The sequence below is a fragment of the Carcharhinus amblyrhynchos genome, unplaced genomic scaffold, assembly GCF_965287045.1.
Source record: "Carcharhinus amblyrhynchos unplaced genomic scaffold, sCarAmb.v2.hapA scaffold_60, whole genome shotgun sequence".
Lineage (NCBI taxonomy): Eukaryota > Metazoa > Chordata > Chondrichthyes > Carcharhiniformes > Carcharhinidae > Carcharhinus > Carcharhinus amblyrhynchos.
This window is the reverse complement of record NW_027649800.1, coordinates 556,298-700,476: the sequence shown is the minus strand read 5'-3', so window position 1 is coordinate 700,476 and position 144,179 is coordinate 556,298.

Below are 144,179 nucleotides of genomic sequence, written 5' to 3'. Positions count from 1 at the left end.
CTGAGACACAGAGACAAAGAGATACTGAGACTCTGACACACTGAGACACTGAGACACAGAGACACAGAGACTCTGAGACACTGGGACACTGAGACACTGAGACACAGAGACTCTGAGACACTGAGGCACTGAGACACTGAGACTCTGAGACGCAGAGACACAGAGACACTGAGACACAGAGACAGAGAGAAACTGAGACACAGAGACATTGAGACACTGGGACAAAGAGACACTGAGACAAGGAGACACAGAGACGCAGAGACTCTGACACACTGAGACACCGAGACACTGAGACTTTGAGACAGAGAGACACAGAGACACAGAGAAGCAGAGACACTGAGATTCTGAGACACTGAGAAACAGAGACACTGAGACACTGACACACAGAGACTCTGAGAACTGAGACACAGACACACAGAGACACTGAGACACTGAGACACAGAGACTCTGAGACACTGAGACACAGAGACACTGAAACACTGAGACACAGAGACACAGAGACACTGAGACACAGAGACACAGAGACTCTGAGGCACAGAGACACTGAGGCACAGAGACACAGAGACACAGAGATTCTGAGAAACTGACACCCTGAGACACTGAGACACAGAGACACAGAGACACTGAGACACTGAGACACAGAGACACAGGGACACTGAGACACTGAGACACTGAGACTCTGAGACTCTGAGACACAGAGACGCTGAGACACTGAGACACAGAGACACTGAGACACTGAGACACATAGATACTGAGACACTGAGACACAGAGACACAGAGACGCTGAGACACTGAGATACAGAGACACTGAGACTCTGAGACACTCAGACACGGAGACACAGAGACACAGAGACACAGAGACACTGAGAGACTGAGACACAGAGACACAGAGACTCGGAGACACTGAGACATTGAGACACAGAGACACTGAGACACAGAGACACTGAGACACTGAGACACAGAGACACTGAGACACTGAGACACAGAGTCTCTCAGACACTGAGACACAGAGACACTGAGACTCTGGGACACTCAGACACAGAGACACAGAGACACAGAGACTCTGAGACACAGAGACACAGAGACACAGAAACACTGAGTCACTGAGCCACAGAGACTCTGAGACTCTGAGACACTGAGACACAGAGACACAGAGACTCTGAGACACAGAGACACAGAGACACTGAGACCTAGAGACGCAGAGACTCTGAGACACTGAGACACCGAGACACAGAGACTTTGAGACACTGAGACACTGAGGCACAGAGAAACTGAGACACAGAGACACAGAGACACTGAGAATCTGAGGTACTGAGACACTGAGACACAGAGACTCTGAGACACTGGGACACTGAGACACTGAGACACTGAGACACAGAGACTCTGAGACACTGAGACAGTGAGACTCTGAGACGCAGAGACACAGAGACACTGAAACACAGAGACACAGAGACACTGAGACACTGAGACACCGAGACACTGAGACTCTGAGACACCGAGACACCGAGACACTGAGACACTGAGACTCTGAGACACTGAGACACAGAGACACAGAGACACTGAGACTCTGAGACACAGAGACTCTGAGACACTGAGCCACTGAGACACTGAGACACAGAGACACTGAGACTAAGAGATACTGAGACGCAAAGACACAGATACACAGAGACGCTGAGACACAGAGACACAGAGAAACAGAGACACAGAGACACTGAGACACTGAGTCGCTGAGACACCGAGACATTGAGACACTGAATCACTGAGACACTGAGACATTGAGACACTGAGACACTGAGACACAGAGAATCTGAGACACAGAGACACTGAGACACAGAAACACTGGGACACTGAGCCACAGAGACACTGAGACACTGAGACACGGAGACACAGAGACAAAGAGACTCTGACACACTGGGACACTGAGGCACTGAGACACAGAGACACAGAGAATATGAGACACTGAGGCACTGAGATACTGAGACTCTGAGACGCAGAGACACAGAGACACTGAGACACAGAGACACAGAGAAACTGAGACACAGAGACACAGAGACACAGAGACTCTGACACACTGAGACACAGAGACACTGAGACACAGAGACACAGAGACACAGAGACACTGAGAAACAGAGACACTGAGATTCTGAGACACTGAGACACAGAGACACTGAGACAATGAGACACAGAGACACAGGGACCTTGACACACTGAGACACTGAGACACTGAGACTCTGAGACACTCAGACACAGAGACATAGAGACACAGATGCAATGAGACACTGAGACACAGAGACACTGAGACTAAGAGACACTGAGACGCAAAGACACAGATACACAGAGACACTGAGACACAGAGACACTGAGACACAGAGACACAGAGACACTGAGACACTGAGACACCGAGACATTGAGACACTGAATCACTGAGACACTGAGACACTGAGACATTGAGACACCGAGACACTGAGACACTGAGACACAGAGAATCTTAGACACAGAGACACTGAGACACAGAAACACTGGGACACTGAGCCACAGAGACACTGAGACACTGAGACACAGAGAAACTGAGACACGGAGACACAGAGACAAAGAGACACTGAGACACAGAGACACAGAGACTCTGAGACACTGGGACACTGAGGCACTGAGACACAGAGACACAGAGACTATGAGACACTGAGGCACTGAGACACTGAGACACTGAGACTCTGAGACGCAGAGACACTGAGACACAGAGACACAGAGACACAGAGAAACTGAGACACAGAGACACAGAGACTCTGACACACTGAGACACAGAGACACTGAGACACAGAGACAGAGAGACACAGAGACACAGAGAAACAGAGACACTGAGATTCTGAGACACTGAGACACAGAGACACTGAGACACTGACACACAGAGACTCTGAGAACTGAGTCACAGACACACAGAGACACTGAGACACTGAGACACAGATACTCTGACACTGAGACTATGAGACACTGAGACGCAGAGACACACAGACACAGAGACACTGAGACACAGAGACACTGAGACACAGAGACTCTGAGACACTGACACCCTGAGACACTGAGACACAGAGACACAGAGACACTGAGACACAGAGACACAGGGACACTGAGACACAGAAACACTGAGACTCTGAGACACAGAGACGCTGAGACACTGAGACACAGAGACACTGAGACACTGAGACACAGGGACCCTGACACACTGAGACACAGAGACACTGAGACTCTGAGATACTCAGACACAGAGACACAGAGGCACAGATGCACTGAGACACTGAGACACAGAGACACTGAGATTCTGAGACACAGAGACACTGAGACACTGAGACACAGAGACTCTGAGACTCTGAGACACTGAGACACAGAGACACAGAGCCACAGAGACTCTGAGACACTGAGACACAGAGACACTGAGACGCAGAGACGCAGGGACTCTGAGACACTGAGACAGAGAGACACTGAGACTCTGAGACACTGAGACACCGAGACACTGAAACACTGAGACACAGAGACACAGAGACAATGAGACACTGGGACATTGAGACACTGAGACTCTGAGACATTGAGACACTGAGACACGGAGACACAGAGACATTGAGACACTGAGACACAGAGACACAGAGACATAGAGACACAGAGACACAGACGCATTGAGACACTGAAACAAAGAGACACAGAGGCGCTGAGAAACAGAGACACTGAGACACAGAGACATTGAGACATTGAGACACAGAGACAAAAAGACACTGAGACTCTGACACACTGAGGCACAGAGACACAGAGACACTGAGACACTGAGACACAGAGACTCAGAGACTCTGAGACACTGAGACACTGAGACTCTGAGACGCAGAGACCCTGTGACACAGAGACACTGAGACACTGAGACACAGAGACACTGAGACACAGAGTCACAGAGATACTGAGACACAGAGACACAGAGACTCTGAGACACTGAGACACAGAGACACTGAGACTCTGAGATACTCAGACACGGAGACACAGAGACACAGAGGCACAGAGACACTGACACAAAGAGAAACTGAGACACAGATACACTGAGACTCTGAGACACAGAGTCACAGAGACACAGAGATACAGAGACACTGAGACACAGAGACTCTGAGACACAGAGACACTGAGACACAGAGACACAGAGACTCTGAGGCACTGAGACACAGAGACACTGAGACTTAGAGACGCAGAGACTCTGAGACACTGAGACACTGAGACACTGAGACTCTGAGACACTGAGACACTGATACACAGAGACACTGAGACACCGAGACATTGAGACACTGACACACTGAGACACTGAGACACAGAGACTCTGAAACACTGAGACATTGAGACACTGAGACACTGAGACATTGGGACACTGAGACATTGAGACACTGAGACACTGAGGCACTGAGACACTGAGGCACTGAGACACTGAGACTCTGACACACTGAGACAAAGAGACACTGAGACCCTGACACACAGAGACACAGAGACACTGAGACACAGATACACAGAGAAACTGAGACACAGAGACACAGAGACATTGAGACACTGAGACAAAAAGACACTGAGACAAGGAGAAACAGAGACACAGAGACACAGAGACTCTGACACACTGAGAAACAGAGACACTGAGATTCTGAGACACAGAGACACAGAGACACAGAGACATAGAGACACAGAGACATTGAGACACTGAGACCCTGAGACACAGAGACACAGAGTCACTGAGACACAGAGACACAGAGACTCTGAGACACTGAGGCACAGAGACACTGAGACTATGAGACACAGAGACACTGAGGCACTGAGACACAGAGACACACAGACTCTGAGACACTGAGACATTGAGACACTGAGACACTGAGGCACTGAGACTCTGACACTCTGAGACACAGAGACTCTGAGACACTGAGGCACTGAGACACAGAGACACTGAGACACAGAGACACTGAGACTCAGAGACACTGAGACACTGAGACACTGAGACTCTGAGACACTGAGACACTGAAACACTGAGACACAGAGACACAGAGACACTGAGACACAGAGACTCTGAGACACAGAGACACTGAGACACAGAGACGCTGAGACACTGAGACACAGAGACACTGAGACACTGAGACACATAGATACTGAGACACTGAGACACTGAGACACAGAGAACAGAGACGCTGAGACACTGAGATACAGAGACACTGAGACTCTGAGACACTCAGACACGGAGACACAGAGGCACAGAGACACAGAGACTCGGAGACACTGAGACATTGAGACACAGAGACACTGAGACACAGAGACGCTGAGACACTGAGACACAGAGACACTGAGACACTGAGACACAGAGTCTCTCAGACACTGAGACACAGAGACACTGAGACTCTGGGACACTCAGACACGGAGACACAGAGACACAGAGACACAGAGACTCTGAGACACAGAGACACAGAGACACAGAAACACTGAGTCACTGAGCCACAGAGACTCTGAGACTCTGAGACACTGAGACACAGAGACACAGAGACTCTGAGACACAGAGACACAGAGGCACTGAGACCTAGAGACGCAGAGACTCTGAGACACTGAGACACCGAGACACAGAGACTTTGAGACACTGAGACACTGAGGCACAGAGAAACTGAGACACAGAGACACAGAGACACTGAGACTCTGAGGTACTGAGACACTGAGACACAGAGACTCTGAGACACTGGGACACTGAGACACTGAGACACAGAGACACAGAGACTCTGAGACACTGAGACAGTGAGACTCTGAGACGCAGAGACACAGAGACACTGAAACACAGAGACACAGAGACACTGAGACACTGAGACACCGAGACACTGAGACACTGAGACTCTGAGACACCAAGACACTGAGACACTGAGACTCTGAGACACTGAGACACAGAGACACAGAGACACTGAGACTCTGAGACACAGAGACTCTGAGACACTGAGCCACTGAGACACTGAGACACAGAGACACTGAGACTAAGAGACACTGAGACGCAAAGACACAGATACACAGAGACACTGAGTCACAGAGACACTGAGAAACAGAGACACAGAGACACTGAGACATTGAGACACTGAGACACTGAGACACAGACAATCTGAGACACAGAGACACTGAGACACAGAAACACTGGGACACTGAGCCACAGAGACACTGAGACACTGAGACACGGAGACACAGAAACAAAGAGACACTGAGACTCTGAGGTACTGAGACACTGAGGCACAGAGACACAGAGACTCTGACACACTGGGACACTTAGGCACTGAGACACAGAGACACAGAGAATATGAGACACTGAGGCACTGAGACACTGAGACGCAGAGACACAGAGACACTGAGACACAGAGACACAGAGAAACTGAGACACAGAGACACAGAGACTCTGACACACTGAGACACAGAGACACTGAGACACAGAGACACAGAGACACTGAGAAACAGAGACACTGAGATTCTGAGACACTGAGACACAGAGACACTGAGACACTGACACACAGAGACTCTGAGAACTGAGACACAGACACACAGAGACACTGAGACACTGAGACACAGAGACTCTGAGACACTGAGACTATGAGACACTGAGACGCAGAGACACACAGACACAGAGACACTGAGACACAGAGATACTGAGACGCAGAGACTCTGAGACACTGACACCCTGAGACACTGAGACATAGAGACACAGAGGCACTGAGACACTGAGACACTAAGACACAGAGACACAGGGGCACTGAGACACAGAAACACTGAGACTCTGAGACACAGAGACGCTGAGACACTGAGACACAGAGACACTGAGACACTGAGACACAGAGATACTGAGACACTGAGACACAGAGACACAGGGACCTTGACACACTGAGACACAGAGACACTGAGACTCTGAGACACTCAGACACAGAGACATAGAGACACAGATGCACTGAGACACTGAGACACAGAGACACTGAGACTAAGAGACACTGAGACGCAAAGACACAGATACACAGAGACACTGAGACACAGAGACACTGAGACACAGAGACACAGAGACACTGAATCACTGAGACATTGAGACACTGAGACATTGAGACACCGAGTCACTGAGACACTGAGACACAGAGAATCTTAGACACAGAGACACTGAGACACAGAAACACTGAGACACTGAGCCACAGAGACACTGAGACACTGAGACACAGAGAAACTGAGACACGGAGACACAGAGACAAAGAGACACTGAGACACAGAGACACAGAGACTCTGAGACACTGGGACACTGAGGCACTGAGACACAGAGACACAGAGACACTGAGACTCAGAGACACTGAGACACTGAGACACAGAGACACTGAGACAATGAGACACGGAGACACTGAGACTCAGAGACACTGAGACTCTGAGACACTGAGACACTGAGACACAGAGACACTGAGAGTCTGAGACGCAGAGTCACAGAGCCACAGAGACACAGAGACACTGAGACTCTGAGACACTGAGACACAGAGACACTGAGAGACTGAGACACAGAGACACAGAGACTCGGAGACACTGAGACATTGAGACACAGAGACATTGAGACACTGAGACACAGAGACACTGAGACACAGAGACACAGAGACACAGAGTCTCTCAGACACTGAGACACAGAGACACCGAGACTCTGGGACACTCAGACATGGAGACACAGAGACACAGAGACACAGAGACAAAGAGACACTGAGACAAAGAGACACTGAGAGACTGAGACACAGAGACAGAGAGACTCGGAGACACTGAGACATTGAGACACAGAGACACTGAGACACAGAGACAAAGAGACACTGAGACACTGAGACACAGAGTCTCTCAGACACTGAGACACAGAGACACTGAGACTCTGGGACACTCAGACACGGAGACACAGAGACACAGAGACACAGAGACTCTGAGACACAGAGACACTGAGACACAGAAACACTGAGACACTGAGACACTGAAACACAGAGGCACAGAGACTCTGAGACACTGAGACACAGAGACACTGAGACTCAGAGACGCAGAGACTCTGAGACACTGAGACACTGAGACACCGAGACACAGAGACTTTGAGACACTGAGACACGGAGACAAAGAGAAACTGAGACACAGAGACGCAGAAACAAAGAGACACTGAGACTCTGAGGTACTGAGACACTGAACACTGAGACACAGAGACACAGAGACTCAGAGACACTGGGACACTGAGACACTGAGACACAGAGACTCTGAGACACTGAGGCACTGAGACTCTGAGACTCTGAGACTCTGAGACTCTGAGACGCAGAGACTCAGAGACACTGAGACACAGAGACACAGAGACTCTGAGGTACTGAGACACTGAGACACTGAGACTCTGAGACACTGAGACACAGAGACACAGAGACACTGAGACTCTGAGACACAGAGACTCTGAGACACTGAGCCACTGAGACACTGAGACACTGAGACTATGAGACACTGAGACGCAAAGACACAGAGACACTGAGACACTGAGTCACTGAGACACCGAGATATTGAGACACTGAATCACTGAGACACTGAGACACTGAGACATTGAGACACTGAGACACGGAGACTCTGAGACACAGAGACACTGAGACACAGAAACACTGAGACACTGAGCCACAGAGACTCTGAGACACTGAGCCACTGAGACACTGAGACACAGAGACACTGAGACTATGAGACACTGAGACGCAAAGACACAGAGACACTGAGACACTGAGTCACTAAGACACCGAGACATTGAGACACTGAATCACTGAGACACTGAGACACTGAGACATTGAGACACTGAGACACTGAGACACGGAGACTCTGAGACACAGAGACACTGAGACACAGAAACACTGAGACACTGAGCCACAGAGACTCTGAGACTCTGACACACTGAGACACTGAGACACAGAGACAAAGAGATACTGAGACTCTGACACACTGAGACACTGAGACACAGAGACACAGAGACTCTGAGACACTGGGACACTGAGACACTGAGACACAGAGACACAGAGACTCTGAGACACTGAGGCACTGAGACACTGAGACTCTGAGACGCAGAGACACAGAGACACTGAGACACAGAGACAGAGAGAAACTGAGACACAGAGACATTGAGACACTGGGACAAAGAGACACTGAGACAAGGAGACACAGAGACGCAGAGACTCTGACACACTGAGACACCGAGACACTGAGACTCTGAGACAGAGAGACACAGAGACACAGAGAAGCAGAGACACTGAGATTCTGAGACACTGAGACACAGAGACACTGCGACACTGAGACACAGAGACTCTGAGAACTGAGACACAGACACACAGAGACACTGAGACACTGAGACACAGAGACTCTGAGACACTGAGACACAGAGACACTGAAACACTGAGACACAGAGACACAGAGACACAGAGACTCTGAGACACAGAGACACTGAGGCACAGAGACACAGAGACTCTGAGACACTGACACCCTGAGACACTGAGACACAGATACACAGAGACACTGAGACACTGAGACACAGAGACACAGGGACACTGAGACACAGAGACACTGAGACTCTGAGAATCTGAGACACAGAGACGCTGAGACACTGAGACACAGAGACACTGAGACACTGAGACACAGAGATACTGAGACACTGAGACACAGAAACACTGGGACACTGAGCCACAGAGACACTGAGACACTGAGACACAGAGAAACTGAGACACGGAGACACAGAGACAAAGAGACACTGAGACTCTGAGGTACTGAGACACTGAGGCACAGAGACACAGAGACTCTGACACACTGAGGCACTGAGACACAGAGACACAGAGAATATGAGACACTGAGGCACTGAGACACTGAGACTCTGAGACGCAGAGACACAGAGACACTGAGACACAGAGAAACTGAGACACAGAGACACAGAGACACAGAGACTCTGACACACTGAGACACAGAGACACTGAGACACTGAGATTCTGAGACACTGTGACACAGAGACACTGAGACACTGAGACACAGAGACTCTGAGACACTGAGACTATGAGACACTGAGACGCAGAGACACACAGACACAGAGACACTGAGACACAGAGACACTGAGGCACAGAGACTCTGAGACACTGACACCCTGAGACACTGAGACACAGAGACACAGAGACACTGAGACACAGAGACACAGGGGCACTGAGACACAGAAACACTGAGACTCTGAGACACAGAGACGCTGAGACACTGAGACACAGAGACACTGAGACACTGAGACACTGAGGCACTGAGACAAAGAGACACAGGGACCCTGACACACTGAGACACTGAGACACTGAGACTCTGAGACACTCAGACACAGAGACACAGAGACGCAGATGCACTGAGACTCTGAGAATCTGAGACACTGAGACAGAGAGACACAGAGCCACAGAGACTCTGAGACACTGAGACACAGAGACACTGAGACGCAGAGACGCAGGGACTCTGAGACACTGAGACAGAGAGACACTGAGACTCTGAGACACTGAGACACCGAGACACGGAAACACTGAGACACAGAGACAATGAGACACTGAGACATTGAGACACTGAGACTCTGAGACATTGAGACACTGAGACACGGAGACACAGAGACATTGAGACACTGAGACACAGAGACACAGAGACATAGAGACACAGAGACACAGACGCATTGAGACACTGAAACACTGAGAAACAGAGACACTGAGACATTGAGACATTGAGACACAGAGACAAAAAGACACTGAGACAAGGAGACACAGAGACACAGAGATACTGAGACACAGAGACACTGAGACTCTGAGATACTCAGACGTGGAGACACAGAGACACAGAGGCACAGAGACACTGAGACGAAGAGAAACTGAGACACAGATACACTGAGACTCTGAGACACAGAGTCACAGAGACACAGAGATACAGAGACTCTGAGACTCTGAGACTCTGAGACACTGAGACACAGAGACACAGAGACTCTGAGACACTGAGACACAGAGACACTGAGACTTAGAGACGCAGAGACTCTGAGACACTGAGACACTGAGACACTGAGACTCTGAGACACTGAGACACTGATACACAGAGACACTGAGACACCGAGACATTGAGACAATGAATCACTGAGACACTGAGACACTGAGACATTGAGGCACTGACACACTGAGACACTGAGACACAGAGACTCTGAAACACTGAGACATTGAGACACTGAGACACTGAGACATTGAGACACTGAGACACTGAGGCACTGAGACACTGAGACACTGAGGCACTGAGACACTGAGACTCTGACACACTGAGACACTGAGACACTGAGACATTGAGGCACTGACACACTGAGACACAGAGACTCTGAAACACTGAGACATTGAGACACTGAGACACTGAGACATTGAGACACTGAGACACTGAGGCACTGAGACACTGAGACACTGAGGCACTGAGACACTGAGACTCTGACACACTGAGACACTGAGACACCGAGACATTGAGACACTGAATCACTGAGACACTGAGACACTGAGACATTGAGGCACTGACACACTGAGACACTGAGACACAGAGACTCTGAAACACTGAGACATTGAGACACTGAGACACTGAGACATTGAGACACTGAGACACTGAGGCACTGAGACACTGAGACACTGAGGCACTGAGACACTGAGACTCTGACACACTGAGACAAAGAGACACTGAGACCCTGACACACAGAGACACAGAGACACTGAGACACAGAGACACAGAGAAACAGAGACACAGAGACACAGAGACATTGAGACACTGAGACAAAGAGACACTGAGACAAGGAGAAACAGAGACACAGAGACACTGAGACTCTGACACACTGAGAAACAGAGACACTGAGACTCTGAGACACAGAGACACAGAGACACTGAGACACAGAGACACAGAGACACAGAGACATTGAGACACTGAGACCCTGAGACACAGAGACACAGAGTCACTGAGACACCGAGACACAGAGACTCTGAGACACTGAGACACAGAGACACAGAGACTCTGAGAAACTTAGACACAGACACTGAGACGCAGAAACACGGAGGCACTGAGACACAGAGACTCTGAGACTCTGAGACACTGGGGCACTGAGACTCTGAGACACTGAGACACTGAGACAGAGACAGTGAGATACAGAGGCTCGGGGACACTGAGACACTGTGGCACTGAGGCACTGACACACTGAGTCACTGAGACAAGGAGAGAATGAGACACTGACACACTGAAACACAGAAACTCTGTGACACGGAGACACTGTGGCACTGAGGCACTGACACACTGAGACACTGAGCCACTGAGGCACTGAGACACAGGGACTCTGTGACACTGAGAGTCGGTGGCACTGAGTCACTGAGAGACTGAGACACTGAGACTCTGAGACACTGAGACACAGAGACACTGAGACACTGAGACACAGATACACAGAGACTCTGAGACACCGAGACATTGAGACACTGAGTCACGGAGACACTGAGACATTGAGACACTGAGACACTGAGACACTGAGGCACTGTGGCACTGAGACACTGAGACACAGAGATACACAGACACTGAGACACAGAGACACAGAGCCACAGAGACTCTGAGACACTGAGACACAGAGACACTGAGACGCAGAGACACAGAGACAATGAGACACTAAGACATTGAGACACTGAGACTCTGAGACATTGAGACACTGAGACACGGAGACACAGAGACATTGAGACACTGAGACACAGAGACACAGAGACATAGAGACACAGAAGCATTGAGACACTGAAACACAGAGACACAGAGGCGCTGAGAAACAGAGACACTGAGACACAGAGACATTGAGACATTGAGACACAGAGACCCAAAGACACTGAGACAAGGGGACACAGAGACACAGAGACACATCGACTCTTACACACAGAGGCACAGAGACACAGAGACTCTGAGACACAGAGACACTGAGACACAGAAACACTGAGACACTGAGGAACAGAGACTCTGAGACTCTGAGACACTGAGACACAGAGACACAGAGATTCTGAGACACAGAGACACAGAGACACTGAGACACTGAGACTCTGAGACACTGAGACACAGAGACACAGAGACACTGAGACTCTGAGACAAAGAGACTCTGAGACACTGAGCCACTGCGACACTGAGACACAGAGACACTGAGACTAAGAGACACTGAGACGCAAAGACACAGATACACAGAGACACTGAGGCACAGAGACACAGAGACACAGAGACGCTGAGACACTGAGTCACTGAGACACCGAGACATTGAGACACTGAGTAAGGCGTTCGATAAGGTTCACCATGGTAGGCTTCTGCAGAAAATGCAGATGTATGGGATTGTGGGTAATCTAGGAAGTTGGATCAGGAATTGGCTATCAGATAGGAGACAGAGGGTGGTGGTGGATGGTAAATATTCATCATGGAGTACAGTTATGAGTGGTGTGCCTCAGGGATCTGTTTTGGGGCCACTGTTGTTTGTAATTTTTATTAATGATCTGGATGAGGGTATAGTTGGGTGGATTAGTAAATTTGCTGATGACACCAAAATTGGAGGTGTGGTAGATTGTGAGGAAGGGTGTCATAGTCTGCAGGGAGACTTAGATAGGTTGCAGAGCTGGGCCGAGAGGTGGCGGATGGAATTTAATGCGGAGAAGTGTGAGGTAATTCACTTTGGTAGGAGCAACAGATGTGTCGAGTATAGGGCTAACGGGAGGACTTTGAATAGTGTGGATGAACAGAGGGATCTAGGTGTGTGTGTACATAGATCCCTGAAAGTTGGGAATCAAGTAGATAAGGTTGTTAAGAAGGCGTACGGTGTATTGGCGTTTATTGGTAGGGGGATTGAATTTAGGAGTCGCAGTGTAATGTTGCAACTGTACACTACTCTAGTGCGGCCGCACTTGGAGTACTGTGTGCAGTTCTGGTCCCCGCATTACAAGAAGGATGTGGAGGCGTTGGAGAGGGTGCAGAGGAGGTTTACTAGGATGTTGCCTGGTATGGAGGGGAGGTCCTATGAGGAGAGACTGAGGGATTTAGGGTTGTTTTCGTTGGAAAGAAGGCGGCTAAGAGGGGATCTTATTGAAACATATAAGATGATTAGAGGTTTAGATAGGGTGGATAGTGATAGCCTTTTTCCTCTGATGGAGAAAGTTAGCACGAGGGGGCATGGCTTTAAATTAAGGGGGGGTAGCTACAGGACGGATGTCAGGGGTAGGTTCTTTACCCAGCGGGTGGTGAGGGATTGGAATGCCCTGCCTGCTGCAGTTGTAAATGCGTCTAGTTTGGGGGCGTTTAAGAGATCCGTGGATAGGTTTATGGACGAAAAGGGATTGGTATAGGCTAGTGGGTCATTGTTTTTGTAACTGGTCGGCGCAACATCGTGGGCCGAAGGGCCTGTTCTGCGCTGTAATGTTCTATGTTCTATGAATCACTGAGACACTGAGACACTGAGACACTGAGACACAGAGAATCTTAGACACAGAGACACTGAGACATTGAGACTCTGAGACACTGAGACACAGAAACACTGGGACACTGAGCCACAGAGACACTGAGACACTGAGATATAGAGAAACTGAGACACGGAGACACAGAGACAAAGAGACACTGAGACTCTGAGGTACTGAGACACTGAGACACAGAGACACAGAGACTCTGAGACACTGGGACACTGAGGCACTGAGACACAGAGACACAGAGACTATGAGACACTGAGGCACTGAGACACAGAGACTCTGAGACGCAGAGACACAGAGACACTGAGACACAGAGACACAGAGAAACTGAGACACAGAGACACAGAGACACAGAGACTCTGACACACTGAGACACAGAGACACTGAGACACAGAGACACAGAGAAACTGAGACACAGAGACACAGAGACACAGAGACTCTGACACACTGAGACACAGAGACACTGAGACACAGAGACACTGAGACACTGAGACACAGGGACACTGAGACACAGAAACACTGAGACTCTGAGACACAGAGACGCTGAGACACTGAGACACAGAGACAGTGAGACACTGAGACACAGAAACACAGGGACCCTGACACACTGAGACACAGAGACACTGAGACTCTGAGACACTCAGACACAGAGACACAGAGACACAGATGCACTGAGACACTGAGACACAGAGACACTGAGATTCTGAGACACAGAGACACTGAGACACTGAGACACAGAGACTCTGAAACTCTGAGACACTGAGACACAGAGACACAGTGCCACAGAGACTCTGAGACACTGAGACACAGATACACTGAGACGCAGAGAACCAGGGACACTGAAACACTGAGACACAGAGACACAGAGACAATGAGACACTGAGACACTGAGACACTGAGACTCTGAGACATTGAGACACTGAGACACGGAGACACAGAGACATTGAGACACTGAGACACAGAGACACAGAGACATAGAGACACAGAGACACAGACGCATTGAGACACTGAAACAAAGAGACACAGAGGCGCTGAGAAACAGAGACACTGAGACACAGAGACATTGAGACATTGAGACACAGAGACAAAAAGACACTGAGACTCTGACACACAGAGACACAGAGACACTGAGACACTGTGACACAGAGACTCAGAGACTCTGAGACACTGAGACACTGAGAATCTGAGACGCAGAGACCCTGTGACACAGAGACACTGAGACACTGAGACACTGAGACACTGAGACACAGAGACACAGAGATACTGAGACATAGAGACACAAAGACTCTGAGACACTGAGACACAGAGACACTGAGACTCTGAGATACTCAGACACGGAGGCACAGAGACACTGAGACAAAGAGAAACTGAGACACAGATACATTGAGACTCTGAGACACAGAGTCACAGAGACACAGAGATACAGAGACACTGAGACACAGAGACTCTGAGACTCTGAGACACTGAGACACAGAGACACAGAGACACTGAGACTCTGAGACACTGAGACACAGAGACACTGAGACTTAGAGACGCAGAGACTCTGAGACACTGAGACACTGAGACGCTGAGACTCTGAGACACTGAGACACTGATACACAGAGACACTGAGACACCGAGACATTGAGACACTGAATCACTGAGGCACTGAGACACTGAGACATTGAGACACTGACACACTGAGACACTGAGACACAGAGACTCTGAAACACTGAGACATTGAGACACTGAGACACTGAGACATTGGGACACTGAGACATTGAGACACTGAGACACTGAGACACTGAGGCACTGAGACACAGAGACATTGAGACACTGAGACAAAGAGGCACTGAGACAAGGAGAAACAGAGAAACAGAGACACTGAGACTCTGAGACACAGAGACACAGAGACACAGAGACACTGAGACACAGAGACACAGGGACATAGAGACACAGAGACATTGAGAAACTGAGACCCTGAGACACAGAGACACAGAGACACAGAGTCACTGAGACACAGAGACACAGAGACTCTGAGACACTGAGACACAGATACACTGAGACTATGAGACACAGAGACACTGAGGCACTGAGACACAGAGACACACAGACTCTGAGACACTGAGACATTGAGACACTGAGACACTGAGGCACTGAGACTCTGACACTCTGAGACACAGAGACTCTGAGACACTGAGACACTGAGGCACAGAGAAACTGAGACACAGAGACACAGAGACACTGAGACTCTGAGGTACTGAGACACTGAGACACAGAGACTCTGAGACACTGGGACACTGAGACACTGAGACACAGAGACACAGAGACTCTGAGACACTGAGACAGTGAGACTCTGAGACGCAGAGACACAGAGACACTGAAACACAGAGACACAGAGACACTGAGACACTGAGACACCGAGACACTGAGACACTGAGACTCTGAGACACCAAGACACTGAGACACTGAGACTCTGAGACACTGAGACACAGAGACACAGAGACACTGAGACTCTGAGACACAGAGACTCTGAGACACTGAGCCACTGAGACACTGAGACACAGAGACACTGAGACTAAGAGACACTGAGACGCAAAGACACAGATACACAGAGACACTGAGTCACAGAGACACTGAGAAACAGAGACACAGAGACACTGAGTCGCTGAGACACCGAGACATTGAGACACTGAATCACTGAGACACTGAGACACTGAGACATTGAGACACTGAGACACTGAGACACAGACAATCTGAGACACAGAGACACTGAGACACAGAAACACTGGGACACTGAGCCACAGAGACACTGAGACACTGAGACACGGAGACACAGAAACAAAGAGACACTGAGACTCTGAGGTACTGAGACACTGAGGCACAGAGACACAGAGACTCTGACACACTGGGACACTGAGGCACTGAGACACAGAGACACAGAGAATATGAGACACTGAGGCACTGAGACACTGAGACGCAGAGACACAGAGACACTGAGACACAGAGACACAGAGAAACTGAGACACAGAGACACAGAGACTCTGACACACTGAGACACAGAGACACTGAGACACAGAGACACAGAGACACTGAGAAACAGAGACACTGAGATTCTGAGACACTGAGACACAGAGACACTGAGACACTGACACACAGAGACTCTGAGAACTGAGACACAGACACACAGAGACACTGAGACACTGAGACACAGAGACTCTGAGACACTGAGACTATGAGACACTGAGACGCAGAGACACACAGACACAGAGACACTGAGACACAGAGATACTGAGACGCAGAGACTCTGAGACACTGACACCCTGAGACACTGAGACATAGAGACACAGAGGCACTGAGACACTGAGACACTAAGACACAGAGACACAGGGGCACTGAGACACAGAAACACTGAGACTCTGAGACACAGAGACGCTGAGACACTGAGACACAGAGACACTGAGACACTGAGACACAGAGATACTGAGACACTGAGACACAGAGACACAGGGACCTTGACACACTGAGACACAGAGACACTGAGACTCTGAGACACTCAGACACAGAGACATAGAGACACAGATGCACTGAGACACTGAGACACAGAGACACTGAGACTAAGAGACACTGAGACGCAAAGACACAGATACACAGAGACACTGAGACACAGAGACACTGAGACACAGAGACACTGAATCACTGAGACATTGAGACACTGAGACATTGAGACACCGAGTCACTGAGACACTGAGACACAGAGAATCTTAGACACAGAGACACTGAGACACAGAAACACTGAGACACTGAGCCACAGAGACACTGAGACACTGAGACACAGAGAAACTGAGACACGGAGACACAGAGACAAAGAGACACTGAGACACAGAGACACAGAGACTCTGAGACACTGGGACACTGAGGCACTGAGACACAGAGACACAGAGACACTGAGACTCAGAGACACTGAGACACAGAGACACTGAGACAATGAGACACGGAGACACTGAGACTCAGAGACACTGAGACTCTGAGACACTGAGACACTGAGACACAGAGACACTGAGAGTCTGAGACGCAGAGTCACAGAGCCACAGAGACACAGAGACACTGAGACTCTGAGACACTGAGACACAGAGACACTGAGAGACTGAGACACAGAGACACAGAGACTCGGAGACACTGAGACATTGAGACACAGAGACATTGAGACACTGAGACACAGAGACACTGAGACACAGAGACACAGAGACACAGAGTCTCTCAGACACTGAGACACAGAGACACCGAGACTCTGGGACACTCAGACATGGAGACACAGAGACACAGAGACAAAGAGACACTGAGACAAAGAGACACTGAGAGACTGAGACACAGAGACAGAGAGACTCGGAGACACTGAGACATTGAGACACAGAGACACTGAGACACAGAGACAAAGAGACACTGAGACACTGAGACACAGAGTCTCTCAGACACTGAGACACAGAGACACTGAGACTCTGGGACACTCAGACACGGAGACACAGAGACACAGAGACACAGAGACTCTGAGACACAGAGACACTGAGACACAGAAACACTGAGACACTGAGACACTGAAACACAGAGGCACAGAGACTCTGAGACACTGAGACACAGAGACACTGAGACTCAGAGACGCAGAGACTCTGAGACACTGAGACACTGAGACACCGAGACACAGAGACTTTGAGACACTGAGACACGGAGACAAAGAGAAACTGAGACACAGAGACGCAGAAACAAAGAGACACTGAGACTCTGAGGTACTGAGACACTGAACACTGAGACACAGAGACACAGAGACTCAGAGACACTGGGACACTGAGACACTGAGACACAGAGACTCTGAGACACTGAGGCACTGAGACTCTGAGACTCTGAGACGCAGAGACTCAGAGACACTGAGACACAGAGACACAGAGACTCTGAGGTACTGAGACACTGAGACACTGAGACTCTGAGACACTGAGACACAGAGACACAGAGACACTGAGACTCTGAGACACAGAGACTCTGAGACACTGAGCCACTGAGACACTGAGACACTGAGACTATGAGACACTGAGACGCAAAGACACAGAGACACTGAGACACTGAGTCACTGAGACACCGAGATATTGAGACACTGAATCACTGAGACACTGAGACACTGAGACATTGAGACACTGAGACACGGAGACTCTGAGACACAGAGACACTGAGACACAGAAACACTGAGACACTGAGCCACAGAGACTCTGAGACACTGAGCCACTGAGACACTGAGACTATGAGACACTGAGACGCAAAGACACAGAGACACTGAGACACTGAGTCACTAAGACACCGAGACATTGAGACACTGAATCACTGAGACACTGAGACACTGAGACATTGAGACACTGAGACACTGAGACACGGAGACTCTGAGACACAGAGACACTGAGACACAGAAACACTGAGACACTGAGCCACAGAGACTCTGAGACTCTGACACACTGAGACACTGAGACACAGAGACAAAGAGATACTGAGACTCTGACACACTGAGACACTGAGACACAGAGACACAGAGACTCTGAGACACTGGGACACTGAGACACTGAGACACAGAGACACAGAGACTCTGAGACACTGAGGCACTGAGACACTGAGACTCTGAGACGCAGAGACACAGAGACACTGAGACACAGAGACAGAGAGAAACTGAGACACAGAGACATTGAGACACTGGGACAAAGAGACACTGAGACAAGGAGACACAGAGACGCAGAGACTCTGACACACTGAGACACCGAGACACTGAGACTCTGAGACAGAGAGACACAGAGACACAGAGAAGCAGAGACACTGAGATTCTGAGACACTGAGACACAGAGACACTGCGACACTGAGACACAGAGACTCTGAGAACTGAGACACAGACACACAGAGACACTGAGACACTGAGACACAGAGACTCTGAGACACTGAGACACAGAGACACTGAAACACTGAGACACAGAGACACAGAGACACAGAGACACAGAGACACAGAGACTCTGAGACACAGAGACACTGAGGCACAGAGACACAGAGACACAGAGACTCTGAGACACTGACACCCTGAGACACTGAGACACAGATACACAGAGACACTGAGACACTGAGACACAGAGACACAGGGACACTGAGACACAGAGACACTGAGACTCTGAGAATCTGAGACACAGAGAGGCTGAGACACTGAGACACAGAGACACTGAGACACTGAGACACAGAGATACTGAGACACTGAGACACAGAGACACAGAGACCCTGACACACTGAGATACAGAGACACTGAGACTCTGAGACACTCAGACACGGAGACACAGAGACACAGAGACACTGAGACTCTGAGACACAGAGACACAGAGACTCGGAGACACTGAGACATTGAGACACAGAGACACTGAGACACAGAGACACTGAGACACTGAGACTCAGAGACACTGAGACACTGAGACACAGAGTCTCTCAGACACTGAGACACAGAGACACTGAGACTCTGGGACACTCAGACACGGAGACACAGAGACACAGAGACACAGAGACTCTGAGACACAGAGACACAGAGACACTGAGACACAGAAACACTGAGTCACTGAGCCACAGAGACTCTGAGACTCTGAGACACTGCGACACAGAGACACAGAGACTCTGAGACACAGAGAGACAGAGACACTGAGACCTAGAGACGCAGAGACTCTGAGACACTGAGACACCGAGACACAGAGACTTTGAGACACTGAGACACTGAGGCACAGAGAAACTGAGACACAGAGACACAGAGACAAAGAGACACTGAGACTCTGAGGTACTGAGACACTGAGACACAGAGACACAGAGACTCTGAGACACTGGGACACTGAGACACAGAGACAAAGAGACTCTGATACACTGAGGCACTGAGACACTGAGACTCTGAGACGCAGAGACACAGAGACACTGAGACACAGAGACACAGAGACTCTGAGACACTGAGACACTGAGACACAGACTCTGAGACACTGGGACACTGAGACACTGAGACACAGAGACACAGAGACTCTGTGACACTGAGACACTGAGACTCTGAGACGCAGAGACACAGAGACACTGAAACACAGAGACACAGAGACACTGAGACACTGAGACACCGAGACACTGAGACACTGAGACTCTGAGACACAGAGATTCTGAGACACTGGGACACTGAGACACTGAGACACAGAGACAAGGAGACTCTGTGACACTGAGACACTGAGACTCTGAGACTCAGAGACACAGAGACACTGAAACACAGAGACACAGAGACACTGAGACACTGAGACACCGAGACACTGAGACACTGAGACACCGAGACACTGAGCCACTGAGACACTGAGACACAGAGACACTGAGACTAAGAGACACTGAGACGCAAAGACACAGATACACAGAGACACTGAGACACACAGACACTGAGACACTGAGACACAGAGACACAGAGACACTGAGACACTGAGTCACTGAGACACCGAGACATTGAGACACTGAATCACTGAGACACTGAGACACTGAGACATTGAGACACTGAGACACTGAGACACAGAGAATCTGAGACACAGAGACACTGAGACACAGAAACACTGGGACACTGAGCCACAGAGACACTGAGACACTGAGACACAGAGAAACTGAGACACGGAGACACAGAGACAAAGAGACACTGAGACTCTGAGGTACTGAGACACTGAGGCACAGAGACACAGAGACTCTGACACACTGAGGCACTGAGACACAGAGACACAGAGAATATGAGACACTGAGGCACTGAGACACTGAGACTCTGAGACGCAGAGACACAGAGACACTGAGACACAGAGAAACTGAGACACAGAGACACAGAGACACAGAGACTCTGACACACTGAGACACAGAGACACTGAGACACTGAGATTCTGAGACACTGTGACACAGAGACACTGAGACACTGAGACACAGAGACTCTGAGACACTGAGACTATGAGACACTGAGACGCAGAGACACACAGACACAGAGACACTGAGACACAGAGACACTGAGGCACAGAGACTCTGAGACACTGACACCCTGAGACACTGAGACACAGAGACACAGAGACACTGAGACACAGAGACACAGGGGCACTGAGACACAGAAACACTGAGACTCTGAGACACAGAGACGCTGAGACACTGAGACACAGAGACACTGAGACACTGAGACACTGAGGCACTGAGACAAAGAGACACAGGGACCCTGACACACTGAGACACTGAGACACTGAGACTCTGAGACACTCAGACACAGAGACACAGAGACACAGATGCACTGAGACTCTGAGAATCTGAGACACTGAGACAGAGAGACACAGAGCCACAGAGACTCTGAGACACTGAGACACAGAGACACTGAGACGCAGAGACGCAGGGACTCTGAGACACTGAGACAGAGAGACACTGAGACTCTGAGACACTGAGACACCGAGGCACGGAAACACTGAGACACAGAGACAATGAGACACTGAGACATTGAGACACTGAGACTCTGAGACATTGAGACACTGAGACACGGAGACACAGAGACATTGAGACACTGAGACACAGAGACACAGAGACATAGAGACACAGAGACACAGACGCATTGAGACACTGAAACACTGAGAAACAGAGACACTGAGACATTGAGACATTGAGACACAGAGACAAAAAGACACTGAGACAAGGAGACACAGAGACACAGAGATACTGAGACACAGAGACACTGAGACTCTGAGATACTCAGACGTGGAGACACAGAGACACAGAGGCACAGAGACACTGAGACGAAGAGAAACTGAGACACAGATACACTGAGACTCTGAGACACAGAGTCACAGAGACACAGAGATACAGAGACTCTGAGACTCTGAGACTCTGAGACACTGAGACACAGAGACACAGAGACTCTGAGACACTGAGACACAGAGACACTGAGACTTAGAGACGCAGAGACTCTGAGACACTGAGACACTGAGACACTGAGACTCTGAGACACTGAGACACTGATACACAGAGACACTGAGACACCGAGACATTGAGACACTGAATCACTGAGACACTGAGACACTGAGACATTGAGGCACTGACACACTGAGACACTGAGACACAGAGACTCTGAAACACTGAGACATTGAGACACTGAGACACTGAGACATTGAGACACTGAGACACTGAGGCACTGAGACACTGAGACACTGAGGCACTGAGACACTGAGACTCTGACACACTGAGACACTGAGACACTGAGACATTGAGGCACTGACACACTGAGACACAGAGACTCTGAAACACTGAGACATTGAGACACTGAGACACTGAGACATTGAGACACTGAGACACTGAGGCACTGAGACACTGAGACACTGAGGCACTGAGACACTGAGACTCTGACACACTGAGACACTGAGACACCGAGACATTGAGACACTGAATCACTGAGACACTGAGACACTGAGACATTGAGGCACTGACACACTGAGACACTGAGACACAGAGACTCTGAAACACTGAGACATTGAGACACTGAGACACTGAGACATTGAGACACTGAGACACTGAGGCACTGAGACACTGAGACACTGAGGCACTGAGACACTGAGACTCTGACACACTGAGACAAAGAGACACTGAGACCCTGACACACAGAGACACAGAGACACTGAGACACAGAGACACAGAGAAACAGAGACACAGAGACACAGAGACATTGAGACACTGAGACAAAGAGACACTGAGACAAGGAGAAACAGAGACACAGAGACACTGAGACTCTGACACACTGAGAAACAGAGACACTGAGACTCTGAGACACAGAGACACAGAGACACTGAGACACAGAGACACAGAGACACAGAGACATTGAGACACTGAGACCCTGAGACACAGAGACACAGAGTCACTGAGACACCGAGACACAGAGACTCTGAGACACTGAGACACAGAGACACTGAGACTATGAGACACAGAGACACTGAGGCACTGAGACACAGAGACACACAGACTCTGAGACACTGAGACACTGAGACACTGGGACACAGAGACACAGAGACTCTGAGAAACTTAGACACAGACACTGAGACGCAGAAACACGGAGGCACTGAGACACAGAGACTCTGAGACTCTGAGACACTGGGGCACTGAGACTCTGAGACACTGAGACACTGAGACAGAGACAGTGAGATACAGAGGCTCGGGGACACTGAGACACTGTGGCACTGAGGCACTGACACACTGAGTCACTGAGACAAGGAGAGAATGAGACACTGACACACTGAAACACAGAAACTCTGTGACACGGAGACACTGTGGCACTGAGGCACTGACACACTGAGACACTGAGCCACTGAGGCACTGAGACACAGGGACTCTGTGACACTGAGAGTCGGTGGCACTGAGTCACTGAGAGACTGAGACACTGAGACTCTGAGACACTGAGACACAGAGACACTGAGACACTGAGACACAGATACACAGAGACTCTGAGACACCGAGACATTGAGACACTGAGTCACGGAGACACTGAGACATTGAGACACTGAGACACTGAGACACTGAGGCACTGTGGCACTGAGACACTGAGACACAGAGATACACAGACACTGAGACACAGAGACACAGAGCCACAGAGACTCTGAGACACTGAGACACAGAGACACTGAGACGCAGAGACACAGAGACAATGAGACACTAAGACATTGAGACACTGAGACTCTGAGACATTGAGACACTGAGACACGGAGACACAGAGACATTGAGACACTGAGACACAGAGACACAGAGACATAGAGACACAGAAGCATTGAGACACTGAAACACAGAGACACAGAGGCGCTGAGAAACAGAGACACTGAGACACAGAGACATTGAGACATTGAGACACAGAGACCCAAAGACACTGAGACAAGGGGACACAGAGACACAGAGACACATCGACTCTTACACACAGAGGCACAGAGACACAGAGACTCTGAGACACAGAGACACTGAGACACAGAAACACTGAGACACTGAGGAACAGAGACTCTGAGACTCTGAGACACTGAGACACAGAGACACAGAGATTCTGAGACACAGAGACACAGAGACACTGAGACACTGAGACTCTGAGACACTGAGACACAGAGACACAGAGACACTGAGACTCTGAGACAAAGAGACTCTGAGACACTGAGCCACTGCGACACTGAGACACAGAGACACTGAGACTAAGAGACACTGAGACGCAAAGACACAGATACACAGAGACACTGAGGCACAGAGACACAGAGACACAGAGACGCTGAGACACTGAGTCACTGAGACACCGAGACATTGAGACACTGAGTAAGGCGTTCGATAAGGTTCACCATGGTAGGCTTCTGCAGAAAATGCAGATGTATGGGATTGTGGGTAATCTAGGAAGTTGGATCAGGAATTGGCTATCAGATAGGAGACAGAGGGTGGTGGTGGATGGTAAATATTCATCATGGAGTACAGTTATGAGTGGTGTGCCTCAGGGATCTGTTTTGGGGCCACTGTTGTTTGTAATTTTTATTAATGATCTGGATGAGGGTATAGTTGGGTGGATTAGTAAATTTGCTGATGACACCAAAATTGGAGGTGTGGTAGATTGTGAGGAAGGGTGTCATAGTCTGCAGGGAGACTTAGATAGGTTGCAGAGCTGGGCCGAGAGGTGGCGGATGGAATTTAATGCGGAGAAGTGTGAGGTAATTCACTTTGGTAGGAGCAACAGATGTGTCGAGTATAGGGCTAACGGGAGGACTTTGAATAGTGTGGATGAACAGAGGGATCTAGGTGTGTGTGTACATAGATCCCTGAAAGTTGGGAATCAAGTAGATAAGGTTGTTAAGAAGGCGTACGGTGTATTGGCGTTTATTGGTAGGGGGATTGAATTTAGGAGTCGCAGTGTAATGTTGCAACTGTACACTACTCTAGTGCGGCCGCACTTGGAGTACTGTGTGCAGTTCTGGTCCCCGCATTACAAGAAGGATGTGGAGGCGTTGGAGAGGGTGCAGAGGAGGTTTACTAGGATGTTGCCTGGTATGGAGGGGAGGTCCTATGAGGAGAGACTGAGGGATTTAGGGTTGTTTTCGTTGGAAAGAAGGCGGCTAAGAGGGGATCTTATTGAAACATATAAGATGATTAGAGGTTTAGATAGGGTGGATAGTGATAGCCTTTTTCCTCTGATGGAGAAAGTTAGCACGAGGGGGCATGGCTTTAAATTAAGGGGGGGTAGCTACAGGACGGATGTCAGGGGTAGGTTCTTTACCCAGCGGGTGGTGAGGGATTGGAATGCCCTGCCTGCTGCAGTTGTAAATGCGTCTAGTTTGGGGGCGTTTAAGAGATCCGTGGATAGGTTTATGGACGAAAAGGGATTGGTATAGGCTAGTGGGTCATTGTTTTTGTAACTGGTCGGCGCAACATCGTGGGCCGAAGGGCCTGTTCTGCGCTGTAATGTTCTATGTTCTATGAATCACTGAGACACTGAGACACTGAGACACTGAGACACAGAGAATCTTAGACACAGAGACACTGAGACATTGAGACTCTGAGACACTGAGACACAGAAACACTGGGACACTGAGCCACAGAGACACTGAGACACTGAGATATAGAGAAACTGAGACACGGAGACACAGAGACAAAGAGACACTGAGACTCTGAGGTACTGAGACACTGAGACACAGAGACACAGAGACTCTGAGACACTGGGACACTGAGGCACTGAGACACAGAGACACAGAGACTATGAGACACTGAGGCACTGAGACACAGAGACTCTGAGACGCAGAGACACAGAGACACTGAGACACAGAGACACAGAGAAACTGAGACACAGAGACACAGAGACACAGAGACTCTGACACACTGAGACACAGAGACACTGAGACACAGAGACACAGAGAAACTGAGACACAGAGACACAGAGACACAGAGACTCTGACACACTGAGACACAGAGACACTGAGACACAGAGACACAGAGACACTGAGACACTGAGACACAGGGACACTGAGACACAGAAACACTGAGACTCTGAGACACAGAGACGCTGAGACACTGAGACACAGAGACAGTGAGACACTGAGATACTGAGACACTGAGACACAGAAACACAGGGACCCTGACACACTGAGACACAGAGACACTGAGACTCTGAGACACTCAGACACAGAGACACAGAGACACAGATGCACTGAGACACTGAGACACAGAGACACTGAGATTCTGAGACACAGAGACACAGAGACACTGAGACACTGAGACACAGAGACTCTGAAACTCTGAGACACTGAGACACAGAGACACAGTGCCACAGAGACTCTGAGACACTGAGACACAGATACACTGAGACGCAGAGAACCAGGGACACTGAAACACTGAGACACAGAGACACAGAGACAATGAGACACTGAGACACTGAGACACTGAGACTCTGAGACATTGAGACACTGAGACACGGAGACACAGAGACATTGAGACACTGAGACACAGAGACACAGAGACATAGAGACACAGAGACACAGACGCATTGAGACACTGAAACAAAGAGACACAGAGGCGCTGAGAAACAGAGACACTGAGACACAGAGACATTGAGACATTGAGACACAGAGACAAAAAGACACTGAGACTCTGACACACAGAGACACAGAGACACTGAGACACTGTGACACAGAGACTCAGAGACTCTGAGACACTGAGACACTGAGAATCTGAGACGCAGAGACCCTGTGACACAGAGACACTGAGACACTGAGACACTGAGACACTGAGACACTGAGACACAGAGACACAGAGATACTGAGACATAGAGACACAAAGACTCTGAGACACTGAGACACAGAGACACTGAGACTCTGAGATACTCAGACACGGAGGCACAGAGACACTGAGACAAAGAGAAACTGAGACACAGATACATTGAGACTCTGAGACACAGAGTCACAGAGACACAGAGATACAGAGACACTGAGACACAGAGACTCTGAGACTCTGAGACACTGAGACACAGAGACACAGAGACACTGAGACTCTGAGACACTGAGACACAGAGACACTGAGACTTAGAGACGCAGAGACTCTGAGACTCTGAGACACTGAGACACAGAGACACTGAGACTTAGAGACGCAGAGACTCTGAGACACTGAGACACTGAGACGCTGAGACTCTGAGACACTGAGACACTGATACACAGAGACACTGAGACACCGAGACATTGAGACACTGAATCACTGAGGCACTGAGACACTGAGACATTGAGACACTGACACACTGAGACACTGAGACACAGAGACTCTGAAACACTGAGACATTGAGACACTGAGACACTGAGACATTGGGACACTGAGACATTGAGACACTGAGACACTGAGACACTGAGGCACTGAGACACAGAGACATTGAGACACTGAGACAAAGAGGCACTGAGACAAGGAGAAACAGAGAAACAGAGACACTGAGACTCTGAGACACAGAGACACAGAGACACAGAGACACTGAGACACAGAGACACAGGGACATAGAGACACAGAGACATTGAGAAACTGAGACCCTGAGACACAGAGACACAGAGACACAGAGTCACTGAGACACAGAGACACAGAGACTCTGAGACACTGAGACACAGATACACTGAGACTATGAGACACAGAGACACTGAGGCACTGAGACACAGAGACACACAGACTCTGAGACACTGAGACATTGAGACACTGAGACACTGAGGCACTGAGACTCTGACACTCTGAGACACAGAGACTCTGAGACACTGAGACACTGAGGCACAGAGAAACTGAGACACAGAGACACAGAGACACTGAGACTCTGAGGTACTGAGACACTGAGACACAGAGACTCTGAGACACTGGGACACTGAGACACTGAGACACAGAGACACAGAGACTCTGAGACACTGAGACAGTGAGACTCTGAGACGCAGAGACACAGAGACACTGAAACACAGAGACACAGAGACACTGAGACACCGAGACACCGAGACACTGAGACACTGAGACTCTGAGACACCAAGACACTGAGACACTGAGACTCTGAGACACTGAGACACAGAGACACAGAGACACTGAGACTCTGAGACACAGAGACTCTGAGACACTGAGCCACTGAGACACTGAGACACAGAGACACTGAGACTAAGAGACACTGAGACGCAAAGACACAGATACACAGAGACACTGAGTCACAGAGACACTGAGAAACAGAGACACAGAGACACTGAGTCGCTGAGACACCGAGACATTGAGACACTGAATCACTGAGACACTGAGACACTGAGACATTGAGACACTGAGACACTGAGACACAGACAATCTGAGACACAGAGACACTGAGACACAGAAACACTGGGACACTGAGCCACAGAGACACTGAGACACTGAGACACGGAGACACAGAAACAAAGTGACACTGAGACTCTGAGGTACTGAGACACTGAGGCACAGAGACACAGAGACTCTGACACACTGGGACACTGAGGCACTGAGACACAGAGACACAGAGAATATGAGACACTGAGGCACTGAGACACTGAGACGCAGAGACACAGAGACACTGAGACACAGAGACACAGAGAAACTGAGACACAGAGACACAGAGACTCTGACACACTGAGACACAGAGACACTGAGACACAGAGACACAGAGACACTGAGAAACAGAGACACTGAGATTCTGAGACACTGAGACACAGAGACACTGAGACACTGACACACAGAGACTCTGAGAACTGAGACACAGACACACAGAGACACTGAGACACTGAGACACAGAGACTCTGAGACACTGAGACTATGAGACACTGAGACGCAGAGACACACAGACACAGAGACACTGAGACACAGAGATACTGAGACGCAGAGACTCTGAGACACTGACACCCTGAGACACTGAGACATAGAGACACAGAGGCACTGAGACACTGAGACACTAAGACACAGAGACACAGGGGCACTGAGACACAGAAACACTGAGACTCTGAGACACAGAGACGCTGAGACACTGAGACACAGAGACACTGAGACACTGAGACACAGAGATACTGAGACACTGAGACACAGAGACACAGGGACCTTGACACACTGAGACACAGAGACACTGAGACTCTGAGACACTCAGACACAGAGACATAGAGACACAGATGCACTGAGACACTGAGACACAGAGACACTGAGACTAAGAGACACTGAGACGCAAAGACACAGATACACAGAGACACTGAGACACAGAGACACTGAGACACAGAGACACAGAGACACTGAATCACTGAGACATTGAGACACTGAGACATTGAGACACCGAGTCACTGAGACACTGAGACACAGAGAATCTTAGACACAGAGACACTGAGACACAGAAACACTGAGACACTGAGCCACAGAGACACTGAGACACTGAGACACAGAGAAACTGAGACACGGAGACACAGAGACAAAGAGACACTGAGACACAGAGACACAGAGACTCTGAGACACTGGGACACTGAGGCACTGAGACACAGAGACACAGAGACACTGAGACTCAGAGACACTGAGACACAGAGACACTGAGACAATGAGACACGGAGACACTGAGACTCAGAGACACTGAGACTCTGAGACACTGAGACACTGAGACACAGAGACACTGAGAGTCTGAGACGCAGAGTCACAGAGCCACAGAGACACAGAGACACTGAGACTCTGAGACACTGAGACACAGAGACACTGAGAGACTGAGACACAGAGACACAGAGACTCGGAGACACTGAGACATTGAGACACAGAGACATTGAGACACTGAGACACAGAGACACTGAGACACAGAGACACAGAGACACAGAGTCTCTCAGACACTGAGACACAGAGACACCGAGACTCTGGGACACTCAGACATGGAGACACAGAGACACAGAGACAAAGAGACACTGAGACAAAGAGACACTGAGAGACTGAGACACAGAGACAGAGAGACTCGGAGACACTGAGACATTGAGACACAGAGACACTGAGACACAGAGACAAAGAGACACTGAGACACTGAGACACAGAGTCTCTCAGACACTGAGACACAGAGACACTGAGACTCTGGGACACTCAGACACGGAGACACAGAGACACAGAGACACAGAGACTCTGAGACACAGAGACACTGAGACACAGAAACACTGAGACACTGAGACACTGAAACACAGAGGCACAGAGACTCTGAGACACTGAGACACAGAGACACTGAGACTCAGAGACGCAGAGACTCTGAGACACTGAGACACTGAGACACCGAGACACAGAGACTTTGAGACACTGAGACACGGAGACAAAGAGAAACTGAGACACAGAGACGCAGAAACAAAGAGACACTGAGACTCTGAGGTACTGAGACACTGAACACTGAGACACAGAGACACAGAGACTCAGAGACACTGGGACACTGAGACACTGAGACACAGAGACTCTGAGACACTGAGGCACTGAGACTCTGAGACTCTGAGACGCAGAGACTCAGAGACACTGAGACACAGAGACACAGAGACTCTGAGGTACTGAGACACTGAGACACTGAGACTCTGAGACACTGAGACACAGAGACACAGAGACACTGAGACTCTGAGACACAGAGACTCTGAGACACTGAGCCACTGAGACACTGAGACACTGAGACTATGAGACACTGAGACGCAAAGACACAGAGACACTGAGACACTGAGTCACTGAGACACCGAGATATTGAGACACTGAATCACTGAGACACTGAGACACTGAGACATTGAGACACTGAGACACGGAGACTCTGAGACACAGAGACACTGAGACACAGAAACACTGAGACACTGAGCCACAGAGACTCTGAGACACTGAGCCACTGAGACACTGAGACTATGAGACACTGAGATGCAAAGACACAGAGACACTGAGACACTGAGTCACTAAGACACCGAGACATTGAGACACTGAATCACTGAGACACTGAGACACTGAGACATTGAGACACTGAGACACTGAGACACGGAGACTCTGAGACACAGAGACACTGAGACACAGAAACACTGAGACACTGAGCCACAGAGACTCTGAGACTCTGACACACTGAGACACTGAGACACAGAGACAAAGAGATACTGAGACTCTGACACACTGAGACACTGAGACACAGAGACACAGAGACTCTGAGACACTGAGGCACTGAGACACTGAGACTCTGAGACGCAGAGACACAGAGACACTGAGACACAGAGACAGAGAGAAACTGAGACACAGAGACATTGAGACACTGGGACAAAGAGACACTGAGACAAGGAGACACAGAGACGCAGAGACTCTGACACACTGAGACACCGAGACACTGAGACTCTGAGACAGAGAGACACAGAGACACAGAGAAGCAGAGACACTGAGATTCTGAGACACTGAGACACAGAGACACTGCGACACTGAGACACAGAGACCCTGAGAACTGAGACACAGACACACAGAGACACTGAGACACTGAGACACAGAGACTCTGAGACACTGAGACACAGAGACACTGAAACACTGAGACACAGAGACACAGAGACACAGAGACACAGAGACTCTGAGACACAGAGACACTGAGGCACAGAGACACAGAGACACAGAGACTCTGAGACACTGACACCCTGAGACACTGAGACACAGATACACAGAGACACTGAGACACTGAGACACAGAGACACAGGGACACTGAGACACAGAGACACTGAGACTCTGAGAATCTGAGACACAGAGAGGCTGAGACACTGAGACACAGAGACACTGAGACACTGAGACACAGAGATACTGAGACACTGAGACACAGAGACACAGAGACCCTGACACACTGAGATACAGAGACACTGAGACTCTGAGACACTCAGACACGGAGACACAGAGACACAGAGACACTGAGACTCTGAGACACAGAGACACAGAGACTCGGAGACACTGAGACATTGAGACACAGAGACACTGAGACACAGAGACACTGAGACACTGAGACTCAGAGACACTGAGACACTGAGACACAGAGTCTCTCAGACACTGAGACACAGAGACACTGAGACTCTGGGACACTCAGACACGGAGACACAGAGACACAGAGACACAGAGACTCTGAGACACAGAGACACAGAGACACTGAGACACAGAAACACTGAGTCACTGAGCCACAGAGACTCTGAGACTCTGAGACACTGCGACACAGAGACACAGAGACTCTGAGACACAGAGACACTGAGACACTGAGACCTAGAGACGCAGAGACTCTGAGACACTGAGACACCGAGACACAGAGACTTTGAGACACTGAGACACTGAGGCACAGAGAAACTGAGACACAGAGACACAGAGACAAAGAGACACTGAGACTCTGAGGTACTGAGACACTGAGACACAGAGACACAGAGACTCTGAGACACTGGGACACTGAGACACAGAGACAAAGAGACTCTGATACACTGAGGCACTGAGACACTGAGACTCTGAGACGCAGAGACACAGAGACACTGAGACACAGAGACACAGAGACTCTGAGACACTGAGACACTGAGACACAGACTCTGAGACACTGGGACACTGAGACACTGAGACACAGAGACACAGAGACTCTGTGACACTGAGACACTGAGACTCTGAGACGCAGAGACACAGAGACACTGAAACACAGAGACACAGAGACACTGAGACACTGAGACACCGAGACACTGAGACACTGAGACTCTGAGACACAGAGATTCTGAGACACTGGGACACTGAGACACTGAGACACAGAGACAAGGAGACTCTGTGACACTGAGACACTGAGACTCTGAGACTCAGAGACACAGAGACACTGAAACACAGAGACACAGAGACACTGAGACACTGAGACACCGAGACACTGAGACACTGAGACACCGAGACACTGAGCCACTGAGACACTGAGACACAGAGACACTGAGACTAAGAGACACTGAGACGCAAAGACACAGATACACAGAGACACTGAGACACACAGACACTGAGACACTGAGACACAGAGACACAGAGACACTGAGTCACTGAGACACCGAGACATTGAGACACTGAATCACTGAGACACTGAGACACTGAGACATTGAGACACTGAGACACTGAGACACAGAGAATCTGAGACACAGAGACACTGAGACACAGAAACACTGGGACACTGAGCCACAGAGACACTGAGACACTGAGACACAGAGAAACTGAGACACGGAGACACAGAGACAAAGAGACACTGAGACTCTGAGGTACTGAGACACTGAGGCACAGAGACACAGAGACTCTGACACACTGAGGCACTGAGACACAGAGACACAGAGAATATGAGACACTGAGGCACTGAGACACTGAGACTCTGAGACGCAGAGACACAGAGACACTGAGACACAGAGAAACTGAGACACAGAGACACAGAGACACAGAGACTCTGACACACTGAGACACAGAGACACTGAGACACTGAGATTCTGAGACACTGTGACACAGAGACACTGAGACACTGAGACACAGAGACTCTGAGACACTGAGACTATGAGACACTGAGACGCAGAGACACACAGACACAGAGACACTGAGACACAGAGACACTGAGGCACAGAGACTCTGAGACACTGACACCCTGAGACACTGAGACACAGAGACACAGAGACACTGAGACACAGAGACACAGGGGCACTGAGACACAGAAACACTGAGACTCTGAGACACAGAGACGCTGAGACACTGAGACACAGAGACACTGAGACACTGAGACACTGAGGCACTGAGACAAAGAGACACAGGGACCCTGACACACTGAGACACTGAGACACTGAGACTCTGAGACACTCAGACACAGAGACACAGAGACACAGATGCACTGAGACTCTGAGAATCTGAGACACTGAGACAGAGAGACACAGAGCCACAGAGACTCTGAGACACTGAGACACAGAGACACTGAGACGCAGAGACGCAGGGACTCTGAGACACTGAGACAGAGAGACACTGAGACTCTGAGACACTGAGACACCGAGACACGGAAACACTGAGACACAGAGACAATGAGACACTGAGACATTGAGACACTGAGACTCTGAGACATTGAGACACTGAGACACGGAGACACAGAGACATTGAGACACTGAGACACAGAGACACAGAGACATAGAGACACAGAGACACAGACGCATTGAGACACTGAAACACTGAGAAACAGAGACACTGAGACATTGAGACATTGAGACACAGAGACAAAAAGACACTGAGACAAGGAGACACAGAGACACAGAGATACTGAGACACAGAGACACTGAGACTCTGAGATACTCAGACGTGGAGACACAGAGACACAGAGGCACAGAGACACTGAGACGAAGAGAAACTGAGACACAGATACACTGAGACTCTGAGACACAGAGTCACAGAGACACAGAGATACAGAGACTCTGAGACTCTGAGACTCTGAGACACTGAGACACAGAGACACAGAGACTCTGAGACACTGAGACACAGAGACACTGAGACTTAGAGACGCAGAGACTCTGAGACACTGAGACACTGAGACACTGAGACTCTGAGACACTGAGACACTGATACACAGAGACACTGAGACACCGAGACATTGAGACACTGAATCACTGAGACACTGAGACACTGAGACATTGAGGCACTGACACACTGAGACACTGAGACACAGAGACTCTGAAACACTGAGACATTGAGACACTGAGACACTGAGACATTGAGACACTGAGACACTGAGGCACTGAGACACTGAGACACTGAGGCACTGAGACACTGAGACTCTGACACACTGAGACACTGAGACACTGAGACATTGAGGCACTGACACACTGAGACACAGAGACTCTGAAACACTGAGACATTGAGACACTGAGACACTGAGACATTGAGACACTGAGACACTGAGGCACTGAGACACTGAGACACTGAGGCACTGAGACACTGAGACTCTGACACACTGAGACACTGAGACACCGAGACATTGAGACACTGAATCACTGAGACACTGAGACACTGAGACATTGAGGCACTGACACACTGAGACACTGAGACACAGAGACTCTGAAACACTGAGACATTGAGACACTGAGACACTGAGACATTGAGACACTGAGACACTGAGGCACTGAGACACTGAGACACTGAGGCACTGAGACACTGAGACTCTGACACACTGAGACAAAGAGACACTGAGACCCTGACACACAGAGACACAGAGACACTGAGACACAGAGACACAGAGAAACAGAGACACAGAGACACAGAGACATTGAGACACTGAGACAAAGAGACACTGAGACAAGGAGAAACAGAGACACAGAGACACTGAGACTCTGACACACTGAGAAACAGAGACACTGAGACTCTGAGACACAGAGACACAGAGACACTGAGACACAGAGACACAGAGACACAGAGACATTGAGACACTGAGACCCTGAGACACAGAGACACAGAGTCACTGAGACACCGAGACACAGAGACTCTGAGACACTGAGACACAGAGACACTGAGACTATGAGACACAGAGACACTGAGGCACTGAGACACAGAGACACACAGACTCTGAGACACTGAGACACTGAGACACTGGGACACAGAGACACAGAGACTCTGAGAAACTTAGACACAGACACTGAGACGCAGAGACACGGAGGCACTGAGACACAGAGACTCTGAGACTCTGAGACACTGGGGCACTGAGACTCTGAGACACTGAGACACTGAGACAGAGACAGTGAGATACAGAGGCTCGGGGACACTGAGACACTGTGGCACTGAGGCACTGACACACTGAGTCACTGAGACAAGGAGAGAATGAGACACTGACACACTGAAACACAGAAACTCTGTGACACGGAGACACTGTGGCACTGAGGCACTGACACACTGAGACACTGAGCCACTGAGGCACTGAGACACAGGGACTCTGTGACACTGAGAGTCGGTGGCACTGAGTCACTGAGAGACTGAGACACTGAGACTCTGAGACACTGAGACACAGAGACACTGAGACACTGAGACACAGATACACAGAGACTCTGAGACACCGAGACATTGAGACACTGAGTCACGGAGACACTGAGACATTGAGACACTGAGACACTGAGACACTGAGGCACTGTGGCACTGAGACACTGAGACACAGAGATACACAGACACTGAGACACAGAGACACAGAGCCACAGAGACTCTGAGACACTGAGACACAGAGACACTGAGACGCAGAGACACAGAGACAATGAGACACTAAGACATTGAGACACTGAGACTCTGAGACATTGAGACACTGAGACACGGAGACACAGAGACATTGAGACACTGAGACACAGAGACACAGAGACATAGAGACACAGAAGCATTGAGACACTGAAACACAGAGACACAGAGGCGCTGAGAAACAGAGACACTGAGACACAGAGACATTGAGACATTGAGACACAGAGACCCAAAGACACTGAGACAAGGGGACACAGAGACACAGAGACACATCGACTCTTACACACAGAGGCACAGAGACACAGAGACTCTGAGACACAGAGACACTGAGACACAGAAACACTGAGACACTGAGGAACAGAGACTCTGAGACTCTGAGACACTGAGACACAGAGACACAGAGATTCTGAGACACAGAGACACAGAGACACTGAGACACTGAGACTCTGAGACACTGAGACACAGAGACACAGAGACACTGAGACTCTGAGACAAAGAGACTCTGAGACACTGAGCCACTGCGACACTGAGACACAGAGACACTGAGACTAAGAGACACTGAGACGCAAAGACACAGATACACAGAGACACTGAGGCACAGAGACACAGAGACACAGAGACGCTGAGACACTGAGTCACTGAGACACCGAGACATTGAGACACTGAGTAAGGCGTTCGATAAGGTTCACCATGGTAGGCTTCTGCAGAAAATGCAGATGTATGGGATTGTGGGTAATCTAGGAAGTTGGATCAGGAATTGGCTATCAGATAGGAGACAGAGGGTGGTGGTGGATGGTAAATATTCATCATGGAGTACAGTTACGAGTGGTGTGCCTCAGGGATCTGTTTTGGGGCCACTGTTGTTTGTAATTTTTATTAATGATCTGGATGAGGGTATAGTTGGGTGGATTAGTAAATTTGCTGATGACACCAAAATTGGAGGTGTGGTAGATTGTGAGGAAGGGTGTCATAGTCTGCAGGGAGACTTAGATAGGTTGCAGAGCTGGGCCGAGAGGTGGCGGATGGAATTTAATGCGGAGAAGTGTGAGGTAATTCACTTTGGTAGGAGCAACAGATGTGTCGAGTATAGGGCTAACGGGAGGACTTTGAATAGTGTGGATGAACAGAGGGATCTAGGTGTGTGTGTACATAGATCCCTGAAAGTTGGGAATCAAGTAGATAAGGTTGTTAAGAAGGCGTACGGTGTATTGGCGTTTATTGGTAGGGGGATTGAATTTAGGAGTCGCAGTGTAATGTTGCAACTGTACACTACTCTAGTGCGGCCGCACTTGGAGTACTGTGTGCAGTTCTGGTCCCCGCATTACAAGAAGGATGTGGAGGCGTTGGAGAGGGTGCAGAGGAGGTTTACTAGGATGTTGCCTGGTATGGAGGGGAGGTCCTATGAGGAGAGACTGAGGGATTTAGGGTTGTTTTCGTTGGAAAGAAGGCGGCTAAGAGGGGATCTTATTGAAACATATAAGATGATTAGAGGTTTAGATAGGGTGGATAGTGATAGCCTTTTTCCTCTGATGGAGAAAGCTAGCACGAGGGGGCATGGCTTTAAATTAAGGGGGGGTAGCTACAGGACGGATGTCAGGGGTAGGTTCTTTACCCAGCGGGTGGTGAGGGATTGGAATGCCCTGCCTGCTGCAGTTGTAAATGCGTCTAGTTTGGGGGCGTTTAAGAGATCCGTGGATAGGTTTATGGACGAAAAGGAATTGGTATAGGCTAGTGGGTCATTGTTTTTGTAACTGGTCGGCGCAACATCGTGGGCCGAAGGGCCTGTTCTGCGCTGTAATGTTCTATGTTCTATGAATCACTGAGACACTGAGACACTGAGACACTGAGACACAGAGAATCTTAGACACAGAGACACTGAGACATTGAGACTCTGAGACACTGAGACACAGAAACACTGGGACACTGAGCCACAGAGACACTGAGACACTGAGATATAGAGAAACTGAGACACGGAGACACAGAGACAAAGAGACACTGAGACTCTGAGGTACTGAGACACTGAGACACAGAGACACAGAGACTCTGAGACACTGGGACACTGAGGCACTGAGACACAGAGACACAGAGACTATGAGACACTGAGGCACTGAGACACAGAGACTCTGAGACGCAGAGACACAGAGACACTGAGACACAGAGACACAGAGAAACTGAGACACAGAGACACAGAGACACAGAGACTCTGACACACTGAGACACAGAGACACTGAGACACAGAGACACAGAGAAACTGAGACACAGAGACACAGAGACACAGAGACTCTGACACACTGAGACACAGAGACACTGAGACACAGAGACACAGAGACACTGAGACACTGAGACACAGGGACACTGAGACACAGAAACACTGAGACTCTGAGACACAGAGACGCTGAGACACTGAGACACAGAGACAGTGAGACACTGAGATACTGAGACACTGAGACACAGAAACACAGGGACCCTGACACACTGAGACACAGAGACACTGAGACTCTGAGACACTCAGACACAGAGACACAGAGACACAGATGCACTGAGACACTGAGACACAGAGACACTGAGATTCTGAGACACAGAGACACAGAGACACTGAGACACTGAGACACAGAGACTCTGAAACTCTGAGACACTGAGACACAGAGACACAGTGCCACAGAGACTCTGAGACACTGAGACACAGATACACTGAGACGCAGAGAACCAGGGACACTGAAACACTGAGACACAGAGACACAGAGACAATGAGACACTGAGACACTGAGACTCTGAGACATTGAGACACTGAGACACGGAGACACAGAGACATTGAGACACTGAGACACAGAGACACAGAGACATAGAGACACAGAGACACAGACGCATTGAGACACTGAAACAAAGAGACACAGAGGCGCTGAGAAACAGAGACACTGAGACACAGAGACATTGAGACATTGAGACACAGAGACAAAAAGACACTGAGACTCTGACACACAGAGACACAGAGACACTGAGACACTGTGACACAGAGACTCAGAGACTCTGAGACACTGAGACACTGAGAATCTGAGACGCAGAGACCCTGTGACACAGAGACACTGAGACACTGAGACACTGAGACACAGAGACACTGAGACACAGAGACACAGAGATACTGGGACATAGAGACACAAAGACTCTGAGACACTGAGACACAGAGACACTGAGACTCTGAGATACTCAGACACGGAGGCACAGAGACACTGAGACAAAGAGAAACTGAGACACAGATACATTGAGACTCTGAGACACAGAGTCACAGAGACACAGAGATACAGAGACACTGAGACACAGAGACTCTGAGACTCTGAGACACTGAGACACAGAGACACAGAGACTCTGAGACACTGAGACACAGAGACACTGAGACTTAGAGACGCAGAGACTCTGAGACACTGAGACACTGAGACGCTGAGACTCTGAGACACTGAGACACTGATACACAGAGACACTGAGACACCGAGACATTGAGACACTGAATCACTGAGGCACTGAGACACTGAGACATTGAGACACTGACACACTGAGACACTGAGACACAGAGACTCTGAAACACTGAGACATTGAGACACTGAGACACTGAGACATTGGGACACTGAGACATTGAGACACTGAGACACTGAGACACTGAGACACTGAGACACTGAGGCACTGAGACACAGAGACATTGAGACACTGAGACAAAGAGGCACTGAGACAAGGAGAAACAGAGAAACAGAGACACTGAGACTCTGAGACACAGAGACACAGAGACACAGAGACACTGAGACACAGAGACACAGGGACATAGAGACACAGAGACATTGAGAAACTGAGACCCTGAGACACAGAGACACAGAGACACAGAGTCACTGAGACACAGAGACACAGAGACTCTGAGACACTGAGACACAGATACACTGAGACTATGAGACACAGAGACACTGAGGCACTGAGACACAGAGACACACAGACTCTGAGACACTGAGACATTGAGACACTGAGACACTGAGGCACTGAGACTCTGACACTCTGAGACACAGAGACTCTGAGACACTGAGGCACTGAGACACAGAGACACTGAGACACAGAGACACTGAGACTCAGAGACACTGAGACACTGAGACACTGAGACTCTGAGACACTGAGACACTGAGACACAGAGACACTGAGACTCTGAGACACTGAGACACAGAGACACTGAGACAATGAGACACGGAGACACTGAGACTCAGAGACACTGAGACTCTGAGACACTGAGACACTGAGACACTGAGAGTCTGAGACGCACAGTCACAGAGACACAGAGACAGAGAGACACTGAGACTCTGAGACACTGAGACACAGAGACACTGAGAGACTGAGACACAGAGACACAGAGACTCGGAGACACTGAGACATTGAGACACAGAGACACTGAGACACAGAGACAAAGAGACACTGAGACACTGAGACACTGAGACATTGAGACACTGAGACACTGAGACTCTGACACTCTGAGACACAGAGTCTCTAAGACACTGAGACACAGAGACACTGTGACTCTGGGACACTCTGACACGGAGACACAGAGACACAGAGACACAGAGACTCTGAGACACAGAGACACTGAGACACAGAAACACTGAGACACTGAGCCACAGAGACTCTGAGACTCTGAGACACTGAGACACAGAGACACAGAGACTCTGAGACACAGAGACACAGAGACACTGAGACTCAGAGACGCAGAGACTCTGAGACACTGAGACACTGAGACACCGAGACACAGAGACTTTGAGACACTGAGACACGGAGACAAAGAGAAACTGAGACACAGAGACACAGAGACAAAGAGACACTGAGACTCTGAGGTACTGAGACACTGAACACTGAGACACAGAGACACAGAGACTCAGAGACACTGGGACACTGAGACACTGAGACACTGAGACACAGAGACTCTGAGACACTGTGGCACTGAGACACCGAGACACAGAGACTCTGAGACACTGAGACACAGAGACACTGAGACTATGAGACACAGAGACACTGAGGCACTGAGACACAGAGACACACAGACTCTGAGACACTGAGACACTGAGACACTGGGACACAGAGACACAGAGACTCTGAGAAACTTAGACACAGACACTGAGACGCAGAGACACGGAGGCACTGAGACACAGAGACTCTGAGACTCTGAGACACTGGGGCACTGAGACTCTGAGACACTGAGACACTGAGACAGAGACAGTGAGATACAGAGGCTCGGGGACACTGAGACACTGTGGCACTGAGGCACTGACACACTGAGTCACTGAGACAAGGAGAGAATGAGACACTGACACACTGAAACACAGAAACTCTGTGACACGGAGACACTGTGGCACTGAGGCACTGACACACTGAGACACTGAGCCACTGAGGCACTGAGACACAGGGACTCTGTGACACTGAGAGTCGGTGGCACTGAGTCACTGAGAGACTGAGACACTGAGACTCTGAGACACTGAGACACAGAGACACTGAGACACTGAGACACAGATACACAGAGACTCTGAGACACCGAGACATTGAGACACTGAGTCACGGAGACACTGAGACATTGAGACACTGAGACACTGAGACACTGAGGCACTGTGGCACTGAGACACTGAGACACAGAGATACACAGACACTGAGACACAGAGACACAGAGCCACAGAGACTCTGAGACACTGAGACACAGAGACACTGAGACGCAGAGACACAGAGACAATGAGACACTAAGACATTGAGACACTGAGACTCTGAGACATTGAGACACTGAGACACGGAGACACAGAGACATTGAGACACTGAGACACAGAGACACAGAGACATAGAGACACAGAAGCATTGAGACACTGAAACACAGAGACACAGAGGCGCTGAGAAACAGAGACACTGAGACACAGAGACATTGAGACATTGAGACACAGAGACCCAAAGACACTGAGACAAGGGGACACAGAGACACAGAGACACATCGACTCTTACACACAGAGGCACAGAGACACAGAGACTCTGAGACACTGAGACACAGAAACACTGAGACACTGAGGAACAGAGACTCTGAGACTCTGAGACACTGAGACACAGAGACACAGAGATTCTGAGACACAGAGACACAGAGACACTGAGACACTGAGACTCTGAGACACTGAGACACAGAGACACAGAGACACTGAGACTCTGAGACAAAGAGACTCTGAGACACTGAGCCACTGCGACACTGAGACACAGAGACACTGAGACTAAGAGACACTGAGACGCAAAGACACAGATACACAGAGACACTGAGGCACAGAGACACAGAGACACAGAGACGCTGAGACACTGAGTCACTGAGACACCGAGACATTGAGACACTGAGTAAGGCGTTCGATAAGGTTCACCATGGTAGGCTTCTGCAGAAAATGCAGATGTATGGGATTGTGGGTAATCTAGGAAGTTGGATCAGGAATTGGCTATCAGATAGGAGACAGAGGGTGGTGGTGGATGGTAAATATTCATCATGGAGTACAGTTACGAGTGGTGTGCCTCAGGGATCTGTTTTGGGGCCACTGTTGTTTGTAATTTTTATTAATGATCTGGATGAGGGTATAGTTGGGTGGATTAGTAAATTTGCTGATGACACCAAAATTGGAGGTGTGGTAGATTGTGAGGAAGGGTGTCATAGTCTGCAGGGAGACTTAGATAGGTTGCAGAGCTGGGCCGAGAGGTGGCGGATGGAATTTAATGCGGAGAAGTGTGAGGTAATTCACTTTGGTAGGAGCAACAGATGTGTCGAGTATAGGGCTAACGGGAGGACTTTGAATAGTGTGGATGAACAGAGGGATCTAGGTGTGTGTGTACATAGATCCCTGAAAGTTGGGAATCAAGTAGATAAGGTTGTTAAGAAGGCGTACGGTGTATTGGCGTTTATTGGTAGGGGGATTGAATTTAGGAGTCGCAGTGTAATGTTGCAACTGTACACTACTCTAGTGCGGCCGCACTTGGAGTACTGTGTGCAGTTCTGGTCCCCGCATTACAAGAAGGATGTGGAGGCGTTGGAGAGGGTGCAGAGGAGGTTTACTAGGATGTTGCCTGGTATGGAGGGGAGGTCCTATGAGGAGAGACTGAGGGATTTAGGGTTGTTTTCGTTGGAAAGAAGGCGGCTAAGAGGGGATCTTATTGAAACATATAAGATGATTAGAGGTTTAGATAGGGTGGATAGTGATAGCCTTTTTCCTCTGATGGAGAAAGCTAGCACGAGGGGGCATGGCTTTAAATTAAGGGGGGGTAGCTACAGGACGGATGTCAGGGGTAGGTTCTTTACCCAGCGGGTGGTGAGGGATTGGAATGCCCTGCCTGCTGCAGTTGTAAATGCGTCTAGTTTGGGGGCGTTTAAGAGATCCGTGGATAGGTTTATGGACGAAAAGGAATTGGTATAGGCTAGTGGGTCATTGTTTTTGTAACTGGTCGGCGCAACATCGTGGGCCGAAGGGCCTGTTCTGCGCTGTAATGTTCTATGTTCTATGAATCACTGAGACACTGAGACACTGAGACACTGAGACACAGAGAATCTTAGACACAGAGACACTGAGACATTGAGACTCTGAGACACTGAGACACAGAAACACTGGGACACTGAGCCACAGAGACACTGAGACACTGAGATATAGAGAAACTGAGACACGGAGACACAGAGACAAAGAGACACTGAGACTCTGAGGTACTGAGACACTGAGACACAGAGACACAGAGACTCTGAGACACTGGGACACTGAGGCACTGAGACACAGAGACACAGAGACTATGAGACACTGAGGCACTGAGACACAGAGACTCTGAGACGCAGAGACACAGAGACACTGAGACACAGAGACACAGAGAAACTGAGACACAGAGACACAGAGACACAGAGACTCTGACACACTGAGACACAGAGACACTGAGACACAGAGACACAGAGAAACTGAGACACAGAGACACAGAGACTCTGACACACTGAGACACAGAGACACTGAGACACAGAGACACAGAGACACTGAGACACTGAGACACAGGGACACTGAGACACAGAAACACTGAGACTCTGAGACACAGAGACGCTGAGACACTGAGACACAGAGACAGTGAGACACTGAGATACTGAGACACTGAGACACAGAAACACAGGGACCCTGACACAATGAGACACAGAGACACTGAGACTCTGAGACACTCAGACACAGAGACACAGAGACACAGATGCACTGAGACACTGAGACACAGAGACACTGAGATTCTGAGACACAGAGACACAGAGACACTGAGACACTGAGACACAGAGACTCTGAAACTCTGAGACACTGAGACACAGAGACACAGTGCCACAGAGACTCTGAGACACTGAGACACAGATACACTGAGACGCAGAGAACCAGGGACACTGAAACACTGAGACACAGAGACACAGAGACAATGAGACACTGAGACACTGAGACACTGAGACTCTGAGACATTGAGACACTGAGACACGGAGACACAGAGACATTGAGACACTGAGACACAGAGACACAGAGACATAGAGACACAGAGACACAGACGCATTGAGACACTGAAACAAAGAGACACAGAGGCGCTGAGAAACAGAGACACTGAGACACAGAGACATTGAGACATTGAGACACAGAGACAAAAAGACACTGAGACTCTGACACACAGAGACACAGAGACACTGAGACACTGTGACACAGAGACTCAGAGACTCTGAGACACTGAGACACTGAGAATCTGAGACGCAGAGACCCTGTGACACAGAGACACTGAGACACTGAGACACTGAGACACAGAGACACTGAGACACAGAGACACAGAGATACTGGGACATAGAGACACAAAGACTCTGAGACACTGAGACACAGAGACACTGAGACTCTGAGATACTCAGACACGGAGGCACAGAGACACTGAGACAAAGAGAAACTGAGACACAGATACATTGAGACTCTGAGACACAGAGTCACAGAGACACAGAGATACAGAGACACTGAGACACAGAGACTCTGAGACACTGAGACACAGAGACACAGAGACACTGAGACTCTGAGACACTGAGACACAGAGACACTGAGACTTAGAGACGCAGAGACTCTGAGACACTGAGACACTGAGACGCTGAGACTCTGAGACACTGAGACACTGATACACAGAGACACTGAGACACCGAGACATTGAGACACTGAATCACTGAGGCACTGAGACACTGAGACATTGAGACACTGACACACTGAGACACTGAGACACAGAGACTCTGAAACACTGAGACATTGAGACACTGAGACACTGAGACATTGGGACACTGAGACATTGAGACACTGAGACACTGAGACACTGAGACACTGAGACACTGAGACACTGAGGCACTGAGACAGAGAGACATTGAGACACTGAGACAAAGAGGCACTGAGACAAGGAGAAACAGAGAAACAGAGACACTGAGACTCTGAGACACAGAGACACAGAGACACAGAGACACTGAGACACAGAGACACAGGGACATAGAGACACAGAGACATTGAGAAACTGAGACCCTGAGACACAGAGACACAGAGACACAGAGTCACTGAGACACAGAGACACAGAGACTCTGAGACACTGAGACACAGATACACTGAGACTATGAGACACAGAGACACTGAGGCACTGAGACACAGAGACACACAGACTCTGAGACACTGAGACATTGAGACACTGAGACACTGAGGCACTGAGACTCTGACACTCTGAGACACAGAGACTCTGAGACACTGAGGCACTGAGACACAGAGACACTGAGACACAGAGACACTGAGACTCAGAGACACTGAGACACTGAGACACTGAGACTCTGAGACACTGAGACACTGAGACACAGAGACACTGAGACTCTGAGACACTGAGACACAGAGACACTGAGACAATGAGACACGGAGACACTGAGACTCAGAGACACTGAGACTCTGAGACACTGAGACACTGAGACACTGAGAGTCTGAGACGCACAGTCACAGAGACACAGAGACAGAGAGACACTGAGACTCTGAGACACTGAGACACAGAGACACTGAGAGACTGAGACACAGAGACACAGAGACTCGGAGACACTGAGACATTGAGACACAGAGACACTGAGACACAGAGACAAAGAGACACTGAGACACTGAGACACTGAGACATTGAGACACTGAGACACTGAGACTCTGACACTCTGAGACACAGAGTCTCTAAGACACTGAGACACAGAGACACTGTGACTCTGGGACACTCTGACACGGAGACACAGAGACACAGAGACACAGAGACTCTGAGACACAGAGACACTGAGACACAGAAACACTGAGACACTGAGCCACAGAGACTCTGAGACTCTGAGACACTGAGACACAGAGACACAGAGACTCTGAGACACAGAGACACAGAGACACTGAGACTCAGAGACGCAGAGACTCTGAGACACCGAGACACTGAGACACCGAGACACAGAGACTTTGAGACACTGAGACACGGAGACAAAGAGAAACTGAGACACAGAGACACAGAGACAAAGAGACACTGAGACTCTGAGGTACTGAGACACTGAACACTGAGACACAGAGACACAGAGACTCAGAGACACTGGGACACTGAGACACTGAGACACTGAGACACAGAGACTCTGAGACACTGTGGCACTGAGACACTGAGACACTGAGACGCAGGGACTCAGAGACACTGAGACACAGAGACACAGAGACTCTGAGGTACTGAGACACTGAGACACTGAGACACTGAGACACAGAGACACAGAGACACTGAGACTCTGAGACACAGAGACACTGAGACACTGAGCCACTGAGACACTGAGACACAGAGACACTGAGACTATGAGACACTGAGACGCAAAGACACAGAGACGCAGGGACACTGAGACACAGAGACACTGAGACACAGAGACACTGAGACTCTGAGACACAGAGACACTGAGACACAGAGACACTGAGACACTGAGACACTGAGTCACTGAGACACCGAGACATTGAGACACTGAATCACTGAGACACTGAGACACTGAGACATTGAGACACTGAGACACGGAGACTCTGAGACACAGAGACACTGAGACACAGAAACACTGAGACACTGAGCCACAGAGACTCTGAGACTCTGACACACTGAAACACTGAGACACAGAGACAAAGAGATACTGAGACTCTGACACACTGAGACACTGAGACACAGAGACACAGAGACTCTGAGACACTGGGACACTGAGACACTGAGACACAGAGACACAGAGACTCTGAGACACTGAGGCACTGAGACACTGAGACTCTGAGACACTGAGACTCTGAGACGCAGAGACACAGAGACACTGAGACACAGAGACAGAGAGAAACTGAGACACAGAGACATTGAGACACTGGGACAAAGAGACACTGAGACAAGGAGACACAGAGCCACTGAGACACTGAGACACAGAGACACTGAGACTAAGAGACACTGAGACGCAAAGACACAGATACACAGAGACACTGAGACACAGAGACACTGAGAAACAGAGACACAGAGACACTGAGACACTGAGTCGCTGAGACACCGAGACATTGAGACACTGAATCACTGAGACACTGAGACATTGAGACACTGAGACACTGAGGCACAGAGACACTGAGACACTGAGACACTGAGACACGGAGACACGGAGACACAGAGACAAAGAGACACTGAGACACTGAGGTACTGAGACACTGAGGCACAGAGACACAGAGACTCTGACACACTGGGACACTGAGGCACTGAGACACAGAGACACAGAGAATATGAGACACTGAGGCACTGAGACACTGAGACTCTGAGACGCAGAGACACTGAGACACAGAGACACAGAGAAACTGAGACACAGAGACACAGAGACACAGAGACTCTGACACACTGAGACACAGAGACACTGAGACACAGAGACAGAGAGACACAGAGACACAGAGAAACAGAGACACTGAGATTCTGAGACACTGAGACACAGAGACACTGAGACACTGACACACAGAGACTCTGAGAACTGAGACACAGACACACAGAGACACTGAGACACTGAGACACAGAGACTCTGAGACACTGAGACTATGAGACACTGAGACGCAGAGACACACAGACACAGAGACACTGAGACACAGAGATACTGAGACACAGAGACTCTGAGACACTGACACCCTGAGACACTGAGACATAGAGACACAGAGGCACTGAGACACTGAGACACTAAGACACAGAGACACAGGGGCACTGAGACACAGAAACACTGAGACTCTGAGACACAGAGACGCTGAGACACTGAGACACAGAGACACTGAGAGACTGAGACACAGAGATACTGAGACACTGAGACACAGAGACACAGGGACCTTGACACACTGAGACACAGAGACACTGAGACTCTGAGACACTCAGACACAGAGACATAGAGACACAGATGCACTGAGACACTGAGACACAGAGACACTGAGACTAAGAGACACTGAGACGCAAAGACACAGATACACAGAGACACTGAGACACTGAGACACAGAGACACTGAGACACAGAGACACAGAGACACTGAGACACTGAGACACCGAGACATTGAGACACTGAATCACTGAGACACTGAGACACTGAGACATTGAGACACCGAGACACTGAGACACAGAGAATCTTAGACACAGAGACACTGAGACACAGAAACACTGGGACACTGAGCCACAGAGACTCTGAGACTCTGACACACTGAGACACTGAGACACAGAGACAAAGAGATACTGAGACTCTGACACACTGAGACACTGAGACACAGAGACACAGAGACTCTGAGACACTGGGACACTGAGACACTGAGACACAGAGACACAGGGACACTGAGACACTGAGACACTGAGACTCTGAGACTCTGAGACACAGAGACGCTGAGACACTGAGACACAGAGACACTGAGACACATAGATACTGAGACACTGAGACACAGAGACACAGAGACACAGAGACATTGAGACACTGAGACCCTGAGACACAGAGACACAGAGTCACTGAGACACAGAGACACAGAGACTCTGAGACACTGAGACACAGAGACACTGAGACTATGAGGCACAGAGACACTGAGGCACTGAGACACAGAGACACACAGACTCTGAGACACTGAGACATTGAGACACTGAGACACTGAGGCACTGAGACTCTGATACTGAGACACAGAGACACTGAGACTCAGAGACACTGAAACACTGAGACACTGAGACACTGAGACACAGAGACACTGAGACTCTGAGACACTGAGACACAGAGACACTGAGACAATGAGACACGGAGACACAGAGACACTGAGAGTCTGAGACGCAGAGTCACAGAGACACAGAGACACAGAGACACTGAGACTCTGGGACACTGAGACACAGAGACACTGAGAGACTGAGACACAGAGACACAGAGACTCGGAGACACTGAGACATTGAGACACAGAGACATTGAGACACAGAGACACTGAGACACTGAGACACAGAGACACTGAGACACAGAGACACAGAGACACAGAGTCTCTCAGACACTGAGACACAGAGACACCGAGACTCTGGGACACTCAGACACGGAGACACAGAGACACAGAGAAACAGAGACTCTGAGACACAGAGACAAAGAGACACTGAGACACAGAAACACTGAGACACTGAGCCACAGAGACTCTGAGACATTGAGGCACAGAGACACTGAGACACAGAGACAAAGAGACACTGAGACACTGAGACACAGAGTCTCTCAGACACTGAGACACAGAGACACTGAGACTCTGGGACACTCAGACACGGTGACACAGAGACACAGAGACACAGAGACTCTGAGACACAGAGACACCGAGACACAGAAACACTGAGACACTGAGCCACAGAGACTCTGAGACTCTGAGACACTGAGACACAGAGACAAAGAGACTCTGAGACACAGAGACACAGAGACACTGAGACTCAGAGACGCAGAGACTCTGAGACACTGAGACACTGAGACACCGAGACACAGAGACTTTGAGACACTGAGACACGGAGACAAAGAGAAACTGAGACACAGAGACACAGAAACAAAGAGACACTGAGACTCTGAGGTACTGAGACACTGAACACTGAGACACAGAGACACAGAGACTCAGAGACACTGGGACACTGAGACACTGAGACACTGAGACTCTGAGACACTGAGGCACTGAGACTCTGAGACTCTGAGACGCAGAGACTCAGAGACACTGAGACACAGAGACACAGAGACTCTGAGGTACTGAGACACTGAGACACTGAGACACTGAGACACAGAGACACAGAGACTCTGAGACACAGAGACTCTGAGACACTGAGCCACTGAGACACTGAGACACAGAGACACTGAGACAATGAGACACTGAGACGCAAAGACACAGAGACACTGAGACACTGAGACACAGAGACTCTGAGACACTGAGACTATGAGACACTGAGACGCAGAGACACACAGACACAGAGACACTGAGACACAGAGATACTGAGACACAGAGACTCTGAGACACTGACACCCTGAGACACTGAGACATAGAGACACAGAGGCACTGAGACACTGAGACACTAAGACACAGAGACACAGGGGCACTGAGACACAGAAACACTGAGACTCTGAGACACAGAGACGCTGAGACACTGAGACACAGAGACACTGAGAGACTGAGACACAGAGATACTGAGACACTGAGACACAGAGACACAGGGACCTTGACACACTGAGACACAGAGACACTGAGACTCTGAGACACTCAGACACAGAGACATAGAGACACAGATGCACTGAGACACTGAGACACAGAGACACTGAGACTAAGAGACACTGAGACGCAAAGACACAGATACACAGAGACACTGAGACACTGAGACACAGAGACACTGAGACACAGAGACACAGAGACACTGAGACACCGAGACATTGAGACACTGAATCACTGAGACACTGAGACACTGAGACATTGAGACACCGAGACACTGAGACACAGAGAATCTTAGACACAGAGACACTGAGACACAGAAACACTGGGACACTGAGCCACAGAGACTCTGAGACTCTGACACACTGAGACACTGAGACACAGAGACAAAGAGATACTGAGACTCTGACACACTGAGACACTGAGACACAGAGACACAGAGACTCTGAGACACTGGGACACTGAGACACTGAGACACAGAGACACAGGGACACTGAGACACTGAGACACTGAGACTCTGAGACTCTGAGACACAGAGACGCTGAGACACTGAGACACAGAGACACTGAGACACATAGATACTGAGACACTGAGACACAGAGACACAGAGACACAGAGACACAGAGACATTGAGACACTGAGACCCTGAGACACAGAGACACAGAGTCACTGAGACACAGAGACACAGAGACTCTGAGACACTGAGACACAGAGACACTGAGACTATGAGGCACAGAGACACTGAGGCACTGAGACACAGAGACACACAGACTCTGAGACACTGAGACATTGAGACACTGAGACACTGAGGCACTGAGACTCTGATACTGAGACACAGAGACACTGAGACTCAGAGACACTGAAACACTGAGACACTGAGACACTGAGACACAGAGACACTGAGACTCTGAGACACTGAGACACAGAGACACTGAGACAATGAGACACGGAGACACAGAGACACTGAGAGTCTGAGACGCAGAGTCACAGAGACACAGAGACACAGAGACACTGAGACTCTGGGACACTGAGACACAGAGACACTGAGAGACTGAGACACAGAGACACAGAGACTCGGAGACACTGAGACATTGAGACACAGAGACATTGAGACACAGAGACACTGAGACACTGAGACACAGAGACACTGAGACACAGAGACACAGAGACACAGAGTCTCTCAGACACAGAGCCACAGAGACTCTGAGACACTGAGACACAGAGACACTGAGACGCAGAGACACAGAGACAATGAGACACTAAGACATTGAGACACTGAGACTCTGAGACATTGAGACACTGAGACACGGAGACACAGAGACATTGAGACACTGAGACACAGAGACACAGAGACATAGAGACACAGAAGCATTGAGACACTGAAACACAGAGACACAGAGGCGCTGAGAAACAGAGACACTGAGACACAGAGACATTGAGACATTGAGACACAGAGACCCAAAGACACTGAGACAAGGGGACACAGAGACACAGAGACACATCGACTCTTACACACAGAGGCACAGAGACACAGAGACTCTGAGACACTGAGACACAGAAACACTGAGACACTGAGGAACAGAGACTCTGAGACTCTGAGACACTGAGACACAGAGACACAGAGATTCTGAGACACAGAGACACAGAGACACTGAGACACTGAGACTCTGAGACACTGAGACACAGAGACACAGAGACACTGAGACTCTGAGACAAAGAGACTCTGAGACACTGAGCCACTGCGACACTGAGACACAGAGACACTGAGACTAAGAGACACTGAGACGCAAAGACACAGATACACAGAGACACTGAGGCACAGAGACACAGAGACACAGAGACGCTGAGACACTGAGTCACTGAGACACCGAGACATTGAGACACTGAGTAAGGCGTTCGATAAGGTTCACCATGGTAGGCTTCTGCAGAAAATGCAGATGTATGGGATTGTGGGTAATCTAGGAAGTTGGATCAGGAATTGGCTATCAGATAGGAGACAGAGGGTGGTGGTGGATGGTAAATATTCATCATGGAGTACAGTTACGAGTGGTGTGCCTCAGGGATCTGTTTTGGGGCCACTGTTGTTTGTAATTTTTATTAATGATCTGGATGAGGGTATAGTTGGGTGGATTAGTAAATTTGCTGATGACACCAAAATTGCAGGTGTGGTAGATTGTGAGGAAGGGTGTCATAGTCTGCAGGGAGACTTAGATAGGTTGCAGAGCTGGGCCGAGAGGTGGCGGATGGAATTTAATGCGGAGAAGTGTGAGGTAATTCACTTTGGTAGGAGCAACAGATGTGTCGAGTATAGGGCTAACGGGAGGACTTTGAATAGTGTGGATGAACAGAGGGATCTAGGTGTGTGTGTACATAGATCCCTGAAAGTTGGGAATCAAGTAGATAAGGTTGTTAAGAAGGCGTACGGTGTATTGGCGTTTATTGGTAGGGGGATTGAATTTAGGAGTCGCAGTGTAATGTTGCAACTGTACACTACTCTAGTGCGGCCGCACTTGGAGTACTGTGTGCAGTTCTGGTCCCCGCATTACAAGAAGGATGTGGAGGCGTTGGAGAGGGTGCAGAGGAGGTTTACTAGGATGTTGCCTGGTATGGAGGGGAGGTCCTATGAGGAGAGACTGAGGGATTTAGGGTTGTTTTCGTTGGAAAGAAGGCGGCTAAGAGGGGATCTTATTGAAACATATAAGATGATTAGAGGTTTAGATAGGGTGGATAGTGATAGCCTTTTTCCTCTGATGGAGAAAGCTAGCACGAGGGGGCATGGCTTTAAATTAAGGGGGGGTAGCTACAGGACGGATGTCAGGGGTAGGTTCTTTACCCAGCGGGTGGTGAGGGATTGGAATGCCCTGCCTGCTGCAGTTGTAAATGCGTCTAGTTTGGGGGCGTTTAAGAGATCCGTGGATAGGTTTATGGACGAAAAGGAATTGGTATAGGCTAGTGGGTCATTGTTTTTGTAACTGGTCGGCGCAACATCGTGGGCCGAAGGGCCTGTTCTGCGCTGTAATGTTCTATGTTCTATGAATCACTGAGACACTGAGACACTGAGACACTGAGACACAGAGAATCTTAGACACAGAGACACTGAGACATTGAGACTCTGAGACACTGAGACACAGAAACACTGGGACACTGAGCCACAGAGACACTGAGACACTGAGATATAGAGAAACTGAGACACGGAGACACAGAGACAAAGAGACACTGAGACTCTGAGGTACTGAGACACTGAGACACAGAGACACAGAGACTCTGAGACACTGGGACACTGAGGCACTGAGACACAGAGACACAGAGACTATGAGACACTGAGGCACTGAGACACAGAGACTCTGAGACGCAGAGACACAGAGACACTGAGACACAGAGACACAGAGAAACTGAGACACAGAGACACAGAGACACAGAGACTCTGACACACTGAGACACAGAGACACTGAGACACAGAGACACAGAGAAACTGAGACACAGAGACACAGAGACTCTGACACACTGAGACACAGAGACACTGAGACACAGAGACACAGAGACACTGAGACACTGAGACACAGGGACACTGAGACACAGAAACACTGAGACTCTGAGACACAGAGACGCTGAGACACTGAGACACAGAGACAGTGAGACACTGAGATACTGAGACACTGAGACACAGAAACACAGGGACCCTGACACAATGAGACACAGAGACACTGAGACTCTGAGACACTCAGACACAGAGACACAGAGACACAGATGCACTGAGACACTGAGACACAGAGACACTGAGATTCTGAGACACAGAGACACAGAGACACTGAGACACTGAGACACAGAGACTCTGAAACTCTGAGACACTGAGACACAGAGACACAGTGCCACAGAGACTCTGAGACACTGAGACACAGATACACTGAGACGCAGAGAACCAGGGACACTGAAACACTGAGACACAGAGACACAGAGACAATGAGACACTGAGACACTGAGACACTGAGACTCTGAGACATTGAGACACTGAGACACGGAGACACAGAGACATTGAGACACTGAGACACAGAGACACAGAGACATAGAGACACAGAGACACAGACGCATTGAGACACTGAAACAAAGAGACACAGAGGCGCTGAGAAACAGAGACACTGAGACACAGAGACATTGAGACATTGAGACACAGAGACAAAAAGACACTGAGACTCTGACACACAGAGACACAGAGACACTGAGACACTGTGACACAGAGACTCAGAGACTCTGAGACACTGAGACACTGAGAATCTGAGACGCAGAGACCCTGTGACACAGAGACACTGAGACACTGAGACACTGAGACACAGAGACACTGAGACACAGAGACACAGAGATACTGGGACATAGAGACACAAAGACTCTGAGACACTGAGACACAGAGACACTGAGACTCTGAGATACTCAGACACGGAGGCACAGAGACACTGAGACAAAGAGAAACTGAGACACAGATACATTGAGACTCTGAGACACAGAGTCACAGAGACACAGAGATACAGAGACACTGAGACACAGAGACTCTGAGACACTGAGACACAGAGACACAGAGACACTGAGACTCTGAGACACTGAGACACAGAGACACTGAGACTTAGAGACGCAGAGACTCTGAGACACTGAGACACTGAGACGCTGAGACTCTGAGACACTGAGACACTGATACACAGAGACACTGAGACACCGAGACATTGAGACACTGAATCACTGAGGCACTGAGACACTGAGACATTGAGACACTGACACACTGAGACACTGAGACACAGAGACTCTGAAACACTGAGACATTGAGACACTGAGACACTGAGACATTGGGACACTGAGACATTGAGACACTGAGACACTGAGACACTGAGACACTGAGACACTGAGACACTGAGGCACTGAGACACAGAGACATTGAGACACTGAGACAAAGAGGCACTGAGACAAGGAGAAACAGAGAAACAGAGACACTGAGACTCTGAGACACAGAGACACAGAGACACAGAGACACTGAGACACAGAGACACAGGGACATAGAGACACAGAGACATTGAGAAACTGAGACCCTGAGACACAGAGACACAGAGACACAGAGTCACTGAGACACAGAGACACAGAGACTCTGAGACACTGAGACACAGATACACTGAGACTATGAGACACAGAGACACTGAGGCACTGAGACACAGAGACACACAGACTCTGAGACACTGAGACATTGAGACACTGAGACACTGAGGCACTGAGACTCTGACACTCTGAGACACAGAGACTCTGAGACACTGAGGCACTGAGACACAGAGACACTGAGACACAGAGACACTGAGACTCAGAGACACTGAGACACTGAGACACTGAGACTCTGAGACACTGAGACACTGAGACACAGAGACACTGAGACTCTGAGACACTGAGACACAGAGACACTGAGACAATGAGACACGGAGACACTGAGACTCAGAGACACTGAGACTCTGAGACACTGAGACACTGAGACACTGAGAGTCTGAGACGCACAGTCACAGAGACACAGAGACAGAGAGACACTGAGACTCTGAGACACTGAGACACAGAGACACTGAGAGACTGAGACACAGAGACACAGAGACTCGGAGACACTGAGACATTGAGACACAGAGACACTGAGACACAGAGACAAAGAGACACTGAGACACTGAGACACTGAGACATTGAGACACTGAGACACTGAGACTCTGACACTCTGAGACACAGAGTCTCTAAGACACTGAGACACAGAGACACTGTGACTCTGGGACACTCTGACACGGAGACACAGAGACACAGAGACACAGAGACTCTGAGACACAGAGACACTGAGACACAGAAACACTGAGACACTGAGCCACAGAGACTCTGAGACTCTGAGACACTGAGACACAGAGACACAGAGACTCTGAGACACAGAGACACAGAGACACTGAGACTCAGAGACGCAGAGACTCTGAGACACCGAGACACTGAGACACCGAGACACAGAGACTTTGAGACACTGAGACACGGAGACAAAGAGAAACTGAGACACAGAGACACAGAGACAAAGAGACACTGAGACTCTGAGGTACTGAGACACTGAACACTGAGACACAGAGACACAGAGACTCAGAGACACTGGGACACTGAGACACTGAGACACTGAGACACAGAGACTCTGAGACACTGTGGCACTGAGACACTGAGACACTGAGACGCAGGGACTCAGAGACACTGAGACACAGAGACACAGAGACTCTGAGGTACTGAGACACTGAGACACTGAGACACTGAGACACAGAGACACAGAGACACTGAGACTCTGAGACACAGAGACACTGAGACACTGAGCCACTGAGACACTGAGACACAGAGACACTGAGACTATGAGACACTGAGACGCAAAGACACAGAGACGCAGGGACACTGAGACACAGAGACACTGAGACACAGAGACACTGAGACTCTGAGACACAGAGACACTGAGACACAGAGACACTGAGACACTGAGACACTGAGTCACTGAGACACCGAGACATTGAGACACTGAATCACTGAGACACTGAGACACTGAGACATTGAGACACTGAGACACGGAGACTCTGAGACACAGAGACACTGAGACACAGAAACACTGAGACACTGAGCCACAGAGACTCTGAGACTCTGACACACTGAAACACTGAGACACAGAGACAAAGAGATACTGAGACTCTGACACACTGAGACACTGAGACACAGAGACACAGAGACTCTGAGACACTGGGACACTGAGACACTGAGACACAGAGACACAGAGACTCTGAGACACTGAGGCACTGAGACACTGAGACTCTGAGACACTGAGACTCTGAGACGCAGAGACACAGAGACACTGAGACACAGAGACAGAGAGAAACTGAGACACAGAGACATTGAGACACTGGGACAAAGAGACACTGAGACAAGGAGACACAGAGCCACTGAGACACTGAGACACAGAGACACTGAGACTAAGAGACACTGAGACGCAAAGACACAGATACACAGAGACACTGAGACACAGAGACACTGAGAAACAGAGACACAGAGACACTGAGACACTGAGTCGCTGAGACACCGAGACATTGAGACACTGAATCACTGAGACACTGAGACATTGAGACACTGAGACACTGAGGCACAGAGACACTGAGACACTGAGACACTGAGACACGGAGACACGGAGACACAGAGACAAAGAGACACTGAGACACTGAGGTACTGAGACACTGAGGCACAGAGACACAGAGACTCTGACACACTGGGACACTGAGGCACTGAGACACAGAGACACAGAGAATATGAGACACTGAGGCACTGAGACACTGAGACTCTGAGACGCAGAGACACTGAGACACAGAGACACAGAGAAACTGAGACACAGAGACACAGAGACACAGAGACTCTGACACACTGAGACACAGAGACACTGAGACACAGAGACAGAGAGACACAGAGACACAGAGAAACAGAGACACTGAGATTCTGAGACACTGAGACACAGAGACACTGAGACACTGACACACAGAGACTCTGAGAACTGAGACACAGACACACAGAGACACTGAGACACTGAGACACAGAGACTCTGAGACACTGAGACTATGAGACACTGAGACGCAGAGACACACAGACACAGAGACACTGAGACACAGAGATACTGAGACACAGAGACTCTGAGACACTGACACCCTGAGACACTGAGACATAGAGACACAGAGGCACTGAGACACTGAGACACTAAGACACAGAGACACAGGGGCACTGAGACACAGAAACACTGAGACTCTGAGACACAGAGACGCTGAGACACTGAGACACAGAGACACTGAGAGACTGAGACACAGAGATACTGAGACACTGAGACACAGAGACACAGGGACCTTGACACACTGAGACACAGAGACACTGAGACTCTGAGACACTCAGACACAGAGACATAGAGACACAGATGCACTGAGACACTGAGACACAGAGACACTGAGACTAAGAGACACTGAGACGCAAAGACACAGATACACAGAGACACTGAGACACTGAGACACAGAGACACTGAGACACAGAGACACAGAGACACTGAGACACTGAGACACCGAGACATTGAGACACTGAATCACTGAGACACTGAGACACTGAGACATTGAGACACCGAGACACTGAGACACAGAGAATCTTAGACACAGAGACACTGAGACACAGAAACACTGGGACACTGAGCCACAGAGACTCTGAGACTCTGACACACTGAGACACTGAGACACAGAGACAAAGAGATACTGAGACTCTGACACACTGAGACACTGAGACACAGAGACACAGAGACTCTGAGACACTGGGACACTGAGACACTGAGACACAGAGACACAGGGACACTGAGACACTGAGACACTGAGACTCTGAGACTCTGAGACACAGAGACGCTGAGACACTGAGACACAGAGACACTGAGACACATAGATACTGAGACACTGAGACACAGAGACACAGAGACACAGAGACACAGAGACATTGAGACACTGAGACCCTGAGACACAGAGACACAGAGTCACTGAGACACAGAGACACAGAGACTCTGAGACACTGAGACACAGAGACACTGAGACTATGAGGCACAGAGACACTGAGGCACTGAGACACAGAGACACACAGACTCTGAGACACTGAGACATTGAGACACTGAGACACTGAGGCACTGAGACTCTGATACTGAGACACAGAGACACTGAGACTCAGAGACACTGAAACACTGAGACACTGAGACACTGAGACACAGAGACACTGAGACTCTGAGACACTGAGACACAGAGACACTGAGACAATGAGACACGGAGACACAGAGACACTGAGAGTCTGAGACGCAGAGTCACAGAGACACAGAGACACAGAGACACTGAGACTCTGGGACACTGAGACACAGAGACACTGAGAGACTGAGACACAGAGACACAGAGACTCGGAGACACTGAGACATTGAGACACAGAGACATTGAGACACAGAGACACTGAGACACTGAGACACAGAGACACTGAGACACAGAGACACAGAGACACAGAGTCTCTCAGACACTGAGACACAGAGACACCGAGACTCTGGGACACTCAGACACGGAGACACAGAGACACAGAGAAACAGAGACTCTGAGACACAGAGACAAAGAGACACTGAGACACAGAAACACTGAGACACTGAGCCACAGAGACTCTGAGACATTGAGACACAGAGACACTGAGACACAGAGACAAAGAGACACTGAGACACTGAGACACAGAGTCTCTCAGACACTGAGACACAGAGACACTGAGACTCTGGGACACTCAGACACGGTGACACAGAGACACAGAGACACAGAGACTCTGAGACACAGAGACACCGAGACACAGAAACACTGAGACACTGAGCCACAGAGACTCTGAGACTCTGAGACACTGAGACACAGAGACAAAGAGACTCTGAGACACAGAGACACAGAGACACTGAGACTCAGAGACGCAGAGACTCTGAGACACTGAGACACTGAGACACCGAGACACAGAGACTTTGAGACACTGAGACACGGAGACAAAGAGAAACTGAGACACAGAGACACAGAAACAAAGAGACACTGAGACTCTGAGGTACTGAGACACTGAACACTGAGACACAGAGACACAGAGACTCAGAGACACTGGGACACTGAGACACTGAGACACTGAGACTCTGAGACACTGAGGCACTGAGACTCTGAGACTCTGAGACGCAGAGACTCAGAGACACTGAGACACAGAGACACAGAGACTCTGAGGTACTGAGACACTGAGACACTGAGACACTGAGACACAGAGACACAGAGACTCTGAGACACAGAGACTCTGAGACACTGAGCCACTGAGACACTGAGACACAGAGACACTGAGACAATGAGACACTGAGACGCAAAGACACAGAGACACTGAGACACTGAGACACAGAGACTCTGAGACACTGAGACTATGAGACACTGAGACGCAGAGACACACAGACACAGAGACACTGAGACACAGAGATACTGAGACACAGAGACTCTGAGACACTGACACCCTGAGACACTGAGACATAGAGACACAGAGGCACTGAGACACTGAGACACTAAGACACAGAGACACAGGGGCACTGAGACACAGAAACACTGAGACTCTGAGACACAGAGACGCTGAGACACTGAGACACAGAGTCACTGAGAGACTGAGACACAGAGATACTGAGACACTGAGACACAGAGACACAGGGACCTTGACACACTGAGACACAGAGACACTGAGACTCTGAGACACTCAGACACAGAGACATAGAGACACAGATGCACTGAGACACTGAGACACAGAGACACTGAGACTAAGAGACACTGAGACGCAAAGACACAGATACACAGAGACACTGAGACACTGAGACACAGAGACACTGAGACACAGAGACACAGAGACACTGAGACACTGAGACACCGAGACATTGAGACACTGAATCACTGAGACACTGAGACACTGAGACATTGAGACACCGAGACACTGAGACACAGAGAATCTTAGACACAGAGACACTGAGACACAGAAACACTGGGACACTGAGCCACAGAGACTCTGAGACTCTGACACACTGAGACACTGAGACACAGAGACAAAGAGATACTGAGACTCTGACACACTGAGACACTGAGACACAGAGACACAGAGACTCTGAGACACTGGGACACTGAGACACTGAGACACAGAGACACAGGGACACTGAGACACTGAGACACTGAGACTCTGAGACTCTGAGACACAGAGACGCTGAGACACTGAGACACAGAGACACTGAGACACATAGATACTGAGACACTGAGACACAGAGACACAGAGACACAGAGACACAGAGACATTGAGACACTGAGACCCTGAGACACAGAGACACAGAGTCACTGAGACACAGAGACACAGAGACTCTGAGACACTGAGACACAGAGACACTGAGACTATGAGGCACAGAGACACTGAGGCACTGAGACACAGAGACACACAGACTCTGAGACACTGAGACATTGAGACACTGAGACACTGAGGCACTGAGACTCTGATACTGAGACACAGAGACACTGAGACTCAGAGACACTGAAACACTGAGACACTGAGACACTGAGACACAGAGACACTGAGACTCTGAGACACTGAGACACAGAGACACTGAGACAATGAGACACGGAGACACAGAGACACTGAGAGTCTGAGACGCAGAGTCACAGAGACACAGAGACACAGAGACACTGAGACTCTGGGACACTGAGACACAGAGACACTGAGAGACTGAGACACAGAGACACAGAGACTCGGAGACACTGAGACATTGAGACACAGAGACATTGAGACACAGAGACACTGAGACACTGAGACACAGAGACACTGAGACACAGAGACACAGAGACACAGAGTCTCTCAGACACTGAGACACAGAGACACCGAGACTCTGGGACACTCAGACACGGAGACACAGAGACACAGAGAAACAGAGACTCTGAGACACAGAGACAAAGAGACACTGAGACACAGAAACACTGAGACACTGAGCCACAGAGACTCTGAGACATTGAGACACAGAGACACTGAGACACAGAGACAAAGAGACACTGAGACACTGAGACACAGAGTCTCTCAGACACTGAGACACAGAGACACTGAGACTCTGGGACACTCAGACACGGTGACACAGAGACACAGAGACACAGAGACTCTGAGACACAGAGACACCGAGACACAGAAACACTGAGACACTGAGCCACAGAGACTCTGAGACTCTGAGACACTGAGACACAGAGACACAGAGACTCTGAGACACAGAGACACAGAGACACTGAGACTCAGAGACGCAGAGACTCTGAGACACTGAGACACTGAGACACCGAGACACAGAGACTTTGAGACACTGAGACACGGAGACAAAGAGAAACTGAGACACAGAGACACAGAAACAAAGAGACACTGAGACTCTGAGGTACTGAGACACTGAACACTGAGACACAGAGACACAGAGACTCAGAGACACTGGGACACTGAGACACTGAGACACTGAGACTCTGAGACACTGAGGCACTGAGACTCTGAGACTCTGAGACGCAGAGACTCAGAGACACTGAGACACAGAGACACAGAGACTCTGAGGTACTGAGACACTGAGACACTGAGACACAGAGACACAGAGACTCTGAGACACAGAGACTCTGAGACACTGAGCCACTGAGACACTGAGACACAGAGACACTGAGACAATGAGACACTGAGACGCAAAGACACAGAGACACTGAGACACTGAGTCACTGAGACACCGAGATATTGTGACACTGAATCACTGAGACACTGAGACACTGAGACATTGAGACACTGAGACACTGAGACACGGAGACTCTGAGACACAGAGACACTGAGACACAGAAACACTGAGACACTGAGCCACAGAGACTCTGACACACTGAGCCACTGAGACACTGAGACACAGAGACACTGAGACTATGAGACACTGAGACGCAAAGACACAGAGACACTGAGACACTGAGTCACTGAGACACCGAGACATTGAGACACTGAATCACTGAGACACTGAGACACTGAGACATTCAGACACTGAGAGACTGAGACACGGAGACTCTGAGACACAGAGACACTGAGACACAGAAACACTGAGACACTGAGCCACAGAGACTCTGAGACTCTGACACACTGAGACACTGAGACACAGAGACAAAGAGATACTGAGACTCTGACACACTGAGACACTGAGACACAGAGACACAGAGACTCTGAGACACTGGGACACTGAGACACTGAGACACAGAGACACAGGGACACTGAGACACTGAGACACTGAGACTCTGAGACTCTGAGACACAGAGACGCTGAGACACTGAGACACAGAGACACTGAGACACTGAGACACATAGATACTGAGACACTGAGACACAGAGACACAGAGACACAGAGACATTGAGACACTGAGACCCTGAGACACAGAGACACAGAGTCACTGAGACACAGAGACACAGAGACTCTGAGACACTGAGACACAGAGACACTGAGACTATGAGGCACAGAGACACTGAGGCACTGAGACACAGAGACACACAGACTCTGAGACACTGAGACATTGAGACACTGAGACACTGAGGCACTGAGACTCTGATACTGAGACACAGAGACACTGAGACTCAGAGACACTGAAACACTGAGACACTGAGACACTGAGACACTGAGACACAGAGACACTGAGACTCTGAGACACTGAGACACAGAGACACTGAGACAATGAGACACGGAGACACAGAGGCACTGAGAGTCTGAGACGCAGAGTCACAGAGACACAGAGACACAGAGACACTGAGACTCTGGGACACTGAGACACAGAGACACTGAGAGACTGAGACACAGAGACACAGAGACTCGGAGACACTGAGACATTGAGACACAGAGACATTGAGACACAGAGACACTGAGACACAGAGACACTGAGACACAGAGACACAGAGACACAGAGACACAGAGTCTCTCAGACACTGAGACACAGAGACACCGAGACTCTGGGACACTCAGACACGGAGACACAGAGACACAGAGAAACAGAGACTCTGAGACACAGAGACAAAGAGACACTGAGACACAGAAACACTGAGACACTGAGCCACAGAGACTCTGAGACATTGAGACACAGAGACACTGAGACACAGAGACAAAGAGACACTGAGACGCTGAGACACAGAGTCTCTCAGACACTGAGACACAGAGACACTGAGACTCTGGGACACTCAGACACGGTGACACAGAGACACAGAGACACAGAGACTCTGAGACACAGAGACACCGAGACACAGAAACACTGAGACACTGAGCCACAGAGACTCTGAGACTCTGAGACACTGAGACACAGAGACACAGAGACTCTGAGACACAGAGACACAGAGACACTGAGACTCAGAGACGCAGAGACTCTGAGACACTGAGACACTGAGACACCGAGACACAGAGACTTTGAGACACTGAGACACGGAGACAAAGAGAAACTGAGACACAGAGACACAGAAACAAAGAGACACTGAGACTCTGAGGTACTGAGACACTGAACACTGAGACACAGAGACACAGAGACTCAGAGACACTGGGACACTGAGACACTGAGACACTGAGACTCTGAGACACTGAGGCACTGAGACTCTGAGACTCTGAGACGCAGAGACTCAGAGACACTGAGACACAGAGACACAGAGACTCTGAGGTACTGAGACACTGAGACACTGAGACACTGAGACACAGAGACACTGAGACTCTGAGACACAGAGACTCTGAGACACTGAGCCACTGAGACACTGAGACACAGAGACACTGAGACAATGAGACACTGAGACGCAAAGACACAGAGACACTGAGACACTGAGTCACTGAGACACCGAGATATTGTGACACTGAATCACTGAGACACTGAGACACTGAGACATTGAGACACTGAGACACTGAGACACGGAGACTCTGAGACACAGAGACACTGAGACACAGAAACACTGAGACACTGAGCCACAGAGACTCTGACACACTGAGCCACTGAGACACTGAGACACAGAGACACTGAGACTATGAGACACTGAGACGCAAAGACACAGAGACACTGAGACACTGAGTCACTGAGACACCGAGATATTGAGACACTGAATCACTGAGACACTGAGACACTGAGACATTGAGACACTGAGACACTGAGACACGGAGACTCTGAGATACAGAGACACTGAGACACAGAAACACTGAGACACTGAGCCACAGAGACTCTGAGACACTGAGCCACTGAGACACTGAGACACAGAGACACTGAGACTATGAGACACTGAGACGCAAAGACACAGAGACACTGAGACACTGAATCACTGAGACACTGAGACACTGAGACATTGAGACACTGAGACACTGAGACACGGAGACTCTGAGACACAGAGACACTGAGACACAGAAACACTGAGACACTGAGCCACAGAGACTCTGAGACTCTGACACACTGAGACACTGAGACACAGAGACAAAGAGATACTGAGACTCTGACACACTGAGACACTGAGACACAGAGACACAGAGACACAGAGACTCTGAGACACTGGGACACTGAGACACTGAGACACAGAGACACAGAGACTCTGAGACACTGAGGCACTGAGACACTGAGACTCTGAGACGCAGAGACACAGAGACACTGAGACACAGAGACAGAGAGAAACTGAGACACAGAGACATTGAGACACTGGGACAAAGAGACACTGAGACAAGGAGACACAGAGACGCGGAGACTCTGACACACTGAGACACCGAGACACTGAGACTCTGAGACAGAGAGACACAGAGACACAGAGAAGCAGAGACACTGAGATTCTGAGACACTGAGACACAGAGACACTGCGACACTGAGACACAGAGACTCTGAGAACTGAGACACAGACACACAGAGACACTGAGACACTGAGACACAGAGACACAGAGACTCTGAGACACAGAGACACTGAGGCACAGAGACACAGAGACACAGAGACTCTGAGACACTGACACCCTGAGACACTGAGACACAGATACACAGAGACACTGAGACACAGAGACACTGAGACTCTGAGAATCTGAGACACAGAGACGCTGAGACACTGAGACACAGAGACACTGAGACACTGAGACACAGAGATACTGAGACACTGAGACACAGAGACACAGAGACCCTGACACACTGAGATACAGAGACACTGAGACTCTGAGACACTCAGACACGGAGACACAGAGACACAGAGACACTGAGAGTCTGAGACACAGAGACACAGAGACTCGGAGACACTGAGACATTGAGACACAGAGACACTGAGACACAGAGACACTGAGACACTGAGACACTGAGTCTCTCAGACACTGAGACACAGAGACACTGAGACTCTGGGACACTCAGACACGGAGACACAGAGACACAGAGACACAGAGACTCTGAGACACAGAGACACAGAGACACTGAGACACAGAAACACTGAGTCACTGAGCCACAGAGACTCTGAGACTCTGAGACACAGAGACACAGAGACACAGAGACACAGAGACTCTGAGACACAGAGACTCAGAGACACTGAGACCTAGAGACGCAGAGACTCTGAGACACTGAGACACCGAGACACAGAGACTTTGAGACACTGAGACACTGAGGCACAGAGAAGCTGAGACACAGAGACACAGAGACACAGAGACAAAGAGACACTGAGACTCTGAGACACTGGGACACTGAGACACAGAGACACAGAGACTCTGAGACACTGGGACACTGAGACACAGAGACAAAGAGACTCTGAGACACTGAGGCACTGAGACACTGGGACTCTGAGACACAGAGACACAGAGACACTGAGACACAGAGACACAGAGACTCTGAGGTACTGAGACACTGATACACAGAGACTCTGAGACACTGGGATACTGAGACACAGAGACACAGAGACTCTGAGACACTGAGACACTGAGACTCTGAGACGCAGAGACACAGAGACACTGAAACACAGAGACACTGAGACACCGAGACACTGAGACACTGAGACTCTGAGACACTGAGACACAGAGACACAGAGACACTGAGACTCTGAGACACAGAGACTCTGAGACACTGAGCCACTGAGACACTGAGACACAGAGACACAGAGACTAAGAGACACTGAGACGCAAAGACACAGATACACAGAGACACTGAGACACAGAGACACAGAGACACTGAAACACTGAGTCACTGAGACACCGAGACATTGAGACACTGAATCACTGAGACACTGAGACACTGAGACATTGAGACACTGAGACACTGAGACACAGAGAATCTGAGACACAGAGACACTGAGACACAGAAACACTGGGACACTGAGCCACAGAGACACTGAGACACTGAGACACAGAGACACAGAGAAACTGAGACACGGAGACACAGAGACAAAGAGACACTGAGACTCTGAGGTACTGAGACACTGAGACACAGAGACACAGAGACTCTGACACACTGGGACACTGAGACACTGAGACTCTGAGACGCAGAGACACAGAGACACTGAGACACAGAGACACAGAGACTATGAGACACTGAGGCACTGAGACACTGAGACTCTGAGACGCAGAGACACAGAGACACTGAGACACAGAGACACAGAGAAACTGAGACACAGAGACACAGAGACTCTGACACACTGAGACACAGAGACACAGAGAAACAGAGACACTGAGATTCTGAGACACAGACACAGAGACACTGAGACACTGACACACAGAGACTCTGAGAACTGAGACACAGACACACAGAGACACTGAGACACAGAGACTCTGAGACACTGAGACTATGAGACACTGAGACGCAGAGACACACAGACACAGAGACACTGAGACACAGAGACACAGGGACACTGAGACACAGAAACACTGAGACTCTGAGACACAGAGACGCTGAGACACTGAGACACAGAGACACTGAGACACTGAGACACTGAGATACTGAGACACTGAGACACAGGGACCCTGACACACTGAGACACAGAGACACTGAGACTCTGAGACACTCAGACACAGAGACACAGAGACACAGATGCACTGAGACACTGAGACACAGAGACACTGAGATTCTGAGACACAGAGACACAGAGACACTGAGACACAGAGACTCTGAGACTCTGAGACACTGGGACACAGAGACACAGAGCCACAGAGACTCTGAGACACTGAGACACAGAGACACTGAGACGCAGAGACGCAGGGACTCTGAGACACTGAGACAGAGAGACACTGAGACTCTGAGACACTGAGACACCGAGACACTGAATCACTGAGACACAGACACACAGAGACACTGAGACACTGAGACACAGAGACTCTGAGACACTGAGACTATGAGACACTGAGACGCAGAGACACACAGACACAGAGACACTGAGACACAGAGACACTGAGGCACAGAGACTCTGAGACACTGACACCCTGAGACACTGAGACACAGAGACACAGAGACACTGAGACACTAAGACACAGAGACACAGGGGCACTGAGACACAGAAACACTGAGACTCTGAGACACAGAGACGCTGAGACACTGAGACACAGAGACACTGAGACACAGAGACACTGAGGCACTGAGACAAAGGACACAGGGACCCTGACACACTGAGACACAGAGACACTGAGACTCTGAGACACTCAGACACAGAGACACAGAGACACAGATGCACTGAGACACTGAGACACAGAGACACAGAGCCTCTGAGACACAGAGACACAGAGACACTGAGACACTGAGACTCTGAGAATCTGAGACACTGAGACAGAGAGACACAGAGCCACAGAGACTCTGAGACGCTGAGACACAGAGACACTGAGACGCAGAGACGCAGGGACTCTGAGACACTGAGACAGAGAGACACTGAGACTCTGAGACACTGAGACACCGAGACACGGAAACACTGAGACACAGAGACAATGAGACACTGAGACATTGAGACACTGAGACTCTGAGACATTGAGACACTGAGACACGGAGTCACAGAGACATTGAGACACTGAGACACAGAGACACAGAGACATAGAGATACAGAGACACAGACGCATTGAGACACTGAAACAAAGAGACACAGAGGCGCTGAGAAACAGAGACACTGAGACACAGAGACATTGAGACATTGAGACACAGAGACAAAAAGACACTGAGACAAGGAGACACAGAGACACAGAGATACTGAGACACAGAGACACAGAGACTCTGAGACACTGAGACACAGAGACACTGAGACTCTGAGATACTCAGACACGGAGACACAGAGACACAGAGGCACAGAGACACTGAGACGAAGAGAAACTGAGACACAGATACACTGAGACTCTGAGACACAGAGTCACAGAGACACAGAGACTCTGAGACACTGAGACACAGAGACACTGAGACTTAGAGACGCAGAGACTCTGAGACACTGAGACACTGAGACACAGAGACTCTGAGACACTGAGACACAGAGACACAGAGACTCTGAGACACTGAGACACAGAGACACTGAGACTTAGAGACGCAGAGACTCTGAGACACTGAGACACTGAGACACTGAGACTCTGAGACACTGAGACACTGAGACATTGAGACAGTGAATCACTGAGACACTGAGACACTGACACACTGAGACACTGAGACACAGAGACTCTGAAACACTGAGACATTGAGACACTGAGACACTGAGACATTGAGACACTGAGACAGTGAATCACTGAGACACTGAGACACTGAGACACTGAGACATTGAGACACTGACACACTGAGACACTGAGACACAGAGACTCTGAAACACTGAGACATTGAGACACTGAGACACTGAGACATTGAGACACTGAGACACTGAGGCACTGAGACACTGAGACACTGAGGCACTGAGACACTGAGACTCTGACACACTGAGACAAAGAGACACTGAGACCCTGACACACAGAGACACAGAGACACTGAGACACAGAGAAACTGAGACACAGAGACACAGAGACATTGAGACACTGAGACAAAGAGACACTGAGACAAGGAGAAACAGAGACATAGAGACACTGAGACTCTGACACACTGAGAAACAGAGACACTGAGACTCTGAGACACAGAGACACAGAGACTCTGAGACACAGAGACACAGAGACATAGAGACACAGAGACATTGAGACACTGAGACCCTGAGACACAGAGACACAGAGTCACTGAGACACAGAGACACAGAGACTCTGAGACACTGAGACACAGAGACACTGAGACTATGAGACACAGAGACACTGAGGCGCTGAGACACAGAGACACAGAGACTCTGAGACACTGAGACACTGAGACACTGGGACACAGAGACACAGAGACTCTGAGAAACTTAGACACAGACTCTGAGACGCAGAGACACGGAGGCACTGAGACACAGAGACTCTGAGACTCTGAGACACTGAGACAGAGACAGTGAGATACAGAGGCTCGGGGACACTGAGACACTGAGACACTGTGGCACTGAGGCACTGACACACTGAGTCACTGAGACAAGGAGAGAATGAGACACTGACACACTGAAACACAGAAACTCTGTGACACGGAGACACTGTGGCACTGAGGCACTGACACACTGAGACACTGAGCCACTGAGGCACTGAGACACAGGGACTCTGTGACACTGAGAGTCTGTGGCACTGAGTCACTGAGAGACTGAGACACTGAGACTCTGAGACACTGAGACACAGAGACACTGAGACACAGAGACACTGAGACACTGAGACACAGATACACAGAGACTCTGAGACACCGAGACATTGAGACACTGAGTCACGGAGACACTGAGACATTGAGACACTGAGACACTGAGACACTGAGGCACTGTGGCACTGAGACACTGAGACACAGAGATACACAGACACAGAGACACAGAGACTCTGAGACTCTGAGACACAGAGACACAGAGCCACAGAGACTCTGAGACACTGAGACACAGAGACACTGATACGCAGAGACACAGAGACAATGAGACACTAAGACAGTGAGACACTGAGACTCTGAGACATTGAGACACTGAGACACGGAGACACAGAGACCTTGAGACACTGAGACACAGAGACACAGAGACATAGAGACACAGAGACACAGACGCATTGAGACACTGAAACAAAGAGACACAGAGGCGCTGAGAAACCGAGACACGGAGACACAGAGACATTGAGACATTGAGACACAGAGACACAAAGACACTGAGACAAGGAGACACAGAGACACAGAGACACATAGCCTCTGACACACTGAGGCACAGAGACACAGAGACACTGAGACACTGAGACACAGAGACTCAGAGACTCTGAGACACTGAGACACTGAGACTCTGAGGCGCAGAGACCCTGTGACGCAGAGACACTGAGACACTGAGACACAGAGACACAGAGATACTGAGACACGGAGACACAGAGACACAGAGACACTGAGACTCTGAGATACTCAGACACGGAGACACAGAGACACAGTGGCACAGAGACACTGAGACAAAGAGAAACTGAGACACAGATACACTGAGACTCTGAGACACAGAGTCACAGAGACACAGAGATACAGAGACACTGAGACACAGAGACTCTGAGACTCTGAGACACTGAGACACAGAGACACAGAGACACTGAGACATTGAGACACTGAGACACTGAGGCACTGAGACACTGAGACACTGAGACACAGAGACTCTGAAACACTGGGACATTGAGACACTGAGACACTGAGGCACTGAGACACTGATACACTGAGGCGCTGAGACACAGAGACACAGAGACACTGAGACTCTGACACACTGAGACAAAGAGACACTGAGACCCTGACACACAGAGACACAGAGACACTGAGACTCTGACACACTGAGACAAAGAGACACAGAGACACAGAGACATTGAGACACTGAGACAAAGAGACACTGAGACAAGGAGAAACAGAGACACTGAGACAAAGAGACACTGAGAAACAGAGACACTGAGACTCTGAGACACAGAGACACAGAGACACTGAGACTCTGAGACACAGAGACACAGAGACACTGAGACACAGAGACACAGAGACATAGAGACACAGAGACATTGAGACACTGAGACCCTGAGACACAGAGACACAGAGACACTGAGACACAGAGACACAGAGACTCTGAGACACTGAGACACAGAGACACTGAGACTATGAGACACAGAGACACTGAGGCACTGAGACACAGAGACACACAGACTCTGAGACACTGAGACACTGAGACACAGAGACACAGAGACTCTGAGAAACTTAGACACAGACACTGAGACGCAGAGACACGGAGGCACTGAGACACAGAGACTCTGAGACTCTGAGACACTGAGGCACTGAGACTCTGAGACACTGAGACACTGAGTCAGAGACAGTGAGATACAGAGGCTCGGGGACACTGAGACACTGTGGCACTGAGGCACTGACACACTGAGTCACTGAGACAAGGAGAGAATGAGACACTGACACACTGAAACACAGAAACTCTGTGACACGGAGACACTGTGGCACTGAGGCACTGACACACTGAGACACTGAGCCACTGAGGCACTGAGACACAGGGACTCTGTGACACTGAGAGTGTGTGGCACTGAGTCACTGAGAGACTGAGACACTGAGACTCTGAGACACTGAGACACAGAGACACTGAGACACTGAGACACAGATACACAGAGACTCTGAGACACCGAGACATTGAGACACTGAGTCACGGAGACACTGAGACATTGAGACACTGAGACACTGAGACATTGAGGCACTGTGGCACTGAGACACTGAGACACAGAGATACATAGACACTGAGACACAGAGACACAGAGACTCTGAGACTCTGAGACACTGAGACACAGAGACATTGAGACACTGAGACAAAGAGACACTGAGACAAGGAGACACCTAGACACAGAGACACTGAGACTCTGACACACTGAGACACAGAGACACTGAGACACAGAGACACAGAGAAACTGAGACAGAGCGACACAGAGACATTGAGACACTGAGACAAAGAGACACTGAGACAAGGAGACACTGAGAAACAGAGACACTGAGACTCTGAGACACAGAGACACAGAGACACTGAGACACAGAGACATAGAGACTCAGAGACATTGAGACACTGAGACCCTGAGACACAGAGACACTGAGACACTGAGACACAGAGACACACAGACTCTGAGACACTGAGACACTGAGACACTGGGACACAGAGACACACAGAGACTCTGAGAAACTTAGACACAGACACTGAGACGCAGAGACACGGAGGCACTGAGACACAGAGACTCTGAGACTCTGAGACACTGAGGCACTGAGACTCTGAGACACTGAGACACAAGAGACAGAGACAGTGAGATACAGAGGCTCGGGGACACTGAGACACTGTGGCACTGAGGCACTGACACACTGAGTCACTGAGACACAGAGAGAATGAGACACTGACACACTGAAACTCAGAGACTCTGTGACACGGAGACACTGTGGCACTGAGGCACTGACACACTGAGACACTGAGCCACTGAGGCACTGAGACACAGGGACTCTGTGACACTGAGAGTCTGTGGCACTGAGTCACTGAGACACTGACGGACCGAGACACAGAGACTCTGAGACACGAAGACACAGAGACACTGAGACGCAGAGACGCAGAGACTCAGAGACACTGAGACACTGAGACTCTGAGACACTGAGACACAGAGACACTGAGAGATTGAGACACAGATACACAGAGACTCTGAGACACCGAGACATTGAGACACTGAGTCATGGAGACACTGAGACATTGAGACACTGAGACACTGAGACACAGAGACTCTGAAACACTGAGACATTGAGACACTGAGACACTGAGACAGTGAGACACTGAGGCACTGAGACACTGAGACTCAGAGACAGAGAGACACAGAGACACTGAGACTCTGACACACTGAGACACAGAGACACTGAGATACAGAGACACAGAGAAACTGAGACACAGCGACACTGAAGCACAGAGACATTGAGACACTGAGACTCTGAGACACAGAGACACAGTGGCATTGAGACACTGAGACATTGAGGCACAGAGACACTGATACACTGAGACTCTGAGACACTGAGACTCTGAGACACTGAGACTCTGCGACACTGAGACATTGAGACACTGAGTCACTGAGAAACTAAGACACTGAGGTACTGAGACACTGAGACACTAAGACACGGAGACTCTGAAAAACTGAGACATTGAGACACTGAGAAACTGAGGCACTGAGACTCTGACACTCTGTGACACAGAGACTCTGAGACACTGAGTCACTGAGACACAGAGACACTGAGACTCAGAGACACTGAGACTCAGAGACACTGAGACACAGAGACTCTGAGACACTGAGACACAGAGACTCTGAGACACTGAGACACTGAGACACGGAGACACAGAGACACTGAGACACAGAGACTCTGAGACACTGAGACATTGAGACACAAAGACACTGAGACATTGAGACACTGAGACATACAGACACTGAGACTCTGAAACACTGAGACACCGAGACACTGAGTCACTGAGACACGGAGACACTGAGACTCAGAGACACTGAGACTCTGAGACACTGAGACACAGAGACACTGAGAGTCTGAGACACAGAGTCACAGAGACACAGAGACACAGAAAACACTGAGACTCTGAGACACTGAGACACAGAGACACTGAGAGACTGAGACACAGAGACACAGAGACTCGGAGACACTGAGACATTGAGACACAGAGACACTGAGACACCGAGACACTGAGACACTGAGACACAGAGACACTGAGACACTGAGACACAGAGGCACTGAGACACTGAGACACATAGTCTCTCAGACACTGAGACACAGAGACACTGAGACTCTGAGACACTGAGACACAGGGACACTGAGACACAGAGACACTGAGAAACAGAGACACTGAGACTCTGGGACACTCAGACACGGAGACACAGAGACACAGAGGCACAGAGACTCTGAGACACAGAGACACAGGGACATTGAGACACTGAGACACAGAGACACAGCGACACTGAGACATTGAGAAACTGATACACTGAGACACTGAGACACCGAGACATTGATACACTGAGACATTGAGGCATTGAGACACTGAGACACAGAGACACAGAGACATTGAGACACTGAGACACAGAGACAAAGAGACACTGAGACTCTGAAACACTGAGGTACTGGGGCACAGAGAGACAGAGACACTGAGTCTCTGAGACACAGAGACACTTAGAAACAGAGACACAGGGACTCTGAGGCACTGAGACACAGAGACACTGAGACACTGAGACTCTGAGACTCTGAGACACTGAGACATTGAGACACTGAGACATTGAGACACAAAGACACAGAGACACAGAGACACTGAGACTCTGAGACACTGAGACACTGAGACACAGAGACACTGAGACACTGAGACACAGAGTCTCTCAGACACTGAGACACAGAGACACTGAGACTCTGGGACACTCAGACACGGAGACACAGAGACACAGAGACACAGAGACTCTGAGACACAGAGACACAGAGACACTGAGAGACTGAGACACAGAGACACAGAGACACAGAGACTCGGAGACACTGAGACATTGAGACACAGAGACACTGAGACACAGAGACACTGAGACACAGAGACACTGAGACACTGAGACACAGGGACATTGAGACACTGAGACACTGAGACACTGAGACATTGATACACTGAGACATTGAGGCACTGAGACACTGAGACACAGAGACACAGAGACATTGAGACACTGAGACACAGAGACAAAGAGACACTGAGACTCTGAAACACTGAGGTACTGGGACACAGAGAGACAGAGACACTGAGTGTCTGAGACACAGAGACACTTAGAAACAGAGACACAGGGACTCTGAGGCACTGAGACCAGAGACACTGAGACACTGAGACTCTGAGACTCTGAGACACTGAGACATTGAGACACTGAGACATTGAGACACAAAGACACAGAGACACAGAGACTCTGAGATACTGAGACACTGAGACACAGAGACACTGAGACACTGAGAGACAGAGTCTCTCAGACACTGAGACACAGAGACACTGAGACTCTGGGACACTCAGGCACGGAGACACAGAGACACAGAGACACAGAGACTCTGAGACACAGAGACACAGAGACACTGAGAGACTGAGACACGGAGACACAGAGACTCGGAGACACTGAGACATTGAGACACAGAGACACTGAGACACAGAGACACTGAGACACAGAGACACAGAGACACTGAGACACTGAGACACAGGGACATTGAGACACTGAGACACTGAGACACAGAGACACAGAGACACTGAGACATTGAGTTACTGAGACAGAGAGACACAGAGACAGTGAGACCCTGAGACACTGACACTCTGAGACACTGAGACACTGAGACTCTGAGACACTGAGACACAGAGACACTGAGACACAGAGACACTGAGGCACAGAGTCTCTCAGACACTGAGACACAGAGACACTGAGACTCTGGGACACTCAGACATGGAGACACAGAGACCCTGAGACACAGAAACACAGAGACACTGAGACACTGAGACACAGAGAAACTGAGACACAGAGACAAACAGACACTGAGACTCTGAAGCACTGAGACACTGAGACACAGAGACTCTGAGACACTGAGGCACTGAGACACTGAGACTCTGAGACGCAGAGACAGAGAGACACAGAGACACAGAGACACAGAGACTCTGAGACACAGAAACACAGAGACACTGAGACACAGAAACACTGAGACACTGAGCCACAGAGACTCTGAGACTCTGAGACACTGAGACACAGAGACACAGAGACACAGAGACTCTGAGACACAGAGACACAGAGACACTGAGACTTAGAGACGCAGAGACTCTGAGACACTGAGACACTGAGACACCGAGACACAGAGACTTTGAGACACTGAGACACTGAGACACAGAGAAACTGAGACACAGAGACACAGAGACAAAGAGACACTGAGACTCTGAAGTACTGAGACACTGAGACACAGAGACACAGAGACTCTGAAACACTGGGACACTGAGACACAGAGACACAGAGACTCTGAGACACTGAGACTCTGAGACGCAGAGACACAGAGACACTGAGACACAGAGACACAGAGACTCTGAGGTACTGAGACACTGAGACACAGAGACTCTGAGGCACTGGGACACTGAGACACTGAGACACAGAGACACAGAGACACAGAAACTCTGAGACACTGAGACACTGAGACTCTGAGACGCAGAGACACATAGACACTGAAACACAGAGACACAGAGACACTGAGACACTGAGACACCGAGACACTGAGACACTGAGACTCTGAGACACTGAGACACAGAGACACAGAGACCCTGAGACTCAGAGACACTGAGACACAGAGACACTGAGACACTGACACACTGAGACACAGGGAACAGAGGCATTGAGACACTGAGACACTGAGACCCTGAGACACAGAGACACAGAGAAACTGAGACACAGAGACACAGGGACATTGAGACACTGAGACACAGAGACACAGCGACACTGAGACATTGAGAAACTGATACACTGAGACACTGAGACACCGAGACATTGATACACTGAGACATTGAGGCACTGAGACACTGAGACACAGAGACACAGAGACATTGAGACACTGAGACACAGAGACAAAGAGACACTGAGACTCTGAAACACTGAGGTACTGGGACACAGAGAGACAGAGACACTGAGTCTCTGAGACACAGAGACACTTCGAAACAGAGACACAGGGACTCTGAGGCACTGAGACACAGAGACACTGAGACACTGAGACTCTGAGACTCTGAGACACTGAGACATTGAGACACTGAGACATTGAGACACAAAGACACAGAGACACAGAGACACTGAGACTCTGAGACACTGAGACACTGAGACACAGAGACACTGAAACACTGAGACACTGAGACACAGAGTCTCTCAGACACTGAGACACAGAGACACTGAGACTCTGGGACACTCAGACACGGAGACACAGAGACACAGAGACTCTGAGACACAGAGACACAGAGACACTGAGAGACTGAGACACAGAGACACAGAGACTCGGAGACACTGAGACATTGAGACACTGAGACACAGAGACACTGAGACACAGAGACACAGAGACACTGAGACACAGGGACATTGAGACACTGAGACACTGAGACACTGAGACATTGATACACTGAGACATTGAGGCACTGAGACACTGAGACACAGAGACACAGAGACATTGAGACACTGAGACACAGAGACAAAGAGACACTGAGACTCTGAAACACTGAGGTACTGGGACACAGAGAGACAGAGACACTGAGTGTCTGAGACACAGAGACACTTAGAAACAGAGACACAGGGACTCTGAGGCACTGAGACCAGAGACACTGAGACACTGAGACTCTGAGACTCTGAGACACTGAGACATTGAGACACTGAGACATTGAGACACAAAGACACAGAGACACAGAGACACTGAGACTCTGAGACACTGAGACACTGAGACACAGAGACACAGAGACACAGAGACTCTGAGACACAGAAACACAGAGACACTGAGACACAGAAACACTGAGACACTGAGACACTGAGCCACAGAGACTCTGAGACTCAGAGACACTGAGACACAGAGACACAGAGACACAGAGACTCTGAGACACAGAGACACAGAGACACTGAGACTTAGAGACGCAGAGACTCTGAGACACTGAGACACCGAGACACAGAGACTTTGAGACACTGAGACACTGAGACACAGAGAAACTGAGACACAGAGACACAGAGACAAACAGACACTGAGACTCTGAAGTACTGAGACACAGAGACTCTGAGACACTGAGGCACTGAGACACTGAAACTCTGAGACGCAGAGACAGAGAGACACTGAGACACAGAGACACAGAGACTCTGAGACACAGAAACACAGAGACACTGAGACACAGAAACACTGAGACACTGAGCCACTGAGACTCTGAGACACTGAGACACAGAGACACAGAGACACAGAGACTCTGAGACACAGAGACACAGAGACACTGAGACTTAGAGACGCAGAGACTCTGAGACACTGAGACACTGAGACACCGAGACACAGAGACTTTGAGACACTGAGACACTGAGACACAGAGAAACTGAGACACAGAGACAAAGAGACACTGAGACTCTGAAGTACTGAGACACTGAGACACAGAGACACAGAGACTCTGAAACACTGGGACACTGAGACACAGAGATACAGAGACTCTGAGACACTGAGGCACTGAGACACTGAGACTCTGAGACACAGAGACACTGAGACACAGAGACACAGAGACTCTGAGGTACTGAGACACTGAGACACTGAGACACAGAGACTCTGAGACGCAGAAACACATAGACACTGAAACACAGAGACACAGAGACACTGAGACACTGAGACACCGAGACACTGAGACACTGAGACTCTGAGACACTGAGACACAGAGACACAGAGACCCTGAGACTCAGAGACACTGAGACACAGAGACACTGAGACACAGAGACACTGACACACTGAGACACAGGGAACAGAGGCATTGAGACACTGAGACACTGAGACCCTGAGACACAGAGACACAGAGACACTGAAACACTGAGACACTGAGACACAGAGTCTCTCAGACACTGAGACACAGAGACACTGAGACTCTGGGACACTCAGACACGGAGACACAGAGACACAGAGACACAGAGACTCTGAGACACAGAGACACAGAGACACTGAGAGACTGAGACACAGAGACACAGAGACTCGGAGACACTGAGACATTGAGACACAGAGACACTGAGACACAGAGACACTGAGACACAGAGACACAGAGACACTGAGACACAGGGACATTGAGACACTGAGACACTGAGACACTGAGACACCGAGACATTGATACACTGAGACATTGTGGCACTGAGACACTGAGACACAGAGACACAGAGACATTGAGACACTGAGACACAGAGACAAAGAGACACTGAGACTCTGAAACACTGAGGTACTGGGACACAGAGAGACAGAGACACTGAGTGTCTGAGACACAGAGACACTTAGAAACAGAGACACAGGGACTCTGAGGCACTGAGACCAGAGACACTGAGACACTGAGACTCTGAGACTCTGAGACACTGAGACATTGAGACACTGAGGCATTGAGACACAAAGACACAGAGACACAGAGACACTGAGACTCTGAGACACTGAGACACTGAGACACAGAGACACAGAGACACTGAGACACAGAGACACAGAGTCTCTCAGACACTGAGACACAGAGACACTGAGACTCTGGGGCACTCAGACACGGAGACACAGAGACACAGAGACACAGAGACTCTGAGACACAGAGACACAGAGACACTGAGAGACTGAGACACAGAGACACAGAGACTCGGAGACACTGAGACATTGAGACACAGAGACACTGAGACACAGAGACACTGAGACACTGAGACACAGGGACATTGAGACACTGAGACACTGAGACACAGAGACACAGAGACACTGAGACATTGAGACACTGAGACAGAGAGACACAGAGACAGTGAGACTCTGAGACACTGACACTCTGAGACACTGAGACACTGAGACACTGAGACACAGAGACACAGAGACACTGAGACACAGAGTCTCTCAGACACTGAGACAAAGAGACACTGAGACTCTGGGACACTCAGACATGGAGACACAGAGACACAGAGACACAGAGACTCTGAGACACAGAAACACAGAGACACTGAGACACAGAAACACTGAGACACTGAGCCACAGAGACTCTGAGACTCTGAGACACTGAGACACAGAGACACAGAGACTCTGAGACACAGAGACACAGAGACACTGAGACTTAGAGACGCAGAGACTCTGAGACACTGAGACACCGAGACACAGAGACTTTGAGACACTGAGACACTGAGACACTGAGACACAGAGAAACTGAGACACAGAGACACAGAGACAAAGAGACACTGAGACTCTGAAGTACTGAGACACTGAGACACAGAGACACAGAGACTCTGAAACACTGGGACACTGAGACACAGAGACACAGAGACTCTGAGACAATGAGGCACTGAGACACTGAGACTCTGAGACGCAGAGACACAGAGACACTGAGACACAGAGACACAGGGACTCTGAGGTACTGAGACACTGAGACACAGAGACTCTGAGACACTGGGACAGTGAGACACTGAGACACAGAGACACAGAAACTCTGAGACACTGAGACACAGAGACTCTGAGACTCTGAGACACTGAGACACAGAGACACAGAGACACAGAGACTCTGAGACACAGAGACACAGAGACACTGAGACTTAGAGACGCAGAGACTCTGAGACACTGAGACACTGAGACACCGAGACACAGAGGCTTTGAGACACTGAGACACTGAGACACAGAGAAACTGAGACACAGAGACACAGAGACAAAGAGACACTGAGACTCTGAAGTACTGAGACACTGAGACACAGAGACACAGAGACTCTGAAACACTGGGACACTGAGACACAGAGACACAGAGACTCTGAGACACTGAGGCACTGAGACACTGAGACTCTGAGACGCAGAGACACAGAGACACTGAGACACAGAGACACAGAGACTCTGAGGTACTGAGACACTGAGACACAGAGACTCTGAGACACTGGGACACTGAGACACTGAGACACAGAGACACAGAAACTCTGAGACACTGAGACACTGAGACACTGAGACTCTGAGACGCAGAGACACATAGACACTGAAACACAGAGACACAGAGACACTGAGACACTGAGACACCGAGACACTGAGACACTGAGACTCTGAGACACTGAGACACAGAGACACAGAGACCCTGAGACTCAGAGACAATGAGACACAGAGACACTGAGACACAGAGACACTGACACACTGAGACACAGGGAACAGAGGCATTGAGACACTGAGACACTGAGACCCTGAGACACAGAGACACAGAGAAACTGAGACACAGAGACACAGGGACATTGAGACACTGAGACACAGAGACACAGCGACACTGAGACATTGAGAAACTGATACACTGAGACACTGAGACACCGAGACATTGATACACTGAGACATTGAGGCACTGAGACACTGAGACACAGAGACACAGAGACATTGAGACACTGAGACACAGAGACAAAGAGACACTGAGACTCTGAAACACTGAGGTACTGGGACACAGAGAGACAGAGACACTGAGTCTCTGAGACACAGAGACACTTAGAAACAGAGACACAGGGACTCTGAGGCACTGAGACACAGAGACACTGAGACACTGAGACTCTGAGACTCTGAGACACTGAGACATTGAGACATTGAGACACAAAGACACAGAGACACAGAGACACTGAGACTCTGAGACACTGAGACACTGAGACAAAGAGACACAGAGACACTGAGACTCTGAGACACAGAGACTCTGAGACACTGAGGCGCAGAGGCACTGAGACCCTGAGACACTGAGACACTGATACAATGAAACTCGGTGACACTGAGACACTTAGACACAGAGACACAGAGGCACAGAGACACAGAGAACTGAGACTCTGAGACGCTGAGGCACTGAGACACTGAGACACTGAGGCACAGAGACACTGAGACACGGAGACACTCAGACTCAGAGACATTGAGACACAGAGACACTGAGGCATTGAGGCACAGAGACACTGAGAGACTGAGTCACAGAGAAACTGAGGCACAGAGGCTCTGAGACTCTGAGACACTGAGACACTGAGGCACAGAGACACAGAGACACTGAGACACTGAGACACTGAGACTCTGAGACACTGAGACACTGAGGCACAGAGACACAGAGACACTGAGACACAGACATACTGAGACACTGAGACACAGAGATTCTGAGACACTGAGACACTGAGGCGCAGAGGCACTGAGACACAGAGACACTGAGACTCTGAGACACTGAGACAATGAAACTCTGAGACACTGAGACACAGAGGCACAGAGACACAGAGAACTGAGACTCTGAGACACTGAGACACTGAGGCACTGAGACACTGAGACACAGAGGCACAGAGACACTGAGACACTGAGACTCTGAGACACTGAGACACTCAGACTCAGAGACATTGAGACACAGAGACACTGAGACATTGAGACACAGAGACACTGAGACTCTGAGACACTGAGACACAGACACACTGAGACACAGAGACACTGAGACTCTGAGACACTGAGACACTGAGGCACAGAGACACAGAGACACTGAGACACTGAGGCACAGAGGCACTGAGACCAAGAGACACAGAGACACGGAGACTCTGAGACACTGAGGCACGGAGGCACAGAGACACTGAGACAAAGAGACACAGAGACACTGACACTCTGAGACACTGAGACACTGAGGCACAGAGACACAGAGTCACTGAGACACAGACACACTGAGACACTGAGACACAGAGACTCTGAGACACTGAGGCGCAGAGGCACTGAGACCCTGAGACACAGAGACACTGAGACACTGATACAATGAAACTCGGTGACACTGAGACACTTAGACACAGAGACACAGAGGCACAGAGACACAGAGAACTGAGACTCTGAGACACTGAGGCACTGAGACACTGAGACACTGAGGCACAGAGACACTGAGACACTGAGACACTCAGACTCAGAGACATTGAGATACAGAGACACTGAGACATTGAGACACAGAGACACTGAGACTCTGAGATATTGAGACACTGAGACACAAACACACTGAGACACAGAGACACAGAGACACTGAGACTCTGAGACACTGAGACACTGAGGCACAGAGACACAGAGACACTGAGACACTGAGGCACAGAGACTCTGAGACACTGAGACACAGAGACACAGCGACACTGAGACATTGAGAAACTGATACACTGAGACACTGAGACACCGAGACATTGATACACTGAGACATTGAGGCACTGAGACACTGAGACACAGAGACACAGAGACATTGAGACACTGAGACACAGAGACAAAGAGACACTGAGACTCTGAAACACTGAGGTACTGGGACACAGAGAGACAGAGACACTGAGTCTCTGAGACACAGAGACACTTCGAAACAGAGACACAGGGACTCTGAGGCACTGAGACACAGAGACACTGAGACACTGAGACTCTGAGACTCTGAGACACTGAGACATTGAGACACTGAGACATTGAGACACAAAGACACAGAGACACAGAGACACTGAGACTCTGAGACACTGAGACACTGAGACACAGAGACACTGAAACACTGAGACACTGAGACACAGAGTCTCTCAGACACTGAGACACAGAGACACTGAGACTCTGGGACACTCAGACACGGAGACACAGAGACACAGAGACTCTGAGACACAGAGACACAGAGACACTGAGAGACTGAGACACAGAGACACAGAGACTCGGAGACACTGAGACATTGAGACACTGAGACACAGAGACACTGAGACACAGAGACACAGAGACACTGAGACACAGGGACATTGAGACACTGAGACACTGAGACACTGAGACATTGATACACTGAGACATTGAGGCACTGAGACACTGAGACACAGAGACACAGAGACATTGAGACACTGAGACACAGAGACAAAGAGACACTGAGACTCTGAAACACTGAGGTACTGGGACACAGAGAGACAGAGACACTGAGTGTCTGAGACACAGAGACACTTAGAAACAGAGACACAGGGACTCTGAGGCACTGAGACCAGAGACACTGAGACACTGAGACTCTGAGACTCTGAGACACTGAGACATTGAGACACTGAGACATTGAGACACAAAGACACAGAGACACAGAGACACTGAGACTCTGAGACACTGAGACACTGAGACACAGAGACACAGAGACACAGAGACTCTGAGACACAGAAACACAGAGACACTGAGACACAGAAACACTGAGACACTGAGACACTGAGCCACAGAGACTCTGAGACTCAGAGACACTGAGACACAGAGACACAGAGACACAGAGACTCTGAGACACAGAGACACAGAGACACTGAGACTTAGAGACGCAGAGACTCTGAGACACTGAGACACCGAGACACAGAGACTTTGAGACACTGAGACACTGAGACACAGAGAAACTGAGACACAGAGACACAGAGACAAACAGACACTGAGACTCTGAAGTACTGAGACACAGAGACTCTGAGACACTGAGGCACTGAGACACTGAAACTCTGAGACGCAGAGACAGAGAGACACTGAGACACAGAGACACAGAGACTCTGAGACACAGAAACACAGAGACACTGAGACACAGAAACACTGAGACACTGAGCCACTGAGACTCTGAGACACTGAGACACAGAGACACAGAGACACAGAGACTCTGAGACACAGAGACACAGAGACACTGAGACTTAGAGACGCAGAGACTCTGAGACACTGAGACACTGAGACACCGAGACACAGAGACTTTGAGACACTGAGACACTGAGACACAGAGAAACTGAGACACAGAGACAAAGAGACACTGAGACTCTGAAGTACTGAGACACTGAGACACAGAGACACAGAGACTCTGAAACACTGGGACACTGAGACACAGAGATACAGAGACTCTGAGACACTGAGGCACTGAGACACTGAGACTCTGAGACACAGAGACACTGAGACACAGAGACACAGAGACTCTGAGGTACTGAGACACTGAGACACTGAGACACAGAGACTCTGAGACGCAGAAACACATAGACACTGAAACACAGAGACACAGAGACACTGAGACACTGAGACACCGAGACACTGAGACACTGAGACTCTGAGACACTGAGACACAGAGACACAGAGACCCTGAGACTCAGAGACACTGAGACACAGAGACACTGAGACACAGAGACACTGACACACTGAGACACAGGGAACAGAGGCATTGAGACACTGAGACACTGAGACCCTGAGACACAGAGACACAGAGACACTGAAACACTGAGACACTGAGACACAGAGTCTCTCAGACACTGAGACACAGAGACACTGAGACTCTGGGACACTCAGACACGGAGACACAGAGACACAGAGACACAGAGACTCTGAGACACAGAGACACAGAGACACTGAGAGACTGAGACACAGAGACACAGAGACTCGGAGACACTGAGACATTGAGACACAGAGACACTGAGACACAGAGACACTGAGACACAGAGACACAGAGACACTGAGACACAGGGACATTGAGACACTGAGACACTGAGACACTGAGACACCGAGACATTGATACACTGAGACATTGTGGCACTGAGACACTGAGACACAGAGACACAGAGACATTGAGACACTGAGACACAGAGACAAAGAGACACTGAGACTCTGAAACACTGAGGTACTGGGACACAGAGAGACAGAGACACTGAGTGTCTGAGACACAGAGACACTTAGAAACAGAGACACAGGGACTCTGAGGCACTGAGACCAGAGACACTGAGACACTGAGACTCTGAGACTCTGAGACACTGAGACATTGAGACACTGAGGCATTGAGACACAAAGACACAGAGACACAGAGACACTGAGACTCTGAGACACTGAGACACTGAGACACAGAGACACAGAGACACTGAGACACAGAGACACAGAGTCTCTCAGACACTGAGACACAGAGACACTGAGACTCTGGGGCACTCAGACACGGAGACACAGAGACACAGAGACACAGAGACTCTGAGACACAGAGACACAGAGACACTGAGAGACTGAGACACAGAGACACAGAGACTCGGAGACACTGAGACATTGAGACACAGAGACACTGAGACACAGAGACACTGAGACACAGAGACACTGAGACACTGAGACACAGGGACATTGAGACACTGAGACACTGAGACACAGAGACACAGAGACACTGAGACATTGAGACACTGAGACAGAGAGACACAGAGACAGTGAGACTCTGAGACACTGACACTCTGAGACACTGAGACACTGAGACACTGAGACACAGAGACACAGAGACACTGAGACACAGAGTCTCTCAGACACTGAGACAAAGAGACACTGAGACTCTGGGACACTCAGACATGGAGACACAGAGACACAGAGACACAGAGACTCTGAGACACAGAAACACAGAGACACTGAGACACAGAAACACTGAGACACTGAGCCACAGAGACTCTGAGACTCTGAGACACTGAGACACAGAGACACAGAGACTCTGAGACACAGAGACACAGAGACACTGAGACTTAGAGACACAGAGACTCTGAGACACTGAGACACCGAGACACAGAGACTTTGAGACACTGAGACACTGAGACACTGAGACACAGAGAAACTGAGACACAGAGACACAGAGACAAAGAGACACTGAGACTCTGAAGTACTGAGACACTGAGACACAGAGACACAGAGACTCTGAAACACTGGGACACTGAGACACAGAGACACAGAGACTCTGAGACAATGAGGCACTGAGACACTGAGACTCTGAGACGCAGAGACACAGAGACACTGAGACACAGAGACACAGGGACTCTGAGGTACTGAGACACTGAGACACAGAGACTCTGAGACACTGGGACAGTGAGACACTGAGACACAGAGACACAGAAACTCTGAGACACTGAGACACAGAGACTCTGAGACTCTGAGACACTGAGACACAGAGACACAGAGACACAGAGACTCTGAGACACAGAGACACAGAGACACTGAGACTTAGAGACGCAGAGACTCTGAGACACTGAGACACTGAGACACCGAGACACAGAGGCTTTGAGACACTGAGACACTGAGACACAGAGAAACTGAGACACAGAGACACAGAGACAAAGAGACACTGAGACTCTGAAGTACTGAGACACTGAGACACAGAGACACAGAGACTCTGAAACACTGGGACACTGAGACACAGAGACACAGAGACTCTGAGACACTGAGGCACTGAGACACTGAGACTCTGAGACGCAGAGACACAGAGACACTGAGACACAGAGACACAGAGACTCTGAGGTACTGAGACACTGAGACACAGAGACTCTGAGACACTGGGACACTGAGACACTGAGACACAGAGACACAGAAACTCTGAGACACTGAGACACTGAGACACTGAGACTCTGAGACGCAGAGACACATAGACACTGAAACACAGAGACACAGAGACACTGAGACACTGAGACACCGAGACACTGAGACACTGAGACTCTGAGACACTGAGACACAGAGACACAGAGACCCTGAGACTCAGAGACACTGAGACACAGAGACACTGAGACACAGAGACACTGACACACTGAGACACAGGGAACAGAGGCATTGAGACACTGAGACACTGAGACCCTGAGACACAGAGACACAGAGAAACTGAGACACAGAGACACAGGGACATTGAGACACTGAGACACAGAGACACAGCGACACTGAGACATTGAGAAACTGATACACTGAGACACTGAGACACCGAGACATTGATACACTGAGACATTGAGGCACTGAGACACTGAGACACAGAGACACAGAGACATTGAGACACTGAGACACAGAGACAAAGAGACACTGAGACTCTGAAACACTGAGGTACTGGGACACAGAGAGACAGAGACACTGAGTCTCTGAGACACAGAGACACTTAGAAACAGAGACACAGGGACTCTGAGGCACTGAGACACAGAGACACTGAGACACTGAGACTCTGAGACTCTGAGACACTGAGACATTGAGACATTGAGACACAAAGACACAGAGACACAGAGACACTGAGACTCTGAGACACTGAGACACTGAGACAAAGAGACACAGAGACACTGAGACTCTGAGACACAGAGACTCTGAGACACTGAGGCGCAGAGGCACTGAGACCCTGAGACACTGAGACACTGATACAATGAAACTCGGTGACACTGAGACACTTAGACACAGAGACACAGAGGCACAGAGACACAGAGAACTGAGACTCTGAGACGCTGAGGCACTGAGACACTGAGACACTGAGGCACAGAGACACTGAGACACGGAGACACTCAGACTCAGAGACATTGAGACACAGAGACACTGAGGCATTGAGGCACAGAGACACTGAGAGACTGAGTCACAGAGAAACTGAGGCACAGAGGCTCTGAGACTCTGAGACACTGAGACACTGAGGCACAGAGACACAGAGACACTGAGACACTGAGACACTGAGACTCTGAGACACTGAGACACTGAGGCACAGAGACACAGAGACACTGAGACACAGACATACTGAGACACTGAGACACAGAGATTCTGAGACACTGAGACACTGAGGCGCAGAGGCACTGAGACACAGAGACACTGAGACTCTGAGACACTGAGACAATGAAACTCTGAGACACTGAGGCACAGAGACACAGAGGCACAGAGACACAGAGAACTGAGACTCTGAGACACTGAGACACTGAGGCACTGAGACACTGAGACACAGAGGCACAGAGACACTGAGACACTGAGACTCTGAGACACTGAGACACTCAGACTCAGAGACATTGAGACACAGAGACACTGAGACATTGAGACACAGAGACACTGAGACTCTGAGACACTGAGACACAGACACACTGAGACACAGAGACACTGAGACTCTGAGACACTGAGACACTGAGGCACAGAGACACAGAGACACTGAGACACTGAGGCACAGAGGCACTGAGACCAAGAGACACAGAGACACGGAGACTCTGAGACACTGAGGCACGGAGGCACAGAGACACTGAGACAAAGAGACACAGAGACACTGACACTCTGAGACACTGAGACACTGAGGCACAGAGACACAGAGTCACTGAGACACAGACACACTGAGACACTGAGACACAGAGACTCTGAGACACTGAGGCGCAGAGGCACTGAGACCCTGAGACACAGAGACACTGAGACACTGATACAATGAAACTCGGTGACACTGAGACACTTAGACACAGAGACACAGAGGCACAGAGACACAGAGAACTGAGACTCTGAGACACTGAGGCACTGAGACACTGAGACACTGAGGCACAGAGACACTGAGACACTGAGACACTCAGACTCAGAGACATTGAGATACAGAGACACTGAGACATTGAGACACAGAGACACTGAGACTCTGAGATATTGAGACACTGAGACACAAACACACTGAGACACAGAGACACAGAGACACTGAGACTCTGAGACACTGAGACACTGAGGCACAGAGACACAGAGACACTGAGACACTGAGGCACAGAGACACTGAGACCAAGAGACACAGAGACACGGAGACTCTGAGACACTGAGACACTGAGGCACAGAGACACAGAGACACTGAGACACTGAGGCACAGAGACACTGAGACCAAGAGACACAGAGACACGGAGACTCTGAGACACTGAGACACGGAGGCACAGAGACACTGAGACAAAGAGACACAGAGACACTGAGACTCTGAGACACTGAGACACTGAGACACTGAGGCCCAGAGACACAGAGACACTGAGACACTGAGGCACAGAGACACTGAGAGACTGAGTCACAGAGAAACTGAGACACAGAGGCACTGAGACTCCGAGACACTGAGACACTGAGGCACAGAGACACTGAGACAAAGAGACACTGAGACTCTGAGACACTGAGACACTGAGGCCCAGAGACACAGAGACACTGTGGCACAGAGACACTGAGACAAAGAGACACAGAGACACTGAGACTCTGAGACACTGAGACACTGAGGCACAGAGACACAGTGACACTGAGACACATAGAACATAGAACATAGAACATAGAACATTACAGCGCAGAACAGGCCCTTCGGCCCACGATGTTGCGCCGACCAGTTACAAAAACAATGACCCACTAGCCTATACCAATCCCTTTTCGTCCATAAACCTATCCAGAGATCTCTTAAACGCCCCCAAACTAGACGCATCTACAACTGCAGCAGGCAGGGCATTCCAATCCCTCACCACCCGCTGGGTAAAGAACCTACCCCTGACATCCGTCCTGTAGCTACCCCCCCTTAATTTAAAGTCATGCCCCCTCGTGCTAGCTTTCTCCATCCGAGGAAAAAGGCTATCACTATCCACCCTATCTAAACCTCTAATCATCTTATATGTTTCAATAAGATCCCCTCTTAGCCGCCTTCTTCCCAACGAAAACAACCCTAGATCCCTCAGTCTCTCCTCATAGGACCTCCCCACCATACCAGGCAACATCCTAGTAAACCTCCTCTGCACCCTCTCCAACGCCTCCACATCCTTCTTGTAATGCGGGGACCAGAACTGCACACAGTACTCCAAGTGCGGCCGCACTAGAGTAGTGTACAGTTGCAACATTACACTGCGACTCCTAAATTCAATCCCCCTACCAATAAACGCCAAGACACCGTACGCCTTCTTGACAACCTTATCTACTTGATTCCCAACTTTCAGGGATCTATGTACACACACACCTAGATCCCTCTGTTCATCCACACTATTCAAAGTCCTCCCGTTAGCCCTATACTCGACACATCTGTTGCTCCTACCAAAGTGAATTACCTCACACTTCTCCGCATTAAATTCCATCCGCCACCTCTCGGCCCAGCTCTGCAACCTATCTAAGTCTCCCTGCAGACTATGACACCCTTCCTCACAATCTACCACACCTCCAACTTTGGTGTCATCAGCAAATTTACTAATCCACCCAACTATACCCTCATCCAGATCATTAATAAAAATTACAAACAACAGTGGCCCCAAAACAGATCCCTGAGGCACACCACTCGTAACTGCACTCCATGATGAATATTTACCATCCACCACCACCCTCTGTCTCCTATCTGATAGCCAATTCCTGATCCAACTTCCTAGATTACCCACAATCCCATACATCTGCATTTTCTGCAGAAGCATACCATGGTGAACCTTATCGAACGCCTTACTAAAATCCATGTATACCACGTCAACTGCCTTACCCCCATCCACCTCTTTGGTCACCTTCTCAAAAAACTCAATAAGGTTAGTAAGGCACGACCTACCTGCTACAAAACCATGCTGACTATTTCTAATCAATTCATTACACTCCAAATAACTATAAATCCTATCCCTAATAATTTTTTCTAAGACCTTGCCCACAACAGAAGTAAGACTCACCGGTCTATAATTCCCGGCAAAGTCTCTGTTCCCCTTCTTAAACAATGGGACAACATTCGCTATCCTCCAATCCTCCGGGACTACACCAGAGACCAATGACGACCTGAAGATCTGAGCCAGAGGCTCTGCAATCACCTCTCTAGCCTCCCAGAGAATCCTAGGGTAGATCCCATCCGGACCAGGGGACTTATCTATTTTCAGCCCCTCAAGAATTTCCAGCACATCCTCTTTATCAACCGTAATACTGTCTATTTTACACCCCTGCAACCCAATGTCCTCCTCAGCTATATTCATGTCCCCCTGCGTGAACACCGAAGAGAAATATTGGTTCAATACTTCTCCAATCTCCTCCGGTTCCACACACAACTTCCCCCTTCTGTCTGTAACTGGCCCTAATCTTGCCCTGACCAACCTTCTGTTCTTGACATACTTATAGAACGCCTTAGGATTCTCCTTAATCCTATCAGCCAAAGTCTTCTCATGTCCTCTTTTAGCCCTTCTCAACTCACTCTTCAACTCCCTCCTAGCCAATCTAAAGCTTTCTAGTGCACTATCTGAGCCCTCCAATCTCATCCGAACATAAGCCTCCTTTTTCTTTTTAACCATCGACTCAACTCTTTTAGTGCACCACGGTTCCCTAGATCTACCAAATCCACCATGCCTGACAGGGACATACCTATCAAGGACTCGCAGTAGCTGCTCCTTGAAAAAATTCCACATTTCAGATGTTCCCAGTCCCTGTAATCCCCTAATCCAATCCATGCTTCCTAATTCACTCCTGATAGCCTCATAATCGCCCTTACCCCAGCTAAAATTGCTGACCCGAGGTTCACGCCTATCTCTTCCCATCACTAAGGTGAACGTAACCGAATTGTGGTCACTATCACCAAAATGCACACCAACTTCCAAGTCTAGCACCTGGTCTGGCTCATTTCCCAGCACCAAATCCAATATAGCCTCACCTCTAGTTGGCCTGTCTACATACTGAGACAAAAAACCTTCCTGCACGCTTTGTACAAACACTGACCCCTCTAGCGAGCTAGAACTATAGCAACTCCAATCAATATTCGTAAAGTTAAAGTCCCCCATAACAATTACCCTATTACTTTCACTCCTAACCAGGATTGTCTCCGCAATCCTTTCCTCAACCTCTCTAGAACTTTTAGGAGGTCTATAAAAGACTCCCAACAGGGTGACCTCTCCTCTCCTATTTCTAATCTCCGCCCATACTACCTCAACTGACAAGTCCTCATCAAACTTTCTCTCCGACACTGTGATACAGTCCTTGACTAGCAATGCTACCCCACCCCCCCTTCTACCTTCTTCTCTACTCCGACTAAAGCATTTGTACCCCGGAACCTGCAACATCCATTCCTGACCCTGCTCTATCCAAGTCTCAGAAATGGCCACAACATCAAAGTCCCAGGTACTGATCCACGCTGCAAGTTCATCCACTTTATTGCGAATACTCCTCGCATTAAAGTACACGCATTTCAAACCCTGCTCCGCCCCACACAGAGACCCATAGACACTGAGACTCTGAGACAATGAGACACTGAGAAACAGACACACAGAGACACAGAGACACTGAGCCTCTGAGACAATGAGACAATGAGACACTGAGACACAGAGACAAAGAGACACTGAGACACAGAGACACTGAGGCTCAGAGGCACAGAGACACTGAGACACAGAGAGACTATGTCACTGAGGCACAGAGACACAGAGACACTGCGAAACCGAGACACTGAGACACTGAGACACTGAGGCACAGAGACACTGAGACACTTAGACACTGAGACTCTCAGACACTGAGACAATGAGACTCTGAAACTCTGAGGCACTGAGACACAGAGACACTGAGACACTGAGACACTGAGGCGCAGAGGCACTGAGACACAGAGACTCTGAGACACTGAGACATTGAGGCACAGAGACACAGAGATAAAGAGACACAGAGAAAGTGAGACTCTGAGACACTTAGACACTGAGGCGCTGAGACACTCAGGCACTGAGACACTGAGACACAGAGACACTGAGACTCTGAGACACTGAGACACTGAGGCACAGAGACAATGAGACACGGAGTCTAGGAGACACAGAGACACTGAGACTCTGAGACACAGAGACACTGAAATTCTGAAACATTGAGACACAGAGACACTGAGGCACAGAGAAACAGAAACTCAGAGGCAGTGAAAGTCTGAGGCACTGAGGCACAGAGACACAGAGACACAGAGACACAGAGACTCTGAGACACTGAGAAACTAAGGCACAGAGACACAGAGACACAGATTCACTGAGACACTGAGACACTGAGACACTGAGACAATGAAACTCGGTGACACTGAGACACTTAGACAAAGAGACACAGAGGCACAGAGACACAGAGAACTGAGACTCTGAGACACTGAGGCACTGAGACACTGAGGCACAGAGACACTGAGACACTGAGACACTCAGACTCAGAGACATTGAGACACAGAGACACTGAGACATTGAGACACAGAGACACTGAGACTCTGAGACACTGAGACACAGACACACTGAGACACAGAGACACAGAGACACTGAGACTCTGAGACACTGAGACACTGAGGCACAGAGACACAGAGACACTGAGACACTGAGGCACAGAGACACTGAGACCAAGAGACACAGAGACACGGAGACTCTGAGACACTGATACACTGTGGCACAGAGACACAGAGACACTGAGACACTGAGACACAGAGACACTGAGACTCTGAGACACTGAGACACTGAGGCACAGAGACACAGAGACACTGAGACACAGAGACACTGAGACCAAGAGACACAGAGAAACGGAGACTCTGAGACACTGAATCACGGAGGCACAGAGACACTGAGACAAAGAGACACAGAGACACTGAGACTCTGAGACACTGAGACACTGAGGCCCAGAGACACAGAGACACTGAGACACTGAGGCACAGAGACACTGAGAGACTGAGTCACAGAGAAACTGAGACACAGAGACACTGAGACTCAGAGACACTGAGACACTGAGGCACAGAGACACTGAGACAAAGAGACACAGAGACACTGAGACTCTGAGACACTGAGACACTGAGGCCCAGACACAGAGACACTGAGGCACAGAGACCCATAGACACTGAGACTCTGAGACAATGAGACACTGAGAAACAGACACACAGAGACACAGAGACACTGAGACTCTGAGACAATGAGACAATGAGACACTGAGACACTGAGACAAAGAGACACTGAGACACAGAGACACTGAGGCTCAGAGGCACAGAGACACTGAGACACAGAGAGACTATGTCACTGAGGCACAGAGACACAGAGACACTGCGAAACCGAGACACTGAGACACAGAGACACTGAGGCACAGAGACACTGAGACACTTAGACACTGAGACTCTCAGACACTGAGACAATGAGACTCTGAGACGCTGAGGCACTGAGACACAGAGACACTGAGACACTGAGACACTGAGACCCTGAGACACTGAGGCACTGAGACACAGAGACTCTGAGACACTGAGACATTGAGGCACAGAGACACAGAGATAAAGAGACACAGAGACACTGAGGCACAGACACACTGAGACACAGGACACTGAGACACAGGGACACTGAGACACAGAGACTCTGAGACACTGAGAATGAGACGCTGAGACACTGAGACACAGAGACTCTGAGACACTGAGACACTGAGACCCTGAGACGCAGAGTCACTGAGGCACAGAGACGCTGAGACTCGGAGACTCTGAGACACTGAAACACAGAGACACTGAGGCGCAGAGGCACTGAGACACAGAGACGCTGAGACTCTGAGACACTGAGAACTGAGACAATGAAACTCGGAGACACTGAGACACTGAGAAACTGAGACACAGAGGCACAGAGACACAGAGACGCTGAGACACAGACACACTGAGACTCTGAGACACTGAGACACTGAGGCACAGAGACAATGAGAAACAGAGACACAGAGACACTGAGACTCTGAGACACTGAGACACGGAGTCACTGAGAATCTGAGACACTGAAACACAGACACTGAGGCACAGAGGCAGAGAGGCACTGAGACAGAGAGACACAGAGACACTGAGACACTAAGACTCTGAGACACTGAGACACTGAGGCACAGAGACACAGAGACACAGAGACTCTGAGACACTGAGACACTAAGGCACAGAGACACAGAGACACAGATTCACTGAGACACTGAGACATTCACAGAGACATTGAGACACAGAGACTCTGAGACACAGAGACACTGAGACTCTGAGACACTGAGACACAGACACACAGAGACACTGAGACACTGAGACACAGAGACTCTGAGACACTGAGACTATGAGACACTGAGACGCAGAGACACAGAGACACAGAGACACTGAGACACAGAGACACTGAGACTCTGAGACACAGAGACACTGAGACACAGAGACAATGAGACACTGAGAATCTGAGACACTGAAACAGTGAGGCACAGAGACACAGAGACCAAGAGACACAGAGAAACGGAGAATCTGAGACACTGAGACACGGAGGCACAGAGACACTGAGACAAAGAGACACAGAGACACTGAGACTCTGAGGCACTGAGACACTGAGGCCCAGAGACACAGAGACACTGAGACACTGAGGCACAGAGACACTGAGAGACTGAGTCACAGAGAAACTGAGACACAGAGTCTCTGAGACTCTGAGACACTGAGACACTGAGGCACAGAGACACTGAGACTCTGAGACACTGAGACACTGAGACACTGAGGCCCAGAGACACAGAGACACTGAGACACTGAGGCACAGAGACACTGAGACACTGAGTCACAGAGAAACTGAGACACAGAGGCAATGAGACTCTGAGACACTGAGGCACTGAGACACTGAGACACTGAGGCACAGAGACACTGAGACATAGAGACACAGAGACACTGAGACACTGAGACTCTGAGACACTGAGACACTCAGACTCAGAGACATTGAGACACAGAGACACTGAGACATTGAGACACAGAGACACTGAGACTCTGAGACACTGAGACACAGACACACTGAGACACAGAGACACAGAGAAACTGAGACTCTGAGACACTGAGACACTGAGGCACAGAGACACAGAGACACTGAGACACTGAGGCACAGAGGCACTCAGACCAAGAGACACAGAGACACGGAGACTCTGAGACACTGAGACACGGAGGCACAGAGACACTGAGACATAGAGACACAGAGACACTGAGACTCTGAGACACTGAGACACTGAGACACAGACACACTGAGACACTGAGACACAGAGACTCTGAGACACGGAGACACTGAGGCGCAGAGGCACTGAGACCCTGAGACACAGAGACACTGAGACACTGAGACACTGAGACAATGAAACTCGGTGACACTGAGACACTTAGACACAGAGAAACAGAGGCACAGAGACACAGAGAACTGAGACTCTGAGACACTGAGGCACTGAGACACTGAGACACTGAGGCACAGAGACACTGAGACACTGAGACACTCAGACTCAGAGACATTGAGACACAGAGACACTGAGACATTGAGACACAGAGACACTGAGACTCTGAGACAATGAGACACTGAGACACAAACACACTGAGACACAGAGACACAGAGACACTGAGACTCTGAGACACTGAGGCACAGAGACACAGAGACACTGAGACACTGAGGCACAGAGACACTGAGACCAAGAGACACAGAGACACGGAGACTCTGAGACACTGAGACACTGAGGCACAGAGACACAGAGACACTGAGGCACAGAGACACTGAGACCAAGAGACACAGAGACACGGAGACTATGAGACACTGAGACACGGAGGCACAGAGACACTGAGACAAAGAGACACAGAGACACTGAGACTCTGAGGCACTGAGACTCTGAGGCCCAGAGACACAGAGACACTGAGACACTGAGGCACAGAGACACTGAGAGACTGAGTCACAGAGAAACTGAGACACAGAGGCACTGAGACTCAGAGACACTGAGACACTGAGGCACAGAGACACTGAGACAAATAGACACAGAGACACTGAGACTCTGAGACACTGCGACACTGAGGCCCAGAGACACAGAGACACTGAGGCACTGAGGCACAGAGACACTGAGACTCTGAGACACTGAGACACGGAGTCACTGAGAATCTGAGACACTGAAACACAGACACTGAGGCACAGAGGCAGAGAGGCACTGAGACAGAGAGACACAGAGACACTGAGACACTAAGACTCTGAGACACTGAGACACTGAGGCACAGAGACACAGAGACACAGAGACACAGAGACTCTGAGACACTGAGACACTAAGGCACAGAGACTCAGAGACACAGATTCACTGAGACACTGAGACATTGAGACACAGAGACTCTGAGACACAGAGACACTGAGACTCTGAGACACTGAGACACAGACACACAGAGACACTGAGACACTGAGACACAGAGACTCTGAGACACTGAGACTATGAGACACTGAGACGCAGAGACACAGAGACACTGAGGCACAGGGACACTGAGACTCTGAGACACAGAGACACTGAGACACAGAGACAATGAGACACTGAGAATCTGAGACACTGAAACAGTGAGGCACAGAGACACTGAGACCAAGAGACACAGAGACGCGGAGACTCTGAGACACTGAGACACGGAGGCACAGAGACACTGAGACAAAGAGACACAGAGACACTGAGACTCTGAGGCACTGAGACACTGAGGCCCAGAGACACAGAGACACTGAGACACTGAGGCACAGAGACACTGAGAGACTGAGTCACAGAGAAACTGAGACACAGAGGCTCTGAGACTCTGAGACACTGAGACACTGAGACACTGAGGCACAGAGACACAGAGACACTGAGACTCTGAGACACTGAGACACTGAGACTCTGAGACACTGAGACACTGAGGCACAGAGACACAGAGACACTGAGACACAGACATACTGAGACACTGAGACACAGAGATTCTGAGACACTGAGACACTGAGGCGCAGAGGCACTGAGACCCTGAGACACAGAGACACTGAGACTCTGAGACACTGAGACAATGAAACTCTGAGACACTGAGGCACAGAGACACAGAGGCACAGAGACACAGAGAACTGAGACTCTGAGACACTGAGGCACTGAGACACTGAGACACAGAGGCACAGAGACACTGAGACACTGAGACTCTGAGACACTGAGACACTCAGACTCAGAGACATTGAGACACTGAGACATTGAGACACAGAGACACTGAGACTCTGAGACACTGAGACACAGACACACTGAGACACAGAGACACTGAGACTCTGAGACACTGAGACACTGAGGCACAGAGACACAGAGACACTGAGACACTGAGGCACTGAGGCACAGAGACACAGAGACACTGAGACACAGACACACTGAGACACTGAGACACAGAGACTCTGAGACACTGAGGCGCAGAGGCACTGAGACCAAGAGACACAGAGACACGGAGACTCTGAGACACTGAGGCACGGAGGCACAGAGACACAGAGACACTGAGACACAGACACACTGAGACACTGAGACACAGAGACTCTGAGACACTGAGGCGCAGAGGCACTGAGACCCTGAGACACAGAGACACTGAGACACTGATACAATGAAACTCGGTGACACTGAGACACTTAGACACAGAGACACAGATGCACAGAGACACAGAGAACTGAGACTCTGAGACACTGAGGCACTGAGACACTGAGACACTGAGGCACAGAGACACTGAGACACGGAGACACTCAGACTCAGAGACATTGAGACACAGAGACACTGAGACATTGAGGCACAGAGACACTGAGAGACTGAGTCATAGAGAAACTGAGACACAGAGGCTCTGAGACTCTGAGACACTGAGACACTGAGACACTGAGGCACAGAGACACAGAGACACTGAGACTCTGAGACACTGAGACACTGAGGCACAGAAACACAGAGACACTGATACACAGACATACTGAGACACAGAGATTCTGAGACACTGAGACACTGAGGCGCAGAGGCACTGAGACCCTGAGACACAGAGACACTGAGACTCTGAGACACTGAGACACTGAGACACTGAGACACTCAGACTCAGAGACATTGAGACACAGAGACACTGAGACATGGAGACACAGAGACACTGAGACTCTGAGACACTGAGACACAGACACACTGAGACACAGAGACACAGAGACACTGAGACTCTGAGACACTGAGACACTGAGGCACCGAGACACAGAGACACTGAGACACTGAGGCACAGAGGCACTCAGACCAAGAGACACAGAGACACGGAGACTCTGAGACACTGAGACACTGAGGCACAGAGACACAGAGACACTGAGACACAGACACACTGAGACACTGAGACACAGAGACTCTGAGACACTGAGACACTGAGGCGCAGAGGCACTGAGACCCGGAGACACAGAGACACTGAGACACTGAGACAATGAAACTCGGTGACACTGAGACACTTAGACACAGAGACACAGAGGCACAGAGACACAGAGAACTGAGACTCTGTGACACTGAGGCACTGAGATACTGAGACACTGAGGCACAGACACACTGAGACACTGAGACACTCAGACTCAGAGACATTGAGACACAGAGACACTGAGACATTGAGACACAGAGACACTGAGACTCTGAGACAATGAGACACTGAGACACAAACACACTGAGACACAGAGACACAGAGACACTGAGACTCTGAGACACTGAGACACTGAGGCACAGAGACACAGAGACACTGAGACACTGAGGCACAGAGACACTGAGACCAAGAGACACAGAGACACGGAGACTCTGAGACACTGAGACACTGAGGCACAGAGACACAGAGACACTGAGGCACAGAGACACTGAGACCAAGAGACACAGAGACACGGAGACTCTGAGACACTGAGACACGGAGGCACAGAGACACTGAGACAAAGAGACACAGAGACACTGAGACTCTGAGGCACTGAGACACTGAGGCCCAGAGACACAGAGACACTGAGACACTGAGGCACAGAGACACTGAGAGACTGAGTCACAGAGAAACTGAGACACAGAGGCACTGAGACTCAGAGACACTGAGACACTGAGGCACAGAGACACTGAGACAAAGAGACACAGAGACACTGAGACTCTGAGACACTGCGACACTGAGGCCCAGAGACACAGAGACACTGAGGCACTGAGGCACAGAGACACTGAGACTCTGAGACACTGAGACACGGAGTCACTGAGAATCTGAGACACTGAAACACAGACACTGAGGCACAGAGGCAGAGAGGCAATGAGACAGAGAGACACAGAGACACTGAGACACTAAGACTCTGAGACACTGAGACACTGAGACACTGAGGCACAGAGACACAGAGACACAGAGACACAGAGACTCTGAGACACTGAGACACTAAGGCACAGAGACTCAGAGACACAGATTCACTGAGACACTGAGACATTGAGACACAGAGACTCTGAGACTCAGAGACACTGAGACTCTGAGACACTGAGACACAGACACACAGAGACACTGAGACACTGAGACACAGAGACTCTGAGACACTGAGACTATGAGACACTGAGACGCAGAGACACAGAGACACAGAGACACTGAGGCACAGAGACTCTGAGACTCTGAGACACAGAGACACTAAGACACAGAGACAATGAGACACAGAGACAATGAGACACTGAGAATCTGAGACACTGAAACAGTGAGGCACAGAGACACTGAGACCAAGAGACACAGAGACGCGGAGACTCTGAGACACTGAGACACGGAGGCACAGAGACACTGAGACAAAGAGACACAGAGACACTGAGACTCTGAGGCACAGAGACACTGAGAGACTGAGTCACAGAGAAACTGAGACACAGAGGCTCTGAGACTCTGAGACACTGAGACACTGAGACACTGAGGCACAGAGACACAGAGACACTGAGACTCTGAGACACTGAGACACTGAGACTCTGAGACACTGAGACACTGAGGCACAGAGACACAGAGACACTGAGACACAGACATACTGAGACACTGAGACACAGAGACTCTGAGACACTGAGGCGCAGAGGCACTGAGACACAGAGACACAGAGACACTGAGACACTGATACAATGAAACTCGGTGACACTGAGACACTTAGACACAGAGACACAGAGGCCCAGAGACACAGAGAACTGAGACTCTGAGACACTGAGGCACTGAGACACTGAGACACTGAGGCACAGAGACACTGAGACACGGAGACACTCAGACTCAGAGACATTGAGACACAGAGACACTGAGGCATTGAGGCACAGAGACACTGAGAGACTGAGTCACAGAGAAACTGAGGCACAGAGGCTCTGAGACTCTGAGACACTGAGACACTGAGGCACAGAGACACAGAGACACTGAGACACTGAGACACTGAGACTCTGAGACACTGAGACACTGAGGCACAGAGACACAGAGACACTGAGACACAGACATACTGAGACACTGAGACACAGAGATTCTGAGACACTGAGACACTGAGGCGCAGAGGCACTGAGACCCTGAGACACAGAGACACTGAGACTCTGAGACACTGAGACAATGAAACTCTGAGACACTGAGGCACAGAGACACAGAGGCACAGAGACACAGAGAACTGAGACTCTGAGACACTGAGGCACTGAGACACTGAGACACAGAGGCACAGAGACACTGAGACACTGAGACTCTGAGACACTGAGACACTCAGACTCAGAGACATTGAGACACAGAGACACTGAGACATTGAGACACAGAGACACTGAGACTCTGAGACACTGAGACACAGACACACTGAGACACAGAGACACTGAGACTCTGAGACACTGAGACACTGAGGCACAGAGACACAGAGACACTGAGACACTGAGGCACAGAGGCACTGAGACCAAGAGACACAGAGACACGGAGACTCTGAGACACTGAGGCACGGACGCACAGAGACACTGAGACAAAGAGACACATAGACACTGAGACTCTGAGACACTGAGACACTGAGGCACAGAGACACAGAGTCACTGAGACACAGACACACTGAGACACTGAGACACAGAGACTCTGAGACACTGAGGCGCAGAGGCACTGAGACCCTGAGACACAGAGACACTGAGACACTGATACAATGAAACTCGGTGACACTGAGACACTTAGACACAGAGACACAGAGGCACAGAGACACAGAGAACTGAGACTCTGAGACACTGAGGCACTGAGACACTGAGACACTGAGGCACAGAGACACTGAGACACTGAGACACTCAGACTCAGAGACATTGAGATAAAGAGACACTGAGACATTGAGACACAGAGACACTGAGACTCTGAGACATTGAGACACTGAGACACAAACACACTGAGACACAGAGACACAGAGACACTGAGACTCTGAGACACTGAGACACTGAGGCACAGAGACACAGAGACACTGAGACACTGAGGCACAGAGACACTGAGACCAAGAGACACAGAGACACGGAGACTCTGAGACACTGAGACACTGAGGCACAGAGACACAGAGACACTGAGGCACAGAGACACTGAGACCAAGAGACACAGAGACACGGAGACTCTGAGACACTGAGACACGGAGGCACAGAGACACTGAGACAAAGAGACACAGAGACACTGAGACTCTGAGACACTGAGACACTGAGGCCCAGAGACACAGAGACACTGAGACACTGAGGCACAGAGACACTGAGAGAGTGAGTCACAGAGAAACTGAGACACAGAGGCACTGAGACTCCGAGACACTGAGACACTGAGGCACAGAGACACTGAGACAAAGAGACACAGAGACACTGAGACTCTGAGACACTGAGACACTGAGGCCCAGAGACACAGAGACACTGAGGCACAGAGACACTGAGACAAAGAGACACAGAGACACTGAGACTCTGAGACACTGAGACACTGAGGCACAGAGACACAGTGACACTGAGACACAGAGACCCATAGACACTGAGACTCTGAGACAATGAGACACTGAGAAACAGACACACAGAGACACAGAGACACTGAGCCTCTGAGACAATGAGACAATGAGACACTGAGACACTGAGACAAAGAGACACTGAGACACAGAGACACTGAGGCTCAGAGGCACATAGACACTGAGACACAGAGAGACTATGTCACTGAGGCACAGAGACACAGAGACACTGCGAAACCGAGACACTGAGACACTGAGACACTGAGGCACAGAGACACTGAGACACTTAGACACTGAGACTCTCAGACACTGAGACAATGAGACTCTGAAACTCTGAGGCACTGAGACACAGAGACACTGAGACACTGAGACACTGAGGCGCAGACACACTGAGACACAGGACACTGAGACACAGGGACACTGAGACACAGAGTCTCTGAGGCTCTGAGAATGAGACACTGAGACACAGAGACTCTGAGACACTGAGACCCTGAGACGCAGAGTCACTGAGGCACAGAGACGCTGAGACTCGGAGACTCTGAGACACTGAAACACAGAGACACTGAGGCGCAGAGGCACTGAGACACAGAGACGCTGAGACTCTGAGACACTGAGACACTGAGACAATGATACTCGGAGACACTGAGACACTGAGAAACTGAGACACAGAGGCACAGAGACACAGAGACGCTGAGACACAGACACACTGAGACTGTGAGACACTGAGAGACTGAGACACTGAGGCACAGAGACAATGAGAAACAGAGACACAGAGACACTGAGACTCTGAGACACTGAGACACGGAGTCACTGAGAATCTGAGACACTGAAACACAGACACTGAGGCACAGAGGCAGAGAGGCACTGAGACAGAGAGACACAGAGACACTGAGACACTAAGACTCTGAAACACTGAGACACTGAGGCACAGAGACACAGAGACACAGAGACTCTGAGACACTGAGACACTAAGGCACAGAGACACAGAGACACAGATTCACTGAGACACTGAGACATTGAGACACAGAGACTCTGAGACACTGAGACACAGACACACAGAGACACTGAGACACTGAGACACAGAGACTCTGAGAAACTGAGACTATGAGACACTGAGACGCAGAGACACAGAGACACAGAGACACTGAGACTCTGAGACACAGAGACACTGAGACACAGAGACAATGAGACACTGAGAATCTGAGACACTGAAACAGTGAGGCACAGAGACACTGAGACCAAGAGACACAGAGACACGGAGACTCTGAGACACTGAGACACGGAGGCACAGAGACACTGAGACAAAGAGACACAGAGACACTGAGACTCTGAGGCACTGAGACACAGAGACACAGAGACACAGAGACACTGAGACACTGAGGCACAGAGACACTGAGAGACTGAGTCACAGAGAAACTGAGACACAGAGGCTCTGAGACTCTGAGACACTGAGACACTGAGACACTGAGGCACAGAGACACAGAGACACTGAGACTCTGAGACACTGAGACACTGAGACACTGAGGCCCAGAGACATAGAGACACTGAGACACTGAGGCACAGAGACACTGAGACACTGAGTCACAGAGAAACTGAGACACAGAGGCACTGAGACTCTGAGACACTGAGGCACTGAGACACTGAGACACTGAGGCACAGAGACACTGAGACATAGAGACACTGAGACACTGAGGCACAGAGACACAGAGACACTGAGACACAGACATACTGAGACACTGAGACACTGAGACACTGAGGCGCAGAGGCACTGAGACCCTGAGACACAGAGACACCGAGACTCTGAGACACTGAGACAATGAAACTCTGAGACACTGAGGCACAGAGACACAGAGGCACAGAGACACAGAGAACTGAGACTCTGAGACACTGAGGCACTGAGACACTGAGACACTGAGACACAGAGGCACAGAGACACTGAGACACTGAGACACACAAACACTCAGACACTGAGACAGAGACACTGAGACTCCGAGACACTGAGCCACAGTGACACAGAGACACTGAGACTCAGAGACACTGAGACTCTGAGACACTGAGAAACAGAGGCCCAGAGACACTGAGACTCTGAGAACTGAGACACTGAGACACAGAGGCACTGAGACTCTGAGGCACTGAGACACAGAGACACTGAGACACAGAGACACTGAGACTCTGAGACACTGAGACTCTGAGACACTGTCACAGAGAGACACAGAGACACTGGGACACAGAGACTCTGAGACACTGTGACATAGAGACACTGAGACTCTGAGGCACTGAGACACAGAGAAACTGAGACACAGAGACACTGAGACTCTGAGACACTGAGACACAGAGACACTGAGACTCTGAGGCACTGAGACACAGAGACACTGAGACACAGAGACACTGAGACTCTGAGACACTGAGACTCTGAGAAACTGACACACAGAGACACAGAGTCACTGAGAAACTGAGACACTAAGACTCTGAGACACTGTGACACTGAAACTCTGAGACACTGAGACACTGAGACACAGAGACACAGAGACACTGAGACTCTGAGACACTGAGACACTGAGAATCTGAGACACTGAGGCACTGAGACACAGAGACACTGATACACTGAGACTCTGAGACTCTGAGACACAGAGAAACAGAGACTCTGAGACTCTGAGACACAGAGACACTGAGACTCTGAGACACTGAGACACAGAGACTCTGAGACACTGAGACACAGAGACACAGAGGCACTGAGACTCTGAGACACTGAGACACAGAGACACTTAGACACAGAGGCACTGAGACACAGAGACACAGAGACACAGAGACTCTGAGACACTGAGACACTGAGACACAGAGACACTGAGACTCTGAGACACTGAGACTCTGAGACACAGAGACACAGAGACACTGAGGCACAGAGACACTGAGACACTGAGTCACAGGGACACAGAGACAATGAGGCACAGAGACTGTGATACACTGAGCCACAGAGACACAGAGACACTGAGACTCTGAGACACTGAGACACTGAGACTCTGAGACACAGAGACACAGAGTCACTGAGACAGAGAGACACTGAGACTCTGAGACACTGAGACACAGAGACTCTGAGACACTGAGACACAGAGACACTGAGACTCTGAGACACTGAGACACTGAGACACTTAGACACAGAGGCACTGAGACACAGAGACACAGAGACACAGAGACTCTGAGACACTGAGACACTGAGACACTGAGACTCTGAGACACTGAGACTCTGACACACATAGACACAGAGACACTGAGGCACAGAGACACTGAGACACTGAGTCACAGGGACACAGAGACAATGAGGCACAGAGACTGTAATACACTGAGCCACAGAGACACAGAGACACTGAGACTCTGAGACACTGAGACACTGAGACTCTGAGACACAGAGACACAGAGACACTGAGAAACAGAGACACTGAGACACTGAGACACAGAGATACAGAGACACAGTGACGCAGAGACTCAGAGACACTGAGACACAGAAACACTGACACTCTGAGACACTGAGACACAGAGACACTGAGACTCTGAGACACAGAGACACCGAGACACAGAGACACTGAGACACAGAGACACTGAGACACTGAGACACCGAGACACCGAGACACAGAGACACTGAGACACTGAGACACTGAGACACTGAGACACTGAGACACAGAGACACTAAGAAACAGAGACACTGAGACGCTGAGACACAGAGACACAGAGACACAGTGACGCAGAGACTCAGAGACACAGAGACACAGAGACACTGACACTCTGAGACACTGAGACACAGAGACACTGAGACTCTGAGACACAGAGACACTGAGACTCTGAGACACTGAGACTCTGAGACACTGAGACACAGAGACACTTAGACACAGAGGCACTGAGACACAGAGACACAGAGACACAGAGACACTGAGACTCTGAGACACTGAGACACTGAGACTCTGAGACACAGAGACACAGTGACACTGAGAAACAGAGACACTGAGACTCTGACACTCTGAGACACACAGACACTGAGACACAGAGACACTGAGACTCTGCGACACCGAGACACAGAGACACCGAGACACAGAGACACCGAGACACAGAGACACCGAGACTCTGAGACACTGAGACACTGAGACACTGAGACTCTGAGACACTGAGACACAGAGACACTGAGACACTGAGACACAGAAACAATGAGACTCTGAGACACAGAGACACAGAGACACTGAGACTCTGAGACACTGAAACACTGAGACACTGAGACTCTGTGACTCTGAGACACAGAGACACAGAGACACAAGACACTGAGACTCTGAGACACTGAGACACTGAGACTCTGAGACACAGAGACACAGAGACACTGAGACACAGAGACACACAAACACTGAGACACTGAGACAGAGACACTGAGACTCCGAGACACTGAGCCACAGTGTCACAGAGACACTGAGACTCAGAGACACTGAGACTCTGAGACACTGAGAAACAGAGGCCCAGAGACACTGAGACTCTGAGAACTGAGACACTGAGACACAGAGACACTGAGACTCTGAGGCACTGAGACACAGAGACACTGAGACACAGAGACACTGAGACTCTGAGACACTGAGACTCTGAGACACTGTCACAGAGAGACACAGAGACACTGGGACACAGAGACTCTGAGACACTGTGACACAGAGACACTGAGACTCTGAGGCACTGAGACACAGAGAAACTGAGACACAGAGACACTGAGACTCTGAGACACTGAGACACTGAGACACAGAGACACTGAGACTCTGAGGCACTGAGACACAGAGACACTGAGACACAGAGACACTGAGACTCTGAGACACTGAGACTCTGAGACACTGACACACAGAGACACAGAGTCACTGAGAAACTGAGACACTAAGACTCTGAGACACTGTGACACTGAAACTCTGAGACACTGAGACACTGAGACACAGAGACACAGAGACACTGAGACTCTGAGACACTGAGACACTGAGAATCTGAGACACTGAGGCACTGAGACACAGAGACACTGATACACTGAGACTCTGAGACTCTGAGACACAGAGAAACAGAGACTCTGAGACTCTGAGACACAGAGACACTGAGACAGAGAGACACTGAGACAGAGAGACACTGAGACTCTGAGACACTGAGACACAGAGACTCTGAGACACTGAGACACAGAGACACTGAGACTCTGAGACACTGAGACACAGAGACACTTAGACACAGAGGCACTGAGACACAGAGACACAGAGGCACAGAGACTCTGAGACACTGAGACACTGAGACACAGAGACACTGAGACTCTGAGACACGGAGACTCTGAGACACAGAGACACAGAGACACTGAGGCACAGAGACACTGAGACACTGAGTCACAGGGACACAGAGACAATGAGGCACAGAGACTGTGATACACTGAGCCACAGAGACACAGAGACACTGAGACTCTGAGACACTGAGACTCTGAGACACAGAGACACAGAGACACAGAGACACTGAGAAACAGAGACACTGAGACACAGTGACGCAGAGACTCAGAGACACTGAGACACAGAGAAACTGACACTCTGAGACACTGAGACACAGAGACACTGCGACACTGACACACTGAGACTCTGTGACACTTAGACACAGAGGCACTGAGACACTGAGACGCAGAGACACAGAGACACTGAGACACAGAGACACAGAGACTCTGATACTCTGAGACACACAGACACTGAGACACAGAGACACTGAGACTCTGCGACACCGAGACACCGAGACACCGAGACACTGAGACACTGAGACACTGAGACTCTGAGACACTGAGACACAGAGACACTGAGACACTGAGACACAGAAACAATGAGACTCTGAGACACAGAGACACAAGACACTGAGACTCTGAGACACTGAGTCACTGAGACACTGAGACTCTGAGACACAGAGACACAGAGACACTGAGACACAGAGACACACAAACACTGAGACACTGAGACAGAGACACTGAGACTCCGAGACACTGAGCCACAGTGACACAGAGACACTGAGACTCAGAGACACTGAGACTCTGAGACACTGAGAAACAGAGGCCCAGAGACACTGAGAATCTGAGAACTGAGACACTGAGACACAGAGACACTGAGACTCTGAGGCACTGAGACACAGAGACACTGAGAACAGAGACACTGAGACTCTGAGACACTGAGACTCTGAGACACTGTCACAGAGAGACACAGAGACACTGGGACACAGAGACTCTGAGACACTGAGACAGAGAGACACTGAGACTCTGAGACACTGAGACACAGAGACACAGAGACACTTAGACACAGAGGCACTGAGAAACAGAGGCCCAGAGACACTGAGACTCTGAGAACTGAGACACTGAGACACAGAGACACTGAGACACTGAGGCACAGAGACACTGAGACACTGAGTCACAGGGACACAGAGACATTGAGGCACAGAGACTGTGATAGACTGAGACAGAGACACTGAGACTCCGAGACACTGAGCCACAGTGACACAGAGACACTGAGACTCAGAGACACTGAGAAACAGAGGCCCAGAGACACTGAGACTCTGAGAACTGAGACACTGAGACACAGAGACACTGAGACTCTGAGGCACTGAGACACAGAGACACTGAGACACAGAGACACTGAGACTCTGAGACACTGAGACTCTGAGACACTGTCACAGAGAGACACAGAGACACTGGGACACAGAGACTCTGAGACACTGTGACACAGAGACACTGAGACTCTGAGGCACTGAGACACAGAGAAACTGAGACACAGAGACACTGAGACTCTGAGACACTGAGACACTGAGACACAGAGACACTGAGACTCTGAGGCACTGAGACACAGAGACACTGAGACACAGAGACACTGAGACTCTGAGACACTGAGACTCTGAGACACTGACACACAGAGACACAGAGTCACTGAGAAACTGAGACACTAAGACTCTGAGACACTGTGACACTGAAACTCTGAGACACTGAGACACTGAGACACAGAGACACAGAGACACTGAGACTCTGAGACACTGAGACACTGAGAATCTGAGACACTGAGGCACTGAGACACAGAGACACTGATACACTGAGACTCTGAGACTCTGAGACACAGAGAAACAGAGACTCTGAGACTCTGAGACACAGAGACACTGAGACAGAGAGACACTGAGACTCTGAGACACTGAGACACAGAGACTCTGAGACACTGAGACACAGAGACACTGAGACTCTGAGACACTGAGACACAGAGACACTTAGACACAGAGGCACTGAGACACAGAGACACAGAGACACAGAGACTCTGAGACACTGAGACACTGAGACACAGAGACACTGAGACTCTGAGACACGGAGACTCTGAGACACAGAGACACAGAGACACTGAGGCACAGAGACACTGAGACACTGAGTCACAGGGAGACAGAGACAATGAGGCACAGAGACTGTGATACACTGAGCCACAGTGACACAGAGACACTGAGACTCTGAGACACTGAGACACTGAGACTCTGAGACACAGAGACACAGAGACACTGAGAAACAGAGACACTGAGACACAGTGACGCAGAGACTCAGAGACACTGAGACACAGAGAAACTGACACTCTGAGACACTGAGACACAGAGACACTGCGACACTGACACACTGAGACTCTGTGACACTTAGACACAGAGGCACTGAGACACTGAGACGCAGAGACACAGAGACACTGAGACACAGAGACACAGAGACTCTGACACTCTGAGACACACAGACACTGAGACACAGAGACACTGAGACTCTGCGACACCGAGACACAGAGACACAGAGACACAGAGACACCGAGACACTGAGACACTGAGAGTCTGAGACACTGAGACACAGAGACACTGAGACACTGAGACACAGAAACAATGAGACTCTGAGACACAGAGACACAAGACACTGAGACTCTGAGACACTGAGTCACTGAGACACTGAGACTCTGAGACACAGAGACACAGAGACACTGAGACACAGAGACACACAAACACTGAGACACTGAGACAGAGACACTGAGACTCCGAGACACTGAGCCACAGTGACACAGAGACACTGAGACTCAGAGACACTGAGACTCTGAGACACTGAGAAACAGAGGCCCAGAGACACTGAGACTCTGAGAACTGAGACACTGAGACACAGAGACACTGAGACTCTGAGGCACTGAGACACAGAGACACTGAGACACAGAGACACTGAGACTCTGAGACACTGAGACTCTGAGACACTGTCACAGAGAGACACAGAGACACTGGGACACAGAGACTCTGAGACACTGAGACAGAGAGACACTGAGACTCTGAGACACTGAGACACAGAGACACAGAGACACTGAGACTCTGAGACACTGAGACACAGAGACACTTAGACACAGAGGCACTGAGACACAGAGACACAGAGACACTGAGACACTGAGACACTGAGACTCTGAGACACAGAGACACAGAGACACTGAGGCACAGAGACACTGAGACACTGAGTCACAGGGACACAGAGACAATGAGGCACAGAGACTGTGATACACTGAGACAGAGACACTGAGACTCCGAGACACTGAGCCACAGTGACACAGAGACACTGAGACTCAGAGACACTGAGACTCTGAGACACTGAGAAACAGTGGCCCAGAGACACTGAGACTCTGAGAACTGAGACACTGAGACACAGAGACACTGAGACTCTGAGGCACTGAGACACAGAGACACTGAGACACAGAGACACTGAGACTCTGAGACACTGAGACTCTGAGACACTGTCACAGAGAGACACAGAGACACTGGGACACAGAGACTCTGAGACACTGTGACACAGAGACACTGAGACTCTGAGGCACTGAGACACAGAGAAACTGAGACACAGAGACACTGAGACTCTGAGACACTGAGACACTGAGACACAGAGACACTGAGACTCTGAGGCACTGAGACACAGAGACACTGAGACACAGAGACACTGAGACTCTGAGACACTGAGACTCTGAGACACTGACACACAGAGACACAGAGTCACTGAGAAACTGAGACACTAAGACTCTGAGACACTGTGACACTGAAACTCTGAGGCACTGAGACACTGAGACACAGAGACACAGAGACACTGAGACTCTGAGACACTGAGACACTGAGAATCTGAGACACTGAGGCACTGAGACACAGAGACACTGATACACTGAGACTCTGAGACACAGAGAAACAGAGACTCTGAGACTCTGAGACACAGAGACACTGAGACAGAGAGACACTGAGACTCTGAGACACTGAGACACAGAGACTCTGAGACACTGAGACACAGAGACACTGAGACTCTGAGACACTGAGACACAGAGACACTTAGACACAGAGGCACTGAGACACAGAGACACAGAGACACAGAGACTCTGAGACACTGAGACACTGAGACACAGAGACACTGAGACTCTGCGACACCGAGACACAGAGACACCGAGACACAGAGACACCGAGACACAGAGTCACCGAGACTCTGAGACACTGAGACACTGAGACACTGAGACTCTGAGACACTGAGACACAGAGACACTGAGACACTGAGACACAGAAACAATGAGACTCTGAGACACAGAGACACAGAGACACTGAGACTCTGAGACACTGAAACACTGAGACACTGAGACTCTGTGACTCTGAGACACAGAGACACAGAGACACAAGACACTGAGACTCTGAGACACTGAGACACTGAGACTCTGAGACACAGAGACACAGAGACACTGAGACACAGAGACACACAAACACTGAGACACTGAGACAGAGACACTGAGACTCCGAGACACTGAGCCACAGTGACACAGAGACACTGAGACTCAGAGACACTGAGACTCTGAGACACTGAGAAACAGAGGCCCAGAGACACTGAGACTCTGAGAACTGAGACACTGAGACACAGAGACACTGAGACTCTGAGGCACTGAGACACAGAGACACTGAGACACAGAGACACTGAGACTCTGAGACACTGAGACTCTGAGACACTGTCACAGAGAGACACAGAGACACTGGGACACAGAGACTCTGAGACACTGTGACACAGAGACACTGAGACTCTGAGGCACTGAGACACAGAGAAACTGAGACACAGAGACACTGAGACTCTGAGACACTGAGACACTGAGACACTGAGACACAGAGACACTGAGACTCTGAGGCACTGAGACACAGAGACACTGAGACACAGAGACACTGAGACTCTGAGACACTGACACACAGAGACACAGAGTCACTGAGAAACTGAGACACTAAGACTCTGAGACACTGTGACACTGAAACTCTGAGACACTGAGACACTGAGACACAGAGACACAGAGACACTGAAACTCTGAGACACTGAGACACTGAGAATCTGAGACACTGAGGCACTGAGACACAGAGACACTGATACACTGAGACTCTGAGACTCTGAGACACAGAGAAACAGAGACTCTGAGACTCTGAGACACAGAGACACTGAGACAGAGAGACACTGAGACTCTGAGACACTGAGACACAGAGACTCTGAGACACTGAGACACAGAGACACTGAGACTCTGAGACACTGAGACACAGAGACACTTAGACACAGAGGCACTGAGACACAGAGACACAGAGACTCTGAGACACTGAGACACTGAGACTCAGAGACACTGAGACTCTGAGACACTGAGACTCTGAGACACAGAGACACAGAGACACTGAGGCACAGAGACACTGAGACACTGAGTCACAGGGACACAGAGACAATGAGGCACAGAGACTGTGATACACTGAGCCACAGAGACACAGAGACACTGAGACTCTGAGACACTGAGACACTGAGACTCTGAGACACAGAGACACAGAGACACTGAGAAACAGAGACACTGAGACACAGAGACACAGAGACACTGAGACACAGAGACACTGAGACACAGTGACGCAGAGACTCAGAGACACTGAGACACAGAGACACTGACACTCTGAGACACTGAGACACAGAGACACTGCGACACTGACACACTGAGACTCTGTGACACTGAGACACAGAGGCACTGAGACACTGAGACGCAGAGACACAGAGACACTGAGACACAGAGACACAGAGACTCTGACACTCTGAGACACACAGACACTGAGACACAGAGACACTGAGACTCTGCGACACCGAGACACAGAGACACCGAGACACTGAGACACTGAGACACTGAGACACTGAGACACAGAGACACTGAGACACTGAGACACAGAAACAATGAGACTCTGAGACACAGAGACACAGAGACACAGAGACACTGAAACTCTGAGACACTGAAACACTGAGACTCTGAGACTCTGTGACTCTGAGACACAGAGACACAGAGACACAAGACACTGAGACTCTGAGACACTGAGACACTGAGACTCTGAGACACAGAGACACTGAGACACAGAGACACACAAACACTGAGACACTGAGACTCCGAGACACTGAGCCACAGTGACACAGAGACACTGAGACTCAGAGACACTGAGACTCTGAGACACTGAGAAACAGGGGCCCAGAGACACTGAGACTCTGAGAACTGAGACACTGAGACACAGAGACACTGAGACTCTGAGGCACTGAGACTCTGAGACACTGACACACAGAGACACAGAGACACTGGGACACAGAGACTCTGAGACACTGTGACACAGAGACACTGAGACTCTGAGGCACTGAGACACAGAGAAACTGAGACACAGAGACACTGAGACTCTGAGACACTGAGACACTGAGACACAGAGACACTGAGACTCTGAGGCACTGAGACACAGAGACACAGAGACACAAAGACACTGAGACACAGAGACACTGAGACACAGAGACACTGAGACTCTGAGACACTGAGACTCTGAGACACTGACACACAGAGACACAGAGACACTGAGACTCTGAGACACTGAGACACAGAGCCACAGAGACACTGAGACTCTGAGACACTGAAACACAGAGACACTGAGACACTGAATCTCTGAGACACCGAGACACAGAGTCACAGATACACTGAGACACAGAGACACTGAGACACTGAGACACAGAGACACAGAGACACTGAGTCTCTGAGACACTGAGACACCGAGACTCAGAGACACTGAGACACTGAGACTCTGAGACACTGAAACATTGAGACTCTGAGACTCTGTGACTCTGAGACACAGAGACACAGAGACACAAGACACTGAGACTCTGAGACACTGAGTCACTGAGACACTGAGACTCTGAGACACAGAGACACTGAGACACAGAGACACACAAACACTGAGACACTGAGACAGAGACACAGAGACTCTGAGACACTGAGCCACGGTGACACAGAGACACTGAGACTCAGAGACACTGAGACTCTGAGACACTGAGAAACAGAGGCCCAGAGACACTGAGACTCTGAGAACTGAGACACTGAGACACAGAGACACTGAGACTCTGAGGCACTGAGACACAGAGACACTGAGACACAGAGACACTGAGACTCTGAGACACTGAGACTCTGAGACACTGTCACAGAGAGACACAGAGACACTGGGACACAGAGACTCTGAGACACTGTGACACAGAGACACTGAGACTCTGAGGCACTGAGACACAGAGAAACTGAGACACAGAGACACTGAGACTCTGAGACACAGAGACACTGAGACAGAGAGACACTGAGACTCTGAGACACAGAGACACTGAGACACTGAGCCACAGAGACACAGAGACACTCAGACTCTGAGACACTGAGACACCGAGACACAGAGACACAGAGACTCTGAGACACTGAGACACACAGACAGAGAGACACTGAGTCTCTGAGACACTGAGATACTGAGACTCTGAGACACAGAGACACAGAGACACTGAGACACAGAGACACTGAGACACAGAGACACTGAGACACAGTGACGCAGAGACTCAGAGACACTGAGACACAGAGACACTGAGACACTGAGACACAGAAACAATGAGACTCTGAGACACAGAGACACAGAGACACAGAGACACTGAGACTCTGAGACACTGAAACACTGAGACTCTGAGACTCTGTGACTCTGAGACACTGAGACACTGAGACTCTGAGACACAGAGACACAGAGACACTGAGAAACAGAGACACTGAGACACTGAGACACAGAGACACAGAGACACTGAGACACAGAGACACTGAGACACAGTGACGCAGAGACTCAGAGACACTGAGACACAGAGACACTGACACTCTGAGACACTGAGACACAGAGACACTGCGACACTGACACACTGAGACTCTGTGACACTGAGACACAGAGGCACTGAGACACTGAGACGCAGAGACACAGAGACACTGAGACACAGAGACACAGAGACTCTGACACTCTGAGACACACAGACACTGAGACACAGAGACACTGAGACTCTGCGACACCGAGACACAGAGACACCGAGACACAGAGACACCGAGACACAGAGACACAGAGACACTGAGACACTGAGACACTGAGACACTGAGACACAGAAACAATGAGACTCTGAGACACAGAGACACAGAGACACAGAGACACTGAAACTCTGAGACACTGAAACACTGAGACTCTGAGACTCTGTGACTCTGAGACACAGAGACACTGAGACACAGAGACACACAAACACTGAGACACTGAGACAGAGACACTGAGACTCCGAGACACTGAGCCACAGTGACACAGAGACACTGAGACTCAGAGACACTGAGACTCTGAGACACTGAGAAACAGGGGCCCAGAGACACTGAGACTCTGAGAACTGAGACACTGAGACACAGAGACACTGAGACTCTGAGGCACTGAGACTCTGAGACACTGACACACAGAGACACAGAGAAACTGGGACACAGAGACTCTGAGACACTGTGACACAGAGACACTGAGACTCTGAGGCACTGAGACACAGAGAAACTGAGACACAGAGACACTGAGACTCTGAGACACTGAGACACAGAGACACTGAGACTCTGAGGCACTGAGACACAGAGACACAAAGACACTGAGACACAGAGACACTGAGACACAGAGACACTGAGACTCTGAGACACTGAGACTCTGAGACACTGACACACAGAGACACAGAGACACTGAGACTCTGAGACACTGAGACACAGAGCCACAGAGACACTGAGACTCTGAGACACTGAAACACAGAGACACTGAGACACTGAATCTCTGAGACACCGAGACACAGAGTCACAGATACACTGAGACACAGAGACACTGAGACACTGAGACACAGAGACACAGAGACACTGAGTCTCTGAGACACTGAGACACCGAGACTCAGAGACACTGAGACACTGAGACTCTGAGACACTGAAACATTGAGACTCTGAGACTCTGTGACTCTGAGACACAGAGACACAGAGACACAAGACACTGAGACTCTGAGACACTGAGTCACTGAGACACTGAGACTCTGAGACACTGAGAAACAGAGGCCCAGAGACACTGAGACTCTGAGAACTGAGACACTGAGACACAGAGACACTGAGACTCTGAGGCACTGAGACACAGAGACACTGAGACACAGAGACACTGAGACTCTGAGACACTGAGACTCTGAGACACTGTCACAGAGAGACACAGAGACACTGGGACACAGAGACACTGAGACAGAGAGACACTGAGACTCTGAGACACTGAGACACAGAGACACAGAGACACTGAGACTCTGAGACACTGAGACACAGAGACACTTAGACACAGAGGCACTGAGACACAGAGACACAGAGACACAGAGACTCTGAGACACTGAGACACTGAGACACTGAGACTCTGAGACACTGAGACTCTGAGACACAGAGACACAGAGACACTGAGGCACAGAGACACTGAGACACTGAGTCACAGGGACACAGAGACAATGAGGCACAGAGACTGTGATACACTGAGCCACAGAGACACAGAGACACTGAGACTCAGAGACTCTGAGACACTGAGTCACTGAGACACTGAGACTCTGAGACACAGAGACACTGAGACACAGAGACACACAAACACTGAGGCACTGAGACAGAGACACAGAGACTCTGAGACACTGAGCCACGGTGACACAGAGACACTGAGACTCAGAGACACTGAGACTCTGAGACACTGAGAAACAGAGGCCCAGAGACACTGAGACTCTGAGAACTGAGACACTGAGACACAGAGACACTGAGACTCTGAGGCACTGAGACACAGAGACACTGAGACACAGAGACACTGAGACTCTGAGACACTGAGACTCTGAGACACTGTCACAGAGAGACACAGAGACACTGGGACACAGAGACTCTGAGACACTGTGACACAGAGACACTGAGACTCTGAGGCACTGAGACACAGAGAAACTGAGACACAGAGACACTGAGACTCTGAGACACAGAGACACTGAGACAGAGAGACACTGAGACTCTGAGACACAGAGACACTGAGACACTGAGCCACAGAGACACAGAGACACTCAGACTCTGAGACACTGAGACACCGAGACACAGAGACACAGAGACTCTGAGACACTGAGACACACAGACAGAGAGACTCTGAGTCTCTGAGACACTGAGATACTGAGACTCTGAGACACAGAGACACAGAGACACTGAGACACAGAGACACTGAGACACAGAGACACTGAGACACAGTGACGCAGAGACTCAGAGACACTGAGACACAGAGACACTGAGACTCTGAGACACTGAGACACTGAGACACTGCGACACTGAGACACTGAGACTCTGTGACACTGAGACACAGAAGCACTGAGACACTGAGACGCAGAGACACAGAGACAATGAGACACAGAGACACAGAGACTCTGACACACTGAGACACACAGACACTGAGACACAGAGACACTGAGACTCTGCGACACCGAGACACAGAGACACCGAGACACAGAGACACCGAGACTCTGAGACACTGTGACACAGAGACACTGAGACTCTGAGGCACTGAGACACAGAGAAACTGAGACACAGAGACACTGAGACTCTGAGACTCAGAGACACTGAGACACTGAGACACAGAGACACTGAGACTCTGAGGCACTGAGACACAGAGACACTGAGACACAGAGACACTGAGACTCTGAGACACTGAGACTCTGAGACACTGACACACAGAGACACAGATTCACTGAGAAACTGAGACACTAAGACTCTGAGACACTGTGACACTGAAACTCTGAGACACTGAGACACTGAGACACAGAGACACAGAGACACTGAGACTCTGAGACACTGAGACACAGAGCCACAGAGACACTGAGACTCTGAGACACTGAAACACATAGACACTGAGGCACTGAATCTCTGAGACACTGAGACACTGAGACACAGAGTCACAGAGACACTGAGACTCTGAGACACTGAAACACAGAGACACTGAATATCTGAGACACTGAGACACTGAGACACAGAGTCACAGAGACACTGAGACACAGAGACACTGAGACACTGAGCCACAGAGACACAGAGACACTCAGACTCTGAGACACTGAGACACCGAGACACTGAGACTCTGAGACACTGAGACACACAGACACAGAGACACTGAGTCTCTGAGACACTGAGACACAGAAGCACTGAGACTCTGAGACACTGAGGCGCAGATACACTGAGACACAGAGACACTGAGACTCTGAGACACTGACACACAGGAACAGAGACACAGAGACACTGAGACTCTGAGACACTGAGACACAGAGACACTGAGAATCTGAGACACTGAGACACAGAGACACTGAGACTCTGAGACACTGAGACTCTCTGACACTGAGACACAGAGGCACAGAGACATTGAGACAGAGAGACACAGTGACACAGAGACACTGAGACTCTGAGACTCTGAGACACAGAGACACTGAGACACTGAGGCACAGAGACACTGAGACACTGAATCTCTGAGACACTGAGACACAGAGACACTTAGACACAGAGACACTGAGACACAGAGACACAGAGACACTGAGACTCTGAGACACAGAGACACAGAGACACTGAGACACAGAGACACTGAGACACTGAGACACAGAGACACTGAGGCACAGAGACTCTGAGACACTGTGACACAGAGACTCAGAGACACTGAGACTCTGCGACACCGAGACACAGAGACACAGAGACACCGAGACTCTGAGACACTGAAACACAGAGACACTGAGGCACTGAATCTCTGAGACACTGAGACACTGAGACACAGAGTCACAGAGACACTGAGACTCTGAGACACTGAAACACAGAGACGCTGAGACACTGAATCTCTGAGACACTGAGACACTGAGACACAGAGTCACAGAGACACTGAGACACAGAGACACTGAGACACTGAGCCACAGAGACACAGACACTCAGACTCTGAGACACTGAGACACCGAGACACAGAGACACTGAGACTCTGAGACACTGAGACACACAGACACAGAGACACTGAGTCTCTGAGACACTGAGACACAGAAGCACTGAGACTCTGAGACACTGAGGCGCAGATACACTGAGACACAGAGACACTGAGACTCTGAGACACAGAGACACTGAGGCTCTGAGACACTGACACACAGGAACAGAGACACAGAGACACTGAGACTCTGAGACACTGAGACACAGAGACACTGAGAATCTGAGACACTGAGACACAGACACACTGAGACTCTGAGACACTGAGACACTGAGACTCTCTGACACTGAGACACAGAGGCACAGAGACATTGAGACAGAGAGACACAGTGACACAGAGACACTGAGACTCTGAGACACAGAGACACTGAGACACTGAGGCACAGAGACACTGAGACACTGAATCTCTGAGACACTGAGACACAGAGACACTTAGACACAGAGACACTGAGACACAGAGACACAGAGACACTGAGACTCTGAGACACTGAGACACTGAGACTCTGAGACACAGAGACACAGAGACACTGAGACACAGAGACACTGAGACACTGAGACACAGAGACACTGAGGCACAGAGACTCTGAGACACTGTGACACAGAGACTCAGAGACACTGAGACTCTGCGACACCGAGACACAGAGACACAGAGACACAGAGACACAGAGACACCGAGACTCTGAGACACTGAGACACTGAGACACAGAGACACTGACACTCGGAGACACTGAGACACTGAGACACAGAGACACTGAGACACTGAGACAATGAGACACAGAGACACAGAGACACAGAGACACATAGACACTGAGACGCAGAGATGCAGAGACTCAGAGACACTGAGACACAGAGACACTGAGACTCCGAGACACTGAGACACAGAGACACTGAGACTCTGTGACACTGAGACACAGAGGCACTGAGACACTGAGACGCAGAGACACAGAGACACAGAGACTCTGACACACTGAGACACACAGACACTGAGCCACAGAGACGCAGAGACTCTGCGACACCGAGACACCGAGACTCTGAGACACTGAGACACAGAGACACTGAGACACAGAGACACACAAACACTGAGACACACAAACACTGAGACACTGAGACACAGAGACACTGAGACTCTGAGACACTGAGCCACAGAGACACTGAGACACAGAAACAATGAGACTCTGAGACACTGAGACACTGAGACACAGAGACACTGAGACTCTGAGACACTGAAACACTGAGACACTGAGACTCTGAGACACAGAGACACAGAGACACTGAACATAAGAACATAAGAACATAAGAAATAGGAGCAGGAGTAGGCCATCCAGCCCTTCGAGCCTGCCCCGCCATTCAATAAGATCATGGCTGATCTGTCGCTGCTCAGTTCCACTTTCCCGCCCTCTCCCCATAACCCTTAATCCCCTCTCCTATCAAAAACCCATCAACCCGTGTCTTAAAAATATTTAGCGAGGCAGCCTCCACCACTTCAACGGGCAGAGAATTCCAGAGATTCACCACCCTTTGAGTGAAGAAGTTCCTCCTCAACTCTGTTCTAAACCGCCCCCCTTTTATCTTGAGGCTGTGCCCCCTAGTCCTATTGTCTTTTTTGAGCGGGAAGAGTCTTTCCACCTCTATCCTATCCATCCCATTCATCATCTTATACGTCTCAATGAGATCTCCTCTCATTCTTCTAAACTCTAACGAGTACAAGCCTAGTTTATTCAGCCTCTCCTCATAGCTCAACCCCCTCAACTCCGGTATCAGCCTAGTAAACCTCCTCTGCACTCCCTCCAAGGCCAAAATATCTTTGCGCAGGTGTGGCGCCCAAAAATGCACACAGTACTCCAGTTGCGGCCTCACCAATGCCCTATACAGCTGCAGCAAGACCTCCCTACTTTTATATTCAATCCCCTTCGCTATGAAGGCCAGCATCCCATTCGCCTTCCTGACCACCTGCTGCACCTGCAAGCTGGGTTTTTGCGACTCATGCACAAGGACCCCGAGGTCCCTCTGCACCGTCGCCTGCTGCAGTTTTTCGCCTCGTAAGTAATAGTCCTTCCTACCATTTTTCCTACCAAAGTGGACCACCTCACACTTGCCAACATTAAATTCCATTTGCCATTTCCTGGCCCATTCGCCCAGCCTATCTAGATCCTTCTGCAGACTCTCCACACCCTCCGCACAATTTGCCGTTCCCCAATCTTGGTGTCATCAGCAAATTTCGACACTCTACACTCGGTTCCCTCCTCCAGATCATCTATATAAATGGTAAAAAGCTGAGGCCCCAGCACCGACCCCTGGGGCACTCCACTAGTCACCATCCGCCAATCCGAATAGCACCCGTTGACCCCCACTCTCGGTCTCCTATTTGACAACCAATCTTCTATCCACGCTAACACCTTACCCCCAACTCCATGTCCCTCGACCTTCTGCAATAACCTCTTGTGAGGCACTTTGTCAAACGCTTTCTGAAAATCTAGAAAGACCACATCCACCGGCTCTCCTCTATCCACCGCCCTAGACACATCCTCATAGAACTCCAGTAAATTTGTCAGACACGACTTCCCTTTAATGAAACCGTGCTGCGTCTGCTCTATCAAGCAATTCCCTTCAAGATGCCTCGCAATTTCCTCCTTGATGACAGATTCTAACATTTTACCTGCCACAGATGTTAAACTAACCGGCCTATAATTCCCCGCCTTTTGCCTGGCACCCTTCTTAAACAACAGCGTAACATTAGCCGTTTTCCAATCATCCGGCACTTCCCCGGAATCCAGCGACGTTTGGAAAATAACCACCAAGGCATCCACTATCACCTCCGCCATTTCTTTCAGAACCCTCGGATGCATTCCATCCGGTCCTGGGGACTTGTCCACAATCAGCCCCTCCAGTCTGTCGAGCACCGCCTTTCTAGTAACAGTAATGTCATTAAGACCCTCCAGTCCTACCACCTTTCTATCGCTAACACCCGGCAAATTATTCACGTCCTCCTCCGTGAAGACAGAAACAAAAAAATTATTCAATATCTTAGCCATATCCCCATCCCCTACCACTAGGTCCCCTTTCTCATCCTCTAAAGGACCAACATTCACCCTAGCCAGCCTCTTCCTTTTTATATATTTATAAAAACTCTTGCTATCCTTTTTTATATTAAGCGCTAGCCCAGCTTCATAGTTTCTCCTACCCTTCCTTATCAACTTCTTTGTCAATCTTTGTTGACATTTAAACCTCTCCCAATCCTCTTCTCGCCCATTACTCTTAGCTACTCTAAATTCCTCCGCTTTTAGTTTAACACTTTCCTTCACCTCCTTTGTTATCCACGGCTTATTACCTCTCTTCCTACTATCCTTTTTGACCATCGGAATAAATTTCCGTTGAGCACCAAGAAAGATCTCCTTAAAGATCCTCCACTGCTCCTTAACAGACCCTCCCTCCAACGCGCTCTCCCAGTCCACATTCGCCAATTCTTCTCTCATCCGACGGTATTTCCCTCTATTCAAACAAAGGACGCGTGTCCGGGAACCCACTTTCTCCTCCTCCATCTGCACCAGAAACTCCACCATACAATGATCACTCTCCCCAAGAGGATCCTTCACCACAAGGTCCCTAATTCTACCCGCCTCATTACATAGCACCAGATCCAAGATGGCTCGCTCCCTCGTCGGCTCCAACACACACTGTTTGAGGAAACTATCCCGGCAGCATTCCAAGAACTCTTCCTTGAGCCTCCCACGTCCAACATGGGTCGACCAATCAATCAATCTGAGACACAGAGACACACAAACACTGAGACACACAAACACTGAGACACTGAGACACAGAGACACTGAGACTCTGAGACACTGAGCCACAGAGACACAGAGACACTGAGACTCAGAGACACTGAGACTCTGAGACACAGAAACACAGAGGCCCAGAGACACTGAGACTCTGAGACACTGAGACACTGAGACACTGAGACTCTGAGGCACTGAGACACAGAGACAGTGAGACACAGAGACACAGAGACACTGAGACTCTGAGACACTGAGACTCTGAGACACTGACACACAGAAACACAGGGACACTGAGACACACAGACTCTGAGACACTGAGACACAGAGACACAGAGACACTGGGACGCAGAGACTCTGAGACACTGAGACACTGTGACACAGAGACACAGAGTCACTGAGAAACTCAGACACATACTCTGAGACACTGTGACACTGAAACTCTGAGACACTGAGAAACTGAGACACAGAGACACAGAGACACTGAGACTCTGAGACACTGAAACACAGAGACACTGAGACACAGAGTCACAGAGACACTGAGCCACAGAGACACAGAGACACTCAGACTCTGAGACACTGAGACACCGAGACACAGAGACACTGAGACTCTGAGACACTGAGACACACAGACACAGAGACACTGAGTCTCTGAGACACTGAGACACAGAGACACTGAGACTCTGAGACACTGAGATGCAGATACACTGAGACACAGAGACACTGAGACTCTGAGACACAGAGACACTGAGACTCTGAGACACTGACACACAGGAACACAGAGACACAGAGACACAGAGATACAGAGACACAGAGACTCTGAGACACTGAGACACAGAGACACAGAGATACTGAGAAACTGAAACACTGAGACGCTGAGACACTGTGGCACCGAGACACAGAGACACAGAGAAACTGAGACACAGAGACACTGAGACTCTGAGACACTGTGACACACGGACACTGAGGCACAGAGACACTGAGACTCTGAGACACCGAGACACCGAGACACAGAGAAACAGAGACACCGAGACACAGAGACACCGAGGCTCTGAGACACTGAGACGCTGAGACACTGAGACTCTGAGACACTGAGACACAGAGACACTGAGGCACTGAGACTCTGAGACACTGAGACACTGAGACTCTGAGAGTCTGAGACACTGAAACACTGAGACTCTGAGACTCTGAAGCACTGAGACACAGAGACACAGAGGCACTGAGACACAGAGACACTGATACACTGAGACACTGAGACTCTGAGACACAGAGACACAGAGACACTGAGACACAGAGACACTGAGGCACTGAGACACAGATACACTGAGACACAGAGACACTGAGGCACAGAGACTCTGAGACACTTTGACACAGAGACTCAGAGACACTGAGACTCTGCGACACCGAGACACAGAGACACAGAGACACAGAGACACCGAGACTCTGAGACACTGAGACACAGAGACACAGAGACACTGAGACTCTGAGACGCTGAGACACTGAGACTCTGAGACACAGAGACACAGAGGCACTGAGACACAGAGACACTGAGACACAGAGACACTGAGGCACAGAGACTCTGAGACACTGTGACACAGAGACTCAGAGACACTGAGACTCTGCGACACCGAGACACAGAGACACAGAGACACAGAGACACCGAGACTCTGAGACACTGAGACACTGAGACACAGAGACACTGAGACACAGAGACACTGACACTCGGAGACACTGAGACACTGAGACACAGAGACACAGAGACACTGAGACACAGAGACACTGAGACAATGAGACACAGAGACGCAGAGACACAGAGACACTGAGACGCAGAGACGCAGAGACTCAGAGACACTGAGACACAGAGACACTGAGACTCCGAGACACTGAGACACAGAGACACTGAGACACAGAGACACTGAGACACTGAGACGCAGAGACACAGAGACACAGAGACACAGAGACTCTGACACACTGAGACACACAGACACTGAGCCACAGAGACGCTGAGACTCTGCGACACCGAGACACCGAGACACCGAGACTCTGAGACACTGAGACTCTGAGACACTGAGACACAGAGACACTGAGACACTGAGACACAGAAACAATGAGACTCTGAGACACTGAGACACTGAGACACAGAGACACTGAGACTCTGAGACACTGAAACACTGAGACACTGAGACTCTGGGACACAGAGACACAGAGACACTGAGACACAGAGACACACAAACACTGAGACACACAAACACTGAGACACTGAGACACAGAGACACTGAGACTCTGAGACACTGAGCCACAGAGACACAGAGACACTGAGACTCAGAGACACTGAGACTCTGAGACACTGAGAAACAGAGGCCCAGAGACACTGAGACTCTGAGACACTGAGACACTGAGACTCTGAGGCACTGAGACACAGAGACACTGAGACTCTGAGACACTGAGACTCTGAGACACTGACACACAGAAACACAGGGACACTGAGACACACAGACTCTGAGACACTGAGACACAGAGACACAGAGACACTGGGACGCAGAGACTCTGAGACACTGAGACACTGTGACACAGAGACACAGAGACACAGAGACACTGAGACTCTGAGACACTGTGACACAGAGACACTGAGTCTCTGAGACACTGAAACACAGAGACACTGAGACACTGAATCTCTGAGACACTGAGACACTGAGACACAGACTCACAGAGACACTGAGACACAGACACACTGAGACACTGAGCCACAGAGACACAGAGACACTCAGACTCTGAGACACTGAGACACCGAGACACAGAGACACTGAGACTCTGAGACACTGAGACACACAGACACAGAGACACTGAGTCTCTGAGACACTGAGACACAGAGACACTGAGACTCTGAGACACTGAGACGCAGATACACTGAGACACAGAGACACTGAGACTCTGAGACACAGAGACACTGAGACTCTGAGACACTGACACACAGGAACACAGAGACACAGAGATACAGAGACACAGAGACTCTGAGACACTGAGACACAGAGACACAGAGAAACTGAGAAACTGAGACACTGAGACACTGTGGCACCGAGACACAGAGACACAGAGAAACTGAGACACAGAGACACTGAGACTCTGAGACACTGTGACTCACGGACACTGAGGCACAGAGACACTGAGATTCTGAGACACCGAGACACCGAGACACAGAGATACCGAGACACAGTGACACCGAGACACAGAGACACCGAGGCTCTGAGACACTGAGACGCTGAGACACTGAGACTCTGAGACACTGAGACACAGAGACACTGAGACACTGAGACACAGAAACAATGAGACTCTGAGACACTGAGAGACAGAGACACTGAGACACAGAGACACTGAGACTTTGAGACACTGAGACACTGAGACTCTGAGACACTGAGACACTGAGACACAGAGACACAGTGACACTGAGACACAGAGACACTGAGTCACTGTGACTCTGAGACACAGACACTGAGACACAGATACACAAAGACATTGAGACACAGAGACACTGAGACACAGAGACACTAAGAATCTGAGACACAGAGACACTGAGACTCTGAGACACTGAGACACTGAGACTCTGTGACACAGAGACACAGAGACACAGAGACACTGAGACAGAGAGACACTGAGACTCTGAGACACTGAGACACAGAGACACAGAGACACTGAGACACAGAGACACAGAGACACTGATTCTCTGAGACACTGAGATACTGAGACACTGAGACACAGAGACACAGAGACACAGAGACACAGAGACACTGAGACACTGAGACACAGAAACACTGAGACACTGAGACACTGAGACACTGAGACTCTGAGACACTGAGACACTGAGACTCTGAGACACTGAGAGACAGAGACACTGAGACACAGAGACACTGAGACTCTGAGACACTGAGACACTGAGACACAGAGACACAGTGACACTGAGACACAGAGACACTGAGTCACTGTGACTCTGAGACACAGACACTGAGACACAGATACACAAAGACATTGAGACACAGAGACACTGAGACACAGAGACACTAAGAATCTGAGACACAGAGACACTGAGACTCTGAGACACTGAGACACAGAGACACAGAGACACAGAGACACAGAGACACAGAGACACTGAGACACTGAGGCACAGAGACACAGAGACTCTGAGACACAGTGACACAGAGAAACTGAGACACAGAGACACACAAACACTGAGACACTGAGACACAGAGACACTGAGACAGAGAGACACTGAGACTCTGAGACACTGAGCCACAGAGACACAGAGACACTGAGACTCAGAGACACTGAGACACTGAGACACTGAGAAACAGAGGCCCAGAGACACTGAGACTCTGAGACACAGGGACACTGAGACACAGAGACACTGAGACTCTGAGGCACTGAGACACAGAGACACTGAGACACAGAGACACTGAGACCCTGAGACACTGAGACTCTGAGACACTGACACACAGAAACGCGGGGACACTGAGACACAGAGACACTGAGACACTGAGGCACTGTGACAGAGAGACACAGAGTCACTGACAAACTGAGACACTGAGACTCTGAGACACTGTGACACTGAAACTCTGTGACACTGAGACACTGAGACACAGAGACACTGAGACTCTGAGACACTGAGACACAGAGACACTGAGACTCTGAGACACTGAGACACACAGAGACAGAGACACTGAGTCTCTGAGACACTGAGATACAGAGACACTGAGACTCTGAGACACTGAGACGCAGATACACTGAGACACAGAGACACTGAGACTCTGAGACACAGAGACACTGAGTCTCTGAGACACTGACACACAGGAACACAGAGACACAGAGATACAGAGAAACTGATAAACTGAGACACTGAGACTCTGAGACACTGTGGCACAGAGACACAGAGACACAGAGAAACTGAGACACAGAGACACTGAGACTCTGAGACACTGTGACACACAGACACTAAGACACAGAGACACTGAGAATCTGAGACACCGAGACACCGAGACACAGAGACACAGAGACACCGAGACACAGGGACACCGAGGCTCTGAGACACTGAGACTCTGAGACACTGAGACACAGAGACACTGAGACACTGAGACACAGAAACAATGAGACTCTGAGACACTGAGACACAGAGACACAGAGACACTGAGTCACTGTGACTCTGAGACACAGACACTGAGACACAGAGACACAAAGACACTGAGACACAGAGACACTGAGACACAGAGACACTGAGAATATGAGACACAGAGACACTGAGACTCTGAGACACTGAGACACTGAGACACTGGGACACTGAGGCACAGAGACTCTGAGACACTGAGCCACAGAGACACAGAGACACTGAGACTCTGAGACACAGAGACACTGAGACACCGAGACACAGAAACACTGAGACACTGAGACACAGAGTCACAGATACACTGAGGTACAGAGACTCTGAGACACTGAGCCACAGAGACACAGAGACACTGAGACTCTGAGACACAGAGACTCAGGGACACTGAGACTCTGATAAACTGAGACACAGAGACACTGAGACTCAGAGACACTGAGACTCTGAGACACTGAGAAACAGAGGCTTAGAGATTCTGAGACTCTGAGACACTGAGACACAGAGACACTGAGACTCTGAGGCACTGAGACACAGAGACACTGAGACACAGAGACACTGAGACTCTGAGACACTGAGACACTGAGACTCTGTGACACTGAGACACAGAGACACAGAGAAACTGAGACAGAGAGACACTGAGACTCTGAGACACTGAGACACAGAGACACTTAGACACAGAGACACTGAGACACAGAGACACAGAGACACTGAGACACTGAGACTCTGAGACACAGAGACTCAGGGACACTGAGACTCTGATAAACTGAGACACAGAGACACTGAGACTCAGAGACACTGAGACTCTGAGACACTGAGAAACAGAGGCTTAGAGATTCTGAGACTCTGAGACACTGAGACACAGAGACACTGAGACTCTGAGGCACTGAGACACAGAGACACTGAGACACAGAGACACTGAGACTCTGAGACACTGAGACACAGAGACACTTAGACACAGAGACACTGAGACACAGAGACACAGAGACACTGAGACTCTGAGACACTGAGAGACTGAGACTCTGAGACACAGAGACACAGAAACACTGAGACACTGAGGCACAGATACACAGAGACACTGAGACTCTGATAAACTGAGACACAGAGACACTGAGACTAAGAGACACTGAGACTCTGAGACACTTAGAAACTGAGGCCCAGAGATTCTGTGACTCTGAGACACTGAGACACTGAGACACAGAGACACTGAGACTCTGAGGCACTGAGACACAGAGACACTGAGACAGAGAGACGCTGAGACTCTGAGACACTGAGACTCTGAGACACTGACACACAGAAACACAGGGACACTGAGACACAGAGACACAGAGACACAGAGACACAGAGTCACTGAGAAACTGAGACACTGAGACTCTGAGACACTGTGGCACAGAGACACAGAGACACTGAGACCCAGAGACACTGAGACTCTGAGACACTGGGACACACAGACACTGAGGCACAGAGGCACTGAGACACTGAGACCCCGAGACACTGAGACTCTGAGACACTGTGACACTGAAACTCTGAGACACTGAGACACTGAGACACAGAGACACTGAGACTCTGAGACACTGAGACACAGGGACACTGAGACACTGAGACCCCGAGACACTGAGACTCTGAGACACTGTGACACTGAAACTCTGAGACACTGAGACACTGAGACACAGAGACACAGAGACACTGTGACTCTGAGACACTGAGACACAGGGACACAGAGACACTGAGACTCTGAGACACTGAGACACAGAGACACTGAGACACTGAATCCCTGAGACACTGAGACACTGAGACACTGAGACTCTGAGACTCTGAGACACACAGACACGGAGACACAGAGACACTGAGACACTGAGACACAGGACACTGAGACACTGAGACACAGAGTCACTGAGACACAGAGACACAGAGACTCTGAGGCACAGAGACACAGAGACACTGAGACTCTGAGACACAGAAACTGAGTCATTGAGACACAGAGACACTGAGACATTGGGACACAGAGACACAAAGACTCTGAGAAACTTAGACACTGAGACGCAGACACACTGAGGCACTGAGACACTGAGACTCTGAGACTCTGACACACTGAGGCACTGAGACTCTGAGACGCTGAGACACAAGAGACAGAGACACTGAGATACAGAGACACGGAGACACCTGGACACTGTGGCACTGAGGCACTGACACACAAATTCACTGAGACACAGAAAGAATGAGACACTGCCACACTGAAACACAGAGACACTGAGTCACGGAGACACTGTGGCACTGAGGCACTGACACACTGAGACAGTGAGCCACTGAGGCACTGAGACACAGGGACAATGATACACAGAGACACTGAGACACTGAGACTCTGAGACACTGAGACACAGAGACACTGAGACACAGAGACACTGAGACACTCAGACGTTGAGACACCGAGACACAGAGACACTGAGACACAGAGACACTGAGACACTGAGACTCTGAGACACTGAGACACAGAGTCATAGAGACACTGAGACACAGAGACACTGAGACTCTGAGACACTGAGACACAGATACACTGAGACACTGAGACACAGAGACACAGAGACACTGAGACACTGAGACACAGAGACACAGAGTCACTGAGAAACTGAGACACTGAGACTCTGAGACACTGTGGCACAGAGACACAGAGACACTGAGACCCAGAGACACTGAGACTCTGAGACAGTGGGACGCACAGACACTGAGGCACAGAGACACTGAGACACTGAGACTCCGAGACACTGAGACTCTGAGACACTGTGACACTGAAACTCTGAGACACTGAGACACAGAGACACTGAGACACAGAGACACAGAGATACAGAGACACAGAGACTCTGAGACATTGAGACACAGAGACACTGAGAAACTGAGACAATGAGACCCTGAGACACTGTGGCACAGAGACACAGAGACACAGAGAAACTGAGACACAGAGACACTGAGACTCTGAGACCTGTGACACACAGACACTGAGACACAGAGACACTGTGATTCTGAGACACAGAGACAGAGAGACACCGAGACACAGAGACACCGAGTCACAGAGACACCGAGGCTCTGAGACACTGAGACGCTGAGACACTGAGACTCGGAGACACTGAGACACTGAGACACAGGAACAATGTGACTCTGAGACACTAAGACACAGAGACACTGAGACTCTGAGACACTGAGACTCTGAGACACAGAGCCACTGAGTCACTGCGACACTGAGACACAGACACTGAGACACTGAGACACAAAGACAATGAGACACAGTGACACTGAGACTCTGAGACACTGTGACACACAGACACTGAGACACAGAGACACTGAGACTCTGAGACACCGAGACACAGAGACACCGAGGTTCTGAGACACTGAGAGTCTGAGACACTGAGACACTGAGACACAGAAACAATGAGACTCTGAGCCACTGAGACACAGAGACACTGAGACACAGAGACACTGAGACTCTGAGACACTGAGGCACTGAGACCCTGAGACTCTGAGACACTGAGACACTGAGACACAGAGACACTGAGACACAGAGACACTGAGTCACTGTGACTCTGAGACACAGACACTGAGACACAGAGACACAAAGACACTGAGACACAGAGACACTGAGACACAGAGACACTGAGACTCTGAGACACAGAGACACTGAGACACTGAGACACAGAGACACTGAGACACTGAGACTCTGAGTCACTGAGACACAGAGACACTGAGACTCAGAGACACTGAGATCTGAGACACTGACACACAGAAACACAGGGACACTGAGACCCAGAGACACAGAGACACTGAGACACTGAGGCACCGAGACTCTGAGACACTGAGACACAGAGTCACAGAGACACAGAGACACAGAGTCACTGAGAAACTGAGACACTGAAACTCTCAGACACTGTGGCACAGAGACACTGAGACACTGAGACCCAGAGACACTGAGACTCTGAGACACTGGGACACACAGACACTGAGACACAGAGACACTGAGACTCTGAGACACCGAGACACAGACACACTGAGACACAGAGACACCGAGGCTCTGAGACTCTGAGACACTGAAACTCTGAGACACTGAGACACAGAGACACTGAGACTCTGAGACACTGAGACACAGAGACACTGAGACACAGAGACACTGAGACACCGAGACACAGAGACACCGAGACACCGAGACACAGCGACACTGAGACACCGAGGCACCGAGACACAGAGACACTGAGACTCCGAGACACCGAGACACAGAGACACTGAGACTCTGAGACACTGAGACACAGAGACACTGAGACACAGAGACACTGAGTCACTGAGACACTTAGACACAGAGACACTGAGACACAGAGACACTGAGACACTGAGACTCTGAGACACTGAGACACAGAGACACAGAGACACTGAGACACTGAGACACAGAGGCACAGAGACACTGAGACTCTGAGACACTGAAACACAGAGACACTGAGACACTGAATCTCTGAGACACCGAGACACAGAGTCACAGATACACTGAGACACAGAGACACTGAGACACTGAGACACAGAGACACAGAGACACTGAGTCTCTGAGACACTGAGACACCGAGACTCAGAGACACTGAGACACTGAGACTCTGAGACACTGAAACATTGAGACTCTGAGACTCTGTGACTCTGAGACACAGAGACACAGAGACACAAGACACTGAGACTCTGAGACACTGAGTCACTGAGACACTGAGACTCTGAGACACTGAGAAACAGAGGCCCAGAGACACTGAGACTCTGAGAACTGAGACACTGAGACACAGAGACACTGAGACTCTGAGGCACTGAGACACAGAGACACTGAGACACAGAGACACTGAGACTCTGAGACACTGAGACTCTGAGACACTGTCACAGAGAGACACAGAGACACTGGGACACAGAGACACTGAGACAGAGAGACACTGAGACTCTGAGACACTGAGACACAGAGACACAGAGACACTGAGACTCTGAGACACTGAGACACAGAGACACTTAGACACAGAGGCACTGAGACACAGAGACACAGAGACACAGAGACTCTGAGACACTGAGACACTGAGACACTGAGACTCTGAGACACTGAGACTCTGAGACACAGAGACACAGAGACACTGAGGCACAGAGACACTGAGACACTGAGTCACAGGGACACAGAGACAATGAGGCACAGAGACTGTGATACACTGAGCCACAGAGACACAGAGACACTGAGACTCAGAGACTCTGAGACACTGAGTCACTGAGACACTGAGACTCTGAGACACAGAGACACTGAGACACAGAGACACACAAACACTGAGACACTGAGACAGAGACACAGAGACTCTGAGACACTGAGCCACGGTGACACAGAGACACTGAGACTCAGAGACACTGAGACTCTGAGACACTGAGAAACAGAGGCCCAGAGACACTGAGACTCTGAGAACTGAGACACTGAGACACAGAGACACTGAGACTCTGAGGCACTGAGACACAGAGACACTGAGACACAGAGACACTGAGACTCTGAGACACTGAGACTCTGAGACACTGTCACAGAGAGACACAGAGACACTGGGACACAGAGACTCTGAGACACTGTGACACAGAGACACTGAGACTCTGAGGCACTGAGACACAGAGAAACTGAGACACAGAGACACTGAGACTCTGAGACACAGAGACACTGAGACAGAGAGACACTGAGACTCTGAGACACAGAGACACTGAGACACTGAGCCACAGAGACACAGAGACACTCAGACTCTGAGACACTGAGACACCGAGACACAGAGACACAGAGACTCTGAGACACTGAGACACACAGACAGAGAGACTCTGAGTCTCTGAGACACTGAGATACTGAGACTCTGAGACACAGAGACACAGAGACACTGAGACACAGAGACACTGAGACACAGAGACACTGAGACACAGTGACGCAGAGACTCAGAGACACTGAGACACAGAGACACTGAGACTCTGAGACACTGAGACACTGAGACACTGCGACACTGAGACACTGAGACTCTGTGACACTGAGACACAGAAGCACTGAGACACTGAGACGCAGAGACACAGAGACAATGAGACACAGAGACACAGAGACTCTGACACACTGAGACACACAGACACTGAGACACAGAGACACTGAGACTCTGCGACACCGAGACACAGAGACACCGAGACACAGAGACACCGAGACTCTGAGACACTGTGACACAGAGACACTGAGACTCTGAGGCACTGAGACACAGAGAAACTGAGACACAGAGACACTGAGACTCTGAGACTCAGAGACACTGAGACACTGAGACACAGAGACACTGAGACTCTGAGGCACTGAGACACAGAGACACTGAGACACAGAGACACTGAGACTCTGAGACACTGAGACTCTGAGACACTGACACACAGAGACACAGATTCACTGAGAAACTGAGACACTAAGACTCTGAGACACTGTGACACTGAAACTCTGAGACACTGAGACACTGAGACACAGAGACACAGAGACACTGAGACTCTGAGACACTGAGACACAGAGCCACAGAGACACTGAGACTCTGAGACACTGAAACACATAGACACTGAGGCACTGAATCTCTGAGACACTGAGACACTGAGACACAGAGTCACAGAGACACTGAGACTCTGAGACACTGAAACACAGAGACACTGAATATCTGAGACACTGAGACACTGAGACACAGAGTCACAGAGACACTGAGACACAGAGACACTGAGACACTGAGCCACAGAGACACAGAGACACTCAGACTCTGAGACACTGAGACACCGAGACACTGAGACTCTGAGACACTGAGACACACAGACACAGAGACACTGAGTCTCTGAGACACTGAGACACAGAAGCACTGAGACTCTGAGACACTGAGGCGCAGATACACTGAGACACAGAGACACTGAGACTCTGAGACACTGACACACAGGAACAGAGACACAGAGACACTGAGACTCTGAGACACTGAGACACAGAGACACTGAGAATCTGAGACACTGAGACACAGAGACACTGAGACTCTGAGACACTGAGACTCTCTGACACTGAGACACAGAGGCACAGAGACATTGAGACAGAGAGACACAGTGACACAGAGACACTGAGACTCTGAGACTCTGAGACACAGAGACACTGAGACACTGAGGCACAGAGACACTGAGACACTGAATCTCTGAGACACTGAGACACAGAGACACTTAGACACAGAGACACTGAGACACAGAGACACAGAGACACTGAGACTCTGAGACACAGAGACACAGAGACACTGAGACACAGAGACACTGAGACACTGAGACACAAAGACACTGAGGCACAGAGACTCTGAGACACTGTGACACAGAGACTCAGAGACACTGAGACTCTGCGACACCGAGACACAGAGACACAGAGACACCGAGACTCTGAGACACTGAAACACAGAGACACTGAGGCACTGAATCTCTGAGACACTGAGACACTGAGACACAGAGTCACAGAGACACTGAGACTCTGAGACACTGAAACACAGAGACGCTGAGACACTGAATCTCTGAGACACTGAGACACTGAGACACAGAGTCACAGAGACACTGAGACACAGAGACACTGAGACACTGAGCCACAGAGACACAGACACTCAGACTCTGAGACACTGAGACACCGAGACACAGAGACACTGAGACTCTGAGACACTGAGACACACAGACACAGAGACACTGAGTCTCTGAGACACTGAGACACAGAAGCACTGAGACTCTGAGACACTGAGGCGCAGATACACTGAGACACAGAGACACTGAGACTCTGAGACACAGAGACACTGAGGCTCTGAGACACTGACACACAGGAACAGAGACACAGAGACACTGAGACTCTGAGACACTGAGACACAGAGACACTGAGAATCTGAGACACTGAGACACAGACACACTGAGACTCTGAGACACTGAGACACTGAGACTCTCTGACACTGAGACACAGAGGCACAGAGACATTGAGACAGAGAGACACAGTGACACAGAGACACTGAGACTCTGAGACACAGAGACACTGAGACACTGAGGCACAGAGACACTGAGACACTGAATCTCTGAGACACTGAGACACAGAGACACTTAGACACAGAGACACTGAGACACAGAGACACAGAGACACTGAGACTCTGAGACACTGAGACACTGAGACTCTGAGACACAGAGACACAGAGACACTGAGACACAGAGACACTGAGACACTGAGACACAGAGACACTGAGGCACAGAGACTCTGAGACACTGTGACACAGAGACTCAGAGACACTGAGACTCTGCGACACCGAGACACAGAGACACAGAGACACAGAGACACAGAGACACCGAGACTCTGAGACACTGAGACACTGAGACACTGAGACACAGAGACACTGACACTCGGAGACACTGAGACACTGAGACACAGAGACACTGAGACACTGAGACAATGAGACACAGAGACACAGAGACACAGAGACACATAGACACTGAGACGCAGAGATGCAGAGACTCAGAGACACTGAGACACAGAGACACTGAGACTCCGAGACACTGAGACACAGAGACACTGAGACTCTGTGACACTGAGACACAGAGGCACTGAGACACTGAGACGCAGAGACACAGAGACACAGAGACTCTGACACACTGAGACACACAGACACTGAGCCACAGAGACGCAGAGACTCTGCGACACCGAGACACCGAGACTCTGAGACACTGAGACACAGAGACACTGAGACACAGAGACACACAAACACTGAGACACACAAACACTGAGACACTGAGACACAGAGACACTGAGACTCTGAGACACTGAGCCACAGAGACACTGAGACACAGAAACAATGAGACTCTGAGACACTGAGACACTGAGACACAGAGACACTGAGACTCTGAGACACTGAAACACTGAGACACTGAGACTCTGAGACACAGAGACACAGAGACACTGAACATAAGAACATAAGAACATAAGAAATAGGAGCAGGAGTAGGCCATCCAGCCCTTCGAGCCTGCCCCGCCATTCAATAAGATCATGGCTGATCTGTCGCTGCTCAGTTCCACTTTCCCGCCCTCTCCCCATAACCCTTAATCCCCTCTCCTATCAAAAACCCATCAACCCGTGTCTTAAAAATATTTAGCGAGGCAGCCTCCACCACTTCAACGGGCAGAGAATTCCAGAGATTCACCACCCTTTGAGTGAAGAAGTTCCTCCTCAACTCTGTTCTAAACCGCCCCCCTTTTATCTTGAGGCTGTGCCCCCTCGTCCTATTGTCTTTTTTGAGCGGGAAGAGTCTTTCCACCTCTATCCTATCCATCCCATTCATCATCTTATACGTCTCAATGAGATCTCCTCTCATTCTTCTAAACTCTAACGAGTACAAGCCTAGTTTATTCAGCCTCTCCTCATAGCTCAACCCCCTCAACTCCGGTATCAGCCTAGTAAACCTCCTCTGCACTCCCTCCAAGGCCAAAATATCTTTGCGCAGGTGTGGCGCCCAAAAATGCACACAGTACTCCAGTTGCGGCCTCACCAATGCCCTATACAGCTGCAGCAAGACCTCCCTACTTTTATATTCAATCCCCTTCGCTATGAAGGCCAGCATCCCATTCGCCTTCCTGACCACCTGCTGCACCTGCAAGCTGGGTTTTTGCGACTCATGCACAAGGACCCCGAGGTCCCTCTGCACCGTCGCCTGCTGCAGTTTTTCGCCTCGTAAGTAATAGTCCTTCCTACCATTTTTCCTACCAAAGTGGACCACCTCACACTTGCCAACATTAAATTCCATTTGCCATTTCCTGGCCCATTCGCCCAGCCTATCTAGATCCTTCTGCAGACTCTCCACACCCTCCGCACAATTTGCCGTTCCCCAATCTTGGTGTCATCAGCAAATTTCGACACTCTACACTCGGTTCCCTCCTCCAGATCATCTATATAAATGGTAAAAAGCTGAGGCCCCAGCACCGACCCCTGGGGCACTCCACTAGTCACCATCCGCCAATCCGAATAGCACCCGTTGACCCCCACTCTCGGTCTCCTATTTGACAACCAATCTTCTATCCACGCTAACACCTTACCCCCAACTCCATGTCCCTCGACCTTCTGCAATAACCTCTTGTGAGGCACTTTGTCAAACGCTTTCTGAAAATCTAGAAAGACCACATCCACCGGCTCTCCTCTATCCACCGCCCTAGACACATCCTCATAGAACTCCAGTAAATTTGTCAGACACGACTTCCCTTTAATGAAACCGTGCTGCGTCTGCTCTATCAAGCAATTCCCTTCAAGATGCCTCGCAATTTCCTCCTTGATGACAGATTCTAACATTTTACCTGCCACAGATGTTAAACTAACCGGCCTATAATTCCCCGCCTTTTGCCTGGCACCCTTCTTAAACAACAGCGTAACATTAGCCGTTTTCCAATCATCCGGCACTTCCCCGGAATCCAGCGACGTTTGGAAAATAACCACCAAGGCATCCACTATCACCTCCGCCATTTCTTTCAGAACCCTCGGATGCATTCCATCCGGTCCTGGGGACTTGTCCACAATCAGCCCCTCCAGTCTGTCGAGCACCGCCTTTCTAGTAACAGTAATGTCATTAAGACCCTCCAGTCCTACCACCTTTCTATCGCTAACACCCGGCAAATTATTCACGTCCTCCTCCGTGAAGACAGAAACAAAAAAATTATTCAATATCTTAGCCATATCCCCATCCCCTACCACTAGGTCCCCTTTCTCATCCTCTAAAGGACCAACATTCACCCTAGCCAGCCTCTTCCTTTTTATATATTTATAAAAACTCTTGCTATCCTTTTTTATATTAAGCGCTAGCCCAGCTTCATAGTTTCTCCTACCCTTCCTTATCAACTTCTTTGTCAATCTTTGTTGACATTTAAACCTCTCCCAATCCTCTTCTCGCCCACTACTCTTAGCTACTCTAAATTCCTCCGCTTTTAGTTTAACACTTTCCTTCACCTCCTTTGTTATCCACGGCTTATTACCTCTCTTCCTACTATCCTTTTTGACCATCGGAATAAATTTCCGTTGAGCACCAAGAAAGATCTCCTTAAAGATCCTCCACTGCTCCTTAACAGACCCTCCCTCCAACGCGCTCTCCCAGTCCACATTCGCCAATTCTTCTCTCATCCGACGGTATTTCCCTCTATTCAAACAAAGGACGCGTGTCCGGGAACCCACTTTCTCCTCCTCCATCTGCACCAGAAACTCCACCATACAATGATCACTCTCCCCAAGAGGATCCTTCACCACAAGGTCCCTAATTCTACCCGCCTCATTACATAGCACCAGATCCAAGATGGCTCGCTCCCTCGTCGGCTCCAACACACACTGTTTGAGGAAACTATCCCGGCAGCATTCCAAGAACTCTTCCTTGAGCCTCCCACGTCCAACATGGGTCGACCAATCAATCAATCTGAGACACAGAGACACACAAACACTGAGACACACAAACACTGAGACACTGAGACACAGAGACACTGAGACTCTGAGACACTGAGCCACAGAGACACAGAGACACTGAGACTCAGAGACACTGAGACTCTGAGACACAGAAACACAGAGGCCCAGAGACACTGAGACTCTGAGACACTGAGACACTGAGACACTGAGACTCTGAGGCACTGAGACACAGAGACAGTGAGACACAGAGACACAGAGACACTGAGACTCTGAGA